This window comes from Rhinolophus ferrumequinum, chromosome 17, assembly GCF_004115265.2.
Source record: "Rhinolophus ferrumequinum isolate MPI-CBG mRhiFer1 chromosome 17, mRhiFer1_v1.p, whole genome shotgun sequence".
Taxonomy (NCBI): domain Eukaryota; kingdom Metazoa; phylum Chordata; class Mammalia; order Chiroptera; family Rhinolophidae; genus Rhinolophus; species Rhinolophus ferrumequinum.
Genome location: NC_046300.1, coordinates 14,853,624 through 14,997,466, shown reverse-complemented (window position 1 = coordinate 14,997,466; position 143,843 = coordinate 14,853,624). Strand labels below are relative to the sequence as shown.

The 143,843-nt window shown below is 38.5% G+C and overlaps 2 protein-coding genes across 9 annotated transcripts; both read left to right on the top strand.

The window, feature by feature from the left end:
* The first annotated feature begins 24,800 nt into the window (after window positions 1-24,800).
* Window positions 24,801-123,698, top strand: GOLGA4 (golgin A4). Of its 8 annotated transcripts, none has more exons than XM_033133213.1 (26): window positions 24,828-25,153; window positions 33,122-33,213; window positions 42,495-42,593; window positions 46,458-46,523; window positions 53,540-53,854; window positions 56,408-56,455; window positions 58,865-58,921; window positions 64,735-64,833; window positions 65,186-65,315; window positions 66,286-66,473; window positions 66,742-66,825; window positions 69,038-69,185; window positions 79,864-80,042; window positions 82,047-82,175; window positions 84,587-84,742; window positions 86,126-90,363; window positions 90,928-91,049; window positions 91,445-91,575; window positions 97,466-97,573; window positions 99,386-99,406; window positions 99,589-99,657; window positions 102,227-102,302; window positions 109,496-109,599; window positions 114,505-114,591; window positions 120,272-120,334; window positions 122,991-123,698. In XM_033133213.1, exons 1-25 carry the CDS (start codon window positions 25,084-25,086, stop codon window positions 120,299-120,301), a joined length of 6,846 nt encoding a protein of 2,281 aa, XP_032989104.1. In that variant the 5' UTR covers window positions 24,828-25,083; the 3' UTR covers window positions 120,302-120,334; window positions 122,991-123,698. The 8 variants fall into 8 exon arrangements, with proteins under 8 accessions (XP_032989108.1, XP_032989111.1, XP_032989104.1 ...); XM_033133212.1 differs by having other exon boundaries at window positions 24,828-25,158; window positions 33,124-33,213; XM_033133217.1 differs by lacking the exon at window positions 42,495-42,593 and having other exon boundaries at window positions 24,801-25,158; window positions 33,124-33,213.
* Window positions 123,699-141,733: 18,035 nt separating this feature from the next.
* Window positions 141,734-142,034, top strand: APRG1 (APRG1 tumor suppressor candidate). The gene is given in 2 exon segments (XM_033132864.1): window positions 141,734-141,931; window positions 141,933-142,034. Coding segments are annotated over 2 exon segments (300 nt in total).
* Window positions 142,035-143,843: the final 1,809 nt, after the last annotated feature.

The following is a 143,843-nucleotide window of genomic DNA, read 5'->3' as shown; positions in this document are numbered from 1 at the left end:
AAACTCTTGTGGAGCTTGTATTATGCAGAGTTTCTCTCCACCCCCCCCCCCCACTCTCTCTCTTTCTCTCTCTCTCTCCAGCCCATCATCCAGATTCTGATGTTTCCCAACACCACCACTATGCTTTATCTCTTAAGGCACATGATACCCCTTTGCCATGAATAAGAATATAGACAATGATTTCCTTATTGTCTCTTTGTATATTCTTCTAGAATGTAAGCTCTGAAAAAGCCATGAGAGCTGATGAAGGCTTCCTACCTTCAAGAAAGAGCCTGGAAACAGAAACCCGGAAGGGTGGGTAATCTACTCCCTGCCTCATAACCTGCTCACTCTCTGATTCCCCACTAGAATACATGCTCCAGCAAGGCAGGAACTTAATTTCTTCCATCACTGCTGTATCCCAAGGAGTGCCTGGCACATAGTAAGTTCTCAATACCTGTTTGTTGAATGAATGCATGAATGAATGAATGAATGAATGCCCAACCAAGTAGTTAGGGCCAGAGTTGGCCTCAGATGCCACATGGCCTATACTCCTCCCCAGGATCTTTCCCAAAGTGTAGGTCAACAGAGGGAGAGTCAGTATTTTTCATAAGGGCTTTAAACAAAAAACTAAGAGGGAAAGAAAGTGTAACAGGAGATTCAATGACAGGGACAGTTTTTAGAAGCACATATGACGATGGCGGCAGTCTAGAGGAGCCTGACCTAGGTGAGGCAGCCTTGAGCTATGTGCAATTCATTTCATCAGATTCTCCCAGAGCCTCTTGAGCTAGTTGCTGTCACCTAAGAGTAGGCATATTCTAGGAGTAAATGGCTTCCCAGGGCGAGTGTCCCACTTTCCTAGAGCTTCTTGCCCCCTTGGTGTCCTCTTCCTCCATCCAACATGGAGCCGGTCATTCTGCTGTGACCTGGCCCATGGTGGGGCGCTGAGCAAACCTACAGAATTAGGTAGGAGCCTCAGCAATTGGCTTCAAGGAGTCTACAGACACTGGGGAAAGGTGACGTATATACTTCTGAGGGAAGAACAATGATGCCCATGACAGTGACTTTGCCGCACACAATTTAAATAACCTTAGGCAAGACAGGTGGGCGAGAGGCCCCGTGAGGTAAGAGGGCAACGGGGCCCAAGGCTTGAGAGAAGGGAGGGGAGGCTTCTGCTCAACATCCCTTCCCCCTTCTGATCGCAGCACCTTGATTATCCCTTGAGAAACTGCCCCCACCCCATTGCATACAGTCTTGGAGGGACTGTCAATTAAAGTGCTGTTGCCAAGGAGCCTGTGTGTGACTAGTAACCCAAACCAGGCCATTCACGCTCTGTCTTCCAGGAATTTGAACCTTGAGCACAGGAACTTGAGGGTAGAAAATCTGTCTTGATGGAGGCTCTTTGGAAGGACTGCCCATTCATTCTTGCTACCTGAGGTATCAAGAATACCTCCTCAGGTATCCTCATTCCTCTTCTTCCTGGGCCTGCCCAGTCAAATTCTGTGAATTCTGTGAGCTTTCCCATATCATTCCGATGAAGTCTTTTAAAGGTCAGCTTCTGTTGCTGGCAACCTGAGAACCCCTCCTTGTACAAAAAAATGTTCCTGGAAAATGTGGGATATGAATGTTACATGAATAGCTGGGGAGGGTAAGTAGCTCATTCCACGTGAGAAGGACATCATCAGCAACGCCTCTCAAGAACTCTGCTTAGCGTGGCTCAAGGGGAGACTTCAAGGAAGTGTGGAAAACCAGGTGGAAGCTGTGCGGTGGGTCTCGAGTGTTAAGGTCCTTTCCTGCGTGTCTAGAGCTTGTAGGGCCTTCCTCCTACAGCAGAGCTTTCTGCAGTTGATGTTGTTGGACACACGTCTGGGCCATCATCTCTGAGAGCTGCAGATGGAGTTAAAGCCAGCCAACAGAGAAGTGAGCAGAACACGTGAGAAACGGTATGGGCCAAGGAAGTGAGTTGTGCTAGGAAGTATCACCCACCTGGTGAGTTGAGGCAGGAAAGAGCTGGGAGCCATTACTGAAGAGAAACAAGAGCTATGGAAGTGGAGAGCTATGAGGATGCAGTGATGGTTTGTAAAGACTAGGATGGACTCGAGTCGGTCTGCCTGGATTTGATTCCCGGCTCCATCACTGACTGTGTGTGATTCATTTCCTTACCCTTCAATGCTCCCCACCTCATCTTAATTTAGTGGCTTACAAAACACAAGCCCTCAACAAATGATGGCTAGTGTTATTTTTGTCAATAAAATTTGATTAGACTAATCCTAGTTGTTAATCAACCATTATTATTATTACTTGTTAAACTTCAGATTCAAAGGCACAGACCATTCCTGCATCCACACCTATCCATACGCTAAAGACACAATTATACTTCAGAAATACCCCTCGGTCTAGCCGGAAATTACAGACTAATACATCTGAGAGAAAGCCAATAAGATGTCATTAAAGGAAAGATTCAACAGGCGTAAACTTCTACCAGTATTTTAAAAGGGAAGTGGTGGTCTGAGATGCCGAGCTGTAGAATGGACAAGGCCCCAGGTGACTGGCAGAGTTGGGACAATAACCTGGGATACTTCCTGTTTTGATAGGATTCTTGGAAACTAGATACAGATAGAGCCCATGCTGCTTGCACACGAGTGTAGTGGTCCATGAAGTACCCAGTGAGCCCCAGGAATTGGACCTGAAAATGTAACAGTATTATTAACATAATTTCATTTATCGTTCTTCAAGAAGATGAAGTGATGGAGAAAATGCTGGCCTGGGAGTTAGAAATCCTGGAGTCCACAGAGGGTGTGGGAAGTGGTTCATTCTCCCAAAGGCTGGCGTTCCCTTATTAGCAGCCTCTGACCGTAGCATGCATGTCCCTTCTCCACCTTTGTGAACATGGCCCACTCTGTCTGGATCACCCTAATCTCACTCCTTCCCCACCTCATCCAGATGCTCTCAGGATATCTGAGTTTTAAACACAATGTGTCCTCCCCCAGAACTGACATTTTATCCCAAAGGACAGTTGGCAAACATGCACATAGCCCTTGGATGATCAAGCCCTTGGAAATGGCAAGTGGGCCATTTCCCTGGGTCATAAGGCATAAGGATTTAAGCTATAAGGCCATACTTCCCACCACATCCTGCAAAACAGGAGGAACAAATACTATTAAACGCATTTTACAAAGAAACAGAATCTTAGTGAGGTGGAGTGACTTGTCGAAGACCCCAGAGCTGGGAAGTCAGCCCCACATCTATCTTGTCTGCTTCTAATCCAAGCAGCTCTCCTTCATATTCAGTTATATCCTATGGTCTTATTGTCTCCAGGGTCTCAGACCTTCTGCACTCAGGGTCTGGGAACATTCCCCTTCAGGTAAAGGGGAGCCCTCGGGATGTGTTCCTCAGGATGTGTTCAGAATCATCCTAAGAGGTATTTGGATTATATCCATGAATAAGGCACAAAGTTCCCCATCTCAGTGGAATTTACATTAGAGTGGGAAGTAGGTATCAGAAGTTTCAGGAAGGGAGGAAGTGTTGCAATTGTAAATGGAGTGTTTAGGGAAGGTCTCACTGAAAAGGTGACATTAGAGCAAAGACTTGAACCATGGGACATCTGGGCAAAGAGGATTCTGGGCAGACAAAGGAGCCTGTGCAAAGGCCCTGAGACAGAGGCATTCCTGATGAATACAAGGAACAGCAAGGAGGACAGTGTGGCTGCAGCACAGAAGGCAGAGCATCTGGGTGAACAATGATGTACTGATAAAAGTTTATCAACTGGCTCTTGACAAAGCCCTGATTGGTAGCATTGGTTGAATGCCTTGGTGTAAATACTCCCACAGTGGCCGATTTCAAGCAGCCAATGTGTCGTTGCTGAATACAGAGTTGGGAAGAGGTGTGTACAATTGGCTCTTGCGAGTCGCTGTGGTGGATGTGAGGGTATTAAGCTCCCAGCGGGATGTGGGCTGGAGAGATGGATTTGGTGGCCACCTGCAGAACGATGGTCATTAGAGCCACGGGAGCAGCAAGATGACCCACAGAGTTGGTTCAGGGTCAAAGGAAGGGAACAAGGACAGATTCTGATGCAACACCAACATTTACATGGCATGTGAAAAAGAAGCCTCTTTGGAGGCAAAAGAGGCAGGAGACCTGAAAGAGAAAAGCAGTAGAACCAAGTCGGTATAGTGTCGTGGAAGCCGCAGAGTAGGAATTCTCAAGAAGATCCCCACTGTCAATTAAAGCAGAGAGATTCAGTAATGTAAGGCTTGGGAAATGTCTGTTGCATTTCAAAGTTTGCAGGTTATTGTTCACTTAACTGGAGTGGTGAGGACAGCAGCCAGAGCGTAAAGAGGAAAATATTTGAAAAGAGAGTGTGTGTGGGAAAGTAGACTAGGGGTTAAAATAGCCTTTTGTTATCTACATAACAAATTACTTCAAAACTTAGTAGCATGAAACAACAATAAATATTAATTTTTTAAAAAATAAAACTTTATCTGATAGTTTCTGTTGGTCAGGAATTCAGGAGCAGCAGAGCTGGGTAGTTCAGACCTGGAGTCTCTCATGAGGTTGCAGTGAAAGTATTGGCCAGGGCTGAGGTCATCTGAAGGACTGATTAGGGCCAGAGGACCCGTTTCCAAGACGGTTCCCTCATGTGGATGGCAAGTCAGTGCTGCCTGTTAGCAGGAGGCCTCGGTCCTTCCCACGAGGAAATCTCTGTAGGGCTGCTTGAATGTCCTAACAATATGGCTTCCAATTTCTTCTAGAGTGGGATCCAAGAAGAGTATCACAGAACATGCAATGTCTTTTATGACCTAGCCTCAGAAGACTATATATACCATCCCTTCTACAGTATCCTATTGGTCACACAGACCAGCCATGATTCAATGTGGATGGGGACAACACAAGGGCCTAGACACCAGGAGGAACGGATCAGCAGGCGGCCATCTTGGAGGCTGGCTACCACAGATGGGACCAGGCTTTGGCAGGGTTCTGTGGCCTGGTGGGATTAATTGGCCTCAGGGTTGCAAACGGAACTCTTCATGGAATCACAGGTATATTTGGATTCCCCACAGAGTTGTTAGTCAGCCCTCAGTGCCAGTACATCTTCCTGTAGACTTTGAGGTTCGTGTAAGAAGAAACCTATCAATGTGGAGAATTTTTTCTATGAGGACCACAGGCCAGCACAATCCTAACATGGAGCCCCATTGTTGAGCCTACTTTCAACACAGGCCCCTTGGAAGGTACACAGGGCTGGACCTAGACACCTGTGTAACCAGATGGAAGTAGCATAACTATCAGAATACAAGAAGTGGATTTACCCTGATTCAGCGTAACCTTAATGATCAGGGTTTACCTCTTGATCATTAGGATTCTATTTTTAGATGCTATTTTTTCCAATAGTAAAATATATGATATGGGGAATATATTATTACTTTGCAAGTTTATGTGTCATAACTATGTCAGGGTTTATAATGGTATACACAACGTCTCCTATAATGTCTGAAGATGGGAGTCAAATCTGTGTAAACAACTAGAATCTTCTTTGAATCACCTTTCAGTGGCCTCTCTGCTGCTGCTATCTTGTGGCCACTCAGAGTAATAACAACTAGAGTGTTGCCTTTTTATCCAGGGAATCACCCACCTGACAGCGCCCAGAGTTCCTCCTCCTACATCCCATCCAATGGTTGTCTGGACTCTGGGTGACCACTTCCCATGCAAGTCACCAATTTGCAAGGTAATCTATACCTACGTTGTAAAGCTTTGGTTATTAGAAAGTTATTTGTGATACTGAGCCAAATTCTGCCTTGGTTTAATTTGTAGCCAACCTGTCCTTTTTCTGCTATTTTTTTTTTATATATTTGAAGGTAGCTGCTTATTATATTTCCACACAATTTTTGTTTCCTAGACTAAATATTTCCGCTCTTTCATTTCTCCCTAGGTGTGATATGATTTCCAGAGCCTTCATCATCCTGTGTTTTTCTCTCTCAGAATCTGAGATGGGGATTCTAGTGCACGTGATTTCCAGGCCTCGGTCTGATCCCCATGGCAGCTCTGCACCAGGAATGGCACCACAGAGTTATCACACCTTTAGACGTGCAGTTCAGCCTTTTGTACTCAATGTCACTCTGTCATTGACTGCAGGTCTGGGGACTTAGGAGTAACCTTCCTCAGTGAAGTGCTTCCCATTTGGACAAGGGACTTCTTAGGAGTGGGATACAGCCGTGAGCTGTTAGCAGTCAGTAGTCACAGCGTGTGGCGAATAGGTGCCCAGGAAAGGGAATCTGTATACCTTCTGCTAAGATCGCATCTCAGTCATTATACCCAGTCCAGGACCCTCATATCTGAGATGTAGTCTGATATGTAGAATTCAAGGGGACCACCAAATCCTGTTCTCCTTAGCCAGGCATCAAAGTCTAGGCTCACATTAGCTGTGCTGAGCTAAACCCCAAGATGTTTTTCTCATAAAATTGTTCCCAAGCCAAGTGTCTACCATCAGGGCTATGGCATGATGATACCAAAAGCCAAAGTATTTCTATTAAACGCTTTAAAATGTCATGTTGCTGTTTTGAGCTCACATTCTATCCAACTGAGTTCTCTTTGAATCTAGAGTTTGTTTTCTAACCCAGCACTCTTTGCTGTTACCTGCAGACTTGATAAGTATGTGTCTCTTCAGTGACTTTCAATTTTTTTATCTGTTCTTGACATCTAATGGCTGGTCATCTCTTAATTTCTAGCTCTTCTGAGGTCTGGTTCATGGCCTCTGCCAGATGGTTTTTCAGTTGCTACCACCCATTCAGCATCCCCTTTTTAATTTGGTTAGAAATGGCTAGGAGCAGGTCTGAGGCCAGGGCTCAAGAGAGTCAGCCAAGGTCTAACAGAAACCTGAGTCTGACATAAGCAGACAGCCTGGGACCCAGGTAGTCAAGGAGGAAATACTGGGTGACCAATACTGAAAACTCGAGCATACCAGCATGGAAGTCCTGGCCTTCTGGTAGCTTGACAGGAGGTGGGGAGGTGTCTGAGAATAATTTAGGGAATGTAGTCAGTTAAGATCCAACTTATTTAAATGCATTGCAGAGTGTGGGGTATGATGGCCTTGAATTTTATAATTTGTAGAGACTTATCCCTGATACTTGTCTTCATCCATCCTCTAGGATAATGTTTTCTATGCATTCAATTGCAGTATCACTTTCAGTATCAGACCCAAAGAAGGTAGGCAGCACGATGCTCTCTCCCTGCCTCCATCCATCAGCTGGGATTGGGGAGGTCACCTCTCATCTCTGACCCTGACTGAGGTAACAGGCACAGCCTTCTGTCCCCAGGCCTCCATCAGCAGGAGGAGCCATCACTGTCAGCAGTCCTGCAACCACATTTCTCTCTGCTGTCTTGTCTAGAACTGGCAAGCCCTTTCCCCCGTAGGGCATGAGTGAAAAGCATCACCATGAAAGGCCAGGGACCACCTAAAATCACCTCCTGTACCCCAGAGATATGTGTGTCCCACCTACCCTTTGGGAAACGCTGACTAGCAACATATATTCTGAAGTGGAGAATCACCTAATTATTCCATGGTAGTTCCTTCCTCCCACTCTCAGTCACCTCCAGACCAAAGGCCTAAAAACCTTGAGGATAATGAGACTGCATAGAGGACACCACAGTAAAAATCATTGCATTAACTACCTATGGACTGTGAAATACACTTTTTTTTTTCCTCATTGGAGCCATCAAACTTTACATATGATAAATCCTCGCTTACTTGTTACCCTGTCCACCAAGTTCAATAGGTCTTTACACATTTGGGCTCTCTTTACAAAGCAACTTAAGCAAATTATTGTTATGACATCAAGCAGAGATTCCAGGATTGAGGAATGCACACCCTCAAATGTAGGCACAAGGCAAATTCTCATATACTGGGATGGCTTAACCCGTGTACTGGATTTCAGAGTCACCATGTATGTCTACCTTTAAAATAGGTGATTATTTTTAACTAGGCAAAATCATTCAAGTTAGAAAAGGTCACAATGGAGAGTAAGTTCCCTTCTCATCCCTTCCTGTGGTTCCCGTTCCTTTCCCCATCGGTAAGTATTGTTTCCAGTTTCTTGCGCGTCTTTCATCATGGCTATCCTTCCAAGGATATATCCGTTGTGCTGTATGCATACAATATTCATAATTTCTTTGAAATAGTGTTCTAGAAATATTTTAAGAAATCCTTGCTCGTTCCTATCACCTTAGTTTGGGTTTCCTCAAAAGCAGAGACTGAAGCAAGGACTTAGCAGCAAGCAGGTTATTAGAGAGCAGTTTATTATTGATCCGGGAGCAGAAGTGAAGGAGTAGAGACAGTGAGGCAAAGAAGGGAGAAAAGCTAAGACACGAACATCAGCAGTAAAGGTATAATCCAGAATTTTATTTTGGATATATTAAATTTGAAATGATTCTTTGATATCCAACGAATAAGTTAAGCAGGCAGTTGGCAAAAAGAGTCAAATTATCCACAATTCGAAATGGAGAAGATTACTATTCAGTTACTCCACCAAGTCCTCCCCGCTCCACAACATAATGTCTGTCACTGCCCAGGCTTTCCTTTCCCTGGTAAATGGATGTTATTTAACTGGAGACTGGGCTTTATATCAGACTCCATTTAGAGTATTCAGAAGATAAACAGCTAGCCTTTACTGTTGGGGCTGCTGCTTTCCAGATGCCAAAAATCGCCCCTGAGATCTTTTATTGCATTAAAGAATGGTCCCAGATGCTGCTTTCCACAAACATCGTACTTACGCCTCCTTAGATGTTTTTCAATATATTAATCCACAAAGTGGAAGCCATTATCACACTCATTAATTTTTCATGAAGCGTTGTAACAGGAATCATGGATTCAGGGAGTGAAGCTGAAAGCCGTATTAATAATATATGTTAAGGCCAACTGATAGGCGCTCTTGTCAGCTTAACATCACCGAGCGTGTTAGAGCAAAGAGGCGCACACGTGGCAACATGGTCACACACTGCCTCCCTTCTGCCAGGAGATTGGTAATGAAGACACAGACTAGAGGTAAATCTTTAGCTTTCAGCTTAAGTTAGTGGTTCTCCAGCATTAGTGAGCAGAAACACCATCTGCGGGATGTGCTAACTCGATAGGTCTCTGTCTCTCTCTCTCTCCCTATCTTCCTTCCAACAAATGTTTCTTAAGCTCCTGCTATATATTAGACAATGCTGTAGGCCTAGGAATTTGCACATTAACAAGCCCTCTAAGTGATTTTCATGCAGCTGGTTCACAGAACACATTATAGGAGAAGTTGGCCTAAAGAAACCTGGAGTTGACACTATGGTTGTCTCTGTAACGTCCATTTTATCCAGTTCCCTCCCCGCACACACAGGAGCTATATTGTACTTAGGTGTCTATCCTTCTCTGCTCAGCCATGTGCTTCAGGAGAGACTGGACACAGACACACAGCTCCTGATTATTCTATGGCAATTATGGGTTTCCCATTCCCCTTTTGCAGGGATTGGCTTAGACATGGCCATGTGATGCAGTTCTGACCAATGAAACTGCGGGAAAGTCTGCAGGAGGCTTTTGGGAAAGACTTTCTTGCTCCTAATAAAAGATGCATTGGAAAAGAAGGTCATTTTTTTCTGGACTTGGCTGTATCTAGATGTGAAGGCTGGCACTGCAGCAGCCACCTGTGACAATGAAGGCGGGGGAGGGGGATGAGTCCAAAAATGAAGACTGAGCAGCAAGCTGGAACAACTTGGTCCTTGAGTATGTCATTGAGCCACTGAATTATTCGACCCCGGAGCTGTCCTATCCTTGGATTTTCAGGAACAGGATAATCCATTTCCTTGTTTAGCCAAATGAGTTTGAGATTCTTTTATACTTTCTGCTAAAAATACTCTGGCTGGTACTGAATTTTTACATGCATTTTTGATTCAGGGATTAAGCTTTTTGTAATTTACTATTAAATAATTATAACATAATATGTCAGGGGGATTCCCTAGAAGCAGATCCTGAGATAGGGGTTCAAGTGAATGTGATTTATTGAGGTTATGCTCTCAAAAGAAGCCAGTAAAGCAGGGAGTGAAATAGGATAGGAAAAGGGGAAGAGATGAGTAAGGATGTGGTCTCAGGCAAAGTCTGTCCTTGGCTTGATCCATGGGAGGTTCTGGATCTGTTATCAAACATGGTAGCCACTAATCATATGTAACTAAATTTAAATGAAATGAAAAGGAATTAAAAATTGTGATGAAAGTTCTTTCGTCTCATGTCAAGTACTTGGTAGCCACATGTAGCTAATGGCTACTATATTGAACAGAGCAAACATAAGCATTTCCATCACCACAGAAAATTATACTGGACAGCACTACAAAGTGTAAATTATAACAGAGTTGCCCTATGCTGAGGCTTTGCATTCCTGTGATGGTCAGCCATTGGCGGCCCCTGTGGGGAGTGGTGGTAGCATCTCCCAGGGAGGTCCAGGGAGGTAGCTCCTGAGAGGTGACTCCTATCAACCAACAGCAATTCCCCAGGGCAAAACACAGAAGGAGGTCACAGTACCCACAACAGCAGCTCCAAATTCACCATTAGGTAGAAAGATCTGGGTGCAGTACCAATAGTGACTGCTATCACAGTGCCAAGCGGGCATGAGCCAGGATGCGATGCTTTTGGCAGAGTGATCAGGCAACACCCCTTCCCCACTGATCCACATTGGAAATTCAGAACCTCCTGGGATTGCTCGTCCCTATCCATCCCAATGGTTTAGACACATACCAACTGTATAAACGTATCTGACGGACGGGTCACTCCAAAGATGCTCAGATTTTGAGGGGGACAGTGGAGGCTCAGAGCACCAACTCTAAGGGAGGAAGGGAAATAGCCCACTGAGTAAGACCTAGATAAAGTGCCTGAATGCCAAAGAGCGGCGGTGGCTCTGGACAGAACGAGGAGCTGCGGCCAGGACTGTCTCAGCCAGTCTCTGCATCCTACTAGGCAGAAGACGAGGATATAAATTATTATTAAGTGCTCATTATGCCTCTACTGTACACTTTCCTATGTTTTATGACTGTCTACTGCTTCATATGACACCAATTTTGTAATGTTGTCTCCTATAAAGAGAATAGAAGATAATTTCTGTCTTTCCTCCTGTATGGTTGATCAAAATTAGTTTTTTTATTATTGCTACTTTAGAAATATTTCTCTTTGCCCCATAGCTTGTTGTGGGCAATGACACACCTCTACCTTCCTCCTCAGTTTCTTGATCAGGAGTTATGTCTTGTCTAGGGGAAAGTCCTCAGATAACAGTCATGTGATCTCACTTTTCTTGGCCTCCTGATAGCTGCTGCCAAAGTGGCTGGTCCAGCTCAGGTCAGGTGCTCACTGCCCTGGGGTGGTGGTGCAGGGTGGTGCAGGAGGCGGTGGTGGGAGCCTGAGTCATAGTCATGCCTGAGCAGGAAGCAGAGGAACTTCTTATTCAGATTCTTCTCCTTGGGGTCAAAGATTGAAGCAGAGGCTAAATGACTCTGGCGGTATTCTATTCATATCCCCACAGTGCACACCCACCCAACTTCCAACTGCTGGCACCTGCAATTCTGTCTGAGGGCTGTTCTCTGGCCACTGAAGCCCACTTTGCTCACCAGTGTGGCAGGCTGCAGGTGTCCAGGAATTACAGTCCCTCCCCTTACTTCACCCTGACTCCCTCCTAGCCTTCAACCAATGATGAATGGAAGTTAGTATAAATACCAAAGCTCCTCATCCCTTGAGTGGGATGTCTGACTATGGGTCTACACTGGCTCCCAGAATCATGACTGAGCTCCAGTTGTCCTCATGGCAATTGGCTAGACAATGTCCACGTCCCCTTTTTTCGGTCTGCCTTTCCTATCCTGCCTCACTTCCCCTCCTACTGGTATTTCTTCAGCTCCCAAATGAACTACCTACATTTGATCATGGTCTCAGCATCTGCTTCTGGGGGGATTCAAAGAAGATGCTAGGTGAAGTCCATGAGGGCAGTTGTCACCGGGGACTGGGTGACGTGGACACAGTGCTGGCAGTCTGCTGCCCAGCCTGAGCTCTACACCGTCATCAGGGTACAGAGGCTAGCGTGGCATGCCATGCCTCCACCTCTGCTGATTAGTTAAATTCTGGAGCGAAGATTATTAACAAGTGTATGAGGCATACAACATGCCACTTACTCCTTATCACTCTTATCAGTGATAAAGCTGATACTTTGTTCTCCAGCTGTCTGGCTCCTGTGTTTATCTCTCAGTTGGCTCAGAACTTGAAAGGAGAGTAGCAGGTTATTAATTGAGCCTCCTGAGACTGTTACAATAATCATGGTAGAAAGGTAGAAACTCAGAATGAACAAAATCCAGGGAGATGGGGCAGTGGGTGGCTCCTGCTGGCCAGTGGTCTGAAGGAAGGTGCAAACCTATAGTTCATAAAGGAGGCAGAATGAGCTACTAGGTGGAACACCAGAATAAGAACTCAGAAACAGAGACAAGGCAAAAGCCAAATAAATAATCAGAACACTTGGGGATGCTGGGATGTGATCCTGTTGATGAGACCAGAGCTCAATTATCAGAACTGGGTCACTGCAACCAGAATGGACTAACATCATCCATGCTGATGCATGACTTTTGGGGTAGGAGCTAGTCAAATGCCTCCTTTATCAGGCTATGATTCGGCCCGGGGGCAGGAGGCTGGGCTGCAGCTATGGACAGAAGGGAAACTACTAAGGAAATAGGCTGGTACTGATCAATTCAGCAACCAAATATTTCAAAGACTAGCTCAATTCTATCCTTCTTGTTTGTAAAGTGGCAACACTAGGCTTTGTTAAGCCACAGAGAGGAAAATGCCACTTTTTAGTCTCTTTTCTCAGATTTTGCAGATGTTAGCCTTAAAAGCCCTCCTGCCTAGCTTGGATCTTCCATCTTCCCTGTCAGGTTCATGAATCATGAGGGAACACCAGCTGCTCTAAATGACTTAAATTTAGTCTGATCCTGACAAGTTACATACTAGGTACAAAGGTTAGGACTCTATCAGTTACAAAGGGACCTAAGACCAGCTGTAATGCAGGGACTCAGCTCCCACTCCCCGCACAAGAACGCAGGATACGGTGAGGCCAAAAAGGAACAACAACAGAGCCATAGATAGGGGAGTCATACCACTATATTCTGGATGGCGGCTGGTTGAGACACAAAAGCAAACATCCGCCAGTACCCCAACAGGGGGTCTTCCTGCACCCCAGTCTCACTGGCTGCGGGGCGAGACGTAGGAAGTAGGATCCACATGATCCGCAATCCACCATCCACACTTGCTAACTGCACTTGCTAGCCGCAATCCCCTCTTGCTAGCGTAGCCATGGCAGTTATGTACAAAACAATAGTGGCTAATGGCCAACCGGTAACAGCTGATGGCCACCCAGCCACAGCAGATTACAGCTAATGGCCATCTAATTACCGAGGCAGCACCTTTCCACGTGAGACCAAGAGCCTGGGGACTCTGTCCCCACACCAGCTTACGCAGAAAGAGAATTTATCAGTTCAGATAACTGGGAAGGATTGCAGGCTAACTTAGATGGTGGGAAGAAGAGCCGAAGAATCTAGGGTGTCAGGGACTGGAACCACGGACCCACTGTCAATAGGACTCTCTCTCCATCCAGTTGTCAACATCGTTTTGTCCCCACTTTTCATCTTACTCTGTCTGCAGGCAGACCTTTAGTCCTCTAGTAGCCCGAGAGTCACATCCTCTCAAGCTTAACAATGTCAACAGAGAAGAGATCTGTGTATCACTTCCAGGAATGACACTGCTTTGTGCTGCCTAGATCTTATGCCCATTTCATAGCCCAGCATATAATAGGCAATTAATAAATATTCATGGATGAGTGACTAAGGTTATCATGGCCCCTGTGACAGATAGAGGCCTCAGTGTTGTAAATTAATACATTTTAATCTATGTCTCTGTCTTGAGATACTGGTTGACGTGCATCAGCTTCTGAGAGAGGTCTGCTCTCAGTGTGCTGAGGAAACAGTCTCTGAGCCTGCAAGATGGAGAGCGTTGGTAAATTCAGCAAGGTAATTAAATGCCACCCTCGGAACTCTCCCGGACAACAGCCAGCTCTACTTCCTCAGATGATCACCTGGACTATACTATTGATGTACTGTGGGGACAGAGTCCCAGAGAGCAGTTTCCAGGCTCTCGGGCCTCATGTGGAGGGGTGCTGGCTCCGGCAGTAGACTGTAGTAGGCCGTCAGCTGTGGCTAGTTGGCCGTCAGCTGTTACCAGTTAGCCAATTAGTCACTGATATAACTGCTGTGGCTGCGTTGATTGGTCAGTTGGTTGGTGGTAGGCAGAGAAGTGGACAGCAGGTTGCAGGTCATATGGATCCAGCCTCCAGTGAGACTAAAGTGCCTCCAGTGAGACTACAGTGCCGCCAGTGAGACGATAGTGGTACATCTCCCCTATCTATGGCTCCGTGGGTGTTCCTTTTTGGCCTAGCCATATCCTGCATTCTTATGTGGGGAGCGGGAGCTGAGACCCCACAGGCTGCCTCACATGACAAATGGCACAGCAAGGAGGGTCCCCCACATGACAAATGGCGCAGTGAGCAGCGTCTCCCGCACGACATGGACTATATGCCTTTCCCTACTTGAATCTCTACATTGAACTTTTAACTATGAAATGTATATATTTTTCAAACTTATCTTCACAATCATTATGAAATAATTGTCAGAGAAGATCTTATTGTCTCCATTTAATAGCTAGGAAAGTCCAGGAATATGTTAGGTAGGTCAGTGTTTTCCAGAACACAAGCCCCCTAGGAAATCCATGGAAAGGGCTCTGTAGTCAACTATGATTAGGAAACGTCTAATTGAGTCATAAGACAGTTTAGTATATTAAAGTTTCTAAAAGAAACCTCAGTTAGGAAACCTATATGACCTGAAACCTGTTTAATGTTAATCAAAAGGCTTTTGCAAGATTATTGGACGCTAACCCTCCTGCTTCTGCATACATCCTCTCTTGTTCCCTCCTGTTTTCATATGGGATCTGTCTCTTTCCACCTGAGGCCAGTCCCTTCATCTAGCCCAGCAGCCTATCCCCTCCCTCATTCTCAGGAATCTTTTATCTTTATCTCTTTCTGGATCAATACCTTCTTCCTCCTGGATCTTTCTAATCAGCATTTACACAAACTCAAGAGTCTCCCTAAATCTTTACTTTTAATGTGGTTGGTCAATCAACCACCAGCATCGAGGTGGCCTAAGAGCCTGCTAGAAATGCAGACTCTCAACCCCAGCCTTTTAAATTATCTGCAGTTAGCGAGATCCCCAGGTGATATATATGCTCATTAAAGGTTTAGAAGCCCTGCTCTAAACCACAACCAAGTTTCTCTGGTGAAAAAGCAAATCAGATCTTATCTAATCTCCTCTACAAACTCCCATTTTTTTTTGCAGATTCTTTCCCAACCCTCCTTCTCTCCCTCCCTTTCCCAAATGCTATTTCCCCAAACTAGTTTTCCAAAGACCCTCTTTGGTAAACACTTTTAAAAAGAATCAGGCTTGACTTTTCAACCCAGGGCCAAACGGACAATTGTTTCATGTTTGTGAGGGTCTGGGATGCTCGTGGCTGCACCCTTTAGACTCTCAGAAGAGAATAAGCATCTGTGCCCACCTTCCACCAGGAGTAAGTACCCACCAGCCACCTTCCATGGTTGGTCCTACCTTGGCGACAGGGCCTAACTCCCTTGCTCTGTGAATTTTGCACCACGTGAGGTAGTCTGATCAGAATGCAGAGGATTTCGATCTCTAATTTGTTACAGAAATGACATTTTCAGAGAGTGCCAGTCATTTTGTCGTATGTTCTAGTCTCCACTCTCCACTCCTGGTATTGCAAGGGACTGACCCTATAACTACATTTCCCAGGCTCCCTTGCCAACTGGCTGCTGCCACTGGGAACCACCAGGTTAAGACTGAGGGTGGGAGGAGGGGGAGTATCTCCATTGAGGTGGCTCCACCTTTGTGCTTCTGGTCGACTCTAGGATTCTGTTAACAGGCCTCGGGCCCTTGTGCCTCCAGCCCTAGAGACTGTAGCTGCTCCCTGGTCTTACCGGTACTAATCTCCAGGTTGCCTCACTGTCCCTTGTTTGACCTCTTGATTTTCCAATACCTATATAACTAGTTCCCCATTCCTGGTATGGGTTATGCTTTCCTGAGTGGACCCTGACTTATACATGAAGGTATCAGAAAATGGGGGTAGCGTGAGGAAAGGGGGACATTTGAGAAATAGAATAGTTCTGCTTGACTTGGTAGACTACTTTGAAGTCCAGGCACATCAGGGAAAGTAACAGAGATGGGAGGCGATGGCAGCACAGGGTGTCAATGTGCTGCCATCACTCTAACAGCATTTTCCTTTGAAAGCCATTGTCCTCCATCCCTGGGAGTGTGGAAAAGTTTTATGAATCGAGAAAGGGCAGGTTAGAGAGAGAAATCCAGCTCCCCGCACAGGAGCCATTCTCTCTGGTTGTCGTAAGTCACTAATACATCAGTGTGGTTGTGCAGTTGCCTGGGGTGGGGGGAAGAGAAGTTGTCCCACAACAAAGCCTCTTCGTCTAGGAACAGGTTGGGGACAACTTCTTTTGGCTGCATCCATAACCTGTCTGGGTTGGGGCAGCTGCTGAGTTGTCACAGTTGGTGGTTTGGGCCTGTTGCCTAATGTCAATGTTTTCACAGTCATCCCACACTGCTGAGTGACAGCTCACCCTGGCTTCTGTCCCTTGGCCCTGGGAGGACAACAATTCTCTCATACATAATGGGAGAAGATACAGGAGAGACTATCATTTTTCTCTCAAAGACTGTTCAAGTAGCAGGTCAGTGTGCTCTGAATGATGCCCTTTCAAATGAAGAAGGAACAGAATTCGAGAACCACACACTTCTGGCAGTTAGAGATGGCAGTTTACTGAGTATGATTTTTGCAGGATGATTCTGTCATGAAACCAAAGCCTCAAAGTCTGAAGTAACCAAAATGTATTTATTTGGAGTATCACATGGATGTTTGTAGTATGTATGTTAGTTAGTATGTATGTATGTAGTATGTACGTATGTTAGAATCCATCACCCTTCAACTGTCTCATGATCAAGGCAGGAGATGAGAAATATACTATGCTTGGAAGCATAGGCTGGGAGTATAGGGAGTACGTGTGAATGTCCTTTCACACATAAGGATGTCCATCAGCCAAGGTGTCCCTCTGGGTTCTCTGGAGGTTGAATGTGGAACTGCCAGTCCTGGGTGTGCCCCTCAAGGAGCTGCTGAACTGGTGTGCAGGGAGTGGTCTGAAGTGAGAGCACTTTCTGGAAAGGAATGCCTCTCCGCCTTTCATAAGCTGAACAAGGAGCTTGACTTGGAGGTGGGGTGGGTAGAATTTTGGCTGAGACTAGAGGCCCCCAGTGTTTGTCCAGTGTGAGGAGAGGGTCTCTCAACACTGTCTTGGTTGCCATGGGAACCATGGAGGGCAGCTGGTGGGTACTTACTCCTGGTAGACGGTGGGCACACATGCTTATTCTCTTCTGAGGGTCTCAAAGGTGCAGCCACGAGCATCCCAGACCCTCATGAATATGGAACACTTGTCCTTTTGGCCCTGGGTTGAAAACTCAAGCCTGATTTTTTAAATAATGACCCCTTGACTTTAATTTTCATTGTCTATTCCTATAGGAACCTAATGCCCAGAAACCTTTGTTCAGATAAAGATCCTTAGCTTATGTGTTGAAAACAAATTTCCATCGTTAGGAAAATATCAGTAAAAAGCTTTTATTTTTTAGCTCGAATTTTCTTAAGTTGCAAGTGTGATCCTTTAAATAATTATTGACGACAGGAAATGACTTATTGTTTACATTCCTTCCCTTCCTCCTACGAAGGCAGTGCCTAGTAACCAGAGGAGTTTTGGTTTACTGAGTGCAAAATCAACAGCTCTGTAACAATTGCCTGTCCTGCCCACGAGCACAGAATTAAGAGATGGATGTGGGAATGCAAGATTGGAGAGGTGGGGCAGTGGAGGCTGTGTTGCAGGAAAGGAGAGACAGAGACACCCCAGGCCCTGGACCCGGTGGAGGAGACTGAGCCTCGCAAGGCTGATGTCTGCATGGGGATATTATGACAGTGACATGACCGAGAGGTCAGTGAGGCGGGGGCTTTGGAGGGAAAGGATATGTTTAAGAAGATAATTTGGAGTCAAGTACTGTGCACTAGACAATGTAAATCATGACCTTTGTTCTCCCTAAAAAAATCGAGACTCTAGAAATTCTAGACTGTGGAGTATGAGATCCATGTTTCACTATTGCATATGGGAGTCTGTTTTCCTTTGGAGTCAGTCAGGGTAGTATCCTGTTCCAAGATGGAGGCAGGAAGGGGCAAAGCTTTCCTCTGAGGCTCAGCCACATCTTAGTTCGATAAGTGTGTTACATACACATTTTAAAACATACAGAAACATACAAAGTGAAGAGTGAAAATTGCACTCCCCTTGTTTTGATTAATTATGCTGTTTAGGGTCAGTCAATTCACAACTAATAGTTTGGTGCATCTCTTTCAATATTTTCCTAAGCATTTACAGACACGTGTAAGATTGATTATTTGGCTCAAAAAGAATTCAAGGTGAGAAACAATTTTCCTTAAACATTTTGAAGGTAATGCTCCATTGCCCACTTCTTTAACATGTTAAAAAATTTTGAATAGTTAATACATGCTTGGGGTATGAATTTATTGGGGCCCAAGACAAGCCACCCCAAGATATCCCCCAGTGACATATTGATTACTTTGAATTAAAGTTAAACTTGACAAGCAGCCAGTCCCAGAGGGCTTCTTGACACTCCTTTCTCTCCTTGAATGCAGGAAATAAATCTCCCGCAAATCTCCCGTGACAGGTGTCCTCCCTGAACCTGGACAACTTACCCCTTATCACTGGAGTTAAACAACTTACAGCTGAACAGTCTGTAGAAACAACCTTTGTTGCATCTTTTCTAATTTACTACTTTGTTTAAATTCCTCATTAATGAGCACCCAAACCTTGCTTATATGCCTTTTTAACGAGTACAAACTTTTTTATCCCCTTTGTCCTGAAAATTCTTCACAAATTTATTTTGTCTTAAAAGTGTAAAAAGGTGCCCAGTTCAATAATTTCTTTGAGCCTCATTTTATAACGAGAGCATCATATTGTGATTCTCCCATGCACACGTATTAAATTGTTTTTTCTCCTATTAATCTAGTCTTGTGTCAATTTTGTTATTTTATTATTAGTCCAGCCAGAAGAATGAAACATGGTGGAGAGGGGGGAATTCTCCTCCTCCCTGACAAATTCAAAAGATTAAAAAAATGGTATAAAAGTAAATCTCCCCCCACTGATATTTCCAGCTGCCTAGTTTCTTTCACTGGTAGCAACCACTGTCACTGGTTTCTTACGTGTCTTTCCAGATATATTCTGTAATAGTTGCCTGTTTACAAATATACATACATACATACTTTGAACCATGTGAAAGTCCCATTTTTGAAATTAAAACATCAGCATTATCATGAGATTCAACCTAACATATATGTATATATATGAATATACTTTTTAATCACCCTAAGGGTAGCACGTTATATACACTGTAGTGCACTTTGATTTCCCACTTAACAAAAAATCTTGAGATCTTCCCATATCCTTATGCATAGAGCTGCCTCATTCTTTTTCCTATTTTTGCACCTATTTGTTTTTATGGCGAACTATAATTTTAAAGTATACACATAGTAAAATTGAATTTTACTTCCGATGTACAGTTCTGTGAGTTTTAACACATGTGTAGATCTGTGTTCCCACCACCACAGTTAGGAGACAGATATATTTCCAAACATTTCTTTGCAATCACCACCAATGACAAAGACAGAATACTACCTACAGGTACTCCAGATCTTCCCTCGAACACCCCTCCCCATTGCTATGCCTTTCTACACCCCAAGACAATATTTTTCCTTGACTTCTAATGCCATAGATTAGTTTTGCCTACGTGAAATCATGTAGTATATATACATTCCTTAGTTTGCCTCTTTTGCTCAACATTATATAAGATTCACCCCTGTTGTCATTCCTGCAGAGCAATGAATTGCACAATATTTCATTATATTATAGCATATTTTGACGTGCAGAATTAAAAAAAGACATATAGATTAATAAATTCAACTATGTTTTTTGGAATGGTTTCTGGGTTTTGTGTTGTACTTAGAAAGGCTTTTAGCACTCTTAAGATTATAAAGTAAATCCTCTTATTTTTTTCCTAGTACTTTAATACTTTCATTTTGAGGCATGAGGGATGAATCCAATTTTTTTATTATGCCAACTTATTATCCAAATACTCATTTAATCCTCACAGGAAATTTATGATTGATATAATTACATGTCTTCATTTTTCAGATGAAGAAACTAGAACATACAGAAGTAATTTTCCCCCATCACAGAATTAATAAATGGCAAAGCTGGAATTTGAGCCCAGCCAGTTGAGCTTAATGTCTGTGTGCTTATTCATTATGATACCTAGTCTTTCCACACCACCCACACATCTTCAATATGAAGCAAGTGTCTTTTTTTTTTTTTTTAACCACAACACAAGCAGTATCCAAATGTTTGCAAGAGTGAATTTGTTGATTTAGGAGTCTGATTATCAAGTAGTTACTTAATAAGGAGGAAGGAATTTGACACCTCACCTCCATTTCATCAACTCTTCTTTGTTACCAAGAAGCCTCATTCTTGAAACAAATTGTTTTTTTCTCAGCCCAGTATTAAGTTTTTCCTTCAAATGATTCCTCTCATTAAATTGTTGAGTCATCATGTAAACATCCCTAGGACATGTCATGTAAACAATTATAAAACTGTTCAAAATTAAATTGAACTGCTTTTAAAAAAAAATTGAGCAGGGTGTGTTTCAGAGGAGAGCCAGAACTGTTGAACATATTACAGTTGGAGACCAGGATAAAGGGCAAGAAGGCCTGAGGTCAGTTTCCAATTCTGTAACTGAGATCATATGACTCTGGGATAGTCATTTTTTTTGCTCTTCTTTGTGACTATTTATCAAACAAGCAAAAGCAATAATAATGAAACCTCTCACTTTTCCATAGTTTACTTACTTTCTGCCTACAATGGGAATTAAAAACAAAGATACAAAAAAAAAAAAAAATTCCTTAAAGCAAAGACTCCAGGATGAAAAAGTAGGCTAAATTCCTGGGGGAGTCATAGTCTAAGTTTAGACATTGTGTAGACCTTTCTTTCACGAGAGGTTTTTCCAACGTTTTCCAACTTTATATAGCCATACTGTTTTTTTGCAAAAGTGATGGTTTAGTAGTGGATGATTTCAGTTTGGGACATGTTGTATTTGAAGTGCCTCTGGGTCATTAAGTTGTCTAGTAGGCAGTTGGATGTATTAAGACTAAGTAATTCTGCAGAAATTTAGTGGCTGGCTCTGTACTGGGCACTGGCTAAATTGCATGAGAGTCATGGTTCTCGTCTCCCCAAACGTGAGAGCTTAATGGAGATGCTGTAATCTGGAGCTCAGGGGAGAGATCTAGGCTGGAGCTGTCAACATATAGAGGGAAAGTGTTACAAGTAAGAAGAGAAGGAAACTCTGATAATTTGTAAGTGTCATTTATGAGCTATACTCTATGCATATCATCTCATTTCAGCTTCACAACATTCCTGTGAATAGTATTACAATGTTACAGATGAGGAAAACGAAGTACAGAGTTGAGACTCAGAGATCACAATCTGGCTTTTGGGCTAAATTTTATTTGAAGTACTGTTTTGCTTCAATGACTTAAAATTCCTGGAGATGTGTTTGTACTAGATGTGTTTGTATCTAGTTTATTACTTTCCCTCACCCTCCACTGTCTTATACCATATGTGCTAACTCATAACCTTTCTGCTTCCTTCAGGTATTTGACTTTGTACTATGTGGTTTATCTAAGTGCCAAAGATGACAGGGCTAGAAAATATCTGACTCGTATTTGAACCCTAATCTGGGTGACATCAAAGTCCATGCTCTTTACTGCTGTGCTATACTTCTGTGGATGGCAGGGATCGGGATTCTTGATGAGGGCAAAGAAAGTGTGTTGTGTGGTGATGCAAAAGGGCCAATCACCAGAAAAGAAGGAAATCAGCATTCAAGATTTCAGCTACAATTGGTTCTTTGGCTAGAAGCCTTTCCTGACATACTATTTTCTTATGTAAGGCTTGGAAAGGAACTTCATACTACTATGTAATGCTGTTTTCTGAGGCGTAGTCCCTAGTGATCATGTTATTCTGAACATTTTCTGAAATATAGACGTAGAATGGCATCTGCCATTGGAAGGGGTGAAAGAATGATAATCAGTTTTGGTCTATAATTATGAATATTGCTTCTTTGTGTTTAATAGGAACACATGAGTTCCTCTGGGGAACTAAATTCATGAGGCCTCTGGTCATGAGGATTGGGTGCAAGCCCATTTCAAACGTCCTTCCATTCTGCAGTGAGGTGTGCCAGTCTGTGAGCAGCTGGTAGAAGATGAGTTCAAAATAGTAACATGGAATATTGGGGCAAGCAGAGTGCTCTGGCTGGGTTAATGCAGGACTCTGAGAAGTGCACCAAGGCAAGAGCCTTTAGCAGGTGGTGATTTGTATTCAGGAGTGGCTGAAGAATTAGAGTAAGGACAGGTTTAATTAAGAACAGACAATGAATGTTAATTTGCAGAGGCCTGAAGCTGAATGACGGTAACTGTGAGGAGGCTAGCTGTGTCAACAAAATTGTGGTTAAATGTGATGATTTCAACCCTGTCCCCCTGTCCTCTCTTTTTTTGTGTCCTAGCAAGGCTTTTTTTCACATAATTAGTCCTTTTCTGGCCTTTTTCTTTCTCTAAGAGATGCCTCAAATTTCTTCTTATTTATTTGTTTATTTTTTATTATGGACTGCTTTGATAGGGCCCATATGTATGTATACACATACACATAAATACATACCTACATACATACATACACACGAAGGTCTGACAATTAAGTTCGCGGACTTGTTTCAACGATGTTGCTAATCTTTTTTGATATCAGAGGGATTATTCATTATGAATTTGTACCAACTGGACAAACAGTTAACCAAGTTTACTATTTGGAAGTGCTGAAAAGGCTGTGTGAAAAAGTTAAATGACCTGAACTTTTCACAAAAAATTGATGGTTTTTGCATCACGACAATGCACCAGCTCACATGGCACTGTCTGTGTGGGAGTTTTCAGCTAGTAAACAAACAACTATAGAACACCCTCCTTACTCCCAATGACTTCTCTTTTTACCAGAAGATGAAATATGGAAGATATTTTGATGACATTCAGGACATCAAAGGTAATACGATGACAGCTCTGCTGGCCATTCCAGAAAGAGTTCCAAAATTGCTTTGAAGGGTGGGCTAGGTGCTGACATTGGTGCATAGCTTCCCAAGGGGAGTACTTCAAAGGTGACCATAGTGATATTCAGCAATGAGATATATAGCACTTTTTCTAGGATGAGTTCGTGAACTTACTTGTCCGACCTTGTAAGCATAAATATAATATTGGCAACCTTTGATTTATAATGTGAATGTAGGGGTGACAATGCATATCAGGCATCTGGAGTCTGGGAGCAGCTGAAAGCTTACTGACGTTTATAGTCTTGAGAGAGAAAGACTCCTAAGAAGAAAGGAAAGGAAAGAGAAAGAGAAAAAGAAAGAGAAAGAGAAAGGAAGGAAGGAAGGAAGGAAGGCAAGAAGGAAAGAAGGAAAGAAAGAAAAGAAAAAAAGAAACTAGGTGTTCACTATGAGGTAAGGGGACTTATCCCAGTTGTCAATTCAGGGTTCAGAGCAGGCCCTGCTCGGGCTCTAATACATTTAGGGATCAGGCTATGGAATCTTAGAGAGCAACTTGCTCCTATAATTGCTAGTAAATACAATTTGTTAAAATGTGGAGATGAGTATACATACTGTCAGATTCTGATACCTGAGGCCATGTGAAGCCATTTGGTATAGACGTAGGTTGATGACATAGATTTGAGGGGTCGCAGATGACCAAAGTGCAGGGTGTTGAATGAATCAGGCACTTAAACATTAAACTCTCTGAGGATGATTGCAGGTACTAGGGATAAATGTGGACTCTTTAGGAATCTGTGTCTCCCCCCCCCCCCCCCGCCCCCTCCGCGGGCCCTGAATTCTTTTAACATCACCAAGGAACTGGACTTAGCGTGATAAAGATTGTTGAATGAATAAAGTATGTGATAATATATGATTTCAATGAAATTAAAAAACAAAGGCAGATGTCCAAATAATTGAGGTCTTTACGATATCGGCCTGTAACACCGGAGCCCGGGAGCCTCCTGTCAAGGAAGCGGGGAGGGTCTCTCTGGGGAGCAGCAGGAGTACTACGTCGGTACTGGAGACACAAAATCCTCACCACGGACCCCGAATAAAAGTACACTATCCTTCAGAGCCCACGGCAGGTTCCCTGACGGCTCCTTCTTCCATGCCCGACGCTCACACTTCGCGGTGGGCCTGCCAGCCGAGCCACAGGAGAGCACCGTCCCCGTGTGACTTCGCAGAGCCGACGCCCAGGTGTCCGTCCGTGGAGAGCTCGCAGCAGCGCGGGCGCCCGGCTCTGAGTCCAGCCCTGCGCGCAATGGGTTTGGGCCCCGCAGATCCCTGCGCCGCCCTCCGCGCTCCGGCGTTCGGGAGCGACGGCCCGAGCGCGCATGTGCCGGCCAGACGGGGCGCTTGTCCCCTCCCGCGCCCCGTAGCGCTCCGCCGGCGAGCTCCACGTAGGCCGCGCAGGCGCCCTTGGCACACGGCTCACCTGCTGCCGTTGTCGCCGCCGCCGCCGCCGCCGCCGCCGCCGCCGCTGCCCGGGCTGGATGGGGGGCCGCCAACCAGTGCCACCCAGAAGGAAGAGACGCGGCGGCGGCGACGCCGACACCTGCAAGACGAGAGTCCCGATCTGCCCGCGAGCCCCAGGAGCAGGCGGCGAGGCCCGGCCCCCGCGGTCCCTGCTGTAGAGAAGCTGCGGTCGCTGCCGCGGCCGGGTCTGCCTGGGCACTCCCCCCTCAGGTCTCATTCACACTCAGGACCCCGCGCTGCGCCATGTTCAAGAAACTGAAGCAGAAGATCAGCGAGGAGCAGCAGCAGCAGCTCCAGCAGGCGCTGGCCTCTCCTCAGGTACTATGGCTGCCTCTTCCCTACTTCCCAACACCCCTGGACCCTGGCTCCGGGGCAGAAAGGAGGGGTGGTTCTTCGTGATCCTTGAGCTCTAACCTGAGGATTCCCGCGTACCCCGCGCTGGGGACGACCTCAGGTTGGCTCCTGACCCGGGTCCCCATCCCAAAAGTCCGTTCTGGAAAATGGCTGGGGGTGGCTGGCTCCTTCGTGATGGCTGACCTCTGTGACAGTTTTCCCCTCTGCCGGCCTGACCCCGGCCTGAGAATAAGTGGGAGGGGCTCCGATGTTGCACGATTTTTGACCCATATCGAAGGTTTCCCCACCCAGCCGAGACCCCAACTCAGGAGTGAGGGCAGGATGGGGAAACCTGGGTCCCTTGTAGTGTCTGACCTCTTGACTAAAGCCCCGTCTCCCATCCCGGATCCGAGACTGAGTACCGAGGGGTCGGTCAGGATCCCGCAGGACCTCCGACGCGTGACTGAAGTCTAATTCCACACCCTGGTTCAGGGGTGAGGGCCATGGGTCGAGCCATTTCAGGCGAGGCTGCTTGCAAGAGCGTGGGGACCTGAAAGCGGTGGCAGCGTGGCCGGCGTCCAGCCCTGGAGGCTGTCACGAGTTAGGCACTTAGCATAACTTGTTTGATCCCGGGCTGGCACCGGGGCTGACACTCTGAGGCCGGGCTGGGGTTGTGCCTGTCTCCAACCCGGCGTGTGCTTTTTCAGGACTCTTGTTACGTGGTTTTTCACCAATGCTGTTGCTTCAGGAAATGACAGTTTCCAGGAAAAAGGGGGCGTGTTAGTGTTAATTTAAAGAAAACAGTAGCTTAAGCACCAATGGATGTGTGTTTTGGTGCTGGTGGCACGTGGTGTCTTCAGGGAAGATGAGGGCTTCTGCGAAATTTCTTCCCGAGCTTTCTGAATCTCAACACATTGAGCAAATCTCTCTCTCAATTTTAGTTTCCACAAGGAAATCTGAATTTTGACTAAGTTGGAGGCAGCTCTAATACATTTTTTAACATAACATCTTATATAACTTTTAAACAACGAGACGTCTAACGAACAACTATTAAACAGCTATTGCACTGAGTTTGTTCTGAACTATAAATTGAAGTTATTCTCTTAAAATTTAAAGCTCGAGTAGAGTAAAACAGTGCTTGAAATATATTGGAACATGACAGTGAAGGCTTGTTTATTCTCCCAAGTGAAATGTAAATAGTGGCTAAAATTTAAATAGTAAATGTTTTACTCTTTGCACCATTTACTGCAGGCTTTTCTGACTTTACAAAACAGTTATTTAAGAAACAAAAAACTTAAAAGTGAGGTAGAGATGAGGAATGTGGGGACCCGGGCATGTTAGTGAATGTAAGGCACTTACATTTAGGAACGTATAAAACATCATTGATCCAGTCTTCTACCTCTAGAAATTTATTCTAAGAACATTTAGGATGTATTCAAAGATTTAGCCACATGGATTTTCATTTCATGTTGTTTTAATGGGTAAAAGTAGGCTAAAAAATGTTTAACAATAGAAATAGAAAGTTGTATCCGGTAGTCAAAATGCCATCATTTATTGGGTTCTTACTATGTGCCAGGCATTTTGCTTAGTATTTTTACATGGATTATTTTATTTAATTGTCACATAAACCTACGAGGTAGATAATCTTTTATAGATGAAGGAGTGTGAGGTTCAAAGAAGTTCAGTTGCCGAATATCACACTGCTAGTGTTAGAGCCTACAGAAAAGTATTATTAATATGCTAATATTAATGTTAAGAAAAATTAAAAAGCATGTAATCTCAGTTTTGTGGAAACAATATGTATATAAATACTTATATACAGACATAGTAAAAGTATTTTAAGAAGATTATGCTTGAAGGTGCTGGTGAGATATTATGAGTATTCTTTTTCTTATTTGTAATGTTTAGTTTTTCTTCATGAAAATTAATTGCTTTTATATACGTTAACAAAAAGACGGTCTTTAGAACAATGATAAAAAAGCTAGTTACAAACTAACACATTAGAGCTCCCAGGTTTGATATGTTGATGCCTCTGGTGAGACTATGTCTAGATCAAATAAAATCACTTTGTGTACAAAAGAATTAAAACATTTCTCTTTGATATTATGTTATACTCGTATTTATCCAGAATGCAAAAGGAAATTGTTAGCGATCAACAACTGATAGAAACTTGATTCTCTTCTGGTCTCAGACTCTCAGCTATTCCGAACACTGAACATTGCAGATGAGTAGTTCTGGATCATTGTTCTCAGTTAAGGATTTCTTTCATGCATGAATTAGAAAAAAAACACAAAAACACCTTTTTTGATGATAATCCTTTTTGCAACAGATTACGCAAATGCTTGTTTTCTTAAGCAAAGGATTTTGAGTTTGTATATTATCATTTCTTCACTTTGAGTATAAATTGTTTTGTGTTGAAGGTACCATGCCCTCAAGAATTTAATGGGGTGTGAAAGGCAGTTTCCTTTTACCCACTCAAGAGGATTTATTTGTTTGTTCTTGGTCTAGGTTGGAAATTTCCCTTCAGACCTTTGAATGTATTTCTTCTCTATCTCTGTGGCAGATGAGAAGTCTAATTCCAAACCTTTTCTTTCTTCATTGGTAGTTAACCTCTTTGAATCATCTCTTTTCTGCCTTGATGTTAGAAAATTTCTAGTTTTTTTCCCTCCCTTTTTTAGCCTTTAAAAAAAAATCTTATTAAAGTTTCTAGATAGATCTTTTGTATATTCTAACTTTCTTTTTTTATGCTGAAAGCAGTTCAAGTAGGTTGAGATCAGCTTTTTTTTTTTTAAATGGAGGAATAAAATAAGCCAGATAATAATATGGTATTTTATGTCATAAAGGTTAAGGTTCTATAAAACTTTTGTTCTAGAAGTGTCTGTATGAATTTTTTTCTTTTTTTTTTTTTTACTTTTTTTCAGTCTAGGTTCCAGTGGAAAACAAATTGAGAAACAGTGATCTAAATAATACTGGGGAAATGGATGAGGGAATCAGAAGACGTGTGCGCTAACCCAGATCTTGCAGTATGCAACCTAGGCAAGCCACATTAGCATTCTGAGCTTCTTATTTTCTCATCAGGAAATTAGGGATGATGCTATCTGTCCTGCTTACCTTTCAGGTTGGTTGTGAAGAGCAGCAGAGGTAAAGTTTTTGAAAGCATTTGTAATTACAGAACACTTACTTATTTAACAGAGCCTGTGAAGGTGCTAAGCAGGGTGTTGCATTTGCCTTGAAAGGTAGGCGTCCGAGTAGTCTCTGCAGCAGAGGTTGAGAGACAAGAACTCCTAGAAAGGTGGTAGTGTGCATGGGTCATGGTGGCTGCACACAGGAAGGAATTTCTGGAGAGGGTCAGGGTGAGTCTTGATGGATAATGAAAAGTCATTATATGTAGGGATAAGGCATTCAGCCTTATTATTCCTAAAGGTGACTATTGGTTTTCTAATGTTGCATAACAAACAGGCACAACCTTAGTGCCTAATAACCAGTTATTATTTCACAGTCTGTATGTCAGAAGTCTGCTTCCTACAGGACAGCTGGAGGGCATCTCTCTGCTTTGTGCCTCTGCACTCTAACTCTTATTTGAAGGGCTTGTGTGATTAGGATGGACCCATCCAGATAATCTCCTTTTGATTAATTCAAAGTCAACTCATTGTAACTTTAATTATACCTGCAAAATCCCTTTTGCTATGTAAGGTCAGATAATCAGGGGAGTGATATCATAGTAACAAAGCAAAAGTCATTCGGGGTCATCTTAGAGTTCTGCATACTGCAGTGACTAAAATGGTTGTTCTTACACTGAAGTGGAGGCCTGTAGTCTCATAATAATCAGTCAGTTGGCAATAAAAATATTAATTGTGAGCCTGGATATAACCATTAGGTTTCTTGACAAATAGCTTAGAAATATGTCTTCAGATTTCTCATGGCTATCAGAATTAATTAGACCAAGTTTAGTTTGAAGGAACCGTAAATCCTTTTATATTTTGAAGAGAGGATAGCCCATTAAAGATCCAGGACCTTGGGATAAATGCTCAAGTACAGTTAGTTTTTTATGCATGTTTTATACTTTGCAGTCACATCCATTCCCTCATGTGATTCTTACTCTTGCAACTCCAGAGGAAGACCTACAAGTCATCAGGCCAAGCCTTGCCATGTGGTACTACTTTTCTGGGGACAGTATGTTTTAGAACCTATTCTTCCAATTTGTAAACCCCGGGCCGGCCTGGTGGCTCAGGCGGTTAGAGCTCTGTGCTCCTAACTCCGAAGGCTGCCAGTTCGATTCCTACATGGGCCAGTGGGCTCTCAACCACAAGGTTGCCAGTTCAATTCCTCGAGTCCCGCAAGGGATGGTGGGCTCTGCCCCCTGCAAGTAAGATTGAACATGGCACCTTGAGCTGAGCTGCCGCTGAGCTGCCGCTGAGCTGCCGCTGAGCTGCCGCTGAGCTGCCGCTGAGCTGCCGCTGAGCTGCCGCTGAGCTGCCGCTGAGCTGCCGCTGAGCTGCCGCTGAGCTGCCGCTGAGCTGCTGGATGGCTCAGTTGGTTGGAGCGCTGGCTCTCAACCACAAGGTTGCCGGTTTTGTCTCCCGCAAGGGATGGTGGGCTGCGCCCCCTGCACCTAACAACAGCAACGGGAGCTGAGCTGCGCCCTCCACAACTAAGATTGAAAGGACAACAACTTGACTTGGAAAAAAGTCCTGGAAGGGCACACTGTTCCCAATAAAGTCCTGTTCCCCTTCCCCAATAAAAATCTTTAAAAAAAAAAAATTTGTAAACCCCAACATTTGATTTTGCCAGTTTATCCAGAGCTGATGAGGCTCTCGGTTACTGATGAGGACAAGGTAAAAAGACATAGTGCCAATTTTTAAAATTCACAGTGAGGGTCCACTTTTCAAGTGATTGGAAGGTCACTGTCTAGAGAAATGTTTTCCTGGTGTCTGGGCATTTGGAAAGCAGAATTATTAACCCAAAGATTGTTTGACGATGATGGAATCACAGCAGAGAGGGTTGGTCAAGAGCTATTTCCTCTAGCCTAGTGCTACTTTTCTAATTACTTTCCTCTTTGCTCCCTCAGGAGGTATTACTTGTAACCATTTAAAAGTACCATATTTTGCCGTGTATAATGTGGTCCTGTGTATAATGTGCGCCTATGTTTTTGGCCCAAACTTTCAGGGAAAAAAGTCTTTTGTTTTAATTTTTTAATTCAAATTTTAATTTGTTTACATTTGGGTACGTGTTTTTTGTATTATAAAGGAATTTTAGCATTTATTTTTTTAACATATTGTGGTACAAGAAATTTTATATAACAAATAATTACAGAACACAAGAACAGATAGAAGGTACAAGAAATTTTATGTATTGGTACCTAATTTACCATATTTACGCATCATAAAAGGCCAAGAACTCTTCATTGTTGCAAGTTAGTCATAAGTTCAACAAAACCGATTATTGTTTTCCAAGGTATTATTTTGCATATGGATGTTGTTATTGATTTCTAGAGTTATACTTTTAACTCATAAGCATAAATAAAAGAATTAAAAACAGTTACGGAATTAATACTACCCATATATAATGCGCATCCTTATTTTTCCCTCACAAATTTGGGCAAAAAAGTGTACATTATACATGGCAAAATTCGGTAGATAGAAATGGAGCTTCTCCCTCTGATAGTGGTAGCCTACAGCCTTTGAAGCTGGCATGGTTTGAAATTTATGCCCCTGTGTATGGGAAGGGTTTATTGAATTTCTCTCAACTTCAGTAAAAACTGTTTCTGAAGTGCTCTGAACATTTGCAGTTTATTCTCAGTTCTGGATAGGCACTGTCCAGTGGCCGCTTTCCCATTTTCTAAGCGCAATATTGATGTCGAGTTATACATTTTCTAGACATTAAGACATTGATAAGGCTTCAGCTTTCTTTGATGTTTAACCATTTTCTTGTTTAAGATTTTAAGACCTTACTGTTCCTGTTTTTATCCTGGGAAAGGATATCTTATTCCTTAAGCTAACTTCTGCATATAGCTCATTTCATCTATCACATCTTTTAGGAGATACGTGTGTGCTGAAATTGTAAGCAACAGAACTCAGTCTAGCCAGTTAAGCAGAAAAGAAATTTACTAAAGAGTATTTATTTGGTAGCTTACAGAATTTCTAGTGGGGCCAGAAAGTCTCGGCTGATTCTTTGCTCAGCCGCACTGGGCCGGGGGAGAAGTGGGGGGTTCTTGCACTAATAAGAATATTGCAGCTCCCTCAGCTTGGCACCAACATTGCATCTTCCACTGCACAGCGCTTGTGCACGACTCCATAAAGCTCTGTCTCTATGATTGTCACCTGATAAACTTTAATTTTGCATGTTTATTTTCTCACGTCACTCACTTATGACTCAGAGTCTAACATGGGTGTGTGTTCATGGGGAGCTCAGTTCAGCCGCCCTAGATGCAAAGAAGACTGGGTTAGTGAGTTTTCTGAGTTCTAACTTTGGATTTATAAGAGCTGTTTGGAAAAAAAATGGATATTAAACTTTTGTTATATTTTGTTGATGTTTTCCCCCTCCTTGCAATTAAACAGTTCCTTTTGATTGCTGCTTTTGGCATGAAAATCCCTGTCCTACTCAGAGATTATGGAAATAGTCTCATATTTTCTTTTACATTTCAATTATTTTGTTTTATTTTTATTTTTAAATTATTTTTTATTTTTTAAAGTTTATTGGGGTGACAATTGTTAGCAAAGTTACATAGATTTAAGGTGTACAATTCTGTAATACATCACCTATATGTCACATTGTGTGTTCACCACCCAGAGTCAGTTTTCTTTCCATCACCATATATTTGATCGTATATTTCAGTTTTTTAAGATCATTTAAATCTTTAATATAGCTTAAGTATGAAATGAGGATCTGATTGGTTTCCCTCCCCCATATGCATGGCCATTTGTCCCAACACTTTTATTGGACATGTGTCTTGATTAGAAATGTTACGCCTGTTGTAACCTAAACCTGTATATGTGTGCATGTGTTTCTGTGTTGTGCATAGCATGTTTGTATGTGTGTACACTATTCCTCATGACCTCTCTCTGTTCCAGCCTAGCCATAGCAGTATGGGCTGACTTGACAGATTACAGTTCCATTTGTTCATTCATTCACTCCTTTATTTAACAAATATTTATTAAATGTCTTTTATTTATGTAGAGCTCTGCAGACTACAAAAGGGTAAGGCATCAAGACTTATTTCTTTGTGTAGATGTGTTCAGACCTATTTTGTTATGGGTGAGGGAGGATCTTGAAGTTTTGGCTTTGTACTTTTAGGACTGTTTTTAGTTCACCTTAAGTAGACCTCAAATTCCTAGTTTAAATTTTGGGCCCTTTCTCCTGAGGGTTTTTGTACTGAGGATTTTAGGAGTCAGGCTGTCCTTTATAGAACTAAATGGACTGGCATCTTAGTATCTAGTTGTGACGTGTGTAAGTCAGGCTCAAAGCAAGGCCCTTGAATAGAGAGATGTTTACTAGAAAGATGTGCATTTCATGATATTTAGTATGAGAGCTGGCAGGTACTTTAAAGATTGAATTAACAACCTTATTTTTTTAAACGAACTTTCTATTTTGGAATACTTTGATTTACAGGAAAGTTACAAAGGTAGTACAGAGTTTTCATATACTCCTTATTTGGTTTCAGTTTCTCCTTTTATCCTATTTTATCATCACAATCTTATAGATGAGGACACATAGCCCTCAAAAAGTTAATTTAATTAAGATCATAGTTTTAGATAGTGGCCAAGGACCCAGTAAGTAGCCTGGGTCTGCTAGTTGATTATGTTTTAATTATCCTTTTCTGTTTTTCATGTATTTGCTCTTTTCTTTTCTTTCCCTGGGTTCTTTGGTTATGGACTGACAGAGGGACTACCCAGCACGTAGTGCACTAGTCAGTATAGACTTTACAATTTGTTCAATAATTTTTTAATCTAGGCTTCCTCCAACTGTTCAACGCCAACAAGCGCCAGGAGCAGGACGTCTTCATTTACAGAGCAACTTGATGAAAGTACACCCAATAGAGAGGTAAGTTTGGAATTTCTCCTTTAGTAAACCTCTCACAAGAAGCTTATTAATCTAAAATGTAATGCCACTGTTGATAACAAAATGGGAAATTATTTTGACAGGTCAGATATTTAATTCTCATATACTATTTTATTAGTAACATAATTATTCTTTTTTTGGCAAATAGTAGTTATGCTTTTATAAAGGGTGTTTTCCTTGAGAATCTTAATTTGAGATGATAATATACTCTGCCTTTAATATTTGAATTTTTCAGAATAATTTGATAGCAGTTTGTTCAATGTAGCATCATATGGGGAAAAGCATCATACAGATTCAAGCTAGGGATTGGAAAACTCTGCAGTAACTTTACTGATTCCATGGGACTTGCAGCTGGCACCATAGCTCAGATTAGAATTTTTCCAACTTTTTTTTTTTAATCTGTCTGTGAAGTTTGACACAGACACAGAAAAGAAGGTAAAACATAAATGCACAAATCAGTGAATTATTACAAAGTGAATCCCCATGTAAGCACCATCCAGATTCAGAAAAGGAACACTGTCAGTACTATAGAGCTGCCTCCCCCTGCACCCCAAAAAGATTACCATCATCCTGACTTATTGGTGTTTGCCTCCTTCCTTTTGTTTATAGTAATAGTACGACTTATTTATGCTTTCTATTGTAAATTGTATAGTTAAACCAGTTATCTCCAGTGTTGGCCATTGTAAATTATACTGCTGTTAACATTATTATACATTTCTTTTAGGACACATGTACCTGCATTTCTTTTGCTATGTGCTTAAGAGTAGAATCACTGGGTCAAAGGGTATACATAATTTTAATACTTAAGATGATAATGCCTATTGTTTTTCCGAATAGTTGTAAAACTTAATCTTCCTACCAGTTATCAGAGTTGCTGTTGTTCTACATCCTTGCTAGTCTTTTTAATTTCAGCCATTCTGGTGGGTATGTAGTGTTTTTTTTCGTTGTTGTTGTAGTTTTAATTTTCATTTCTCTGCTGAGTAATAAGATGGAGCATTTTTCATCTGTGTATTGGCCATTTGACATCTTCTGTTGTGAAGTGCTTGTTTAAGTCTCTTGCTCATTTTTCTATTGGTTTGTCATTTATTGATTTGTGGGAGTCCTTTTTTATATAGTGTGGATAGGAGTTTTTATTGGATATATGCCCCTCAGGTATCTTCATCCATTCTGTGGCTTGTCTTCTACTCTCTTATTGGTGTCCTTTGATGAACAGAAGTTTTTAGTTTTCATGTACTCCAGCTTATTAATATTTTGTGGCTAGTAGTTTTTGTTTCTTATTAAAGAATTTTTTGTTCTGACCCTGAGAGTATTTTCTTGTATTATCCTGTTTTGCTCCTCAAATTTAGATCTATACTCCATTTGGAAATGATGTTTTTCAATATGATGTGAGGTAGGGATCAAATTTCACCCCACCCCCTTATGGTTTTCCAGTTTGCCCATTCTTCCCGCTCTGCTTACTGTGCTACCATATTTCAGAAATTAAGTGTCTATATTTGAGTTGGATTTGTTTCTGGGCTGTGTATTCTGTTCTGTTGTTTACTTTGTTTTTGATCTGATACCACACTGTCTTAATAACTATAGTTTTATATTACATTCTGCGCTTAGTAGAACAGGTCTTCCCTGTCGTAGTCAGCTTGTGCTACTACATACAACAAAATCCCATGGACTGAAACAACAAACGTTTAATTCTGGAGGCTGGGTCATCCAAGATCAAGGTGCCAGCATATCTGGTGTCTGTTGAGGGTCCTCTTCCTGGCTTGCAGACAGCTATCTTCTCATTATATCCTAGCATGGCCTTTCCCTGGTGCATACACACGTAGGAAAGAGGTGGAGGAGGCGGAGGAATTGGGTGGGGCAGCTCTCATGTCTCTTTTGTTTTTTTTTGTAAAGGGCACAAATTCCATCATAAGGACCCCATCCCCATGACCCCATCTGACTGTGCATCCCAAAAGCTCTGCCTCCTTGTACCGTCACATTGAGGGTTACGGCTTCAACACATCAATTTTGGGGGACACAAACATTCAGGCCAAAAGCTACTACCTTTTTCCTCTTGAATGTTTTGGTTGTTCTTATACCTTTCCATAGCAATTCCATGTAAACTTTAGAATCAGATTTTTAAGTCTCACAATAAGAAACCTGAAACAAAACGCAAATGATGACAAAACAAACTTACAGAGATTTTGATTGGGATTACATTGACTCTATAGATTAGTTTGGAGAAAGTCGCAATGTTATACATTGTACACTAACATTTATAATGCTGTTATTCTGTACGATAGATTTCTAGGAATGGGGTTGCTGGGTCACAGGGTATATGCAAATTTAAAAATTTGAAAGATATTTCCAAATTGTCTTGATGAAGATTACAACAAAAACATTTTAGAGCTTTATTTAATACATGTGGATAGCAAAATAACCTTAAATACTTCATAGTATAGTTTTTGCACTCAAAATTAATGGCTTACGTATACATACTGTGTCCTTGGTGCATGTATTTAAATGATCTGACAGTTGTATGAAAGTATTCATTCTTTCTTTGATAGTTGCATTCTTTCTTTGAGATCTCATTTTTTGTGCATTATTTGCAATATTGCACTTCTTTAACTTTATGATTTCAAGTTTAATGTTACTGAAATTAGTTTATATATGTAACCAATTTGAATGAAAGCTGCAATACTGAGTAATACTGTTTTTGCATTCGGTGTTAATGGTGTCATTCCTCTACTCAGTATATTGATTAATATTATAGTGGTATATTGGTTTACATACAATTGAAACCCTGAAAATAACTTAATTACTACTATTGCTTTTTAAAAAAGATTTATCTAGGATGCTTTAAAACATTTTTTTTTAAATTAAAGTTTATTGGGGTGACAATGGTTAGTAAAGTTACATAGATTTCAGGTGTACAATTCTATAATACATCATCTATATATCACATTGTGTGCTCACCACCCAGAGTCAGTTCTCCTTCCATCACCATATATTTGATCCCCTTTTTTAAAACATTTTAATTGAATATATCTTTACAAAATAATCCTTTCTGAAAGGGATGGTTGGAACATTCTTTATAATAGGCTAACTAAGCTAAAGGTTATTTTTAAATTTCTTCCCAAATTTCCAAATTTCAGTACTAAAGATTCTGTGCTTATGAGTCTAGCTTAAGAAATGGTGTCTGAATGAAAGACAAAGTAGTATCATCACTATATCTTTTCACTTTTTAAGCATTTTCTAACAACTCTAAAAGGTATTTTTGACCACAAAGTGCAATGTAAACCTGCAATGTAAACCTTAGTTCAGCTTATTTTGCAGTAAATAAAGGACTTTCTAATTTCATAATTAAGTTATTGATTAAAGGGACATTACATAAGAATTATCTTTTTAGTCATCCTGAGTTTTTCGTTGTGTTAAACCTATTAGATGGGAGATAATCTGGCAGGGATGAGATCCTGACTTTTTATTTTAAGTGTTAAAATGTTTCTTTTTAGCAAAATATGACAGTTTAACTCAATATAAATATTTGTCCATCTCTCTCGTAGATACAGTAAAGTCTGTTATCTAGAATATGTTTATTTTCTGGTGTTAGTAAATATTATATGTAAATCTAAATAAGTCTGTCTTGGTTGTGGTGCCTTGGACTTCCGAATAGGGATATAAAAAGTCCTCTGTGTGATTGTAGACATCGAAGGCAGAGGAGAGTAGACTGAATTGGCGCTGACCCTGAGGTCTACGGATCTCTGGCACTCGGGCACTCTCTCATCCCACAAATGGCAGATCTGTCCAGTTGCCCACAGTACTCTTTCCTGGTGACCCTAGCATAGCCTCAGTAAAGATCAACGTGCCACTCCAATTCTGAGACTGCTCAGCACACTCAACAAAAGAGGTGAAACCAAAAGTTGGTGTCTCAAAAAGATCAACAAACCTTTAGCTTGACTGACAGAGAAAAAGTTAAAAGAGAGGAGACTCTGTTACTAGTATCAGAAATGAAAGAGGAGAAATTACTATTATATTTACAGAAATAAAAAAATTGAAAGGCCATACTATGAACAAATGTATACCAACAAATTGTATAACTTGAATGACATAGAAAAACTCCTAGAAGAAACAAAACTAAATTTCTAACATGTGCTTAAGAATTATCAAAAGCTGAGCGTCAAGGATCCTGGTAGGAGGTAATCTCATGGAACAGTGCAACTGACTTGGAAATACAAAGACAACTACCAAGATAATAGACAGCATTTTGTTTCTGGAAGGTATCGCAGATCAAGAATAATAAGAAAGAAAAAGTGACATCTTTCTTGAAGTTTAAGAAATCATTCCAGGGGCCGGCCTGGTGGCTCAGGCGGTTGGAGCTCCGTGCTCCTAACCTCGAAGGCTGCTAGTTCGATTCCCACATGGGCCAGTGGGTTCTCAACTACAAGTTTGCCAGTTCAACTCCTCGAGTCCCCTAAGGGATGGTGGGCTCCGCCCCTGCAACTGAGATTGAACACGGCACCTTGAGCTGAGCTGCCTCCCGTATGGCTCAGTTGGTTGGAGCGTGTCCTCTCAACCACAAGGTTGCCGGTTCGACTCCCACCAAGGGATGGTTGGCTGCACCCCCTGCAACTAGCAACGGCAACCTGACCTGGAGCTGAGCTGCGCCCTCCACCACTAAGACCGAAAGGACAACAACTTGAAGCTGAATGGCACCCTCCACAACTAAGATTGAAAGGACAGCAATTTGACTTGGGAAAAAGTCCTGGAAGTACACACTGTTCCCCAATAAAGTCCTGTTCCCCTTCCCCAATAAAATCTTAAAAAAAAAAAAAAAAGGAAAGGAAGCATTCCACTCTAAAGCAATCGATGCTTTCATTCTTTCTTTCCCTGTAATGTCACTCGTAATACAGAATTTAGTGTCCATGTCCTTCAAGACCTGATCTTTGTATGTGATTCACAAATTACGAACATTTTCATACTTTTGAATTCACTTGCTCCTCACAAGAACACTGTGAAAGTAAGTGTTCATTTCACCAGTTTTAAAGATGAGAAACCTCTGAGAAGTTATTAAAGGAAGCTGTTCATGGTGTATATTCTTATACCGTGTTTCCCCGAAAAATAAGACCTAGCCGGACCATCAGCTCTAATGCGTCTTTTGGAGCAAAAATTAATATAAGACCTGGTCTTATTTTAATATAATGTAAGAGCAGGTATAATATAATACATATAATATAATATCCACTCTTATTTTAATGTAACATAAGTCTGGGTCTTATATAATATAATAGACCCATTGGAGCTGATGGTCTGGCTAGGTCTTATTTTCAGGGAAACACGGTATTACTGGATTTAATTTGCTAGTGTTTTTTTGAGGATTTTTTTGTGTCTATATTCATAAGAGATGTCTTCAGTTCTCTTTTTTTGTGATATCTGGTTTTGTATCAGGAAATATTGGTCTCATAGATGAGTTGGGAAGTATCTTCTCTTATATTTTTGGGGAAGAGTTTGTGAAGATTAGTATTAATCTTTAAATGTCTGATATAACTTCCCAATGAAGCCATCTGATCCTGGGCTTTTCCTCGTGTGGAGTGTTTTGATTCCTAATTCAGTCTCTATTTTTTGTAGCTCTGTTGAGATTTTCTATTTCTTCTGAGTCAGTTTTGGTAACTTGTTTCTCTGATGACTTATTTTTCTCAAGTCTCAGGTCTTCGCAAAATTCCTTGTGTCTGTATTGCTACTTTCCTGATTTTCTTATCTGGCATATGTTTTTTTCCCATCTTTATATACCCTTGGTCTTTTTCAGTGGTAATTAACTAGAGAAAGTTAGATACCTTCACCTTTTTTGCTGTCTTTTTGTTTGTTTGTTTAAAGACTTTCTATGTAGTAGAAATATCCATATAGACAAAATAGGGCCTTAAGTTGTAGTCTTGAGTTGAATTTGATCAGAATGGTTTACCCACAGTCTGTATTGTGCCTTTTTTTACCTGCACTGCTGTATGCAACTTTATTCCGTTGTCTTCTGCAGGGTATATTATCACTAGTACTTCTTAAAGTATACTTTGTTGCAAATAAAAATGGAATGAGTTTAATTGACTCAAAATAGTAAGTGTTGCCTCTAACAGCTAGCTACATATGATATTGCCTGGGAAGATAGAAAGAGGACATCCTCTTTTCAAGGTAGAGAGACTTTTATACACTTCCTAAGGTACTGAATTTTTTAGAGTCCCTTCCCTAATAGGAGATACATTAATTCATAGGAGACACATTAATTCATTACATACAGTGGATGCCTTAGGGCAGGCATTAGGACTTAATTTTCTCTTGGAACTCTGGTTACGAAGGTCTGGGTGAGTCCTATGCTGCCAGAGGTAGATTTAGTGCTACAAGCTAGGGGCTAGAGTGGGGTTCCTTGCACTGGTGAAAGGAGGCTGAAAAAACCTTTTGCTAATTGCTGCCTCAGCTCTCTATGGCCCATTATGAGCAGCTTCTGTCCCTAGGGAGGCCTCATGATCCAGACCTGAACCAAACCTCACATTGGCTTAATGATTGAGTCTCTGATAACCCCTGGACTGCCATAGGGCAGGAAACCCAAACTGGGGCCCAGGGAATTAGATTGACTGGATAAGGGGGGGATGAGCACAGAGGGAAGGAGAAAGAAAATACCTTTTCAAAATGAACCTATAAATGGACATTCTAGAACAAACGCTAAGAAGGCAGGCAATAAAAACAGGAATTGGGATATAAATGTACTGCAGGTGAAATTAAAATAATAGAGCAGTCTGGAAATGACTTTAAAACAAGTATCTTTTAGTAAGAGAAATAAAGTAATAATTTTCTTAAGAAGAACAGAAAATTATGGGGGAAACACAGACCAAAACAAAACTAGACTAGGTAGATGTTGAAAAGAACCAAATAGAAATGATAGAAATGAAGAAAAATTATACAAAAATGTAAATCAAAATAAAACTCAGACTGGTCCCAGTTTAAGGGAAAATTAGGGAATTCGAAAAGAATACTGAGTAATCCCCACTCAAAACACAGAACAATAGAGGTTAAGAAAAAAATACATAGTTTTTCTAAGAGTAAGAGACATGGAGGATAGATCGAAAGCTTTCAACACCCATCTGATAGGAGTTTTTAGGTAGCTTCATGAATGTTTAGACATACACAGTTTCAATCAGCATTAGTTCAACACAGAAGAGGTGAATTGAATTGTTAGCAGATTGGATTAGAATTTGAACAGTTTGAGTTGAGGCAGAATGTTACTGAGAATAGTTGAGAATTGATGTTGGTGAGATTTTCACAGACATAAGAAGCAATTGACAAGGACAGTGGTGAGAAAACGCAGGCTTTGAGGTAGTTGTCAGTGGAAACTAATTTTGATGTACTTTGCTTTTTCATGGACTGGGGGCGGGAGTGTAAATTGTTGTTTGGCAGCATCTTCTTTTGAAATGTTTGATCAACATGTTTTTCTGTAATGGATACTAGCTTTTGTGTTTTTTTCTTAAAATGTCAAATATACTCTTAATTAAATGTGCAATTTTAAATTGTTTGCTTATGTGAGCAAGATTGACTTCATTTCAAAACTTAACTTTGGAAGCCTAAGAAGAGTGAATTTGTATAGCCTTTACCTTAAAATAACATTCATTCAAAGCATGATTTGAGTTCCCAGGAGAGTAGATTTTCAGCAAGAGTAGAAAGTGGGATAGGATGACTCCTTAGAGCCAAATAGGTATCTAGCACATTTTAATATACTACTAATATCACATTTTAGAATTTAGCATAAAGTCAATTCTTGAAGCCTATTCAAGGAGTACCAGTCATTATCATAGCAAAAAGACTTAAAAAAATGTTTGTCCTATCTATAAGATGGTCTCTAACGTAGGACCAGATGAAGAGTTAGTTAAGTATCCATAGCTCTATATACAGTGTTTCCCCGAAAATAAGACCTAGCTGGACAATCAGCTCTAATGTGTCTTTTGGAGCAAAAATTAATATTAGACCCGGTATTATGTTATACCCGGTCTTATAGTAAAATAACACCTGGTCTTATGTAAGACCAGGTATTATAGTAAAATAAGACTGGATTTTATATTAATTTTTGCTCCAAAAGGTGCGTTAGAACTGATTATCTGGCTAGCTCTTATTTTCAGGGAAACATGGTAGTACGGAGATAAAAAGTGTAAGTTCTTAAGCTTTTGCAGGTATTTATTTTTTGATATGAGTTCTTTACTATATGTCATGTAATGTAATAACATACACTGCTAAGTTAATGTTTCAAAAGATTTGTTTTTTAAGTTTTTATTTTGATATAATCATAGATTAACAGGAAGTTGCAAAAGTTTTTTTTTAGGGAGGCCCAATGTACCCTTTACCCAATTTCTCCCAAAGGTAACATCTTATAAAAATATAGTGCACTATCAAAACAAGGAAATGGATATTAGTGAACTGTGTGACATTCATAGAGATTATTTAGGTTTCACCAATTTTACATGTACTCATCCTGTGTGTGTGTGTGTGTGTGTGTGTGTGTGTGTGTATGTTTGTGTGTGTAGATCTGTGAAGTTTATCAAGTGTATATTTGTATAACCTCCACCATCAAAAAAAGTTCATTTTAATTATAGTCTCTTATACAGCTAATTCATGATTGTTAGTATTTTGGTATGTAGTGTACAGTTTCTGAAAGAAAACTGAAGCACAGAAGAGAATCAAAAGAACTAATTTAATGGAATTTATCCTTAAAACTTATTATAAACTTCAGTTTCAAAAGTTTCTTCTGTACATATTAGAGAAAATGATTTTTATATATAAGTACAAATAAATGATTATTTAACGTTTTATGTGTTTTATCCTCCCATAAATTTCCATAGTATCTTTTTTGGATGCACAAAAATGAAAGACTCAGTATTTATGTTATATTAAGGCCTTGTGTTCTTTACGATGTATTGTTCTTATTGATATAGACTCTTATACCAAATTGCCAGGGTGTGTGCTGTGGTGCCTTGTTGCATATATTATTTATATGCTAATAATCAAGTTGTTTAAAGTTGGGCCTTGAGATCCTAAACAGCTCAACTCATCTCCACTCATGAGCTTTCCCAGTAACTTATTATTTTGGGGGTGGAATGATGGTGGTAGTGGTGGTGGTGGTGGTGATGGTGGTGGTCCAAAGCCATTATATATTGTGCATGCTGTGTGGTGAGTACACTTTGCAACATGCCCTTATGATTTGTTTTTCATCATTTGTTTTATTTTTATACCTCTGCTTATTACACTGAATGAGACAGCTACTAGCCGGGATGATAGCAGAGCCTGCTTTTCTCTCTGAGTATACTATCTTTGCTTTGGATTCCTCCAAACAGCCTAAAACACAGACTGATAGTGTGGTGAGTCCTTCCACCGCTTTCTGCATTCCCTTTGTGGGGAAGCAAGTAATTTGGTAATCCTAGAAGCAAATCTCATGTTGCTTGTCACTTACCATCTCTCAAAGTATCTTCAGTGCCCTGTTGCTAACCCTGCTCTAAAAAATCAGAGAGTAAATTGCTAAATTCTGATGGCTGGTGTGTTTTCTGGTAGCTTTTTAACAGCAATAAAATAACACTGTTTTCATTAATGTAATGAAGACTACCTTCGCTTGGTCTAAACTCTTAAGTTTTCTCCCTAGGGATGTTTGCGTATTGACTGAAAAAAAGTATGCATTGCTAGAAATCTCTGTTCTATTGTATATTGGTAGGAGGCCAAGAATATTTGGAGATGTGACTCACATTATTGGGAAAAAGATGCATTGTATGTAAATCCATAATTGAATAACATTGAGCAGGTAGATTGACTCTACTGTAACAAATAATTGCATTTTATTTGGGAGAGTACCAGTTTTCTATGTATTTAACATCAGAAAGGAAGTAATCAACTCATTATTTTTCAGCTAACTTGAATTCATATAATTTTGAATCTTGTACTCATATATAATTTTACTTTGGGAAATTGGACTTTTTTCTTAAAGTATCTAAGGATTTAATTTAGCAAATTAAAACTTAGAGATGTTTGCCTGGTAAGGATAACTTTTGGTGTTAGATTGGACACTGAATTGGAATTGAGATATTTTTAAACAATGAGAATTGATTTAACTTACTAAGTAGCTGGTGATGAAATTAGAACATTTGTGGACTTAATCCATGCAGCCAGTAAAACTTGGCCTGTTATATGGCCAGTAGCAATCCTAAATTACATTCTAAACTTGGCGTTAGAAAACAAAGCAGCCCAGAGTTCTAGTGATGTCTTGGCTTGGATCTCGGGGAAAGCGGTCTCTCCTTGGCTCTGGCTACAAGTAATACCTCACTATTTTCAAAACTGGTTTGAGAGGGAGACAGGAATCCCAGTTAAAGACAACTTACAAACTTAATAAAAAACATAAACGATATTGCTTTACACTTCATGTAGTAGTAATAGAGGCTTAAAAAAAAGAGCTTCTCCTAGGCCTGTAAGTACATAAAAGTAATTTATATCAAGTCCTATCCTATTGTGAAAAATGATAATAATTTTAGAATCAGAAGTTTCTGAGCTATTTAAAAGTAATTTAAGTAGACTAAAAGTCTTTATTATAATATTTAAATTTAGTTTTGTTCACATAAAAACATGTTTTCCCTGTGTAACAAAGGGAAGCCATGGTATAACCTATAGTAGAATAAAAATTTAGTATGGGCCTAAATCATTACATTAGGAGTTCACCAACTACGACTTTTTCTTAATTCAGTTCTTTTGAAAAATGCATCTCTTTACCCCAAATTCTAAAAATTGCTGTAGTCTCAGTGCTCAGCAATCAATAAATAGTTATTAAAAGACTGAGCAAAACATAACTGAAGACAAATCTGGCAGGGAACCTGTGCGTGCTTTTAAATTAAATGCACTTTAGAAGAGTTTTCCTGTTATCTAAGAATTGCCACCACGAGAGTATTGGTGACTGTTGAGTTTTGATATGTATTGAGCTTGTTCCTTAGGCTTCTGTCTGGGAGAAGGTCTTCAGAAGTCTCCTTACATTGAAGGAAGTAACTGCGTAAGAAGTTAGCAAGCATTTACTGAGTCTTTACTACCAGTCATCAGAATGTTAGGTTCTGGGGACCAAGATGAAAATGCAAGGTTTCTGTTCTCTGGGAGTTTATAAGTTAATATAGAGACAAAGATTATCAACATGCACTTACAATATAAAGGAATTAAAAGTTTCACAGAAGAAAACACAGGCATAGGGAATGTGTTAGCCCTTTAGGCAAGTCATATGAAGCTTCACAAAAGAAGGGGCATTTGAAAGTTGAAGGATGAGCAGGAGTGCTGGACAGAAACGGAGCAGGCATTACAGGTAGTGACAGAAATCTCTGATTTTGCTTCTGGAGATTCCTGATTTAAATTTACAGTGTAACACAGACCAATACTTCCCTTAACTGTCCTGCATTTATTTAGATATATGGTGTAATATATAAGTTGAAACATACATGCAAGGAGGGAGAGTTTTTAAATGTTATGCTGTATTTGATAGGGTGATATTTCAAACAATTGTAGAATAGTCTACAATCATGTGTCAAGTAATTACTTAAAATAGAATAGAGTCTCTTGCCATTCTTCCTCCGAAGCTAAACATTTTATGGAGCCCATTCATTTCCTTTCTCCATCATTTAACCATTAGTTTTCAGTATGCTGACTAGCTGAGAGACATTGATCTCTATAAAGTATGTTTTTTTATTTTATAGTGTGCAGTATATTTTTAGGGCTGGAAAGCATTACTTATTGTGTTACACAAATATATAGCATGTATACAACTTCTAATTCTTTGAAAAGGCAGAGAATAGAAAGATAAAAGTTAATTCTTATATTTCCCCAACCTTCCTCCCCTATGTAATTTTAAGGAAATGTCTTGGACTGATAAAATTTGATAATTTTTATATTAGAAGAAGGTATTTAAATGTTTATTAGGAAAAAATTCAAACACATTGCGGAAGTGGAAATAGTAGTAATGGTGGTATAAGAATTCTTTCCCCTCCTCCAGTATCCATTACTGAGCAACAACAATTAATACCTAATGGCCATCTTATTACCATCCTTCCACACTTCTCTAGCCATACATACCGTACCACTAGCCCCCGCCCCATACATGCACCTACGCCCCCATCCCAATTCCCGTTGGATTATTTGAAGCAAATTTCAGAAATTCTATTTCATCTAAATATTTTGGTATATATTTCTAAAAGATAAAGACTAAAAATATGTAACTACAATATATGTACCATACCTAAAATTTAATAATTTCTTAGTATCCAACACCTAATGAGAGTTGAAGAATTTGAGAATACTTTTGCAAAGCTGAGTGCCTTTTCCACTTATATTTTAGACTAAGTAAGGTCAGATATTTGACTTTTTCTTGGTCAGCTATAGAGTTGTAGGGGAAATGTACTATTTAAAGACCAAGTTACTGAAACATAGTGGCTAGTATTTGGTCAAATGCTTTTATTTAAAATATGGAAGTTATTTTATCATGAGCTATTTCTATAGCCCTAATTTTAGACACTTAGTGTATTATGAATGCATTGTAGAATTTTGAATTTCAAATGATCTCATCCATTATCACAGAATCTATGCCAGTATGATGCAATCAGTAGAATGTTGCTTAACATGGAGTATTTGTCATACCAACAGAACAAAACAAAAAACTTTCACATGTGGAAGAAGGTATTTTCAATTATAAGTTTTTCTGAAAGTTGTCATAACAATGTCATTTATACTGTTGGCTTCAAGTAAATGAAGCATTTCTATTTCTTGTTACCAAGATATTTTTCAGAGCTTAGCCCAAATAGCTTTAATTTGAATATTTTATTATAGGGAACAGTTGACACTCCTTTTTTTTCTGGCTAGTTTTCTATTTGAATGCTAATTGAATTCCTGATGTTAATTTTTGTCATGGGGGAAGACTGGGGACATTACAACTGGGAGAGGTATGGGATTAGCTTGAAATAAGTTTTGCTACATACTAATCTTTGCTATTTAGTTACATATATTACAGCAAAATGAATTTTCTAAAATTACTTACCATACTAGTTTCGCCTTGCATGAAAACATCCTAATAAATGAACAATTACTAATTTTGTATAACAGATAAATGTATCTAATAGGTCTTGGTACTTGGCCTTTGTTCGTAACAGTTTTAAAACTTTAGTTGTTTTTTTTTTTCCTTTTCTTCACAAATGTTTCTTTCTCTTTCTTAGAATGCATCTGTCCAAGCCACGAAATCCGCCGACAGTGTTAATGGAAGTGAACCAACAACTCCTCAGGTCTGTTATTAATTTTATTTTAAAAAAAGAGCAAGTCATTTCAGAGTGTTGGTCAGTCTATACTAGTAGCATTTGACTTTACATTGAAACAGTGATGTCCAAACATTTGATACAGTATATATGGTACATCCAGGTTTGTTGATGGTTTCTTGGAAAAACTTTTAAATGAGAAGTAGTTTTTGTATATATACCAGTAAAATAAGATTCCATTATTACTCATTTAAAAAGTTAACGGCAGTGAAGGGAAAACTTTTTGAAAACGAGGAATCTGACTTTATAATTGTAAAAGAAAATAGAGGAAGTCATAATGAAAGACATATTGAGTTACATAATCTGGAAGGGGGTTATGAAGGAAGTGGGATTTCTTTTAAAGTTTGCTCTTTAATGCACTAATGCAGAGTATTTTACTGCTAGAGAATTTAGGTTATCTTTGATTTTAAAAGGTATTTGGAGATCGGGGTAAGTGACATTCTTTTGACTTCTTCCAAAAAAGAAAGAAAAAAATTCCTTAAAAATACCATAATGATAGCAGTGTCTGAAATGAACCTTTGTTTCCTTTGGCTGTACTGATGATTATCGTCCTTAACCTGGCTGTTCTCAGTGGTCTCTAACGTGGGGCAATAACATTTCTAGTTCTGTGAACCTGGAGCATGAATGTAGACAATTTATGAGCTAAGTGATTTATGAACTAAATTATGTAGACTAAACATTCTAAAGCATTGTCTAGCAAGTATATAAGTTACAGCTTCCCAAACTCCATGAAAAGGTGACCTATGGGCTGAGGTCCTCATTTCTTTCCGGGAGGCCCGTCAGGCTCTGGCCACAGGCCACGTCCCTGGGCCTGTTGACTCTGGCCTTGAGTAGCATCCCCAATTAATCCCAAGTCTTCTGCAAATGCATCATTTCTGTCCATGCCATGAGATAAGGATAAAATACTGAGAAGTACAGATCTAAATGGTACTGGACAGATCCAGTGACCTTTAAGGAATATTATTAAAGAATGTTATTTAGAATGCTTATCTTCTTCTCTTACAGAATAGTTCAAAAAGACTAAATACAGTTTTGAATGCAAAAACTAGAATGAATGATAACCATCTTTATAAGAACTTTGGGAGAGATTTAAGGTTTAATTAAGGTGAATAATGAACATGGGTGATATTCAGGAAGTAAGCTCACTAAAGGCGTTGAACTTTTTTTTTTTTTAAAAAAAGAAAGCAACAAATATTTTACTAAAAGATAATAAGATAGTGTTTACTGAATGTTTACTCTGTCAGGTATTGTTAAGCATTATATATATGATCTCATTTAATTCTCAGGACAAGGAAATGCCTTCGCTTAGAGTCTGTTTTTAAACAGATTTCTGAGAAGTTGGTTGTTAGCAAGTGAGGGACAAAGTATATCCATGAAGGGGCTAGCTTACTTACTATGGTTGAGTGTCGTGACAGCAGCAGGAAATCAGAGTTGACACTAAGGTAGAAGAGATGGTAAAAAGCAAGCCTAGGAGTTCATAAAGCATAGCTGCCTGTGACCCCCTTACTACTGGACGGCACATCCTGTGTAAATCAGTAGTTTTGGCACACCGTATAATGACTGTGACAGGGACGTCGTTAAAAAGGATTAGTCATTATCTTTAAGAAGGCAGAAAAGTGTCTGTTTCAGAAAAATTTCTGTTAAATACAGTTAATTTTTAAATTGCTTAATGCAGTTCATAATATTCAGCCAATCAAAGTGACTCATTCATCTCCAAAAGAATGTACAGAATTGACCTTTTACTTCAAACAGACTAATACAACTCAGATATTTGAAAATAATTAGTATATGCCACCACATGATAGAGAAAAATACATTTTTCAAAACAGGTAATATTTGAGCATTTGTCTTTATCTGAGAAGCGGTAAAATAGTTTTACTGAATCATAGTGTTAGTATTGTATCAGTTTAGGAGGAATCTAGGATCTAGTATTACTCTCTTATTGTTCAGATGACATATCAGGCATGAAGTCTTAAATTATTTGCCCAAGGACCAGTGAATGGCTAGTTACTGATAGTATTGTGGGATTATTATAGATAGACACAAAACGTCACTCTACCCAGCTGTAATTTTTTGCTATGTATTACCTCATTTTAATATATATGCTATTAAAATGAAATGAGAACTGAATTTATTAAATTAGTAGAGCAAAACACAGGGATTTAAATGGCTGTCTCATATGGCATTATTGTTTTAATTATGGGGAATATTCTTGTTTTGAAAAAACATGATTTTTTTTAATATAAAACAAATTATAGTATTAAAGTTGAATTTTGAATTTTTTGTTGCTTTTTTTGAATACTGCATTTTTATTTTCCAGTTTATTATGGAAATTTTCAAACATATAGAAAAGTTGGAAGAACTTTAAAGTGAACAGCTGGATGCTCACACCTAGATTCTATCATTGATACCTCACTATATTTGCTTTATCACAAATCTGTCCATCTATACATTCCTCTATCCATCCCTCAATCCTTACCTTTTTTTTCTTTTTTAAAAGGTGGAATAGTATTTATTTATTTATTTAATTAAATTTAAGTATAGTTGCCACATTATATTAGTTTCAGGTGTACAATATAGTGATTAAACATTATACACCTTACAATGTGATCACCACACTAAGTCTAGTAATTATATGTCCATGCAAACGTATCACAATATTATTTTTTTTAAGCAAGAGAAAACCAAATTTAATATATACATATGTATGGGAGCCCCACATGCATGAGAGAGTCAGAGACCCCACATGCCAGAGAGGAGCAGGGATGGAAAGGGAACAGGGGTATGTAAGACGTGCAGAGCTAGGGATGAGGTCAGGAGCCTTGGGGGCTTCAGAGGGTCCTGGCAGGATGATAAGGAGAGCAGATGCTCCGTAAATAGAAGTTTGTCCTGCCCTATGGACAGGTCAAAAGAGGTTATCTCTGATGATCGCTTATTATGGGCAAGGCCCCTAATTCTAATTCTTTTAGGTAGTTAAGGGAAAGGCAGAAGTTTATCTTGAGCCGGAGGCTAAAGTTGCTATAGCTCAAAACGGTCTGCGTACCACAGAGGCACATTTGGGGTGACTCGTTCTGAACCCCCACAGTTCCCTCCTCTGAAACCCCCCGGGAAGGTGCACGTTCCAGAGGTTGGGTTGGTACATTGTTCTATGTCTCATTAAACCGGTCTCAGACTTGAGAAAAGTTCAGTTCAGTTCAACAGTTTCATACATATTGTTGACTATATTCCCCTTCCCTTGTTTTTACTACTCTCCCCACCCTCCTTCCTTCTGGCAACCTGATGGTGTGACAGGAGCAGATGTGTAGGTAAGAGATTTGAGGCAAGAGAACAGAAGGCTGCTGCACATGTCCAACTGTGAGAGGGTAAAGGTCTGCATTAGAACAGTGTCTGGGAAATAAAAAGGAGGGATTTAAACCAAGGTAAATGGGGGCAACACGAGTTAAAAGTATCTGTTATGTGCCCATTTATTTTTATGTATACATTTCTCCTCTCTAACCCTCATGAGTTTTTTTTAAAAAAATAAATTATAAATCTGTGAACTTTTTTGGTACTAAGAACCTGACAATAATTAGTGCCCATGGGAGTTTAATTTTTCACATGACGCTGGGTTTGGAGATAAACAGATAAAGTCATATAAAGTCATTAAGGATCCTTCTGTCTTTAGCTTCTTGTCCCATCACTCCCCGTACCTTTCCCATCCTTACCAACCATTCTAGACCGGAGGAAAAACTGGAGGCAAGGATAAAAGGCATATTCCTTTTTACCAGGAAAATAATCTCTCTCCTAGAAGGCTCCATCCTGTAGGCTTCGTCACCTGGCCCATGCCTAGCTGAAACAGAGTCTGAGAAGAGCTAATTAAAAAACGATAACAAAGAAACCCTTTAATTGAAATATAATATATCGCAATATAGTACATATATTCAGAAAAGTATGACATATTCATTATATAGTTTCTGAGTTTTCACAAACCAAATACACTTTTGCAACCAGCACCCAAAGACAAGAAACAAATTACCAATACCCTTCTCTTACCCCCAAGGGTAACTGCTGTCCTGACTTCTAACACTAAAGGTTAATTTTGCCTCTTTTTGAAATTTATATAAATGGAATCAAAGTGGGTTTGAAATTTATGTAAATGGAATCAAAGTGGGTACTCTTTTGTGTCTGCCCTCTTTTGCTCAATACTCTGTAAACAAATTTATATTTTTGCATGTGGTTGTAAATCATTCATTTTCATTGCTGTCTAGTATTCCATTGGTGAACAGACTACAGTTTATCCATTCTGTTATTGTTAGGCATCAACAATAGTTTCAAGTTTGGGACTATTTTGAATACTGCAACAAACTTTCTAGTTTATATCTTTTGTTGAACATATTTACACATTTGTATTGGGTATTAGTAGTGAAATTGCTAGTTCAGAGAGTGTTGGTGTGTTTAGTTTTAGTAAATACTAACGAATAGTTTTCCAGAGTGGATTGTTTCACATCCTCACAAATACTCAGTATTTTCCAGTTTAAATTTTAACCATTCTGGTGGATGTGCGGTGGTATCTCATTATGGTTTTAGTTTGTATTTTGGGGGGGTAAATGTTACCCTGAACAAAACAGACCTGGTGGAAAGGAAGACGGGAAGATTGGATATCGGATGATAGCCAGTATTTATTGTTTACCTTGAGCCAGCTGTGGTTCTAAGTAGTTCACATGTATTAATTTATTATTCCTCACAACCACCCTGAGTTGAGTCCTATTGTTATCTCTGTTTTAAATATGAAGAAACAGATGCTAAGTAACTTGCCCCAAGGTCATTGCCAGTAAATGGTAGAACTGAGACTTGAGTCCAAAAAGTCTGGCTTCATAACTTGTGCTCTTAGCTACTGCATCATATAATCAGGAGAGTCTGCCAGATAAGCTTGTGTATGACATTCTTCTGGTAAGTTTGTCTTTTGTTTTAACTCCTTTCTCTAATAAGGATAATTATTAACATTTATTATTTGCTACATTGTAAGCACTTTGCATATATGAGTATTAAACTCATTCAGTCCATGTGACACCCATATGAAATGTGTGGTATTATCATTTTTTTTATCATTCCCATTTTACAGAAGGGGAAATCAGTCTAGTAAGGTTAAGTAACTTGGTCAAGGTCATGTAGAATATAGTAGTGGAGCCAGGATTTGAACTTAGGCAACCTTATACTCGACAGCCTGCAGGCTGAATCACTACACTCACACATGGTACTCCCAAACATAGATGTGGCAGTTGTTAAGTTTGTCAGCTTCTGCAAATACATGTCTTTGATATTGTTCATTAGCTTCTGACTGACCCTTTAATAACAACATTTCTAGTGTTATTCATACTTGCTTCAGTTGTTTGTTCTAGAGTAATTTACAAGATTATACCAGTTGAAAAGCACTTTTTGCATGGGTCAGAAGGAGCTGGTAATGTAGCTGGTTCTTAAAGTTTTTGAGCATTTGGTACCCTCCTTTCCCTTAATATCTTCTCCATCTCCCCAAATAAAGGTAAAACTTGCACATTGTGGAAAATAAAACTAGAAAGTACAGGAAAATATAAAAATAATAATCACCTAACATCTTACCTTTCAGAACCATTCACTGCTAACTGTTGGTGTTTGTCCTTAATGACCTGGTTCTAAGGGTATTTGTGTAAACATACATATAAATTAAAAAGTGTCTGTAATTACTTTAAATCAAAATGAGTTCACAATGTACATACATACTGTTTTCTAACCTAATTTTTCTCCATTTCATAGTATATCTTGAACCTCCTTCCGCGTATTGTAATTTATATAATGTATCCTCCCTCCAGTGTCGAACCTTTGGGTTGTTTCCAGTTTCTACTGTTATAAACAACCTGTGATAAGTCTCTGCCTATGAAGGGGTGGGGCATGTTATCCCCTCTTACTTACTCCCACCTTGCCCAATACTATTATTAATCTCTCAAATCCAGGACTAAAGTATTCCTGGTTTAATTTTCAAACTGTATACTAGAGAAATCTTTTTGTTTCCCTGTAATCTTTGCCCACATGTAGCCTCAGTCTCCCTTGAGCGTTTCAGTCCTGGCGTCATTAGGACTCGTAGGTCGCCTTGCTGCACTACTGAGAATGATTTTCTAGGCAACACCTGTTAAATACTGACTGCTGTCACCTGAACAAAAGAATGCCACTCAGAACAGTGTGTTAAATTATGTTATATTGCTTTTCATTGTTTTTATTCAAATTGATACGTTATTATTCAAATTAATGAAGAGAATAGCTCTTGCTTATCACTATTTCTACCATCAGACCTACTGATCTGCGCAGAGGGACTCTAGCTCAGACTTTTCAACTGTCCTTCATGATTTTTTAATGCTTATTTCTATTCCCAGTGGACAGAATGGTAAGTAGAGCAGAGTTGGATGTCACTAGTTACTTCTGCCTGGCCTTCTCTTGTTGAACAAAATGGGCTCGCTACTCATTACTGTCCCCCTATCCCCATTCTCTTTTGTTGAGAAAAGTGATCAGGAGTCAGCGCCTCCAGATGAGGTCTACTAGATTTTAGCCACAACTGCACACATCACAGTATTACCCCCATTTTAGACACTGGGTAGTACTGGTGACACAGGCGGTCCCTGCCTCCAAGGATCTTGCCGCCAAGGACGAATCCTCACAGCATACCTGTGAAGGCAGCTGGGAAAGTACGGCTTCCTTCTTTTTTACAGATGTGCAAACTGAAAGGAGGTGACTTAGTGAAGGTCATGCCTCTCTGCTCGGTGACAGACCTGGGACCTACACCCCAGTCCTCTGACTACAGGTCCAGCACTTTTTCAGAAATAACCAAGTGTCTTTTGTTTTTCAGGAAACTTATGTTGAATGTCAGGAATATTAATTGAATTTGCTAGAGCTTTTAATAGATTACTGCTGGTGATGGGGAATAACAGAAGTCTAACAGTGTATTTGAACTCACACATTCTGTTGGGTTTTGCTTTCAGTCTGGTGACACGCAGTCTTTTGCACAAAAGCTCCAGCTCCGGGTGCCTTCCATGGAGTCTTTGTTTCGAAGTCCAATAAAGGAATCTCTGTTCCGATCTTCTTCTAAAGAGTCTTTGGTCCGAACGTCTTCCCGAGAGTCCCTGAATCGACTGGACCTGGACTTTTCTGCTGCCACCTCTGATCCACCCTCTGATATGGAGAGCGAGGCCGAAGACTCACTAGGGAATTTAGACAGCCTCAACAAAGAACAGTTGATTCAGTGGCTGCGGAGGATGGAACGAAGGTTGAATAGCTACAAAGGAAAATGTTCTGAGGTAGGAGCAGGACTTTTCGGCCAGAGGGAAAATTTCTTCCCCGTGTTCTCGAATTCAGATTACTGTGTGGTTTTCACTCCTGTGGGTGGCTACACTGTCGATTCCCTAGATACGCTGGTTACTAATGGTGGGTAGTCTGTGGCGATAGCCCGTTAAAGATGTTCAGTCATACAGAAGCCCTTTGGCAAGATTAGAGTACAATGTAGAAGGTTGTTGAGTGTAACCTTCTGGTTCTCACAGTCTGCGCCCCTCTGCTTGGACACCCCTGCAGAGCTCACCATCTTTCCTTCTCACATGTCCGCCCTGTCATATTTGAAGGGCTGCGGCTCCCACATGACCTCTTCTGCCCACCAGATCCCCATTATTACTGACCCCAACGTTTGAAGTATGATTTTCTGCCACGTTTCGGTCACTCTCATTGTACCTACATTTCAACTTGGCCTCAAATGAATCCTGCCTTGAGGATTATACTCTCTGTTTGGTCTAAGAGAGGAAGGAAGTGTAGTGCTACCTCCTGTCTCTTTTCGGTCCTTCAGGAACACAGCTCCTACCCTTCATGCTGGATTATACTCATTGCCCTCCCCGTCCTGTGTAGTTAATACAGTTCTGCCTAAGGAAAACCTTTTTGGAACAAGTTGTCCATGGTTTTTGGTTGTTGTTTTCTTTTAACAATGCCTAATGTTTTATTGTCATAAGAGTTTGTAAATCAGCATTGTAATTAATTTTAATTAATGAATAATGAAGTTCAAGATTAGCATGCAAAGTTAGCCATGTCTTCTATTTCCACTTATAGCTACAATATAAGTAGTTTTACCGTGCAGCCAAAAAACACAAAAAAGTCCTAGATGAAATATATAAAATATATTGTTAAAACTATAAAGTACTGACATAATAAGAAGGAATTATTAGGCTAAAATCTGTTGCCTGGCTGGAACCCAGAGATGTAAACAGGGCCATATATCTCATGAGGCACTTGTGGAATCAGGCCACTTTTTTCTTTAAAACTTTTTTATTTTTTATTTCTATCAAAGTTAATAATGGTCTTGATTTTTGCTTGTTTGTGTTACAAACTCATAAGAGTTTGTAAATCAGCATTGTAATTAATTTTAATTAATGAATAATGAAGTTCAAGATTAGCATGCACAGTTAGCCATGTCTTCTACTTCCACTTATAGCTACAATAAGTAGTTTTACCGTGCAGCCAAAAAACACAAAAAAAGTCCTAGATGAAATATATAAAATATATTGTAATTATTTATGTTATTTTCTCTAACTTACCCGTGGCTTTTAAGCTTGAAATTGGAGCAACAGTATAATTAGTATTTAAGGTACAAGACACTGTGCATTTTATACTCGTAGTGCCATTTTATTTTGCGTCATCTCACTGTGAAGTAGACACTCATTAGCTCTATTTTGTAGAATAGGGATTAGAGACTCAGAGAGACTTAATCACAGAGACTAAGTAACTTGCTTAAGGTCCCATAGGTAGCAATTGACAGAGCCTGGATTTGATTCTAGGTCTTCTTGGTTGTTTCTGTTATTCTGTTGTACCCCAGGTAGAGTTATGCAGCTCATTACAGTAGGGATGGAAAGAGCCCACGGTCTTTGTCTTCACCTTCCTTCGCCTGTCTGGTCTTAAGGTAGTAGGAAGGGGTCTCAGGCAGAATTTTGTTTTTTGTGTTCTTAGCCTCTGCTGCCAACTCACCTTCCATTGCTGCCTGCCTCTTCTCTCAAGACATCAGTAGAGGCATTTAGGGGCACGCCACAGCCTTCCAAGGAAAATGGCAAGGCTCAGAATGGAGGAGTGCTTCCTCCTAATCCTGCAGTTTGTCTCTGCAGAGAACCACTAGCACTTCTAAAGTAGGGTCCAAGTAATTCACTGGAGCTGTGCGCTTCACCTTCAGATGAGTAATGCTATGTCATTTACAGATTTTAAAAGATTTGTTGATTCGTAATTTCAAGTTGTGCGAGAATGTTTCAATATCCTCTTTAGGTTAAGTGGTTAAACATTTTTTTACCCTGAATTACCAATTTTCATTTGTTGGTTATGGGTTCTTTTCCTCAGATTTTTACACAGCCGTAGTCACAGATCCTATAATCTGAAGGAACTTTTGGAGATCAATTACATGGTCTCTTATACCTCAAGCAAAACGATCACCTGGAGAGCTTGTTAAGCTCCCAGGCGGTGACGCTGCTGAGGGTCCTGGTCTGTGACTACAGTTGGACTAGCATCCTGCTTTGGCAAGTGAGCTCTAATCCCCACCTATGAATTACGTACTGAAATTTAAAGAGGCATGTGCCTGCGGTAAAGTCGGATAGAGATTTACTATCTTTATTTATAGCATCAAGTTCTCCTTTTATTTTTTAGAAATATATTTCCTATGTTATTCATTTTGACTGTATATGCACCTAATTAGATTGAATTGTCTATAAAAGGATTCTGCTGATTTATTTTTTTACTTTCATAACAAAATGTTTTAATGGAGTTTAGAATAATTAATTGCATTTATTTAGGGGTGACTAATGTTATTGGTGACTTTTTCTTCGTTTTAGCTTGTTACAGCTTATCAGATACTTCAGAGAGAAAAGAAAAAGCTCCAAGTAAGTGATTTGTTCGCTGTGATATTGATTCATATATAATTTTAAAATTAGAAAGGACCTTATAGTAAGAAAGTTCTAATCCTCACTTGTAATAATTCTCCATGTAATCATAGTGTTAAACTACTTTACCATTATTGGGGATTTGACAAAGGGAGTGAATGAGAGATCCCAGAGACTTTACCTCTGGTAGGGATGGGCTGCCTTGAGTTTTGGATCCCTGCAGTGTTCAAAAGGCCTGGATTTAAGGCATGTTTGCCTCTTTCAAGCATGTTTCCTAGTGTTTCAGTCTGCAGGTTGCATCTTTGTTTTGGGTAAAGAGACATAAAACCTTCAAAGCTTTCCCTTCTATTTTTTAAAAACCTGCAGATGTCTCTGTTTCGTATCAGGATCCCAACCCAAGCATCCTCTCTTCTATTTCCTGAGGCTGCTGCTTAGAAAGCTCTTCTGGGTGACCCACCCCTGCCCTGTGGTGTTATCTGTTCATGGTCAGAAAATATCCACAGGTATCACACTTCAGAGCTAAGGGAAACTATCCAGTCCAGTTCAAATAGTGCTCTCATTTTGCTGTGTTATTTATAAAATATAGTCTTATTTTTTACAGTAGTCTTATTTTTCATAATATAGTCTTATTTTTTTACAGTAGTCTTATTTAAAACAATTTAGCATTTTGTGCCATTTAAAACACTAACTAAAAGTTATTTGTAAAATGAGTTTTGGTAAAATTAATTTCCCCATGTACATTTAAAAATATTTCATCTCATAAACGTTAATCTCCATTAAGTGCAACATTAAATTTTCTGGCTTTGGTATGGAATATAATCAACTCAGAATGGTAATACCAGTTATTTATTGCTGATTCAGTGTTCTAATTGTCTGTAACAAATATGAAAGTTAGATTATTACAAATAGAGTTTTTAGGGTTTTTAAAAAGTATTTTCTTAAACATGAGTTCTAATGAAGTGGGGGTTCTGATTTAATCCATTGTATTATTAAGATTCCATAAATTCATTCTCAAAGGTCATCTTATTCCTACATTCTGTGGGTACCTTGCTTGTGTTTCTATGAATTGTCTATGGATTTTTATTTCTGGGTGTGCGTATTTCTACCACTAAGTGGCAACAGAGAATTATGATTGCATAGTCCCAAATATAAAAGGTGTTGGAGATAAAATTCAATGATTTATGCTCTTTTTCTACATATGTATACATGCCTATGTTTTCATGCCTAGAAACCTCTTTATTAAACAAACATCCTTTCAATAGATCCAATGAAATTAAAATTGTAAGTACTGCCAACACAATTACCAGTGCTGTTCATACCACCTAACATTTATTCAGCTCCTACTGTGTGCGAGGCATTTTTGTGTATTTAGTCTCTACACCTCTCCTGTGAGGAAACACGAGGAGTGACTTGTTCTTTGTGGCACAGCTTCTAAGAGGTACGAAGGCGAGCCAGGTTCCACTTCTTGGCAGTTAGACTGCAGTGTGCGTGCTTGTAAAGAATGCACTGCAAGTTTTCATCGTTCTCGGCATTACATCCTTCTGCATTTAAACATTTATATATGATACAAAATAAAATCTGTGTTCATAGCTTTGGGGGGAAAACAAGCCTTTGGTTTTTGTTTTAGTCACTTGCAAAGCCCCACAAATACAGCCAAGTCACGCTCCCCTGGGTCATAAGTATAATATTTGCTTACCTGTATCTCTGGTTTTTTTTGTTGTTAGTCCACACAGACCAATGAAGTTCCAGATTACCCCATTCTTTGCCTATCTGTATTTATATTGTATAAGAATATACAGTTACTTTGTTTCCATAGACTAACTTTTCTGGTTTCATTTCCTCACTAGTGAAAAGTACTATCACTGCCGCTCCCCAGGAAAGGATGAATCATCTTTCAATATTACTCTTTTAGCTTCTTGATTTTTATATATGACTACTAACTTAGTAACCTGTAGTTCTCTGTGCAGTTTTCTCCTGGACATTTTTTTTTTAAATAGAAAAAGACTTTTGTTTTTAAGTCACAAAAACTTTTTGAACAGCCTGGTAATTGACTTGTTCCACACATAGTAGACTACAATGAAATAAATTGCATTTGGAGTTTGAGTTAACTTTCAAAAAATTTTATTTTTAAAACTAACATATAGTAGAATTGATTTTTGTTTGGTTCAACATGTGATTTGTATAACCACTACCATAGCCAGGGTGCAGAACAGGTCTGTAACATCATGATTTAACTGTTAACAAATTTTAAACATGGTCACGTTTAACATTTTCAGTCCTGTTCTCTTTCCTCAGGTTATTTTTGGATAAACAGTTGTAATGTTGTAAAAATAATTATTTTTGACTTGCTCTGTATTACTATGTCATGCAATTGTTTAAACCAGCTTTTTTTTTTCTTTTGAATTAAAGGGTATATTAAGTCAGAGTCAGGATAAAGCACTTCGGAGAATTGCAGAGTTAAGAGAGGTAAGTTGTAGTGATTAGTACTTTGAGAAGAGTCATTACATTTCTCATATTTGTCAGAACTGTTGTACGTACTGGGGTAGTTTCATATGCACTTCATTAGTTATAGTAATAGCTAACCAGCCCAGCCCACAAGACCAGGGGTCAATTCTTAACAGTTTTCATTTACGTGGTTTTCCTAAGACATATGTTGGTGGAATTAATGAAATGAGAATGTCTTACTTAGCAATAGAATGTCCTTTGCCTGCGTGAACAGTCAGTAGCAACTTCCAAGGCTAAACTGTCCTTTCTATTAGGTATTTCAGGCTTCTTTTTGTTTTTCCTTACCAACACTCTTTCTGGTAAAATAAAATAAAAATTTTGTTCATTGTAATTTTGGGGTAATTTTTACAGTGAAGTATTAGAATTCAGGCAAATATTTATCATTTGTAATCATGCTTTAATAATTTGTTTCTGTCCCACCTTGAGAAGGATAGAGATTATTAGTTTATGTTGGTTGGATGATAGCATTCTGTATCTCTGTTATATTACTCATCATAAACATTTTAAAATCTTTTAATTGTTAAATAAAACTGGTACAGAAAATCATGCACAAAAAATATATAGCTTACATCATGTATATCATGGACACTATTGCAACCATCACCAAGGTCAAGAAATAGAATGTTGACAGCCACCCAAAGCCCCCCCCCCGTATTTCCCCACCCAATCATAGCTCCCCCTTCTTTAAAAGTAATATCTTGACTTTTATTGTACTTCCCTGTGTCTCTTTAAGATTTTTATCATCTAAGTGTGCCCCCCAGACACTATAGTCTGGTTTATGTAAAAATAGTTTTGATATATCTTTTAAGTCTCTTCAAGTCTACACATTCCTGCATCCCTTTCTTTTCCTTAGTGTTCATATGTTGAAGAATCTGATGATGAATCAGAAGATTAAAAATTACTCGTTTGCCTTATCTTAACATTATAAGCCAACAGTCTTGGAATAACAATACTAATACTACCACCATCAGTTATGATTACTGAAATTACTTCAGTAAATTTTTATATGCTATTCCCATTCTTCCATCATTGAAAAAAGCTTTTTTCATATCTATACCGTTAGATTATAACCATTACATGTACATTCTTTCCCTGTTAACCCTTGTAAATTTAATATTCACCAAAACAAGAGGATGCGCTATGTTACCCTCTCACTTCCCCCAACATCTCTACTGCACACCTCCTAACCTCCATGCATGCTTTTCTGAGTACTAGCACTGCTGTAATGCTATCCTCCAAGTCAAACTGGGAATGTGGAGTTTGGGCAGAATAGGAGTTCAAGTCCAAGTTTTGTTCCTTTTCAATCACTTTATGTTACTAGAAAGAAGGTGCTTTTAAAATTTTGCTAGAGGGAACTAATAACATGGCACTTTTACCCAAAAGATTTTTCTATTAAGTTAATCTCTTTCACTTCATGTTATTTTTGCTTGTTTTCTTATATTTTGGGAATAGATGAGTGTATTAATTAGTGCGTAGGTATATTCTGTTTCTGTAAGAAATTCAATGCCTAGGTTATATACAGTTAAATGGTTAGTTATATGTGTAGTAATGGAGAAGCAGGCATATTGAAATTCATAGTGTGTACATTAGATGTTGGCCATCAGGTTTTGAGGGTGTTTATAATTGTAGTATAGCTGGAGACATAGGAAAACCTATTTTTTTTTCTCCTGCTAATGCTTAGTCTTTCTCCACTAGCGGTCCCTTAGCTACACTCAAGAAAATACAGCTAAACGCGCCACAAACTTCTATTTTATTAATAGATAGATAAATACCAATGTGATATTCCCCATTGCTGCCTCTTAGTAAATAGGGGCCTCCTAGCTATCCTTTCTCTAAGTTAAATTACAGAACCAGCATTCTTAGGCATAAGTGGGGAAGGAGAAAAGGCTTGCTTTGCTAGCAGCCTCTAGCCAAGCTCACCTACTGTGTTGCAGGCAATGAAGGACTTAGAACACTAGGAGCCAGACTTGGCTAAAAGGCATGCCCGGCCAAGACCCGTGGTAAGAAGTAGATGCGCTTACCCTGCAAAGAAGGTAGGGCTCTTACAATAATCTGGATGCTGCCAATCAGATTTGCAACTCTACCTCCCCTTTCTGGGAGCTGGCGAGGGGCTGAAGGGACAGGTAATGTAGAACTAAAGGATATAATATAGTATAAATCCATAACTTTATTCAGTAACTTTATCTTTTTAGGAAATACTTATCAGAGCTACAGATTGACGGATTTTAGTACTTTTTTAAAAAAATTATTAGTTTTCTGTTGCTGCTGCAACAAAGCACCACAATTTAATGGCTTAAAACAACACAAATGTATTACATCAGAAGTTTGATTGGGCTCACCCAAATAATTCAGAAGAATCCCCCATCTCAAGATCTTTAATTTAATCATATCCACAAATTCTTATATTCTAGTTTCGGGGGGTTAGGATGTGGAATCTTTGTGGGCCATTTTTCTGCCTATCACACTGCCTCTAGTGAAGGTACTTAGTGAAATGGCCAGAAAACAACGAATAAGATAAAGGAGGAGTAGCAAGTTGTCTAGAGCCCATATGGTAAATTCCTCCTTGGTACATATCTAAACTATTTTTGTAGTAACTAAGATATATTTCTGAACCATAACCCTGGTTCCAGATACATAAAAAGGATTTATCCAGTAATTTATATGTAAATACTAAGTAGGTAAGTGAGAGTTTTGGATACTTTTAATTTTGTTCATGAAGAGAAGAATTTCCTTCAACTAAATAATATAACCCATAAAATCATGATTACCACTTATTTAAACATTTAAAGTGATGTAAGTCGTAAAATATTTCTTTGGGATTAAAGTCTGAATAGAAGCTTTAGAAAGTTTAATTACTACTTTCTTGATTTAGACAGGCCAAAATTGAGTATATCTTTATTTTGCTGTATTAAGATATTCAGAAAGTATTTTTTTAGTATTTTATTTCTTCCTCTTGTGGTTATGAGTATATGCATGAATAGAATCCATGAACATCTCTCTTAGTATTTTCTGGAGGACAAACAAAACTTCTATGTAGGCAAATATTGTGTCTTTTGTCAATGTTTAGCGTATCATTTTTTAATGAACCAGATAAAGAAGCAAAAAGTTATGTAAAATATTTCCAACAGATACCCTGTAAAGTTTTTTGCCTGATCTTGAATCTTGTAACATGAGCAGATGTTAAACAGGGAGAAAGTGTTACCAGGAAGTAGGAACTATGCTAGGCAAATTATGAGCTCGTCTAAGTAGACAGCGTTCTCTGATTCCCTTTTCAGGCCAGTTAAATGGAGAATAAATGAAGACGTTGTCTTAGATGTTTCTTCCTTTCTCTGCCCTTCTGTCTGTGTATAGCATGTACTTTTTTCAGGCTCATCCAGATGCAATTTTTAGAAGCAATTGCTGTTCTCAAAACTGACCTTAGGGAGGAAGGGTTCATTTTTGCAGCTTGAAATCACCTCTGAACATAATGGGCAACATAGGGCCTGAGATAAAGAACAGTGAAACAGTTAAAGGTATTTGACATGTTCTACTCATCAGAATTTCTCTCTAAGGAATTAATCAGAACCTTGCAAAATTTATGCATAAAAATATGAATCCCAGGGTTTGCCAAAATTTGGAAACCATCTAAATGGTCAACAATAGGAGAATTATTGAATCAGTTATCATATTTAATAATATTATAAAGCCATTTGTCATTTTGCTTAGAAGTGCAATTATATTACACTTTAGTATCTTATTCTTGTGATTTGAACCAGGGATTAGTTTAAGCAGTTAACTGAAGGGAGCGTTACTGACGACTGTATTCAATGCCAGATAAGCTAAGTTGAAAATATTTTTTAAATTATTACTGATTTAAACCTGAACTAGAAATATAGTTTATTTAGATTTCTGGAAGAATTACTTTTCTCCCATTGGCTTATGTTTTAACAAAATAGTTTGGGTGATTGAGGTTGATATAGAAACTGTCACATGATAGTAAATCTTGAACATCTTTTTTTATCTCTAAGTGTCCAACATGCAGATTTTTTCCCCCTAGTAAGATACTGAATTTTAAAATTGGACTTTAGAATCAATACTTGGAATCACATTTTTTTTGGAAAGGATTGGTCAAGTTGTTAGAATGTTTAAGAAAAACATTAAAAACCTGAAAACCACAATATAAATTGAGGCATTTTTGTGGGCTGTTGGGGATGCCATGTAACAGCTTCTAGTGTGGTAAGATACAGAAAATTATTTAGATCAATTTCAAAGAAAGTAAAGGACTGCATTGCTATTAAGATTTATAGAGGTTCCAGACTAAAGAATTGGCCTTTGCAAAGTCTTAGAGGCCAGTGCTTTCCAGACTTTTGGATTTCGTAGACTGAAAAATTAACTCCAGAAAAGTTCCCTCCAGAAATGGAGGAAAGGAGAATTGTCATAGGGCTGCTTTTATTTTTTCAAGTATGAACATAAGAATAAGGAACCAGATTTTTCTATTGTTATTTCATGAAAGAAAGATGGTTTTTTTTAAATAACAAAAAATTAGGAAGGACATATTTTCAGAATAAAGTACAGCTGTTTAAATGAAAGATATAGTTCTAAGAAAAACTCTCTACATTTACCTCTGCTTCTTATTTCACCATGGATCGGTGAAAACTTCATTCTGGACATGTTCTGATCCGAAGACCAGCCTTTGGAGATTACTGCTGTGGCGGGGGAAGTCAAGCCAGGAGTCTTTAGTGAGAGCCACAGTAAATAGTGTGCTTAGAGATCGAGAGCAGTGTGTATGGTGGAGAAGAGAGGACAGTTAGTGCTAGACAGTTAGTGCCTCCGTGTTTTGAGAATTCATAAATTTGAAACAATGTAAGAAGAGGGCATTGCTTATAAGTCCTTGAAAGTACTGTTTGAAGAACATTCTCTAATAAATGTGTGCGGGATGGATCAAGTTAGAGGAAGACTTGAGGTAAGAAAAGGAGGAATCCCAGAAAAACAGAGGTTTTGATGGGACATCTAAAATGTTCTAGAAGTTAATCTATATAGCATTCCAGTGGCATAAGTGTAAGGGAGAAGCACTGAGGCCACAGAACTGAACCCAGCGTATATGCCAATAGAGTTAATGAAGAAGGACAGAGAGCGGAACCTGTGAGAGAGGAATAGAGAGAGGAGCCCTGAAGCCATGGAAGGCAGGTACTTTGAGGAAGTGATTACAGCAGAGAGGTAAAGATCACTGGATTTAGTTAGGAAGGCTCAGAAATGACCTAAAGAAAGCAACATTTTAAGTCATTTCAGGAACTTGAAATTTTACCTTTTGGTGATCAACTAGTTAAACCTTTTCATTTTACAGATGAGGAAGCATCCGACTTTGGCTTTTGAACACTTTCATGTATTCGGAGGAGGGAGGCTCTATGGCTATCTTTTTGGTACATAATAATTTAATTTTAGATCAGTGAATGTAAGAGCACAAGTAGTAAGATGTCTTCAAGTAGGATAAAGTTTTACTTTTACCCTAAGAAATTAAGTTTTTATTCGCTCTACATTATTATCTGAAATTCAGCCATCATTACAGCTACAAAAATATACTTTTCTTGGATCTTCATATTCTTTAAAGAACAAAATTATTTGCTGGTGTAAATACTTATGTTTTAAATGCTGATTATTCTCTAATTATTTTGCTGATAACCTTATCTGAAGGGAAATGTAAATCTGGATTGATCATATTTTTGAACTTTGAAAACTTCAAGTTTGTGTTTTTTGTTTTGTGCTGAAAACTCCCTATAAAATCCTTTATGTTTTAGGAGCTCCAAATGGACCAGCAAGCAAAGAAACATCTCCAAGAGGAGTTTGATGCATCTTTAGAGGAAAAAGATCAGTATATCAGTGTTCTCCAGACTCAGGTAAAAGATTGAAAGTGTGGAATTTTTGCATAAAGAAAAACAGGGGTTTTGATGGGATATGTAATAGGTTCCAGATGTTTAAAAAATGGCCTATTTTTAAAAATTCTGCTTTTCCTCAATTAATTTTAAGGACAATTGTTAACTTATTGTAGCTCTTGGCTAACTATGATTTTCAAAATAGCAAATATAAACATTGACTGCATTGGGAGTAAACGTAATTTTAATTTTTCCCCTAAATGATATCTAAGCAAAAAAAGATCATTTATGCTATCCTCTCTGATTTTAAAAAAAGTCCTACTGCCATAGTTTCTTTTGAATAATTTTTTCCTAATGACACACATTTTTTTTTTAGGTTTCTTTGCTGAAACAACGGTTACTAAATGGCCCGATGAGTCTTGATTTACCAAAACCACCCCCTCCGGCAGAACCACAGGATGACGGTGTCACTAAAGAGAATACAGAGAGTGCTGCAGAGCCAGTTGGTAAGCTTCATCTTGTCAGATGAAGGACCCAGCTCGTTTAAAAGCTCAAAGAGGAGGTCAAGTGATTCCAGGAGATGAGTTAATAGATGTTGGCTGAGATAGAAGTGTCCTAGATCTAACATTTCCAGAGAGATGCAAGAGTTTTTGTTGTTTTTGGGTTCTTTATTGTTGTTGTTATTTAGGAGAAAATAACTAAGTAATTGTTTTAAGATGTGAAACTCTATAAGGAGCAGCACCACCTTTTCGTTGTAATCGAAATCAATTTATTACGTTATATTGTTTTACTGATAGCAATAGCTAAATTTCCTATAAACAGGTCAGTTCTACTCAAGATTAATGAATATGCTATTTGTAATTGTTTGTTTATAGGTTTTTAAATGATACTGCTTACATATTTCTACATTCAAAGATGCCTGTATTTGCCTATTTGTTTTCTAACTGGAAAAGAAAAACATAATTAAATCTTTTCTTAAAATCCACTTACAGCCCTTTCTATTCTTTGAGGCTTTGAGGTATATATTTAATGAAATTTCCACTTTTTATTTACCAGCTCTTTCTCTCAAAGAGTTGTATGATAAACTTTTGGTCCATCCAGAGCCAGAGTAAGGTGCTGCTGAGCAGGTGTGTCTATCTGAGCAACCAACCTGTAAGGGGCCCTGACCTTCCCCTGGGGTGTGAAAACTTCACTCATAAAGGAGATGTAAGGAGATGGAGAAAGCTGTACTTATCAGAACTCCTCTCAGGAAGAGATTAGAGTGCATTGGAAAGAATACTTATTAATCCTTTTGGGATGGGAGCTAAGACACCGGGAGCCCTGGAAGGGCGCCCACTCTTGTTGATCTGGCTCGGGTTATAGCAGAGTGTTGGAATAAGAATATAGTCCTGCGTACTGGAACAGGCTTCACTGTTCCTAGGGAGCCCTTCTATTCCTTACTGATTGCCACTGCTTGTGCTGCTTTATTGTTAATAGTGGGAGATGGAGCTTCTGCTGAAACACTGGAAATACTTCAGCAAAGAGTTAAGCGTCAAGAGAACCTACTGCAGCGTTGTAAGAAAACAATTCAGTCACATAAGGAGCAATGTACACTGTTAACCAGTGAAAAAGAAGCACTGCAAGAACAACTAGATGAAAGGCTTCAAGAACTAGAAAAGATGAAGGTAAAAGAGTAAATGAGTTTTGTTTAAGGTAGCCCCATAAAGCTAGGCCTAACCTTCTCTGGAAAGCCTTCTCCCTTCCTCCATAGATAGCACAGAGGGGGCAACCAAGTGCCCTGGGCTTCATGGCATTTTCTGCACTTCTGAGATGTCCTGTGTACTTTTCTCCTACTAGATCACGAGAAGTATCCAAATTAGATAAAATGTTTAGAGTTCTCATATAAGGAGAAGCTTTATTAGAGATGGAAATGAATTTTTAAAATTTTTTTAGGAGCTTCATATGGCTGAGAAGACTAAACTTATCACTCAGTTACGTGATGCAAAGAACTTAATTGAACAGCTTGAACAAGATAAGGTAAAACAATACTTATGATATTAAAATTTGCCAGGGGGCCCCAGAATTCACTTTTGGAAGCAGTTGGTAGCATTCAGACTTCTGCTTTCCAAAATTATTGCAGCTGCTTCCATGAAAAATCTTTTTGTTTTAATTTCTAGATCTATATAACTATTAGCATTAGTTTTGTATCATGTGAAGCGGATTCTCTGTGATTTCTTGATCCCTGTCAATATTTTGATTTGTAGATTAGAATAACTTACAAAAGAAATCTGTTTATAGTGCATAACTATTTTGTAGAGAAAAGTTATTTTCGTTAAGGTGTTGCTAAATCTGAATAAGTATTGTCTTTCAAATATAATGGAAACAGAATAATCTTTCAGATAATTGCCTAAAAAGTAAAGAAGTGGTAATGCATGTATTAGCATACCCAGAAAATTCTGTGAATGAATTTTAGAATGTGTAGGTGAGATTGGTAGTTTAGAGTTGGAGCAGAAGCTGTAGCCCTGGCAGCAGAGACAACTGAAAAATTCATGGGCAAACAGTTATGACCTAACTCTTTCAGCTCCAAGTTCTTGGGTCCTTTTTAAAAAGCAGCTCCCAGTCAGTTACATACCATCCTCCATTTTCTTTAATATGCTGCTTTATAGCCACAGTATTTTAAGAGACCATGTAATTAAGAACATGTAAATACTGTTCTGCTCTTGAAATGCATCATTGGCAATCATTCTATAATATCATTTTGCTAGATTCTAGTCCTTAAACTGCATGGACTTTTTTCAAGGCCCACTTGAAAAAAAAAAACACAACACAAAACCTTTCCATTATGAAAAACTGAAAACAAAAAAGTAGAAAGATTATGAATTCCTATGAACTCATCATCCAGCTTCAACAGTTAACATTTCATAATTAACATCTCATGGCTAATCTTGTTTCATCTGTACATTCCCAACCCCCGTTATCCTCAACTAGGATTGTTTTGGAACAGATCCAAGAAATCTTATCATTTCTTCCATAAGTATTTTAATGTGTCTTTAAAAGACTCTATTTTTATAAAAATATAACCATGCAATCATGATCACATCTAAAAATTTAACAATAATTTCTTAATATGATGAACTGTCTAGTCAGTTTCAGATTTTCCCTTTGGTCTCATACATTTTTTTCCCCATTTTTATGAATCAGGATTCAGATAAGTTTCTTTCATTGCAAGTGGTTGCTATGACTCTCTTATTCTGTAAGTTTCACTGCCCTCTTTCTCTCTCTCCCTCTTTTTTCTGTTGTGATTTGGTCTTTGAAGAAACTGAAGACACACGATTTTGTTTTGAAATTTCATATAATAATGCCCCGCTTACCTGGTTTTTATTTGTCCATTAATATTAGTCCATCTATTTATTTGTCCATCTGGAAGAGTCATACCCTAAAATGGGGGTTGACTATCCCCGGAAATAAGGTAATAATCTTCTTAAGACAATAAAACAGCTGTCAGAAAATCTTATTTTTCAAGGACAAGTTGAACCACCCCATTTTTTGTTAGTCACAAATGACCAATTTAATACATATTTGATAATCTTTTTCCCTTAGAGACCTTCATTTCTTGTGTAGGTGATCCAGAGAGTGGGAAGACAGTAGGAATTAGGAAATTGGAGGCATAGGGGTGCGTCACAGACACACTGAGGGACGGTGGTGGGACTATAGACCGTCACAAGAGGAAAAAGAAACATCAGGTGGATCTGTGCCACAGCCTTGGTCCATCCAGTGTGGGCAGCAGTAACCTGTACTCTCAGCAGCCTTTGAGGCGCTGTCTGTTTACAGCACAGATTGATAATTATAGTTTATGAGGGCTCTGAGCCAAGGACAGAAGGCTGTGTTTTGTTAATTATAAACTGTTTACTAAGGCCGGGAAAATGATAGCAAACATTTATAGAAAGATTATAAAATACGTTTTTAAACTAAAATGTGTTTTTAATACATAAAAGATTAAACTTACTATTAATATAATTTTTTTGTATCAAAAATACCCTGATTGCATGCCAGGTAATCAAGGTTATTGTATATAGTATAGTATATAGTAAAGAACACAGACTTCAGGTTGTGAAATAATGAAATAATTCTTATGCTATACTTAGCAAGAGATGTTCTATGTTTTCTGCCTTTTGAAGTAAGTTTGATACGTGCTATCGATGATGCAGTTTTGTTATGCAAATAGTTTAGAGTCTGCACTTCTGTTTAGGGAATGGTAATAGCAGAGACAAAACGGCAGATGCATGAAACCCTGGAAATGAAAGAAGAAGAAATTGCTCAACTTCGTAGTCGCATCAAACAGATGACTACCCAGGGAGAGGAATTACGGGAACAGAAAGAAAAGTCTGAAAGAGCTGGTAAGTACTCAGGGGTTATTTGTTTTATGTTAGAGCTCAAAAGTCAGTGTAAAGTGGTTGACCAATCAACATTTAGAAAAATTAGTTAAATATTGATTAAAATGCTTAACTGTAAGGACTCTGTAAGATACTGAACTATTCCGTAGAGGAGGTAGGGGTTGGTAAATCCAGGCCACGCATGACCTGCTTATTTATGTAGGGTTCTCAAGCTAAGAACGATTTTTACATTTTTAAGTAGTTGGGAAAAAAAAAAGAATATGTGACAGAGGCTATATGTGGCCTGCAAAGCCTAAAATTTTACTATCTGGCCCTTTATAGAAAACGTTTGCTCACCACTGTCTTAGGGCATCAAAATTCAGGTTAACAATTTTGGAACTCCCCAAGTAGGCACAGCATGATACATATTAAATACCCTGCTACCTTATGGCTGCTGTAGGGTAAACAAAAAGTATAACACATAATCTACTTTTTAAGGAAATAATGCATAATTCAGTATTACACATAATTGTATTATGTTTTGATACAATAAATGCTACGCTGTAAAATACAGGGACCAGCATAGCATTCAACAAGGTACAATACTGAGTAATACTAGGAAAGAAAGGAAAGCTATTAGAAAGTGTAGACAGCAGAATGAACCGGTGTCTTCAGGTTAGTGAGGATGTCAGATAATGAATAGAATGGGCCTAAACAGAGAGCAAGGGGCAGCACCCACTTCAGATACTACAAGACCCTAAACAAGCACCGTGACCATAGTGGGTGTGCAAGTCAACTGAAAAGCATTCTTGCTGAAATGGGAAATGAAGTTGGATTGTGAAGGAGCTAACTATTAAAATCTTAAAAGGTGAATGAGTAGCTGAGTTTAGGTTTTGGTGCATAAGGCAAAAGGAAACCAGTAATAGGAAGCATAATGTGATGGAAACTAGTGTGTTGTGGAGGAAAGAAAGAAGTGGGAAGTAAAACTTAGACTCGAAGGTAGAAATACAGGTTGGAGGGACGGAGAGTTTTGGCCACCCTGACTAGGGTTGTGGATCCCGGAAGGAGAAGAGGAGTACACTGCAGAATTTGGTATCCACCCAACTTGGAGGGAAATGAGCAAAGGAGGAATCTAAGATGATTCCAAGGCTGTCAGCTTAGGAGACTGAATGAATGAATGAAGGAAGGAAATCTAAATGGGGAACTTGAGGAATGGAGTGAAATGATGAGTTTGCTTAGATACTTTGAAATTGAGCCAACCATGAGCTTTCCAAATGGAAGTGACTTGTAGGAATTTTGAAATAAGAAAATGAAGCGTTTCAGGAGTCATCAGCCTAAGGCGGAAGCCTATGGTTAAATTGATAGGAGAGGCTGATTTCTCTAAAAGACTGTTTTACAGTAGTAGTGACAGCAGTGGCCGCAGTTACAGCTGCTACCGATAGCCAATACTCAGTTTAGGCAAGGCTCTAGCATAAATGCTTCCCTTGTATTTACTGGTATTTTATCCTCATGATTTCTGTGAAGTAGGCACTGTTCTTCTCATTTTACAAACAAGAAAACCTGAGAACATAGAAGTTCAGTAACTTGCCTCTACTCACACTTGAGGAAGGATTCGAATCCAGGCGTTTCGAGTCCAGAGTCTGTGCTCTTACCATAGAGATCTTGAGTTTGGGAGAGAGTAAGAAATAAAGAAAGTTTACCCAAGAAGTCATAGGAATCGTGGATAGTTATACTTTTGGGGGGAATAGCAGCGGTGTTTCCCGAAGTGGAGGAGGTAGGATGAAGACTTTCAAGAAGGCCTTTGAATTTGGTTCCCAGGATGTAGTTTCAGAAATGTAGAAACCAGACTGTAAAGTTTAAGGAAGGGAATGGGTCAGGAGGTAGTTGGTTGGTACCAAATGTGTACATAAATATCTCCCCATCTCCTTAAATTTTATTGATAAGTAGCAGGGGAATTTAGTTAATGATTTTGTTCCCAGTAAACCTCAAAAATTACCCTGCAGAGAATAATAGACAACATCTCTCAGAATGTGCTCTTTGGAGACTCACTTAACGCCGTTTGAGAGTTGGGAGGTGTTGTTTTCCAGATTGGCTTCCAGTGAACAGAAAACCTAACGCAGAGCCTCAACTTCTCATATCAAGCCTTTCTACTTTTAGGACTTCTTTTGTTGACTAATGTAGTTAGTCAAGAGAAAATAATGCTAGGTAAGGAATTAAATTTCCTTTAAAATTGGGGTGTATCTTGTCAGGAGCTAGAAACTCATGAATAAGTATCAAGTTGAAAGAGCTAAGTGATGAAAAGGTAGACAAAATATAGTTAATTCACATGTAGGATAAAATTTCCCCAGACAACTGTTCCAGTTAACTCTTTAATAATACAGCCTTCCTTCTCGTGCTTCTCCAAAGTACAGATATATTTTTCCTTTAAATGTGATTTTCATGAAACTGTATTATTGTAAATAATCGATAGCCTGTCAGTTGAGAAACATTTCTGTAAATGGTACTGTAAAAATATGAAAAACTAAGTAATAAATTCTTAAAGAGAGAAATAAGATGTAAAGTTATTTAATATGCATTCACTTTGGAAAGTCTTTGGATCACATAGTTATGAGTGCTTCTGAAGGTATTTTAAAATTATATTTGTAGTCATATTTATTGAGGGCTATGATACAGAGTTGTAACAGACTGATTTCACATTGAACATATTGCCCTTTAAATCTATAATGAAAGCTAGTTTTGCACACTAACTGCAGTTCACCTAATGGTCTTAGCTGAGTCTGTACTGAACTGTGCAAATATAAAATGGTTCTTACACAGTTCAATTGTACAATGCATATGGCAATTGACAGAAAAATTCCAAGTTAGTACTAAAAGTAAGAAAAGGTCTTTAAAAGGAAATAGAGTTTCCATAAATCGTTTGTGAACATCATCTGGTTCCTGGAGAATTCAATTGCTCTGTTAACATTTGTCTTTCTCTTAGAGTTAAAATTCAAAGGCTAAATACTTACGAGCTGGCCATGTGAAGTAAACATTAAAATCATTAAAGCTTACAGTTGTTAAGATTTTTAGAAGTAAATATGTCTACATAAAATAATTACCAAAGAATATGAACTCTCCTAATGCATTTTTAACTGTAAAAAATTTAACTGATATATTTAGTAATTTTTGACACGTAGATGTTAGTAGACAAGTAACTAATTTCTTTGACGTGCTTATTCTGGAGTTCAAAATTGGCTCAACTACATTCTTCACTACTTTTCTTGGAAAACAACCTATTGCACTGCTGTTCATAGATGAACTGTGATGCCTCCCATATGCTGGGAGACAAAGGAATTTTGAATGTCTATTATTCTTAAAAGAACTATTCCATCGTAAAATACTGTGACTCTGTGACTACGGTGACATGCATACTTTAGGATGCTATATCAACCTGTAGTACTTATTCTACTCTCTAGTGGAATTGTTAGGAATGTTTTTTGAAATCTACTATAGGGCTCTTGTTTTGTTAAAATTATTTATTTTAGTGGATAAAAAAGGAAAAATAAATGTGTTTGTTATAAGCATTTTACTACAAATATTGATAGTATTCCTTTCTAGGTGTTACTTACAAACAGATAGTCATATCTTCAACTAACCAGATTTTAAGCTTGGAGAAGCCTGGTGGTTCAGCTTAAGTGCATAATGCTATATTTGATAGGCGCAAGATATTATTACTAATTGTCTAGAATATTATCTCTTCGATGCAGCATCAATGCAGAACGTTAATGCTACTAATGTTCACACTAGGTCTTGGCTATTGTGTGTGTGTGTGTGTGTGTGTGTGTGTGTGTGTGTGTGTGTGTGTGTCCGGGAGGGAGAGGGGGTGTTTTAACCAGGGTATGAGGTAGGGGTAGCTGGCTAATTATTAATGCAATATAGTACAACGACAACAAAAAAGGAAAATAGAGAAAATGGAAGCACATCACTGTTTCAGTACACTTTTATTTAGTCTTTTTCCTAATCCTTAGTTTTATATTATTGTATATAATATTTTATCATAGTGTATGTACAATTTTGTATGCTCCCTTTTTCTCCATTTAGCATTATATTAGAAGTAATTTTACATGTTGCTAAAGTACTAACATTCTAATGGCTGTGTCAGAATGCATGCAGCTTATTTACATCATTTACTTAACCATTAAACTATTGATCAACATCTAGATTATATTTCCCCTGTGACGAATAATACTGTAACAACTTTTTGCTACAGCTTATTCCACATTTGAATTTTTTTCTCAGGATAAATTCTTACCCATAGACTTTTTTTTTTTTTTTTTTTTTGGTTAGCTACCTTTAAGTGATTTAAATATAGCCAATACAAAAAGAGGACTCAGTGTTAATCCTCACCTCTCCTTTAAAATGTTTTTGCCTACAATTATGTAGGATGAATACAATATTCTGCTTGGATTAGGAAAGTTTCCAGAGTCCACTGTTCTTTTTAAGCCCTGTTTCCCTTTCATGTACCTTGTCTTTGCTGAAGTTATGTGTTTTATATGATTGGCTGCATTTAAAAACTTAGATTAAGTCATAACATTCCTTGCTTTTTTATTGCCATGTTGTGTTTGTGCAGGAAATGAGTTTTTTTATTCATTTGTATAGTATAAGCCTTACATACCAAAGAAACTCAGTGGAATGTATTTATTTGATGTTTGAAGGACCCTTTAAAATAGAATTTATGTATTTAAATAATGTGTAAGATTCATGCATATTTCTATAACAAACAAAAATCACATGTGTACTTAAGTGCCTTGTTGTCGATAATTTATGTAACAAAGTTTTCTTGGAGTCTGAAGTCTCACAAAACATCTTATTTTTGTGCATCCACACATGCCAATAAGTGAATCACGGTGCCTTTCCCAAGCCTTGTATGAACAGGACTGGGGTAAGGGCTATTCATTTTCTTATCATGGATACTTAAGATAAGCTTTACAAAGACAATTCTATGTTTCTCAGGCAAAAAAAAGCATGAATCAAAGTGGAATTTAAGTCTGCCATGTTAGATAAGTAATATGTGCATATTTTCTCACTAAATGAATACCTGATGGAAAAATTTATTATTTTAAATGGAGTTAGATTTTAGGTTGTTTATGTATTAGTCATGTATTTATAGGTGCTTGATACATTTCTGCAGTAATAGCTGTGCATCCATATTCTTAGAGAGTCATTGTCACCCTGCACTTATGTCTCTGGCACTGTCACTGTTACTGGAAAGCGTTAGCAACTGGAATAACACACTTTATTTACTACAGAATCATTTTTTCAATTTAATTAAGTTTACTTAGCTTTAGCTTGATATTTTTCAAGATCTGCCTGATGTTTTTAAAGTATTTAATAGATACATTTGTATGGTTAATGTAGGGCGTGCACGAAATTTGGATAGAGCTGTACAATTTTTAAAAGTCAAAGCATAGTCAGTCTATATAGAATGAATTTTGTGTATTTTGGAAAGTGGCTTAAAAAGTAGATTTCCATTGTAAATGTGGTATTTATTAAATTTCTGAAGGCCCCAATTCAGATATAAATATTGCATTATCTGATTTGTGCCACTGGGTGGTAGTATGCTTTTATTTTCATTTATACTCTGGACGAGCGGTTTTCAAACTTTTTGAGCTCAGGGACTGTTTACACTCTTGAAATTTACTGAGGATTCCGAAGAGCTTCTGTTTATATGGGTTATGTGTAGTGATACTTATTGTATTAGAAATTAAAATTAAGAAATTAAAAAAATATTTGTTTTGTTCATTTTAAAATAACCATTAATAAACCTATTACATATTGGTATAAATACTTTTATGAAAATTACCTATATTTTCCATAACAAGATTTAGTGGGAAGAGTGGCCTTGTTTTACATTTCTGCTTATCTCATTGTTTGGCTTAATGGAAGATAGCTGGATTTTACTGTTGTTATTTTGGTTGAAATATATGAAGAAAATCTGCCCTCATGCAGATAAGTATTTGGAAAACGGAGGACCTTATAGGCTCTCTGAAAGGGTGTCAGGACCCTAGGATCTGTGGACCACACTTTGAAAACTGCTGCACTAGACTGTGGCTTTTATTCAAAAACGAGGCTTGGTGATTGGCTAGGAATTCTGATAAAATTCTTTTTGTTGCTTTTCTGTTAATTTGCATTTTATTCCTTTTTTTGGTATTACCTGTATTTTTTTTGTGTAACACCACATGCATTTTAGCAGCTTTTTTGCTGGGATTAAAACATAGGCACGGGCTTACATATTCATTCTTGAAGGTATTAAACAGCTTCTTAGGACCAACAGTTCATCGAGAGGTTGGCAGCCTTTCCGCACTTGCACATATTTGTTTTTTCCCTGTAGTGGGAGTAGAAGTGGGTCTTTTTATCCTTACGGTAAAGTGTCCCCTGGGACAGTGCAACAAAATAGTAATACTCCCTGGAATCTCCCAATTCTGGCATTTATTGTACAGTTGCTAAGGACGTTGGGAATGAGGCGAGGAAAAGATAAAAGCAAATGCCACGTTTTTCCTACCTTTACCTAAGGATTAGTTCTTTTATTTCTCTCTCCCTCTTACTGCTACAACTGTTTTTGGTGAAAATTTTTCTTTATGTCACCCGGTGCATAGCTTATGTTAGGCAAATGGCAAACATCCAATAAATACGTATATGATGAATGAATGGTTGGATTATTGAACCTTTCTCACTGAACTCTTACAGTGAGCATTGTCCATTTTTATAATTCCCTTGGATGTAAGTGAACCTCGTCTGAAGTGGAAAGTGAGGAGCTAGCAATAAAAGGCCTTCCCCTGCATTTTACTTTTGGCAGAGGACCATTCTTAATAACGTTCATTAAATTTTCACCTACAAACATTTTCAGAGTATTTTTATTTGTTATTAAAAATTGCCTGAGATACATTGAATTTTGCTTTGGAAGAACACAGTGTGTTCTTGCAACATTTTGGCGGCCGTTCGTGCTTCGCCTTCCCCTTGACGTGTGCTGTGACTGTGGTTTTCCTGCGCACTCTTGCATGTTGGCAGAAGACTTGTCAGCTGTAGCTGATGCATGCTTTCGTTCTCCCCACTCACTTGTCCTTTGTTGATAATTGGAAGATACATTATGTAGATATTCAGAACATGCTTCTTTGTTACTCACATTAAAATCCTAGCATAGTTTCATTTTGGAAAGAGTGGGGGATTGACTTTTAGGCTATTACAGGCAATGGACACCATTTTACTGTATCTGGTGGTTGCTACATCAGAAAGTGAGACGTTTCTGGTTAGTAAGCAAGCTCTCAGTGTATCCTCCTTCAACATTGAAATGGGACTCATTACTGGAGACAGACTTCCTGTAAGAAAGTGGTTCCATTTGTGGTATAGTGTAGAATCCAGAATGGGTTTGAAATATGTTTTCTGTATGTGGATCTGTATTATGTATTTTAATACTTTTTAGTTTTTATTTTTTGGTACTTGGCGTTTTTGTAAAGCAGGATGGAGATGGAAAGCAGTTGAGTTTTTGTGTGTCTGTCAGAGGTATAACATGTTACATTTTGTTGAGAGTTAGAAGCCATCAATGAGTGAATGGTTCAGAAATTCTGGTTTAGTAATATATATTATTGCTCAACTGAGCTTGATCAATGTCAGCATTCTTAGTTTTTCAAAAATAATGCAAGGTAAGGATCATTCCTTAGATATAGTTTTAAAGTTTTTCTATCAAGCCTATACTCAAGTTGATTTATCATCTGAGGGAGAAATTGGATGGCTCAGTTCTTGCATTTGAATGAGGATATTGAATTAAAAGATCTCAAAGATTTCTTTCTAGGTATAAAATCATATGGTTCTCTGACATGGTAGCAGAAGGTGGGAGAGAGGATTAAATTTAGATGAACTCTCGAACCAGATCTGTCCATCCTATTTTACTATTATTTTTTTCCCCTCCGGTTCAAGCTGTTGTTTCTCAGTCTAGTTGTGTAGGACACAGCTCCCTGGCCCATGCTGGTATTATGAGTCTTGTGCTCCCCCTCGGCTGAGGCAGTTGGTTGCCAGTCAGCTGCTTACAGCAACTCGTGGCATCTCTCGCCGGCTGCCGGCCACTCACTCTGGCCACCAGCCGCTCATGGCAGCACACGGTAGCCCACGGCAGCACAGCAGCCTGCGGCAGCTCACGCCAACCTCCTGCTGCTCATGGCAGCCCAGTTCCAGGGAGAGCTGTTGTTCACAATCTTAGCTGTAGAGGGCGCAGCTCACTGGCCCATGTGGGAATTGAACTGGCGACCTCGGCATTAGTAGCACGGAACTCCAACCACCTGAGCCACCAGGCCAGCCCCTCCATCCTACTTTAATCATTATATGATGGATAATTAAATGACTTCAGAAAACTATATCAGTGGATTAAACACTAAAATTAGAATATAATGTAGAAGAATATTCTAAAATTTACCGAGTGCAGTAAGAAAACTTAATTACTGGAAAATTACATCTAAATAGGAACTTTGTGGCAAGGATTTTTTTGTTGTTTGAAAAGTGAGAGCACGACATCTATTTTTATACTGTACTAAATTCTGGAATTTTAAAAATGAAAACAAGGAAAATTGGTGTTGACTATATACAGTTTTGTTTTATTTTGCTTAATTGACAAAAGTTTCCCATTTAAAACTCTATTTTGTCAGAAGAATATCAAAACTGTCTTTGGGTTCTCTAGAGCCTGATTCAAGATATTTCTGTGATGTGCTTAGAAGTGCTGAAATTTTACATGCTGAATAATAACAGTAATGAAAAGATGTTGATGACATCCAAGCATTAAAAAATATTGCCATTCCTTTTTCCATTTTTTCCTTTCCCATGTTTAAACCTTCAGTAAGCACTCTGTTACAGAATCTCTTTCCCATAATTGATCACTTTACTTGATTTTTAAGAAATTAGGAAACTAATTTCTTGTTAGGTATAAGGGATATTTATTAGTGTTTGACACTAAAATTTGTAGTAAAAGAATATCTCTATAAAATAAAGACAGGATTTTTCTTTAACTATTTTATTTTCCAACATGTTTGTATCTAAGAATTATTATCATAGTGTTTGCAGGCAAATACCAGTAAAAAGCTAAAGTAGGAATCTTGCAAAATAATTTTAGCTAGTTAATATTCCTTTGAAATTTAGACCTTGAGCATCAGTTTTATGCTTTGGGCATATAAAGTGAATAAATCAGATAGATTTCTTTTTATATCAAAGATATATGGTTGCCAGAGAAGTTTTTGTTTAAATGTTGAGCAAAGTAAGTTGTGTTTCCTAGTTGTTACCTGAATTCAGCCTTTCTCTTGCCCTTTTCTGTACTAATGCAATTTTCCATTAAGAAAAAACTTTAAGAACAGTTTTTGTCTTTGGGTATGAAATTCCTATGTTCAAATCACTGTCTATTAAGCCAGCATGTGGTTAATAAAGGACTTTTTTTCTGAGATGCCATAGGTTGAAGTTCCACATTTCTTGCACCACTGGGAGTGAAAATACTATATATGTCAGTGAACTATCTCCTCTAACATAAGTTTCTTGATAGGATTGAAAACCCATCTTGAATATTGATGTTTTATTTATAGTCCATCTCTATGGTAAAGGGAAGTCTGATGTCTTCTGTTCTGTGAGGACTAAAGGAAATAATCTAGGACGATAATAGCAGTAGATTTTTCACAGGGTATCATTATGCCAGTAGAAAGAGTACACGCACATAATACACACACACACACACACACACACGTATATGTATATATATATATACATATATATACACACACATACATATATATAACACACACATACATGCACACCCACAGATACACATATACACATATATACAATATACGTAAACTCACACACTACAGATTTTTGGTGCCAAGTTACCCAACTGTTGCACCATCCTATCTGGTTTTGTTTGATTCTGGATGAGCTTTTTGGCCTCCTTAAAGATCATACTACTCTAGCCTACATGGTTGTTTTTGCAGGCCCTGAATTCTTATCTCTCCCAAGAATTCCCTGCTGGTAGTACCTTTCTCTACACTGTTGAATCAGGTAGAGATTTCTTTCTAGTTAAAGGCCCTAGTTCGAAACTTATACAAGTAGGAGGTTTCATTTCAAACTACATTGCTTCATTAATGGGATTCAGCCAGTAAAAGTTATAAAACAAAACAACACTCTGTTCTTTTATTATATGGTTACAAGATTTTTTAAAATAAGGTTAGTCAAAGAATTTTTCCATTGTTAAAAATGTCCTAGTAAATACATAATAATACTACCTAATTGTCGATGATAGACAAGAACTGCATCTCAACGAAAAAAAGCAATTAAAATCATACAGTGCAGAAATAGGTACAAGTCTTTATTTCTTTGAATTTGCTATCTATAAGGACACTTGTGGATAGAGTGGGGAACCATTAGTAACTTAGTATTTTTTTTTCAAACTTCTGAGCTTAAGTTCATATAAGCAGTCCTAAGATCTGAATCTAGAACTCTGACAAATTGGTGTCAGTGACTGAACGGTTCTTGTGGCTTTGTTGAAATACTCAAATATTTCTTGGTTTCAAACAATGATGAGTTTTTTAACCTGTCCTGCTACTGCTGCTCTTAGTTCGCATAAGTTGAATATAAAACATTTTAGCTCAATGATAGTATTTCTTGAGATACTTGTTTTCTGCTGTTTTCATTAAAGCTTTTGAGGAACTTGAAAAAGCCTTGAGTACAGCCCAAAAGACAGAAGAAGCACGGAGAAAAATGAAGGCAGAAATGGATGAACAAATAAAAGCTATTGAAAAAACAAGTGAGGAGGAACGCATCAGTCTTCAACAGGAATTAAGTCGGGTGAAACAGGAGGTCGTCGATGTAATGAAAGTAAGAATAATTCTAGATTGAAATGGGCTACAGTATTAAAAACTTAAGGTCTTGTATTTTTCCTATAATCTTTGAGTGTAAAGAAGAGTTATTTTGTATTCTAGACATTGACCATTTCATGATGTTCAGGGTATAAGATAAAAGCACTTTGATAGAGAAATGAACTTCCATCGTTTTGGAAATACGTCCCAGAGAGTGTCTGCATATAATTTCTCTTTTATGTTTTATAATCCTCTCTTTCATTTTTTTTAGTACAAAATATAGCATGTTATATGTACTGTTCTATATTTTGCTTTTCCATTTAATAATCTGTCATGAAGATTGTTCCTTATTATTGATAATTGATAATCATGCCCCATTTGTTAAAGACTGCTCAGGATTTCATTGTGTGAATGTCTCATAATTTAATCAGTCTTCTATCAATGGTTATTTAGGTTTCCACTTTTTTGCTATTGCAAATAGTGGGTATCCTTATCATATTTGCTTATGTATATTTCTTCAGGAATGATTCCTAAAAGTGGAATATTACTTAGGCAAAGGTTTATGTGTATTTGTAATTATTGTGTAATTGCTACAAGCTCTATGGAGGACAGTTTATATTCTCACGAGCAATGTATTAGAATATGTTCACTCCTCACAAAGATATTGTTACCTTTTTTTTCCCAAGCTCATCAGTTAAAAAACGATACCATTTTACTTTAATGTGCATATCTTACCAGTATGATAAATATATTTTTATATGTTTAAAAGGACTTTGTAGTTTTTCTCTTTGAGTTGCCTGGTCAAATCCTTGACTCATTTTCCTATTGGGCTCTTGGTCTTTTTCTTACTGATTGGTAGGAATCTTTACTTCTAGTAGCAATTATCTATTCAGTGATAAGGTGCTTTTATCGAAATATTTTCCTCAGGTTGTCATTTGTTCACTTTGTTTATGGTTTTTTGTTTGTTTGTTTTTTGGCCTTGCAGAAGTTTTTCTTTTCCTTAAATGCTGTCAGGATTTTTGTTCTGCTTTAAAAATACGTTCTCACTTGAGATCACTTTTAAAGGTTCAATGTTTTCTTCTGGCACCTGTATGATTTTATTTTTTTTGGTTAAATCTTTGATCCAATTGGAATTTATTGGTGTAAAGAGTGAGGTAGAATCCAACTTTAATTTCTTCTAGATGACTACCAGGTAGTCTCCAAATAATTTGTTTAATAATCCATATTTTCCTATCTGACATAATATACTATTATTATTACATACTAAATTATTATAGTGTTACATATGGGTTTTTTTCCTGAATTTCTGCACTATTCCATTGCTTTTTCTGACCATGCTGGTATTATACTGTTATAATTATTCTAGTTTTATATGTTCTATTTGATAAGCTCCCCTTATTACTCTTATTTTTCAAAAGAGTATTGGCCATTCTTGCATGTTTATTTTGTCTGGTGGATACTCCCCCCAATTCTGTTGGTAGTTTTATTTGATTATATTACATTTTTAGATTTATTTAGGGAGGTTTGACATTTTTACAAGATTAAGTCTTCCTAGCCGAGAAAGAACAAGGTCAGTACTTTTTAATAGATGAAATCAACAGTACTTATTCTGTTTCATGCCCGGAAAGCTAGGCATGATTAAATTAGTGCAGCTGGGGGTGAGGGGTGGGGGAGCAGTTTGACCACAGTGGAGTGCCCTCTCTGAGACCATCCCTGTTTCCCCTACTGCACATCCCCATCCTGGTTGGTGAGGGACAGCCCTGCAAGATGTGGAAATGGAGCTTCACCCCCATGGGACTGACGACTGCAGCAGCAGCTCTCCTTGTCTTAAATGAGGAGGAACGCTGGTTTTTCTTTTAACTGTCAAGACTGGTGACTTTTGATTTATGTGGGAAATATGTTCTGGTTTTTCCTCTTACAAAGCTATTGGCTTGGTGATTAAACTGTAATAAAGGCTTATTTAGTTGGGGAGTAATGTATTTTATTTTAAGTGTTTCACTTTAACTATTTGGCTGATTTTCAGAAATCCTCAGATCAAATCGCTAAATTAAAGAAACTTCATGAAGAGGAGCTGGCCAGCAAAGATCGGGAGCTGACCAAGAAGTTTCAAACCCAAGAAAGGGAATTTCAGGAGCAAATGAAAGTTGCTCTTGTAAGTACTTATTCTGTTTTTGCTATGGGTAAACTTCGCAGCATTTTATAATGTCATCCCCTGGCCCCTGACTCTGAGGTTGAGGTCAGACTACCAGCAGTCTTGACTTTTGAGTCAAGAGAGGAGATAGGATATAGGCGGGAAAGAGGTGGTCAGAGCTTGTTAGCATTGTGTGAAAATTAAATTTGCTAATCTACCAAGCTTTCATTAATGGTTTGTTCATCATCCTTCTCACCCTGGAGGTAGGCTATGATTAGGGAGAAGTGAAGGAGAAGATAGGTTAATTGAAGCTGTGAACCATGACTGCATTACTCAGAAAGAATGTCTAAAAAACTCACTAGACTGAATGTAGCAGAGCTCAAGACTCGGAAAGTTTTGCCTGAAATACATTTTAAAGAACGATTGAAAATGACCAAGTAGTTTTCATTTGTAGTAGAGTAATTTCAGTAGTAATTTTCAATCCATATGATGTTTAAAAAAATACAGAAAAAAAAAAAATCTGACTGAACTAATCAAATCAACCAGAAAAGCACAATAAGATTTTTTGGAATAGTATAATTTGAAAGTTTAAAACAAAAATCTTTTTTTTCTCAAACTGTGAAAAGCTTTTTATATAAGTTATCATAAAAAGTGTTAAAGCCAAAAAAAAAAAAAAGTGTTAAAGCCAAAAACTTTGTATATGAAGTTATTATCCATAAGATAATATGTATAGTTTAAAAATGCTTTCAGTATAAAAGAATAAGAAACAGTATTTATAATTTATTCTCCTTTCTCTTACACACACATATATAATATATATTTTTCACTCTTAGTGGGATCTGGGGCTCTGAGAATTTCCAGCAGCAGTGGTTCTTGGATTGAGTCAGGGAGTTCTCTAATCTCTGTGGGTCAAACAGGCACATGGATTTACGGTGCTTTTGGCTGAGGTTAGGGGTTTCGTCTGTAGTCCTGAAATGTACATGTTTATGGGCACATATTTATATTCTTTGTTGGTCCGGAAAGGATCTAAAGTAATTTATAAGAATACTGACACTATAACAGGACAGAATAAATTTAAAATAGTGGCATGGAAATGAAGCAACAAAGCAGGACATAAATGAAGCTGGAAATGGCGCTGAAAATTCTTGTCACAAAGACCAACAATTATGGGTTTTCATGCTGGAGTCATTGGCCTTTGGGGGCCCAGAGCCTAGAACATTGGCTGTGTTAAAATTGTCCTAGGAATTGATATGTTCAGATACATTCTGAGTCGAGAGAGAAGGGCACAGACACACATAAAAAGCACACATATGCGCACATGCGCTTGGCCTCCTCCACTCCCCATTTTACCTAGTTTCTTAAAGAAGTTAGCTTTGACTTAAGAGTCAAAATTCTACAGACTATTAAAATTTCCTATTTTATTTTTATAGGCACATAGAGATGCATTTAGAATATTGTTTACATTAAACAATATATACGCTTAAAATGGTGTTTTAAAATTGATTTAGAAACTACTATTTTCTTCTCAACCTCCTTATAATATGGTAAAGCAAGTGCTTCATCAGAGTGTGGTGAATTGGAAATACTGCTGCTGGCACAGGAACCTCAAGCACTGGGTGTGGATGAGTATACTTAAATTGGAGTTCAAAGCCACTACATGTTAAAAGTGCTTCTCTCTAGAGAAAGTGCTTCTCTCTAGAGAAAGTGCTTCTCTCTAGAGAAAGTGCTTCTCTCTAGAGAAAGTGCTTCTCTCTAGAGAAAGTGCTTCTCTCTAGAGAAAGTGCTTCTCTCTAGAGAAAAAGAGCTTCTCTTTTCAAACAATAAACACTTTTAATAAGAAAGTTGATTTGTAATAAGGACAATCAAAGAAGCAGCTTTTCAGGATTGATGGGATGGTAGAAGAGCCCAGATCATCTGAAAAGAGTTATGTAGGCTTTTATAGACATTTCCTTCATCTAATCTATATTGTCACATGTAATCCTCTGATTTTCATTGGTTTCCCATGTGGTGCTCCCTATCCTAATGAGGTATTCCTCACAAATTACATAAACTTAAAATCTAGTTTCTCAGCGTAGAGTTGAAAAAGCAAACTTTGAAGGGCAGAGGACAGGTAGCCGCAATTGTGAGACCTTTACATTCAGCATTGTTTTGCAAAACATTTTAAGTAGTGGGAAAATAGCAGATGCACTGGGGTTACTGGAACAAAGTTTTTCATATCAAGAGTAATTGTGGCAAACATTGGCCAGAGCTCTCTGTAAAAGCCCCAGTACCTTGCTTCTGCAGACTAGAGCCTGGGAAGAGAGAGGTGATGATACTGCCTACCTCACAGGGCTGGTGTGCAGACCGAATGAAATGAATGATTCCTACGGAAGTGCTTTGGGAATGCTGAAGATTTATATGGGTCTAAGGTAGTAGTATTGTTTTTGGCACAGGAAAAATGTCAATCAGAACATTTGAAGATCACTCAAGAAAAAGAACAGCAAGAATCTTTGGCCCTGGAAGAGTTAGAGTTGCAGAAGAAAGCAATCCTCGCAGAGAGTGAAAATAAACTTCGGGACGTTCAGCAAGAAGCAGAGACTTACAGAACTGTAAGTTTAAATAATATTCAGGTTCCAGAGCTGTGAATTTACTTGAATATGAAAACTGCGTTATCTCTCCAGTCAGTATAAAGTTGTAGAGAAGCTTTTGTTTTACTGGGTTAGACTTAACATATACATGCACTTCCTTTTTAGGTAGTAGGAGCTATTCATGGGAGTGGCTTGCTGTTTGCTACGTGATGCTCCTGACTCTGCCTGTAGCTGGCTGTACCATCAGCCACTCACTCTGATTCTTTGCACTCACATGCAGCATCTCCACTCCATTGCCTCCTCACCCTGATCTTTAGGAAGTGGCTTCACTTTGTGGGCAGCCCTTGCCCTGCTACCTTCCTGACTATCAAGCTTCATCTTATGTCATGTCCTGGACATAATTCATACTCTGTTTGTATCACAGTTTTATTACCCCAATGCCCTGCTTTTACATCGAAGTTTTTCCCCATTTCCCCATATTAAACATAATGAATATATTTGTATATGTATTTGTGTATGTCTCAGTGTGCACATTATTAAGGCCCTCTGGCCCTTCCCTCAGGCGTATATGAAATGTATGGACTGTTTTGAATAAATTAACTGATGTTATTTATTTGGCCTTTTGGCTCTGATTTAGATAGTGAAACAGTCACAACAATTACCCATAGTTCTAAACTATGTTTTATTTTCCCATTTCTAATATTTATATAAGGTGGCGTAGTGGAGGGGAATGGGTACTCAGTCCTAGATCTTTTACTTGCTACTTTTGTAAATTAATTATACCTTAATATTTTCACCTGTTACATGAAGAGATTGGATTTGGTAATTCCTTAAAACCTGCTCTGACATTCTGTTGCTCTGCCTCACTTCGCCTCTTTTCCTTTAGAGTAAGGACTGATATTTGCATAAGATAATAGTAATCTTTGTAAAATTTGTTTAAGTTCCTTCTTTTTGCAAAACATTCTAAATACTAATTTTTGGGGTAGAAAACTCAGATACATTATTTATCTTCCAAAATTCAATTATAAAAGTAATAGAAGAATATTACAGGCCTTAAAAACAGAAAAAAAAAAACCTATCTTTCTCTCAATAGTTATTATTATCTGCTTTATGATTTATTTCTTTTTGACTATCCATTCAAAATATCCTTGAAATATATATTGTTGAAGTAGTTACCCAAATAGGTAGAAAGAATCTGGAATTATGAGTTGTGTTAAAAATAGAATCTTTTCTTTGTTATATAATTCTTTTAGGAATTGAGCAGAGATTCTTTGTCCTTTCTAGTGTTTGGTTAAATCTTTGAAATTTAGATAAATAACTATTAGGTGTAGATATCATGTTGTGTGTATCATTACTAATAAACAGGTCTATACTTAATAAAAATACATCTGTTTTTATTAACAGAGAATTCTGGAATTAGAAAGTTCTTTGGAAAAAAGCTTACAAGAAAGCAAAATGCAATCAGAAGATTTAGCTATAAATTTGGAAGCTGAAAAAAATAAGCACAATAAGGAAATTACAATCATGGTTGAGAAACACAGGACAGAATTGGAAAGCCTGCAGCATCAGCAGGATAACCTTTGGACTGAAAAACTCCAAGTCTTAAAGCAACAGCATCAGACTGAAATGGAAAAGCTTAGAGAAAAGTATGAACAAGAAAAAGAAACATTGTTGAAAGACAAAGAGAGTCTCTTCCAGGCTCACATAGAAGAGATGAATGAAAAGACTGTGGAAAAGCTTGATGTGAAGCAAACAGAGCTGGAATCATTGTCTTCTGAACTGTCGGAAGTATTAAAAGCCCGTGACAAGCTAGAAGAGGAACTTTCTGTACTAAAGGATCAAGCAGATAAAGTGAAGCGGGAGTTAGAGGCCAAGCTGGATGAACAGAAAAATCATCACCAGCAACAAGTTGACAATATTATTAAAGAACAAGAGATATCTATCCAGAGAACCGAGAAGGCATTGAAAGATGAAATTAATCAGCTTGGGCTTCTTCTGAAGGAAAAGGATAAGCATTTGAAAGAGCATCAGGCTCGTGTGGCAGATTTAGAGGCAAATAGGAAAAGATCTGAAGGAGAACGCCAGCAGGCATGTGCTGAGCTGGAGCTTTGTCATTCCCACCAGAAGACCACACACGAGCAGGCGACAGCCTATGGGGAGCAGCTGGCCCAGCTTCAGGAGAAGCTGTTGGAGTTAGAAGCAGAAAGAATTCTTCTTACAAAACAGATCGCCGAAGTTGAAACACAAAAGAAGGATGTTTGTACTGAGTTAGACACTCACAAAATCCAGGTGCAGGACTTGATGCAGCAACTTGAAAAACAGAATAGTGAAATGGAAGAAAAAGTAAAATCTTTAACCCAACTCTATGAGTCCCAACTTAAAGATAATAACATAGAGCAGGGACAGACCAAGCAAATCCTGATGGAAAAGGAAAATGTAATTTTACAAATGAGAGAGGGACAGAGCAAAGAAATTGAAACACTCAAACAGGAATTATCAGCCAAGGAGGACAGTATTAGCAGTTTGCATGAAGAATATGAAGCCAAATTTAAAAATCAAGAAAAAAAAATAGAAAAAATTAAGCAGAAATCAAAGGAGATGCAAGAAACATTAAAGAAGAAATTGTTGGATCAGGAAGCCAAACTTAAAAAAGAGCTTGAAAATACTGTCCTAGAGCTTAGTCAGAAAGAAAAACAGTTCAATGCCAAAATTTTGGAAATGGCACAGGCTAACTCAGCTGGAATCAATGATGCAGTATCAAGACTGGAAACAAACCAAAAGGAGCAAATAGAAAGTCTTACGGAAGTGCATAGGCGAGAACTCAGTGATGTCATATCAGTCTGGGAAAAGAAACTTAATCAGCAAGCTGAAGAACTTCAGGAAAAACACGCAATCCAATTACAGGAAAAAGAACAAGAGGTAGCAGAACTGAAGCAAAAGATCCTCATATTTGAGTGTGAAAAAGAAGAGGTGAACAAGGAAATAACACGGCTGAAGGAAGAAGGTACTAAGCAGGATACATTATTAAAGGAGTTAAAGGAACAGTTAAACCAGAAGTCTGCTCATACGAATTCTCTCTCACAAAATGAAACTGAATTGAAAGTACAACTTGAAAAGCTGGAAGTTGACTTGAAGCATTCTCTGAAGGAAAATACTTTTCTTCAAGAGCATGTAGTTGAACTGAAGACACTGGCAGAAAGAGATAAGCTTAAGGTTTTTGAGTTGACCGACAAGTTGAAAACCACAGATGAAGAATTCCAGAGTTTGAAATCTTCACATGAAAGAAGTCAGAAAAACCTAGAAGACAAAAACTTGGAAATCAAGAAACTGTCTGAGGAACTAGCAGTTCAGTTGGATATTTACTCTAAGAAAACTGAAGCCTTAGTACAAGCTAAAACAAATGAACTAATCAGCATTAGTAATAGTAAAATTAATGCTATTCTCTCTAGAATTTCCCATTGTCAGCACCACACAACTAAAGTGAAGGAGGCACTACAAATTAAAACTTGCAAAGTTTCTGAATTAGAAGCACAACTTAGACAGCTAACAGAAGAGCAAAATAAACTAAATAGTTCTCTTCAGCAGGCTACCCATCAGTTAGAAGAAAAGGAAAATCAAATTAAGAGCATGAAGGCTGATATTGAAGGTCTTGTAACAGAAAAAGAAGTCTTACAGAAGGAGGGAGGTAATCAGCAACAGGCTGCCTCCGAAAAGGAGTCTTGTATCACACAGTTGAAGAAAGAATTATCGGAAAACATCAATGCTGTCACACTGATGAAAGAAGAGCTTCAAGAGAAAAAAGCTGAGATCAGCAGTCTTAGTAAACAACTAACTGAGCTGAATACTCAACTTCAGAATAGTATCAGCCCAACTGAAAAAGAAGCGGCTATTTCATCATTAAGTAAGCGATATGATGAAGAACAACGTGAATTGCGGGATCAGGTGCAAGATTTGACTTTGAAAGTTGAAACGCTGAGTAAAGAGAAAATTTCTGCTCTTGAACAAGTAGATCACTCATCTAACAAATTCTCAGAATGGAAGAAGAAAGCACAGTCAAAATTTACACAATATCAAAATACTATTAACGAACTGCAGATGCAGCTTGAGTTGAAAACGAAGGAAGCCAGTGAAAAGGATGAGCAGATAGCTTTATTGAAGGAAGACCTTGATCAGCAAAATAAAAGATGGGAATGTTTAAAGGATGAAATGGAAGATAAGAAGAGCAAGATGGAGGAAAAGGAGTGTAGTTTAGAGACTGAGTTAAAAACTCAGACAGCAAGAATTATGGAATTAGAGGAGCATGTTACTCAGAAAACAATTGAAATTGAGTCCTTAAATGAAATTCTTGAAAATTATAATCAGCAAAAGAATATTGAACAGAATGAAATGGTTCAGAAACTGCAGCATGTTCAAGAGTTAGGGGAAGAAAAGGACAATAAAGTGAAAGAGGCTGAAGAAAAAGTCTTAAGACTTGAAAAGCAAGTGACTTCCATGAAATCTGAACTTGAAACTCAGAAGGAAGAATTGGAACACATGAATTCAAGCGTGAAAAGCAAAGAAGAGGCGTTAAAGGCATTGGAAGATAGACTTGAATTAGAGGGTGCTGCAAAATTAGCAGAACTGAAGAAAAAGGCTGAACAAAAAATCGCAGCCATCAAGAAGCAGTTGTTATCTCAAATGGAAGAGAAAGAACAGCAGTATAAAAAAGATACAGAAAGCCTTCTGAGTGAACTAAATACAAAATTGCAGGAAAGAGAGAGAGAAATTCACATCTTGGAAGAAAAACTTAGGTCAGTGGAAAGTTCACAGTCAGAAACATCAGTTGTACCCACATCAGCAAAAAATTTGGCAGCACGTACTGAGCAAGAAGCAGCAGATTCCCAAGGCTGTGTGCAGAAAGCATGTGAGGAGAAAATCACTGTTTTACAGAGAAATTTAATTGAACAAGAAAAGCTACTGCAGAGGCTAGAGCAGGAAAAAGAAGAGGCAGTTTCTTCTCATTCTGAAATGCAGTACAAATACCAGGAGCTCTTAAGAAAGCTAGAACATGCCGAAGCAAAGCAACACGAGGATCAAGGTGTGATAAATCATCTTCAAGAGGAGCTTGAGGCAAACAACAAGAAGTATTCCTTGATAGTGCCCCAGCACATGGAAGAAGAGGGAGGTGAAAATAACATAGGGGCAAAGCAAAACTTGGAAAATGCACTTGAGGATTTGCAGAAAACCCTCCAGGAGAAGGAACTAACCTGTCAGATTTTGGCGCAAAAGCTAAAAGAGTCCTCTTGCTTAGTAAGAGAGAAGGAAAGACACAGAGTTGAAATGGAAGAGCTGACCTCCAAATATGAAAAATCACTGGCTTCACAACAGCAGATGGGTGGAAAAAGTAAATCCACAGAAATTTTGGGAGAAAGTGCTGAAGGAAAGTCCAAGTCACATGCGGTGCAACCCCAGTTGCTTAGTAACAGGGAGGCTGAGCACAGTGACCTGGAGTTTAGATTAGCATCAGCAGAGCAGGAGAAGCAGAAGCTGAGCAAGGAGATTGTGAAACTGCAGAAAGATATTCGAATGTTGCGGAAGGAACATCAGCAAGAATTGGCTATAACAAAGAAAGAATATGAACAAGAAATGGAAGAGAAAATCAAGTAAGTGCGTTTTCAGCATGACTATTTCTAAGGCGGTCCTCCTTACTTAAGTCCCTTTTTTGTGCCTAATACGGTTAAGTTTCACCTACCTGAAGTATTAAACATAAATCTAGTAAGTTAAATACTGAGGAGAAATAGAAACAATTTAAGGCAAGACACAGTGTTATTCCATGTACATTTAGGGGGGTAAATCCTTTTCTTACATATAAGATCATGGTTTTTAGGTTCATAGCCAAGGAATTATTTTCATTTTGTGTTAATTTAGGATTAGCATTGGATTATATGATGTAGATGTGTATGGTGAAATATTTTCAGTGAAAAGAAAAATTTTCAAATCCCCTAGAGGTAATCTTCCAGAAGTAGTTTACTGTGCCTAGTCTCTCTGTCTCTGTCTCTGTCTCTGTCTCTCTCTCACACACACACACACTGACACACTCCTGTGTGCCCTTAGAAAGTGTTTTTATACCACTGAGATCATACTGTGCGCACTGTTGTGAAGACCAGGTAACTCTTTGCAGCTTGTTTTTTTGTATGACAACTGTTAACTGTATTTTTGTTACTCAGGCAGGAGCAGGAAGATCTTGAGTTGAAGCACAATTCTACATTAAAACAGCTGATGAGGGAGTTTCATACACAGCTGGCACAGAAGGAACAGGAGCTGGAAACAACCGTAAAAGAAACCATAGGTAAAGAAAAATTTTAATTCAATAAAGAACAAATCGGAATCAGCAGAGACTATTTATAATTTAGGCCTAGTCTTTTCACACTGTGCTAAGTGCTTTAAAGTAATTTAACTGGAGAAAAAAGGATTTTTGCCCAAGAACATTCTCTCATGGGAACCTGGCACTACTTGCATGGGCATGGCTTGCCTTACTGAGAAGAGGAGCAGGTGAAAGAACCTGAAAGCATTAGGTAATTAATTTACTGTATAAAGACACGTCTGCTGTCTGAGAAGAGTACATCTGGTCAGTTGATTTTTATCAAATTTGATTTGGAGCATGGGTTCTTACTGAAATTGGGATATAGATATTAATTCTTACCTAATGTGTTTTCTTGTGTGTGTCCATTTTTCATTTATTAGATAAAGCCCAGGAAGTGGAAGCTGAACTTTTGGAAAGCCATCAAGAAGAGACAAATCAGTTATATAAAAAAATCGTAGAGAAAGAAGATGATCTCAAAAGAACAGCCAAAAGATACGAAGAAATCCTTGATGTACCTTACTTTCTCTATTTTGAAATTTAGCTGTAATAGATTCATGGTAGTGCTAAAGAAAATCGGATTATCAGATTTCCTGTTTTTCATAATGTAGAGGGTTTTTTTTCTTTTTTGGCTCAATATTGTCTACGTTAGTATTTCTACACTGTATGCAGATTTATAAGGAGTCTAATTGATTTTCACCAAGATTTTAGTTTCCTGATCAGATTCTGCTAACTAGGCAGTAAAGTCCAGTTGACAGGTATTGAAGCGACAATGAATTACTAAGGGGAAGAATGTATTCTCTTCTCTGTCTTCTTCTCAAAGTCAGGCTAAATTGTGAGAGAACCAGACTAAGAAGTGAGATTTTGTGCTTAGGTAAAGTCTAAATAATCTGAGAGTTAGTGTGTGTTTTGGAGTGGCTACTTAGCTTAACTGGTGTCTTTCCAGGATGGCCAGTTAACTTTATTCCATCCCTACCCAATTTGCACGTCCTCAAAGGACAAAAAGTATGGGAAAAAATGGAATGCATCAGCCAAATCTTTTATATTTAGTGGGAGGATATTTCAATGTGCTTATTCTACTAATGGTGGATTATCAGTCATTTTTGTTTGTGAATATAAGCCATGAATGCTAGTGAGTATTTCGGACTATAGAACATTTTCATGTGTAAAACAATGTAAATTATTCTTCATTGCAGATTCTTTAGTTACTCCAAGCCTTATTTCACCATGTACTGAGAACCACTTGATGACTAAGAATGCGTAAATCAGAGAATCATGCTTCACCTGACTAGGGCAGCAGTAGAAGTTTGAGCCAGGAATAGATTCTAATAATAATTTTAAATATAATTGAAAAGGGTGAAATTCCAAGATATGACACATACGTATAAATGCCACCATTTTATCCTTTTTGAGTTTTAGTTCCATTATGAAAAGAAGGTTTGAATAATTTCACTCTTTTTTTTTTAAAGAGCAAATCATTCATTTATTGTTTAAAGATCACAAGACAACATCTGGATTTCTGGAGCACAATTTAAATAGTTTACTTTTTTGATAAAGCAGAGTATAATAGAAAAAAACAGTTAGTTTCCAGTAATAGCTATCGCTCTATTCAAAATTAAGACTTCTACAGACATGTTACCTGGAAACAAAAGCCTGGTACAGTAAGCAATGCTTTATCCAGAGCGGCCACTTTTTGTGTCAGGAAAAAAGTTCATTCCTATAGGAGGAATGATGTGCTATGTACAATGGCTGTAAGGTCACAAGCTTGAGGGCCCTGGAAGTATATTCTCCTATGCCACATTCAGTAGTTTGGTGAGTTTCAAACATCAGTTTACCTGCAACCTTTAACTGATATTTCAGTCAGGTAAGAAAATAAATTAATGTTTATTTAATTTATGTTTTTTTTATTTACATCGTTAAAAGAGACACAGTTCATTAACATGTAATTCTGAATAAGAATTACATTTGAGACTCCTTGTTCAGATTTTGGTTAGTAGTAAGAACCTTTCAGAAATTCCAGTTCTTATTAATAATTTGTTAGCTAGGATACATTCAGGCATCAGCCACAACTATGGAATAGGCCCTGGTGAAATAGGTCAAAACTGGGCCAAAAAACATATTATTATTATCAACGATAGTATCATAGCTATGCCTTTCGTAATTAATAACATTTCTAAGAATTTTCATTTGGCACCAGATGCTGTGTTTTAGAGAAACACTCTGGGATGTTTTGAATCAGACTTGGTTTTGTTAGCTGAGTTATGGGAGATAATTTCACATTTTCTTATACTTCCATAGAGTGTATATGTGTGAAGTTTTAAAAAATACAGTTGTTTCTTGAATCCTTATAAATTTTGGAATTGGAATATACTTTAAAGCAAGTTTAGTTTTATCGTTTGTTTTTCTTTTTCCCAGAAGGAAAAGCAAGTGTAGCATAGTATTTTGTAAAGACTTTTCCCTGAAAAAGGACCTTGGGGAAGGCGACGGTTGTTTATCATGGATCAAATTAAGTCAGGGAGCTTCACTGCAGGGATAAACTGCCACAGCTATAGAGTTCCCTTTTGTGAACTGCTTCTTTTTCTCTCTATGGGTGGGATAGAGATGGTAGATTTTCCTCGGTTGTGACAAACGTTCGTAGCTAGAGGGGTGAGGGTGCAGGGAGAGAGGTTAGCTGCTGGTATGGCTCATCCTTGAAAAAATCTGCTGTTTACTCGGGGAAATGAAGGGAATGGACCTTTAAGCTTTAAGCTTAGGGGAGCCGAACAAGTGGGCAGGAAGTGGAGGGGGGGCAGAGGAGCTGGGTAGGCACTCCCCCAAGCTCTTTCCTGTGTCTTAGACCAGCACTGTCCGTTAGAAATACAATACAAGCCACAAATATGAGCCACCCATGGCATTTCAAGCTTTTAGTAGCCCCATTAAAAAAATAAACAGGTGAACTTAATTTTAATAGTATGTTAACTGACCCATTATATCAAAAATAGTATTTCAATATGTAGTCAATGTAAAAATTATATATGTATTAATTCTTTGAGATTAGCATATTTTCACGTTTACAACCTGCCTCAGTTTGGACTAGCCACACTTCAAGTGCTCATGGCCACAGTTCTAGGATGGCTGGTGGCTACTGGATTGGACGTTGTGGCCCTAGACTTTCAACTGCCAGGTCTAGGGCTGACTTTGTGATTCAACAAGTCCTCATCGAAACACACCAATTACATACTCTGTCTTGAAGAATTTCTTTTTAAAAATGTAAATATTACTAAAAGGGGATATTAACAGTTCTCAGCAAACATCATATGAGTTTGATTCTGAGACATATTCTCACCATTTTCCCACTCAAAAATTTTTGGAATTGGACTTTTTCTGGAATTTGTATATATTATGTAGTGATATCCACCCTTCCCCCCCAAAAGCTGTTATCAAACAAAGGAATTCTTGTCTGCTTTAGTAAATCATCTGTTTCTCTGTGTGTATCTCCAGCACAATATCCAACATATAGTGGGCTCTTAGGATGTCATTTTTCATTGTGTCGCATTGTACGTTCCTTCCCTCTCAACTCCACTGCTGCCACAGTCTGGGCTGCCATCTTTCACCTGGTCTGGTCTGTTGTATTAATTTCCCACCTGACCTCCTTGCTGCTAATCTTTTTTTCTAAGGTATTCATCTCTTCCTATCAGAGTTATTTTCTACCTTGAAACGCAGGTGTGATCATATCACTTCTCCTCCTTGATACTTTCAATGGCTTGCCATTGTCCCAGTGATACCTCCCCCAATTCAGTCAGTTTCAGCCAAACTCAACTTGAGCTTGTTCTTCCCCGTGTTTTACCTTTGCTTATGCTTTTCTGTGTGCCTAAAGATCACATTTTCAAGTTTCATGAATTCATACAGTTGTTACCATCTCTTTTTTGGCTTTTTAAGTTTAAAATTGAAGTTTAATTTAGAAAAAAAATTGTTTGAATCAAATGTATTCACATGGTTTAAAGACCATAATATAAAAAAGTATAGTTGGAGAATGGTCTTTAATGAAAATGGCACATATTTTTATTCTCTGTTTTATACAGTCCTGTCTCCCTTCTCCCTCCATGAGTTTCTTATGTAATGTTCCAGTATTTCCTTACGCAAACTGAAACAAAAATGAAACATTCTTTTTCCCTTTTCTACCCAAAGTTAGATTTTCTAAATATACTCTTCTGCATTATATTGGTTTTTTTTTGAAACCCCTGAACTGGAATTAATTGTATCTGTGTTCTTTTGGTACTCATCTATATTTATTGCTTCACTTATAACATGTCACTTTTGTCACACATACATGTATAGAGATATGTTAATTATCTGTCCTCTCCCTTAGACTGGAAGCATTTTGTTGGCAGGGATTTTGAGGTTCTAGACATGTATCTCTAGACTTGAGAACCTAGCCTAATGCTTGCTTCATACTAGACAGGTGGTAAATTTGAGGGAGGTGACACATGGTAGGACAGAGAAGAATTCCTTTGTGAAGAGGGGTGGTGAATCTCAAAGGAGGTATGGGATACACACAAGTAAGGGAGTTTACCTAATCGCCTTAGTCTGGAACTCAGAGCACTTTCACTGGCAGGAAGTAGCTCCTAAAGCCACATTGGATTCAAATCTGGTTTCTTTTTGACATTGATTGTATTTTAGCGATTTGGCTTTGGCATAATAATTAATCTTTAAAACATAATTACTACATATGTGCATATTCAATTTAACTAGATTTGCTTATTGTTTTTACGTCAGAGCAAGCAGTACTGTTTTTTCTTCCCCTCCAAGATGAGAAAGCTTTTGCAAAGGAAATTACAGAACCATTTCTTAAATTAGAAATAACATCAAGGATTCTTTTTTAATTCTTAGAGGACTCACTTTAGGTTGGTATCTCACAACTGTCAAAGGAAATGTCAGAGACACAGCTAATTGTCATATTAAAATCTGGGCCTAACTGAATAAATAATTAACAGGTGATCCTTACAAACAGGGCTAAGCCACACTGACACAGACATCACACAGGATATGCAATAGTAGAATAAAAACGGTAAACCAAGACTGTAGGTGTAACGTATTGTATTGTATTTACAGCAGGTTCTGGTCAGGGGTGGTGTAAGGGTGGTGGCCAGATTAAAGTGGGTCCCAGTGGGGAGATGTCGAAGGAGATCCCTGTTCTGCTTACGTTGAGAGTAGGGGTTCGTTCTTTTCCAGGTGTTCTAAGTTCATGACAGGTAGTATTTAAAATTAGATTTTCCGTGTCCCCTGGTTCATTATCTTATTTTGTGCCATGTGGCCGATTTGTTTTAGTTTTTGAGACTTATTTTTTCTTGATTCTGGCAAGTCAGCATCTGTTAAATCAAATACCTGTTTATGGTTGTTTTTCCTGTTTAGACTCTTACTCAGCAAACACTTGTCCTGCCTTCATTACTTAAATCTGATCAATATTCCAATTCCAAGTGTTCTTTTTGCACAAAGGTTATTGCAAGATTTGTAAGAGCAAGGAGAGTTCTGGACCGCTTTGTACAGTAAATCATGGCAATTATCAAGACAAATAAAGAAATGGAAGGATGGGCAACAGCCTTTACGCAGGGTAATCAACAAAAGAGAATGATTTGTACACCAAATTTTATAAGTAGGATTTTTTTGACCAATAAGTTATATACTATTTTTACAGCCTTGTCTGTTTTTTTGCAAAGTCCAAGGCAAGTAGAGACATTAAATTGGTTACCAATACATTAGACAGTAACTATTTTTTTTTTCAAAAATAGATTTTAGTTGAACATCTACCTCAAAATATCACTGGTGTGGTTTGGGGGCAGATGTGTAGGAGGTGTGCAGGTTTGCTGAACTAGGACAAAAAAACCCATCTCTTGAATTGTACAGCCCATCCAAAGGGGCTGGGAAAAAACCATCACAACTTTTTATCAGTAAAGTTGCCAGCTGGCTGAGCAATGCTGTGCATAAAAGTATCTACCAGTTTAAATTAATGGTTATTTTATGGAAATCAAATCCTAATATAGAAAAGACCAAAGTCTTATAACACAGGCTGTATATTATAGTTCTGTCACAACACTGCTACACACCTAATTGTTGCTTAAACGTGGGAACCCTAGTTTAAGGGAGAAGAAATACCTTGGTGAGCTTTATCGGGTGGGGACAGAGGGAGTGAAGGTGGGAAAAAAAGATATCCTAGGAATAGTGAGCTGCATTAAAAAGGGCTTAGAGTTAAAAGTGGGGTATGATAGAAAGTGTTTAGAGCTCTAACCACAGTAATAAATTACAGTAATAACAGTGGTTTGTGACTCATAAATGTTTTGGTATTTGTTTTTCCTACAGAGAGAGTTTTCTCTATACCCGCTGTTGCTGCTCTACTAGGTTCTTTAACACCTGTTTTTATTCTAAAGGCTCGTGAAGAAGAAATGACTGCAAAAGTAATGGACCTGCAGACTCAACTTGAGGAGCTACAAAAGAAGTATCAGCAAAAGCAGGAAGAAAACCCAGGCAATGATAAAGTGAGAGGAACTGGACTTTGTGTCACATTTCTTGAAAGCATTGTCATTTCCATTGTTTATAGACAATTTCCATTTCACTGTTTATAGACAGTGAAACTAAGTTTCAGTTAGGTTAAATAAAATATTGAAGCTCACACAGCTAATGTTGTATTGGGAATTTAAACCCAATCTGCCAGACTTCAGAGCCTAGACATTTCTGTTATCCTAGGGCTTCTCAGTCTTTCTTGTGGAAAGAGCAGCAAAGGAAAGTGAACCTCAGAGCCCTGAGACATAGCCAAAAGTGGTCCATAGGAAGTACGATAGTTTTAGATTTTTATATTTTGTGCTAAAAATTCATGTAAATGTTATATTCTACTCTATAAGATATCCTTATTTGCAGTCACATTGAAATGTTTTTAGTTATATACCATTATGAAAAACAATTCCTATTTTTGTCCTTGGTTAATGGGACAGATACAAATACTACAATGGGATTATTTTGGAAAATTGGACTGAATTCAAAGACATCTGGCAGTGCATATCTAGGCATTTTAATAATCTCAGTCTATAGGTAAAATTGATGCTATGAAAGATTGGCCATGTTTATTCTGTGGTTTCCTGTCCCACTGTGCAGCCCAACAGGGCATGTGGGCCCAAGTCTGAGAAGCCAGATAGTGTACCGTTCTACTTCCTAAAATGTTCTCGCTCGTCCAGTGTGGTCTTTATATAACACTGTCATGAGGGCCTTGGGAAAGTTTGATGTTCATGTCTTCATCCTTGGGAGTTATAGAGGATTCATTACAGAATGTCAGTTACCAGATAGCAATTTTCCAGACAACCAAATTACATGGACCATTTTTCCAAAATGGAGGGAAGAGATCTTTATAAAAGGGCTTTGCTATGCCGTGCCTCGTGGTACCTTACCTTAGTTATTAACACTTAGCAAGCTGAGTGGACTGTTTCTCTATTTCTTTAAGAGCTACTAGTTCTACTGTTTTAGTTTGTTTTTTAAATTTTTTGCCATTTAGTCATGATAGGAATATACTAGGTATTATGAAGTATTACTTCCTATGAGACAAATACATGTACTTGAGTAACATGTTCTTTTCCTTAATATCAAAATAAGTATAAATGTTGTATATAGTGACATTTTGACCCATGCTGGGCTGCCATAGAATATTGACAGATTATGAAGTTAATATTTCGAAGGTCTTCTGAGTCATTCACCTTGTGTCATAAAAGAGAGAAAACATCCTTCATTTTTATTCCTACTCTAAAAAACATCTTATTTTATTCTTCATGAATTTTTATCCTTCTTGAGCATCTTTTGTTGTTTCTGGGATGTTTTGAATTGCATATCAGTGTTGATTTCAGTGAAGTCATTTGTGATTAAAGCTCTGAGTGGATTCCCAGAAATAGTGCTTTACAAGTTTCCCGAAAGGGTCCATGTGCTTTAAATGGATGTTAATAAGTTTAATTTTTAAAATTTATACACACAATACATGAATATCTTCATGTTGTAAATGAGTCAGGTAATACAGAAGTATAGAATAAACCCTTCCTGGTGGGCGTGTCCTGTCATTGTTAGGAGTTTGCTGAGTGGCCTTCCAGTCCTTTTCCTTGTGTTTACTTACGTTTGTATATATTTACACTGGTTTGCATAGCAAAATAGACCAGGTTTACAGCCAAATATTTAAAATCTTATTTCAAACCTGACCACTCTGTTAAGACTATAACTTAAGAATTCTTATTTCCTTGTCATTTTGTATTATTCACTTTTACTGTTTCTTATAGATTTTATTGTATACACTCATTTTTTTCCTCCATTTTCAGGTAACAATTATGGAGCTACAGGTAAGACTAAATCTTCCTTGAATTTGACTGAAGGTAGTGCATTTTCAGGAGAATTCTGTGTTTTAAGTTAAAACATGAAGAGACTGTTCTAATAAGAAAAAAATTTCCCAAGCTATACAGAAATGTGTCCAGGCAGTAATTAAACCCATATACATTTCAGATCTGACTTTTTGTTCTTTCAGACACAACTAGCACAGAAGACTACTCTGATCAGTGATTCAAAGTTGAAAGAGCAAGAGTTCAGAGAACAGGTAACAGATCTAATTGCTGCCTTTATTTTGAACTAACTTCCTTAATTTATGTTAGTATGTACTTGGGTTTCATTTAATTAAAAAAAAAGAACTGATCTAATAGTTAACTTTACAGTTTTTGTCTTACATTTGTAGAGGATATCTCCATAAATTCGTCATTACCTGTATTTAAACAAGAACATTTGCATCCTGTTATTTCTAGTGCTTCGCATTTTGGATAACAATTTATGTTTGTTTAATTTGTAATAACTTAAGTTCTAAAAGTTAATTTTTGGTTTTATCAGAGGGAAAATACATTGATATCAATCTTTACTACTTTTTCCTAGTGGTTAAATTGTCTTAACTTAATATAGTTTGTCCACATATTGTCCAGTAATCTAATTTAAATAGGACCATGTGTGTATGCGTAGAAGGATGTACACACATGCAAACACCAGTATACGTGTATCTGTGGTGCATGATCTTTAGTTGACTTTTTCCAAACTGGAGGAATAGTGCCTCAGGTCTGCAAGCTAAGTTTGAAGGCTAAATCTTCAGGGATATTCCAGTTTTCTTAAAATTAATACAAATAAAATCTTGGTAATTGTTGAAACTAGGTGATGGATATATGGACATTAATTGAACTATACTTTCTGTATTGAGTATGTTTGAAGTTTTTCATAATTTTTTTTAAAAATTCATAAAATTCTCATTTAACATTTTCGATAGTTTCTTAAAAACTGCAACTTTAAGCAAAATGACGTATAATGAAACCAATTTTACCATAGGCTAATTGATGGAAACAAGAGTTAAGTTCCTGTTGCATATTGCTGATCATAAAAACATCACCAAACTTCTAAATAAAGACCTAAAACAGTTCTAATAGTAAACATTGAAACAAATGTGAGTTATATATGCATTTAGGAAAGATTAATACAAACAAGTAAGATAATTATTTTCCAACCCACTTATTTTAGTTTAGGGTCATGGGTGGCTGGAGCCTCTCAGGGCACAAGGCAGGAACCCACCCTGGACAGGATGCCCTTCCATCGCAGGGCCACTCACACACCCCACACTCGCTCAGATGGGGACAATTTAGACTCGCCAGTTCACCTAAAGTGCACATCTTTGGGATGTGGGAGGAAACTGGAGTACCCAGAGAAAACCCATGCACGTGTGGGGCAAACGAGCAAACTCCACACAGACAGTGGCCCCGGGTGGTAACTGATTTTTTTTTCATCAGTTTTATAACAGAATGAAGTTGAAAGAACATTATTCAAGGACCTGCTATACTAAGTCCCAATGTTACTTTATTTTTTTCTATTTCTCAGTGGTTAACTTTTCTCATCTATTCTCAAGGTTACTAGTACTTTAAAATTCTCTTCTCTCATCCTCAAATCTTCAAACTGTTCTAACGTAACAATTTTTGTGTTAGTTATTTTTTTATAGTGGTAAAATACATATAACCAAATCGACCGTTTTAAAACACATGATTCATTGACATTTAGTTCATTTATAATGTTGTGAACCCATCAGCATTATGTAGTTCCAAAACATTTCATCACCCCAAAAGGAAACCACATATCCACTGAGCAGTCATTCCTCTTTACTTCCGCCCCAGCTGCTGGTAACCACTAGTCTGCTTTCTATGTCACTGGATTTGCCTGTTCTGAGTATTTAATATAAATAGAATCATATAATACATGGCCTTTTTTTATCTGGCTTCTTTCACTTAGCAAGATGTTTTTATGGTTCATCCATATTGTAGCATGTATCCATACTGCATTCGTTATGACTGAATAATATTCCATTATATGGATAGAACACATTTTCTTTATCCATTCATCAGTTGATGGATGTTTGGGTTGTTTCTACATTGTGAATAATGCTACTAGGAACATTGTGTACAATTTATGTTTGAACTCCTGTTTCCAATTATTTGGGATATATACCCAGGATTTGAATTGCTAGATCATATGGTAATTAAGTTTTAACTTTTTGAGGAACCACCTAACTGTTTTACATAGTGGCACCATTTTATATTCTCACCAACAAAGTATAAAGATTCTAATTTTTCCACATTCTCGCCAACAACTTTTTTGATTATAGCCATGCTAGTTGGTATGAAGTGGTATTTCATTATGGTTTTAATTTGCATTTTCCTAATGACTAATGATGTTGAGCATCTTACCATCTGCTTGTTGGCCATTTGTATATCTTTGGAGCAATATCCATTCAAGTGCTTTGCTCATTTTTCAGTTGTGTTATGTGGTTTTTTGTTGTTGAGTTTTAAATAATCTTTATATGTTCTGGGTACAAGTCCTATATTAGTTGTATGACTTGCAAATATTTTCTCCCATTCTGTAGATTGTCTTTTCACTTTATATAGGAACAAAAGTTTTACTTTTGTTAAAGTTCTATTTACATATTTTTTCTTTTATTCTCTGTGCTTTTGTTATGTAAGAAACCATTTGTATTAATTTGATTTGCCTATATGTTGTCTTCAGCATTAAAAAATCTAGTGGCTACAGCAGTCCTTTTACATATGATTTCCGTATGAATTTTATATGATTTAAATATTTATTTTTAGATTCACAATTTAGAAGACCGATTAAAGAAATACGAAAAGAATGTATATGCAACAACTGTGGGGACACCTTACAAAGGTAAGAATTATCTTTCATATATTATGCATGGTTCTCTCTTATTGGTAGATTTATAGATGATTTTTATTTTTGTCTTTGCTAATCTAATTCTTTACAATGAATATATTTTACTTTTGTAATTCACCAATAACTATTTTAAAGAAAGAATGGTAGTAATCTAAAACAAAATCAATGCATATTTATTGTTTAAAAATTCAAATAATGCTACATTGTGTAAGTGAAACTGCAAGTTCCCACTTTATTCTCCACTGTCCAAATGGACCTAGTTGACAATTTATGTATATTCCAGACTCTTCTGTATGTATGCAAACATTTATGTAATCCGCTACATGCACTCATGCTTTTGTTTTTTACTGTTACAGTAATGCTATATTTACTAATTTTACACGAGGATTTAAGGAGGAAATAATTAATGAGCATTTTTATATTCAAGGTGGGGAAGGATGATTTGGAAATACTATTTTCAATATAAATAATGTATGCTACTTACAAAGGATTTTAAAGATGAGCTTGAGTCTTTGTGTAGTTGTTCCCTTGAGATGATCATGATCTTTGAATAATCTCATAACAGTTTTCCATTCTGTTTTACTGCCTCACTGCATTAAGAGTAGTTTTATTTTGCTAAATGTTTTGTAAACCATTCTGCTTTTTCATGGGAGGCATTAGAGTATGAATCTAAACCATTTCGCATTCTTTTGTATGTTTGAAAGCTCTTATTGCTAAGAAATAATATATTATACAATTTTTAATTAAATTAATTAAGGACTTGCTTTGGATTCTTTCCAAAATGCTCTTCAAAAAGAAGAGAAAAACCAATGGGGGAGTTTCCTGTGGCTCATTGCAGAGAAGACTCCTGCTACAAAGATTGTTTGCTGTAGCTACGCCAACATATGTGACTCTCAGCGTAGAACTGCTGCTCAGTGTTCAGCAGTGTATAGAGAATAGTATTGATTCTGTTTGTTAGTTTCAGCTTAAGAATTTCATACATAATTTTCTTTTGTTCTCAGTTTTAAAGTATAAAATGCACATATGTACAGTTTATTTAATAATGAACATATATATAATAATACTAAGTGCCAAGCACTGTTATAAAACACATTTTGCATATCAGCTCATTTAGTCCTCTCAACAGCCCAGGTTATCTGGTATGCACATTAATCTCTGCACCGTGCTGCCTCTTTACAGAGTAAGAGTAAAATGAGCACCCACCATGCAGGAAAAAGTAGTAATTGCTTCTCCAGGAAAATAGCTATAAATAAGTTATCTACATGTTTAAAATAATAAAGTCAATTAGTTTTTGAAAAGTGAGAAACTTTGTAAACGTTTGCATTTTGCATCAATGTAGAGGAGTGAAACACTTAAGTATGATATAGTGATAGATATATTTTGAGGAGGAAATAGCGTGTTATCATTATTTAGTTCTTGGTGCTGTATATTTGCAAAGTGTGGTTTGAGTGAATTGGGTCTTCTAAAAGTATGTACTTTTAAAAAATGAAATATTCCAAACATACAAATGCATGCAGTGTAAATATAAAGTACAGAGACTATTTAACACTTATGAATCTGCCATCTAGAATGTTTCCAGTACCTTTGAGGCTCCTTATGCTCCTCTTTAATCTTATATCTCTCTGTTCTTTCCCAAGAGCAACCACTGTTATCATAATACAACATAAGTAGAGTTCCCTAAAAAAATCTATTTTAATGTTTTGTATATTTGGGGCTGTATAGAAATGGTATCATATTGTTTGTATTCTACATATTCTTACCTTTTTTTCACCCAGCATGATTTTGAGATTCATTGTAATGTGTGAAACTATAGTTTAATCATTTTCAATGCTAAGTTTAATAAAAATATGTCTTTATACCACGCTTTATTTAATTCATTCTCCTGTTGGTGGACATTTGAATTGTCTCAGTTTTGCTTTTATAAACAGTTTAACTGTGAACATTGACTCCTGGCGTACATGTGAAGTGTTTCTCTAGGAGGTATTGGTAGGAGTTGGGTTTCTGTGTCATAGAATATGCTTGTCTCCTGCTTTATGACGTTTTGCAAAGTAATGCCAAGTTGTTTTCTGTAGTGGTCATATCATCTTACGCTCCTGCAAGCAGTGCACAGCTTTTCCATTGGCCACATACTCACCAGTGCTTAGTATTATCTGACTTGGAGGATTCTGCCAATCTCATGTGTAAATAATACCTCATGAGGTTTCATTTGTTTGTTTTTGCTGAACAAATGGTGATTTAAATTCTAAACCAAAAGAAATGTACAGTTACAATAAAAGTCACTTTCAACTTTGGCATTTAGAGTCTCACTTATTGTTCATAACTCTTATAATGGAAGCCTTATTGTATTATTCTGCTGCACAGTGTGGTTTCCTGTTATTTATTCAGTTTTTTTTTTTAAAAATTCAGGGTTATTGAGGTATAATTTACACATAGTAATAGTCACTTTTTTTTTAGGTGTACAGTTAAGAGATTTGACAATTGTATGCAATAATGTAACCACCAACAAAATAAAAGCAGAGAATATTTCCATTACCCCAGTAAGTTATTTGGTACCCTGTTATGGTCATATTTTACCACTAATCCCTGGCAATCACTAATCTGATTTTCCACCCTTGTAGTTTTGTCTTTTCTAGAATCTTACTTAATGGAATTTAGTCTTTTGTATCTGTAGGTTTTGTATCCTCTCACTTAACTTTTAAGACACATCTGTGTTGTTGCATGTTTTGTAGTTCATTCCTCTTTATTGTTGCATAGTATTTCATTTGTATGGATAAACCACCAATTTCTTATCCTATCACAGGAAATGGACATTTAGTTTTCATTTCTCTTGTGTAAATTTCTAGGAGTGAAATTGCTGGGTTGTGTGATAAATGTTTGTTAGCAGAGTGAGTGAGCAGACATCTAAAAATATTTTTTTAATATTAATGTAGAATTTTATCATAAAGAAAATCCTTTGTGGTTACTGTTTTTGTGTCTTAAGTGAGTCTCCCCTACTCTAGGGTCATAAAGCTATCCTATATTCTGTTCTCGAAGTTCCAAGTTTTGCTCATCACATTTAAGTCTTTAATCCACTTGGAATTGATTTTTTTGGGGGTGTATCTCCTGTGGGAATCTCATTTGAGATTATTCCAACATGGCCACAAATGGAAGTCTCTTATTCTTGAAAGTTAATTTTCTTGGGTACAGAATTCTAGATTGAGAGTGATTTTTTTTTTTTTTTTTTGTAGCATTTGGAAGTTAATACTCCATTGTCTTTTAAGTTTTGTTGTTGTTGATACATTTGTTAGGCATCTTTCTAATGATCTTTCCCCAGTTAGTAATATGTATTTCTCTCTGGTTGTTTTTGTTTTTAAGATATTTTCTTCATTGGTGTTCTGTAATTTCACCATGGTATATCTAGGCTTAGATTTCTTTTTATTTATTCTACTGCCTTATAATCTTCGATTAGTTCTATAAAATTTTTAGTGAGTATCTCTTCAAATATTACCTTTATTCTATTTTCTAGTTTTCATACTATTAGAGCTTCTTATTTTATACTCTGTCTCTTACCTTTTTTAAATATTTCATCTCAGTTTTCCCTCAGGGCTGAATTCTGAAAATTTAATCTAGTTCCTCTTCTAGTTTCTAATTTTCTTGTACAGTTCTACCTAATTTGCTATTTAGCCCTCTTGTTAAGTTTTTTTTAACCCTCTAATTAAAATTTTTATTTCTAGAAGGACTTTTTCTTCTCTTTTTCAGATCTCTCAGATCATTTTTATAGTCCCCTAAATGTTGCTTATTTTTTCTAGTACTATAATTTAAAACAACAACAACAGCTTTATTGATATATAATTCACATACCATGCAATTCACCCATTTAAAATGCACAATGTAATGGTTTTTAGTACATTTTTAAAAATTGTATAACCATAAGCATAGTCAATTTTAGAACTTCTCCATTTCCCCAACAGGATACCTCACAACCTTTAACAGTTGTGCCCCATTTTCTACATTCCGTCCAACCCTCGGCAATCACTGATCTACTTTCTGTCTCTGTAGATTTTACCTATTCTGGACATTTCATATGAATGAAATCATGCAATACGTGACCATTTATGACTAGCTTCTTTCACTTAGCATGTTTTCAAGGTTCATCTGTTTTGTAGTGTTAATCAGTATGTTTTTCCTTTGTTGCCAAATAATAAATATTCTGTTATATGGATACCACATTTTATTTACCCATTCATCAGTTAATGGACATTTTGATTGTTTACACTTTTTGACTATTATGAATAATACTGCTTCGAACATTTGTGTGCAAGTTTTTATGTGAACATATATTTTTATTTCTCTTGGATATCTACCTAGAATGGGATTGCTGGGTCATATGGTAACTCTATGTTTACCTGTATAAGGTAAACGGGAAGTGTGTTTCCAAATACTTCCAGTTTGGAAGTATTTCCAAACTGATTTCCAAAGTGACTGTACCATTTTACATACAGTGTATGAAGGTTCCAATTTTTCCACATCCTTGCCAACACTTGTTATTGTATTCTTCCCATCCTGATGTAAAGTGGCATCTCATCATGGTTTTGATTTATATTTCCCTGATAGCTAATGATACTGAGCATGTTTTTGTGTGCTTACTAGCCATTTGTATATCTCTTTAAGAAAAATGTCTATACAGATCTTTTGCCCATTTTGTAAATGGGTTGTTTTTGTATTATCAAGTTGTGAGAGTTATTTATATAGTCTAGATACAAGTTCTTTATCAGATATATGATTGCAAATATTTTCTCTTATTCTGTGGGCTTTCTTTTCACTTTTTTGATGGTTTTCCTTGAAGCACAAAAGTTTTAATTTTTATGAAGTCCAATTTAACTTTTTTGTTGTTGTTGCTTGTGCTTTCGGTGTCATATCTAAAAAACCACTGCCTAGTTTATGGTTATGAAGATTTACTCCTTTATTTTCTTCAAAGAATTTTATAGTTTTAGTTCTTCCATTTATTCTTTGATCTATTTTGAGTTAATGTTTACATATGGTGTGAGATGGGAGTCTAACTTTCTTCTTCTGAATGTAGATATCCAGTGTCCTAATACAATTTATTGAAAACCCTGTTCTTTCCCCTATTGTATTCTTGGTATCCTTGTTAAAAATTTTGTTTACTTCAGGATTCTCAATTCTTTTCCATTGATCTTTATGCCAACGTGACACTGTCTTGATTACTGAAGCTTTGTATTAAGTTCTGAAATTGACGCATGTGAGTCCTCTCGTTTTGTTCTCTTTTTTTCAAGATTGTTTTGGCTATTCTGGATTTCCATTTAAATTTCCATATAAATTTTAGGATCAGCTTGTCAGTTTCTGCAAAGAAGCTAGGTAGGATTTTGATAAGAATTGTGCTGAATCAGTAGATCAATTTAGGGAGTATTCTCATCTTAACAATAGTAAGTGTTCCAATCCATGAATATGTGATCTCTTTCCATTTATTTGGATTTTTTATAGTTTCTTTTAACAATGTTTTGTAGTTTTCAGAGTATAAGTTTTGCACTTCTTTTGTTAAGTTTATTACTAATATTTTTCTTTTTGAAGCTGTTGTTCTTGGACTGGTGTTTGTTTTCAGATTGTACCTTGCAAATGTATAGAAATGAAAGTGAATTTTGTATGTTGATCTTGTATCTTACAATATTGTTAGAGCTTGCTCATTATTTAATAGTTTTTTTAGTGGATTCCTTAGAATTTTCTATATATAAGACTATGTCATCTGCAAATATAGTTTTACTTCTTTTCCAGTACTTTTATCCTATAAACGTTTCAAACATAGTTAATTTATATTTTACATGTGATAACTTCAGTGTCAGCATCTTTTAGAGGTATAAATTTGTTTATTGTTTTTGTTGACTCTTCCTCATGGGGCTTGTCTCATGTGATGTCTTGATTTTTTTTTAAATTATGAGTTCGTTTGACTGAATATAACCTGTGATAGGTAATCTGGAGGGTCCTATACTAAGGATTTTGTCAGAGAGGATTTATGTTTATTTCTGTTAGGTTCCAAGGGTATAGCAAGCCTTCAACAAGTTTTAGAATTCTTTGCCTGAATTGTAACTTTGTACCCTGGACTCTATGAGTAGGTACATGGTCACACATTCTAAGGGGAGCCTTTCTTTTTTTTTTTGTCTCTTGGAGCAGAGCCAGAAAAGTGTTTCCTAATAAGTTCCATTGTAGGTAGGCAGTACCCCTGTTTTATGTCAGATCTGCATTCAGCTCTCTCATTTTATGGGGGCCCAAAGCCTAGTCTCTGGTTTCATGACAAAAACTCTCAATATGGGCTTTTACCTACTAGGCATTACTGGATTCCCATTTGCTCTCCCATTAATTCTGTGGTTTCCTTTTCCTCTGTTTCTCTATCCCTCTAAGGATGTCCTATGATTGTAGAATGTTTTTATGCTGCATTTAGAGGTTTCTTGGTAGAAGAGGGCTTGTCAGATTACCTAGTGTGTCATTCTACTAGAAGTGGATGCAAGTATAGACTTTACCTGATGAATAATCACGAATTTATTCAGATTAAAGTGTGTCATAGTGGGACTTCATGTATGTGAACTGTATTCTTTAATTTTAGATTGAAATGGAGCTTGATTAACAAATACACTGTAACTTTTTATGGCAGTCTTTTTAAAATGTTGAATCAAAATATTTGAAAACCACTGTAATGGCATTAATAACGCATGCATTTTCAGGTTATTTATTCTGTGTTTCAAAATGTTTTGAAAACTTGATTTAAACTCAGTGCTTTTAGGTTTGGAATATTAGAAAAACTAGAATATTATTCTAAGTTGCTAAACTCTTAATAAAATGAAAATAATTGTTAATTTTAGTCATTGTGGAATATCTGAAGCTAACTACATAATATTTAAGAAGGAAATACCAATTTTAAGGAATCTTTGTATTCCCTAAGTATAGTCTTTTAAAATTGTCATGCCAGAAGGAGGAGAAAGAGGAGGAGGAGGAGAAGGAAAGATGTGAGAAATAAAATTGTTATAATAATTCTTGTTTTCTCTTTGAAGGGAAAAATATCAGTTGGAATGCTTAGTGTATATCCAATACAATACCATGCAATACAATATAATTAATATAAAAATGATGTGTCTCTTAGTAGTTTATCTGGTCTTATCTTTACAATTTGATCTGTTTTTTTTTTTTTTATTTGACAGGTGGCAATTTGTACCGTACTGATGTCTCACTCTTTGGAGAACCTACCGAGTTTGAATATTTGCGAAAAGTGCTTTTTGAGTATATGATGGGTCGTGAGACTAAGGTATAAATCATGTCTGGTGATTTGGCATACGGCTTAATTTAAAAGGAAATATGTCCCATTTTTAATATACATATTGATTCCATGTGTTCACTGTTAGCAGACCATACATGCTAATAGCAGATGATAGGTACTTGTATCATTGTTCTTAATTGCAAAAGTTAATTGGCAGATTTTGATTATATTTCTTACATTAATAAAATATTAATTTAAAAAATACTGTTAGATGGTGCTAAATACTGAAAATATAAAATTTCATAACTTCATACTTTGGGAAGCATTTGGCTATTTTTATTTTTGATTTCAGATCTTAAAGTTAGGAGAACAGGTTTCACTTTCATTAAGACTCAAGGACAGTGTAGAAGTATTGGAAATGGTCATAATTAAGAATGACTACTTACAGATATTTAGAAATATTTCACTTTAGTCACTGTAAGAAAATCATTCCTTCACATATGGAGTATTGATCATTTAAAAATTGCCACATCATATGAGTAACAATACTTGGCTAATTTGTTTTCTACAAGTTGAATTTATTGTAAGGTCCTTGAGTGTAGAGTCTTGTCTTATTCTTATTTATATCCCCTGCAGTGTTTTTAAAAGAGCCTTATATTGGACTTTTGGTAAACATATCTTGAATTGAATGCATTTATGGAAATTCATGAGCCTTCCTTAAACAAAATTTGTCACTTAAAGCAACTTCTGTTTCTGACGTTTCAATTTTTTACCAACGTGAACTTTTACATTATCTGTATACTCTGGCTGCGAATGGGATAATGAGTTTTCTGTTCTTAGAAGCAATCAATGTTTCAACTTACAAGTCTGTGGGGGTTGCTGAGTCTTAGGATGCTAAGCCAGTTCAGAGATTGATTTGGAATATATTTAAAACCTGAAAAGTAAGGGCATAAGAAAACCTCTTAAAAGAATATTATGAATTTATGGATTGTAGTGTCAATGAAACACTAGGACTTACAGGGCTGGAAGTCATTTGAGTCCTTGATCAAATGAAATCTCATTTCATTGTATCAAATATTTTGTATCAATTACTTGTATCAAATTACTTGTATCAAATACATTGTATCAATTACTCTCAAATTAAAGTAATAACTGGTGTGATCCTGAATATGCATCACAGGAAAGATACATTAGTTTACAGTGATTCAGTGTATCTGTTTCTTAAGGACTTTTTTCTATTCAAAGAATAGCCAAAACTGATTTTCTCCTTACCTTTTTAAAACAAAGCTAATGAAATATAACTTCCTCTTAACTCTGTCTTTATTGTACAGCAGCCTGTATTTGAGGTGAGGTAGATAGTTTAATGGTTACCTTGCTATTGCAGGGAAGGGGGGAATGGCATATCTTTTAAACAAAATAGCCTCTCTTAACTTTAGCTACTTTGGTTCATTTGTGAATCTGAAACTATGATCCTAGTGTTTGTGCTAAATAAATTTTTTAACCTTTTCTTGGTCTGCAAAATGAAGAGACTGACTGCCTCAATTTGTTTCTTCTGGAGGTTGCAAACGTATCTACAGAGTTTATAAGTCCTGAAGAAAGACCTAGCACAAGCATAAGATATCCTGGGGCAGTGCCAGTTCAGCCAGGTCTAAGCTTGTGTTTTCTGGGCTTTGCAGTTACTTTTAGGGTATGATGGGATGTTCTCGAGGCACAGGCAGCCCCATTTAACACCTGGCTGGGAATCCATGTTGAGGGGTGCTCTCTCGCTGGTCTTCATCTTCAGCATTCAGTGTATTTTTCTGGTTACTAAAAATGATGAGTAGTCTATCATTCTGCCATCACCATGTATAAGTAAATATTGAAAATGGGTAGCAGATTTTCAGTTTAATTTACTGCATATTTATTGAGCACTTACTACATGTGGACCTTTGTTTATCACCATGATGGATAGGGAGGCGAAATTTGATACCATGCTTAACTTTAAAGGAGTTTGCCATGTACAGAGACCCCCTCAACTTACAGTGGGGTTACTTCCCAATAAACCCATCATTAAGTTGAAAACATCGTAAATCAAAAATGCATTTAATACATTTCACTTACTGAACATCATAGCTTAGCCTACCTACCTTAAACATGCTTAGATCACTTAAATTAGCCTATAGTCAGGCAAATCATGTAATACAAAGCCCATTTTATGTAAATAAAGTGTTGACTTTCTCATGTAATTTATTATGTGTATCGCTTTCACATCATCTTAAAGTTAAAAAAATCATCAAGTCTAACCATCTGTAGTAGGAAGAGGGAGCTGTTCTTAGTTGAGCATAATGTGATGCTATTAAGAGAGGTGGAGTCCTCATATTTACTTGTGGGAATGTCAAGGAAGACATCATGGAGACGCATGTGTATCTACTGGCCTTTCTTTATAGAGGTGCTTAGATTTTGATAGACGGGCTCAGATAGGAGGGAAAGCCTGGACAGAAGGTCCAAAGCAGGAAACTGAGTGTGGGTTTAGGAATGACACATAGTCTGATCCAACTAAAACACTGAATCTGAGGTGGGAGTCACTGCTTAGGGCTGCACAGAGTGTGGAGGAGGGTCTGGAATGTTCTCAGAGTTTACCTGTAGATCTTGGGGCGGGGCGGGGGGAGGGGTAGCCCTGGAAAATTTTGAGCAGGGATTGACAAGATCAAAGCTTTTTTGACATGATCTTTTGCTGACTTGCCCAGTTTCTACACATTAATAAAGAATTTGAAATAGAGACCAGGTTGTGGTTTTAGAATGAAGCAGAGTGTGTTACGGCCTTTGTGATTTGATGCTTATCTACAGCTGTTTCTTGTCTAACAGGCTCTGCATGTCACCCCACCTGTGTTTCTTCATCTGCTTCTGCACACTGTGCTCCTTATTTTGTGAGGCAGATGAGTGTTTTAAGACCACGTGTAGGACACACATTCGTATAGTGTGAAGTTAAGTAAGCCCCTCTTTTTCTTCTGTCCTTGTACTTCCTTTTTCTTGGCTTTTGATCCTCCGTGCTGTTATTGATACTAAAACCCAGCCTGTTCAGTTCTTCAGTAGAAAGTTTTTCATCCGAACTTTTACTGAAGCCTCTCCCTAAAGAAAACCTGTCTGGAGAGGCCACTTCTAAACCAGGTGGCTCATTTGAACTTCCCCTTACTTCCCAGGGCCTGGGGATAGTGTATGTAGCATAGAAAGTCTGATTTTTTTTTTCCCTGAGGAATGGCAAAGAGCTTGGGCTTCTCCATTAAAGGGTTTTCTGGCAAGCCAAGGAAGAGCTTTAAGTCTTTGCCGAGTAATCAGCTGCAAATTCCGGATCTCTGATGAATTTACAGGTGGGTTTCCCATTTAACACTTTCTAGAAATGTGAAGAGAAAACTAGCCACAATTTTTTTTTTGACAGACATTGTTGTGTGAATATAAATGGAGTTTTGATTACTTTGAACTTTATAAGCTGTTGAAATTAAAGAAATGTTTCCTGTAATTGTGAATCCCTGAATTTTAGAGTTTTCTTGTTTCCTTAAAACAGGCTTCATAGTAGTATACCAGAAAGCATTTAATAGTGCTTCGGAGTGTAATAAAAAGAATACTGAAATAGTTACTACTGTGTATTTCTCTTGCCATTTCATGCCACGCATGTGCTTGGTTTCTAGACTTTAGCACCAAAGATTCTGTTCTATCTATGCAATACAAAGTAAAGGGTGAGGGTTTTTGTAAAATGCCTTTGGAATTCTCCAAGAACTACGTTGTTTGAAATGGTAGAGGCAGAAGCAAAGATGAAAGGAAGGAAGGGGGCTGAAACTAAAATCCTATTGTGTTGGGGTTTGTGGTATCAGTTGATCTGTTAGTTGGAAGTTACTAGGAATACGTGAAGTGCCTTGCTTAGGCCTAGCACATAATTCGAAAAACAACATTAGTTTCTTTCCTGCCTGGAAATAATTATACTGTTTTCCCCCAATGATGTGAGTTTCCAGAATTCTTGGGTAACTATTATGTCATCTTTTCCTCACTGAGTTTCTCTAGTCCGTCCTCTCCCCTCCCCCCAACACCACACACACAATCAGTAACTGTGAACAAAGACTGTTAGCGGCAGTTCTCTGGGGATCCTCCCATCCTCTGTAGGAGCCCGCAGGGGAACACTAACACCTGAATGTGTATGTAAGCTCTAAACTTGTTCTACTTATTTCATAAGTGGTATCTTCTTTCCTCTCTGTCTCCCTCACAACATCTCATCTTGATACAAAATAGGGAATTTCAACCTTTGAGGAGAATTTTCCACCATCTTATGGGTGACAGTCTGACTCACGGTATATTTATTTAGATCCTGCACAATTTATGATCTTGTTTTGCAAGCCACCATGTGTAATGTTTGATTCATCATGTTTTCTACCAAACAAAACATCTTGTGTTTATTTAAAACGTAATTTGTATTTCTATTAGGTTGATGTGCTGCATGTCTTAAAAAATACCTACTAAGCATGTTCATGTCCATGCAGTAGCCCGTGTTTATGAGATATATGATGTGATTTAGTTAAAGCTGAACTGGGGAGTATCTCGTTCTGATTATCGACAGCATATGTTTTGGCAATACGTCACATATTAGGTAGATTTCTACAAATAAAAAGCCTTCTAAAATGAATGAATAATAAAGTTTCATCTTCCTAAGACAAAGGGCCAAGAACATTAGAACTTTATGCAGCTTCATGCTATTGTAAATGCATCTTCTTCAAATACTATCTACAAGACATTGTGAGGGGTCCTCTTAAATTGGAATTCTAGTGTTGGCTGTTATTTCCTTGACGAAAACCTTCACATCATACTTCTTTGGTCGTGGCTTCCATTTGAGATCACTAAAGAATCTCACCAGCAGAACATGTCACAAGGGGTCAGGACTTTCTTTGCCCTGATGCCTACTAGTGGTTGTCTCTTGTTTTCTTACAGACCATGGCAAAAGTTATAACCACTGTACTGAAGTTCCCTGATGATCAGACTCAGAAAATTCTGGAAAGAGAAGATGCTCGGCTAATGGTAAGCTTTAAAAGTAGGTTATAGACAGAAGATAACTTTATCTTATCTGTTTACATTCCGTCTCATTTACAAAGACTTTGAGTTGGTAAAAGAAATTTAAAAATTTTAATTTTTGTTACACTATAGCCTAAAAATGAGAGTGAATCTACATTAAGAAAGTTTAACTTAGGGCAAATATGAATGGGTGCCTTCAAGGAAAGGAAAGTCTTATTTAATAGCATCTATGAGGTTGGCACCCATATGCTATATGGGATTTCCAGAACCTAGGCTATTTGTGGAAAGGACGGAAAGGTATTTGTTCTGGTATATCCAGTAATACTTTTTTAAATCCAAATTATATCAGGATGTTTTATAGGTTACAGTTCTTCATTCAACTTCAATTGATTCTCAGATACAACAATTATGAGTGAACTAATTCAAGCATTTTTGGACTTTTGACATAACCCTACAAGGGAAATATAGATACCTGAATTATTAGAAACCGTTGTGTGAAGTCAGCTGTGATTGAAGTGAAACAAACACACACTTCATAAATTATGCAGAATTCCCTGTGCCTAACTCTTTTTGCCCTGGACCAGTAATTCAGTTAGAAGATCCATTCTAAGCAGAGTGTGAAACTTGTGAGGATTCGTGTCTTGCCCCTGGCTTTCTCTTTCTGCTTCCTTTTTTTCCTTGCTCATAGCCTGCAATACACTCCATATTCTGCCCCCAATTCCTTCACCTATTTCATGATCCCAGTACCGCTGTTTTCTCTCCGCACTGAAGCAAGCCAAGGTCTTCTCCTTAGTGATGGGTTAGCCTGTTCGGAGTATCTCCAGTGAGGACTGAGTCAATAAGTAATTACCTCCAAAGCATCCCACCTTACCTGGACAGACTGTGTATTTCTTAGAAAACTTCTTGCTTATATGGAGCCCAAATCTCCCTTCTGTAGTAGTGATCAGTGTGTTCCAGTTCTGACTGCACGGGACTCCACCAAACTCTGGAGCTGGCCGAGGTGGAGGGCTTTCCCTTCCCAGCTGCGTACCCCCAGCACTTAGCTGCCATTTATGAAGTTCCTTTTCTCTGACCCATTGCACAGGGTCGGTCCTGAAGGCATCCCAGTGCCTCAGACACATTCTGACCTCTGCTTCCTGGCTTCCTCTGAGGTCATCCAGCATCCCTGACCGGTGTCCCCATACTCCACTGTCTACTGCATTATGTACCTATTGTGTCGTTTCTGGGACAGTTGCAGTTGTTTTGGTTAGTGTTTGTTTTTTGAAAGGCATTCTTCCTCAGTATCTGGTGGCCTAAAAAGCATTGCTAGATCTCTGTAGTCATTTCTGGTTATAAATATTTTTGATGAAGCATGTCACCGTAATGTATGTCCTTAATGAACAGAGCAAATGCTGCTGTAAATTTTAGTGAACATCTAATTCTATAACCATGGACTCAGAGAAGAAGTTTTCCTCTTCACTGAGTAAAACCACTGTGTCTTTGTGAAAATCAAGCTCTTCCAGTGCAGTTTGAGCCTCTTGACATGATTCTGTCATCATGGCCCAGTTGAAGAAAATATTTTTAAATGATATAAATAAGCTTTTATTATCTTGGTTCATTCTTCCCTGGACTCTCTATTATCTTAATGTTGGAGTATGGCAAACTCTCCTCTTACTGTTGGGCAGTATGTGATCAGGATTTGCTCTACGATATGGACTCATCCTAAATCGCCGCTTTACAAATGTGTTAGGAAACTTCCCCTCGCCCCATACACACATGCAGTCTTAGAATAGTTTGCCTTGAGGGGAACTAATGAATTGGTATGTGTAAATAGTGAACCAAGTTAAAACCTTTTAAGGCAGACAGAAAAATTTGTTTCTAAGTTTAACTGAAAAGAAATTTTTGGAAAACATTACACTCTTTATTCCTGAATAAAGTAGAATTCAGTTGAGATAGGGATGAAATGGAAGGATCCTTCCTGAAGAAATCCTTTCTTATCTCAGAGGGAAAGTCCCATTCCACTGCTGCTTTAAGCAGAGTCTCATCCATCATTATCTTTTTCTTTTTTTAAAAAAAAGATTTTATGGGGAAGGGCAACAGGACTTTATTGGGGAACAGTGTGTACTTCCAGGACTTTTTTCCAAGTCAAGTTGTTGTCCTTTCAATCTTAGTTGTGGAGGGTGCTGTTCAGCTTCAAGTTGTTGTCCTTTCAGTCTTAGTTGTGGAGGGCGCAGCTCAGCTCCAGGTGCAGTTGCCGTTGCTAGTTGCAGGGGGCACAGCCACCATCCCTTGGGGGAGTCGAACCGGCAACCTTGTGGTTGAGAGCCCACTGGCCCATGTGGGAATCAAACTGGCAGCCGTCGGCGTTAGGAGCAACGGAGCTCCAACCGCCTGAGCCACCGGGCCGGCCCATCTTTTTCTTAATGAGTGGGTTCAGTCAATAATCACCTACTCTTCTGTTTGTTACGGTGAATACGGAAAAATTGAAGACATGGAAGATATGACTGACTTTGTGTAACCTTTAATTTTCGGGGAAAGAGGTACCATCCATTCATTCATATATGAATAAAAGATATACCTAAGTAATATAATTCAAATAATGAAAGTAACTGCTTAGGAAATATGCACGAACTTATAATGAACGCAAAGTGGGGAAGATCCCCAAGGTGACTTACAAATCAACTTGAGTCACCTTTCGTCAGTGTAAGGAGATTCCTGGATACAGTGGCTCATGATTGTTTCTGTATTTCATGGAAAATGAATCATTGGTGATTGAGAAAGTTGAAGCAAGGGTCTCACTTGCCTTAAGATTGCTCTCATTCATGAAATGAGCAATAAAAATTACTCTTTGAACAAACCTCTTGAAGAAATTTCAGCTGATTTTATACCCCTATCCAGTGAACCGTAGCTGGTTAGAACACAATATTGCAAAGAACTGTGACTTCTTTTTTCCAATAGAAAGATACATAAGATATCCAATAGAAGCACATAAATAGCTTTTCAATATCATTATATAAAATACCTTTGTAATAGCAGGATGTATAAAAGTATAGAAAACAAAGCTTTTTAGGAGTTTATTAAATACTCATTGAAAAGCTATTTAGTCACATTAGCTTTAAATGTATGTTCCAAATGGATCTTTCCTGTAATTTGTTGTAGATGTGTAGCTACAGTTTCCCTTCTGTTAAAATTAGCAATCTTGAGTGTTTTGTTATTTTTAGCTTTGGGAGCTGAAAAGCTGATATAAGTAAACCAAAGCAAACCCCAAGCACCTTGCGGAGCTTCCCTGTCCATAAATACTGGGGATGCTTGCGAGAGAGTGCGGCTGCTGTCTGTGCTGATGTCTGCAGCCCGTGTCAGTGTTTGCGTTGTTTGGCAAGTATTCTAGGAGGAATACCTTCTGAACACTTTGCTTTGTGGCATGAATCCAAAGCTTTCTATGACTGCTGGTAAGGTATTTTTCAATATATCCGCTCTTTACCATCTCTCCCCTCCCCAGTGAGTTTTACACGTATCTTTGTTTCCCTAAAGCAGCTGTTTTCGTCCTCTCAGTTTTTAGCTTATTGTGCCTGATACTTCATTTGGTGATGGTGTGAGTAGTTCAGGTGACGAGAGTAGACAGGATATTTCAGAAGCAAGATAGAAGCAAGAGTGAATACAAGCATCTTTGGCTTGTCTAATTGTTTTTTGCTGAATAAAACTACTTAGAGGTATACCGTCAGATATTTTTTAAAAAGAGAGTGCTATTTGTTATTTAGGATAATTTCATTAAGAAAGTTAAGGTATATTGACATACAATATTATAGAAAGTTTATTTTAAGCAGGTGCTAAACATCTCTTGGAATTGAGAAGCTCTTTTGTTATATAGAAATCTCTTTTAAAAAGTGTTCCTAGAAATGCATGTTTATCTCTAGAGTGCCAGCAAACCTAATGACATGTTTAACATAGATGGCTATTTCCTTGATAACTGCATTAAAAGAAAACTTTCCTTTTTGATGAAAAAGGTTTGGCTTATTTTCTTTCCCCATCCACTCCAGTCATTTTTAAAAACTTGATCTTCTATTGACTGTCGTTGCTTTGCTTTCACACTGATCCTTCATGTTGTGTCAAGTTCTTGATTAATTCTTGCGCTAGACCAACCAGACTTGTACTTCTCTCCCTTTGGTTATAATTTTTAAAAGTCTCCTCTGAATTAATAAAATCATCAGAACTTTTCAGCATTGTTAGATGCAAGCGTTTTCCATTCCAGCGGAGGTTTATCTTTCCTTTTGTATGGGCTCAGTAGATGGATGCAAGGTGGATTCAGGACACAAATGCTAATAAAACTGATACATAGTAAAGAATACTGCACGTGTAAAATACTATTTGTTATCTCAAAAGTGGTGTTGACTCTTGGTCTTGTTAGAATTACATACTGACCATTGCCAAAAACACATAGCAAACAGTTCAGAAACATGTCACATAGAAAGGGGGGCCTTTTGTGATCTTCAGTCTCCCAGCTGTTTCCACCATGCCAGGTCATCTTTGTTAATATGGTGGTGAATATTTACCCCCCAAGTTTTCTAATCTTTATTCATATATATTTATTGTTATTCCTTTATCACTTAATTATTTTATTTTTGTAAAAAATGAGAGTATGTCACAGCTTGCTTTATTCACTTAATATATTTTTATATTATGCCACCTCATTACAAATTGATCTACCTCATTCTTTGTAATGGCTAATTGTATGATTATATGGATGTCCTACAATTTTAGTTCACCATTTTCTCATTCTTGGACACTTAGGTGGTTTCCAGTTTTTCAAGCATAGACATAGACACAGGGAACATCCGTATATACATATATTTTGAAAGTTTTCCAATAGGATATTAACCTTATTGTGTTGTGTGTGTTGCAAATTTTGTTTTCTAGTTTGTCTTTTGATTTTGCTGCTTTTTACTAACTTCACGTTAAATGTAAAAAATAAATAAGATGATGTTTCTGAGGTTGGTCACATTATCCAAGAATAGAATCACGTTTTATAAACAACCCTGTTTTTAAGTAAACCGGGAAGATAATTAATAATTTTGGATTATTGACAATCTTAAAACAGGACGTAAAGTTTATTTAAGAAGGTTGCTACAGTAAAAACTGTGTTTGAAATTGAAGCCCTTGGAATGGAAATTTCAGTGTGGGTCCTCATTCCTGACACCATTCCTAAGGTACTATTGGATTACAAGAGAGTTATTCCGTGATAAAATTGACATATTTTAGGAATGACGATCCGACATGTAGGTATACTGTAGTCAGAATCATCAGCATTTCCCCAAAAGCTTTTGATGGTAAATTGAGATTATGCAAATCAAATTTGAATGTGGATTTTAATGGAATTATAAAAGAAATCCTTTTATAAAGCCAATAATCACACCCTAATTAATCTATCATATGCATATGCACTTAAAGTGTGAAGTACATCTTTAATTATGTTTAAATGTTTTCAAGTTAAAGTTGCAAGTAAAATCTCAACTATGAAGTGTTTACTTAGGATGGGAGGGAGGTGTTACAGTCCTTGTACATTGCCTACACTTCCTTGATTTTAGGAGATTTGAGAAAAATTGAAGTATAACATGTTTAATCCTTTGAAGTTCATATACACATATAATCTATGTGTTATATTCCGTCTTAAAACTAACCCAATAAGCTTTTTTTTTTCCTGGCTTTGTAGTACACTTCACCTCGCAGTGGTATCTTCTGAGTAAACCATCAGTCTGTGCTTAGTTAGCATGTGGTGAGTGAAGAATAACGTCTTGTGTCTTTTGTGTAGAAATCAAATGTATTGCATGATACTAACCATTTTGCTGGAATTCTTTTGCTTTTTTTGCTTAATAAATATATGATTTTGCTCTGGGCTATTATAGGTATTTTCTGTTAATTCTGTTTTATAGATTAATAATCACCACTACCAGTAAGAGTTGTACAATTTTAGGAAATTTTAGTTCTTTAAATAGTACTTGAAAATTTCAAAATTGCTCTTTGAAATTTTGCTAAAGAATCCAAAAGAGTTTTTATGTATTAGATATTCCTTCTAGTTTTTTTATTTCCCAACAATGGTCTTTGAAGTCAATAAAGATGGTGAGAGAGAAATGAAAACTCATTTTCTAGGTAAAAGTAAAATGATATATTTCATGGATTCAGATATTTCACCAATCCAAAATTGAAAATATTGTAAAGCCTATTTAGAGTCAAGACTAGTCAAAAATAAGGAAAATTGTTATAGTAAAGTTGCTTTAAAAATCAGCGCAGTTTTATTATTTCCTGGGATCATGCAGTTTTACAAAATAATACATTTGTCCTGAGGAGCCCCTAAGCAGCCTGCTTTAATTGAATGGAGCTGATTTCTAATTAAATATTACTGTAGCAAAGTGCAGGCATCTAAAATGTTTCAACATAGTTAACTGTCTTGACTATTTAAACACTCCTATTACCTCCACATATTAGTTATGCTATTAGCTGGATTTAGCACCCCCTTGAAAATTTAGGGTACATTTTTGCTAGAATTTTCACAAATCACAGATAAGCTGAATCACAATTAATAGAGTTTAATTATAATTAGGATTCTCTGTGATTGTTAATTCAGCTAGCAGTATCACGGTTTAAAATGCCAACATACAGCATTTTCAAAAATGTTTTAACTAAAAATCCTTTATGCCTTGCCTACAGTTGAGTCTCATTTTGATTGTAATATATATCAATTAACTTGCCTTACTGATTACCTAGAATTATCTTTAGTTATGTAAAGGCCATGTCAAACCCAGTAAATCTTAAATTTTCCTTTTTTAATAATAATATAAATTCTACATCATGCTTGTGGTTACATTATTGCATTTAAATGCCGTCATTAATCACTGGAAATGTATACTGTGTAGCATTTCTGTTGATTAATTGATTGACTGTCTCCTTAACTTTTAGTTTGAAAAATTTCAAACATAAGATTTACAAAAATGCTACAATAGTCCCTCTTATTTATACCCCTTACCTATATTCACCAATTATTAACATTTTGCCAAATTTTTTAACTTTCTCTCACTCATGCTCTTTCTCTTCATATATATTTTCCCCTCTCTAACATTTGACAATTACTTGCAAACATAAACTAAATATTTTGGCAAATATCTTTAAGAACAAGTACATTTTCCCACATACTCATAATGCAATTATCAATCCTAGGAAATTTAATATTAACATAATACTGTTATCTAGTTTATAGTAAATATTCACATTTTTCCAGTTTTCCAAATAATGTCTTCTATAATTTTTTAAGTTCTGGGAGCCATTCAAAGATTGCACATTGCATTTTGTTGTGAGGTTTTTCTTCTCTCTTTTAAACTAGAAAAGTTCTCCCAGCTTCTTTGTCTTTCATGACATTGACATTGTATAGCATTACTGAATGCATGAATTTCTTCCCACAACACAAGCTTCAAAATTATAACTGACAAGGGAATTTAAATTTAACAGAAGTTCTTTCTTGTCTAGATTTCTAGGACCAACATGATTGTTGAGTTATTTTTATAAATAATATACTATTGGAAGTGCATCATGAGTAGTGAATTATATTGTTCATTTACAAATTAAGAAGACTATAAAAATTTCCCTTTCATATATATATATATGTATATATATGTAGATATATATGATAGGTAAAAGTACCTATCTATTTATCTATCTAGCTATCATATATATATATAAAGTTTGTCTGTTACTTAATCTTATTTGGTAATTTATTTTTATGGCGTTTTTTTTTTTTTTTTTTTTTTTAAAACCTCATACTTGACCTGACTACGGGCATTTAGCATTTTAGTTAGAGAAACTTTATTAGGAAGGAAAGTTTAGCATAATTTCTCATAACATTTGAAGTTTTTTTAAAATTAAGTTTATTGCAGATGAGGCATAGCTTTTTACACCAAAATTCTGCTTGTTTTCTGCTGCTATGCATATCATTCTGGAGAATTTTAATAAGTAGAAAAATCAACACATTAGAGAAAGGGAAACATACTTTCTCCGATTTAAAGCCAGACTGAAAAGACTGCATCCTGGAGAAATTCTGCCACGAGAGCATGTTCGCTCCGGGCTTTCTCTAATTATGATCTGGTAGCTTTCAGTCCAGACTTAAAGAGGCAGTGCCAATACGTGTTGAAGGATGCAGTTCCAGTGTCACTTAAAAATACTGCTTTCCAGAGTGGCTGGCTCTAGGTCAGCTCATTCCAAGGACATTGATGTTTTAAAGATTCCTTTAGGATTTAATACTTAAAATATTTCTACTTCAATTCCCCAGGCCATAGATTATAATTTTATTTTAACTTGAAATAACACATCCTTTAAAATGTTGGCTTCAAATGTTGTTGTTTTTTTTTCCTCTTTATCTTCTTTTCCCTTTTCTTTTCCAGTCATGGCTCCGATCTTCATCTTGAAGAAATGAGAGTAATTTAATGTTGGGCAAGCTTGGAAAACTGCACATTTGCTGTTCTTTGAGAAAGAAGCTGTTATTCAGGGCCCCTCATGTAGCCAAAAGACCAAGAAAAACCTGACATGGGCCCACAGATATACTGCAGACTGCCTTTAACATAGGTTGTATCAGTGGAGAAACGGTGATAGTTTTTCCTTTTTTCTTCTCCTTTTTTTTCTTTTTTTCTTTTTTTTGGTTGGAAAGAGTTTTATGTTGTTTAAAATTTTTTGAATAACTTAATCTGATTTATGGGCTCACTTAATATTTCTTCCATTCTTTTTGTTCCTCTTTTTAAAGAACTGCTTGCCTTTTCTATTTATTTTTAGAGTGATTTAAAAAAAAAAAGACTTGTGCAATACATTTTGAGGTGAAACTTAGTGGATTTTTTCTGATAAATTAGATCACTTAATTCACTCTTTTATCCAGATTGATTTGTTGAATATTTACTAAAGACTAGTTCTTTAAGCTATGACATATGATAAATCCAAACAGCAGTACCTCATTGTTTACTTAGCTTTTGTACTTATATTTTTCAGAGGAAAAAATACTACTGTAAATTGTAAATAGTCAATACATAACTATTGTATGCAAATCCGTGACTGTCGGCAATGTCATCTTGGAAAAACAGATAAATAAAGTTTATTTACTGTATAAAATATGCTTATTGTGCTTTTTTTCTATGTTGAAATCTATTTCAAAATAGTTAATTTATTTCTGTCTGGGCAAATACAATGCACTATTTGTTAAGATGAACATTTGGAAAGATTTTTTTTATGTTAAAAATTAGCATGACCAAGTTAGAAGAAGTATGGAAACAAGAAGTACTTCATGGTGTGTGTTTCAGGATTCTGCCAACGTAGGGATGCCTTCTCTCTCTAGAGTAAACCGTACTTTGGTTCTTTAGTGAGAATCCGTACTTTCTCTCTTAGTGAGAGAGAAATTTCTGGACACCTAGAGATGGGAACTGTACAGAGGGTTTCACACACACTATATATTCTAGCAAATACAATATTCAGTATCTGGTTATTATCTAACATCTGCCTCAAGGTGGAATCTCAGTCATCCAGACAGTCTGGACCTAGTGTTGCTGGTGTATCCATCGTATTGTGCTAAAGAGTGGGGAGCTCTAGGCTGTGGAGGACCACAGCGTCTCCCTGTAACCCACAGCTGACTCCTTTGAGGACTATTATTCCAGCAAGGGAAGAATGTCTTTTTACCGTTATTTTTCTTGAAGGTTACTTAAGTAGCAAAATTTGGTCCCACTGAAGGATTTCTGACAATAGACATGACTTCCTACCCTTTTTATATCTTTTCCTAGGGGAGATGGTGACCTCTTAGTGAAATCATATATAACCTTCAACAATTTCTCCATAACCCGTTTCTGGAGATAAGCATATTAAAAAGAGTGCAGATCAGCAAACTTTCTCTAAAGGTCCAGATAGTAAATATTTTTTGCTTTTTAGGCTATACAGTCTCTGTCACAACCACTCACATTTGTCTCTGTAGTGCAAAAACAATCATAGATAATATATAAATGAGCATAGTCATGTTCCAATAAAACTTTATTTATAAAAGTAGGTGGCAAGCTGGATTTAGCTCATAGGCTGTGGTTTGCCAACCGTTGAGAAAACACACAGGCTGGATTTTAAACATGGAGTCGGGGGAGGAGTGACCATCAGTTGATTTACGAGAGTTGTTCATTTTTCCTCAGTGCAGGCATGCAGCCCTTCTTTCAGAAGAAGGTGCAGCCAGTTCAGTTCACTTTGATTAAGAATAGTGGTGACATTTCTCTCATTGTTAACTTGTTCTAGCGAGAATGACAAAGCCTTACATTGTGGTCAGTATCAGGGCCTCCGGCCTACCTGGGACATTTCTTGAAGATTCCCTGTAACTGTCCCCCAGTTGATGCCTGGGAAAGGAGAGCTTTCCCAACAATACTTGCAGGACACGTTTGCATCGTAGATTACAGTCTGCTGAATTTACCTTCCACTCTGATTGTGACTTGCAGACCAACCGTTTGTGATGGCCGAGAGTCGGCCCAAGACCACAGAGAGAAAGCTGCCAGATCTCAAGGCTCTCTCCAAGACCTCGTGATGGCAGCACATAAAACGGTGATGCTGTATATTTATTGCCAAGAAACAAACCATTCATTTAAAGATGTTACTTTAGCAAGTGTTAGGCAAAAATTTCATTTGAGCCACCAGAATTAACTTTATAGTCACTTTGTTCAGGTCAGATGCGTGTGAATTTGGGTAGAGAACTACCTTGTTGACTTGTGGCTTAGTTCATTTGGGCTGCTGTAACAAAAATAGCATAAACGGGTGGCTTGTAAACAATGAACATTGACTTCTCCCAGTTTGGGGGCTGAGAAGGTCCAAGAGCTCGGTGCTGGCAGATAGCGGAGGGCCTGCTTCCTGGTTCGTAGACAGCTGTCTTTTCGCTGTTACCTCACATGGCGGAAGAGGGAAAGGAGTTTTCTTGGGCCTCTTTCATGAGGGCACTTATGCCCCTCACGAGGGCTCTACTTGCAGGACCTCATCGCCTCCCAATACTATCACCTTGGGGGTTCAGTGTTAACATAAGTTTCAGAGGGATGCAAACATTCGAGCTATGACAGCTTGAATATTGTTGAATTAGGTATTTCTAAATTGAAAGACTGGAACATCACTTTTTTTTTTTTTTTTAATTGGGGAAGGGGAACAGGACTTTATTGGGGAACAGTGTGTACTTCCAGGACTTTTTTCCAAGTCAAGTCGTTGTTCTTTCAATCTTAGTTCAGCTTTAAGTTGTTCTTTCAGTCTTAGTTGTGGAGGGCACAGCTCAGCTCCAGGTCCAGTTGCCGTTGCTAGTTGCAGGGGGCACAGCCCACCATCCCTTGTGGGAGTCGAACCGGCAACCTTGTGGTTGAGAGGACGCGCTCCAACCAACTGAGCCATCCGGGAGCTCAGCGGCAGCTCAGCTCAAGGTGCCGTGTTCAATCTTAGTTGCAGGGGACGGAGCCCACCAATCCCTTGCGGGACTCGAGGAATTGAACTGGCAACCTTGTGGTTGAGAGCCCACTGGCCCATGTGAGAATCGAACCGGCAGCCTTCGGAGTTAGGAGCACAGAGCTCTAACCACCTGAGCCACCGGGCCGGCCCTGGAACATCACTTCTGATTTGCTCATGTATAAACGTTTGCTTTTCTTTCAGAAATGTGTCGGCCACAAAAGCGCCTGCCGGTAGAGTAAGTGACACGCAGAGGCTATTGGGTGCTCATGCCTTTTCTCGCAGCAGGGCCCAGAAGGTGGGGGTGGCTCAGTGGTACTGCTTACCCCCCACAGCAAACGGAAGCCGGAAGGCTGTAGGGTAAAGGGCTGTGTGCTGACTGGCGCCTTTCTAGACCTCTGAAAAATCAAGCAAGCAGAAAAGACCTTTTGTTTTTGTTTTCTTTCTGATTCTGAAAGAAATGTCGGCTCCTTGTAGATGATTTGGAGGATATGTTTTTTTGAAACGAAAAATAATCCTCCAGAATTCCCAACCAAGAAATCACCACTGTTACTACTTTGGTACATTTAATCATGGGATCTTTTTCTAATATGTGAGTGGATATATGAAAGAAGTGTGTGTGTGTGTGTGTGTGTGTGTGTGTGTGTGTGTACATGCCTACACTTACGCGTCTGTATGGAGAGCCATTAAAATTTCTTTGACACTTTTTTATTGCTGCATGTTTTATCCTATGGCTGTGCCATCACATAACCCCTTTCTCTGCTGCTTAGGTTATGTGTAATTAGTCCCTTTCACTAGCACTCCTGATGATCTTATTGTCCGTGTAGTAAGTACTCTTGAAAAAGCAATCCAGGATCAACCTGTCTTTCTCTCAGTAGCCTTGATGCCAAACAAGTAGACACATTTCAGAGTACTGTGTGCTGGGTTTGTCTGGCACCATTTTCCTAACATTCCAAAGATGTGATGGATGAGTGAAAGTTCTGAGTCAGTACACTGTTAGAACACTACATTTAAAAACTGGGGTTTATCAAAAGTTGAAGTGTCACAGACACACTGAAACAGCCATATGTAAAGCATGCTTTCCATGGTGAGGGCAGGTGGGTGGCAGGTGAGGGTGCCAACCAGCCAGCAGCAGCAACCCTTCTGGTCCTTGAACCATTGGTTTCTATTGTAATAACAATTTCTTTATGCCTTAATCTGGGATCCTCTTTAGTTAGGTTTTGTTAATTTTGTTAAATTCTTTAGAAGTGTGCAAATACCAAATATGTAAATATCACCTCAACGATCATAAATAGTGCAGCCATTTAAAAATGACTCTATAAAGATTTTTCTCTGACTCAGGCTAACATGCAGCTATGGGTATGTCGGTTTGTTGCTTATGTTTTTCCAATTACTCATTCCCCTGATGCAAGAAGGCTTCTTCTTGCTTGCCCTGCCCCCAGATTTAGGCTGCCTTCCCCTTCTAAGTAGGGAGAGTTTTAGTATGTTTCCATTTGCCCCTCTTTCTCCTTCAGACCTATATGCTGGGAGTGGGTAGGACAGATAACTTGTCTTCTTAATTCACAGGTCTCTAAAGGAAGAAGAGTCAGGATCTGGTGTGGGTCATGACATCCTGGACGTAACGCCTGATGCAACAATTGGATGGGACTCCACAGAGAACAGCCGAAGCCAAAACAGATGCCTGAATTCTGCCCGGAAGTGGGCACAGGACGAGTCATACAATAGACAGAGTCTTCAGGCGAGGAGGGGCTTCACCAGTGGGGTGGCCTCAACCGTCCCTGCTCTGCTCCCCACATGCTGCCCTGCCGTGAGAGCAGACTTTTCTGTCCTTTTCCTCCGGCCCTCACAGACCCCGTCCCGGGTGGATAGGGTCATCCTGCAGCTTTCCTTGCGGGTCTTAGTCAGGCTGAGCTCTGGTGTTTGCAGGCCACAGCTAACAATTGCTTGGAGTCACCATGACTTCTCTGGGTGTGGCCTGCAGGGGAGATCAGGAGGGAGTCCCCCCTTTAACTTTGGCTCCACATCTGTTGGAGAAGACCCAGGATGTCTGGGCCTGACACCAGCATTACCACCAGGTGTTCTATTTGCCCTGGAAGTGACCACCTTCCTGCATTACTCTGGGACAGTCAGGGCCTGTACAGCTCTGCCCTAGGTCTTCAAGGTCACCAGCTGCCCAGGAATCCTGCCGCCAGGCTTCGCCTTGGTCCTGCCTGGGTCGACATGAACCAGATGTGCAGCCATAGCCTCTGGGTCTAACTTTCTTGGCCTTTCCTTTTCCCTCGGCTCCGCCTAGTCTCACACTGTCCTTCTGTCCTGTCCCCTGATGGTATCTCTCAGGGCTAACCCTAATTCTGGCCTCCAGGGCTTCTTGACTCTCTTGGGCCTGATCCTGGCTGTCCCAGGGGATCATCTGTGTGGCCAGAACCTGGCCTCTGGATGCTGCTCCGTCACAGGCCCACGAGGCTCCTGGGGAGGGAATGAACTGGTTCTGGGGGCCTGGCCTGTGTGCTTAAGTATAAAACGAACCTAAGTCCACATGGAACTGTGCAATCTGGTCATGGCTGAGGCTGTGAGCGGACACCTGTGAGGTGGGAAGTTAGACCTGCACCTTCTGCACTGACCCAGAAGCTACCGAACACTGGCCAGCCATGAAACCAGAAGTAGAAAAACTCTACTCTCTGGGAAGGCCTGGGAATGCAGAAACTGGGCTTGCCCAGGAGAGTGGTAGAAGAAGAGTTGCTTGTGAGAGATTCCCACCTCTTGAGTGGTGTGAGAACCCCAAGCAGGAAAAGGAACATCTGGCTCAGGAGTCCATGGAGCCCCGGTATTAGCAAAGGAGAAGCTGCCCCGTAGGGAGCCCGCTGGAGCTCCTATAGGAAATCAGCCCCTGATAAGAGTGAGCGGGAAGGATTCCAAGAGGAAACAAACCTCAGAGGGAGTGGCAGCAGACTCACAAATAGAACTGCAACCTTGAGAGTGAGAGCTGAGAAAACCATCTGGAAGAGACTAATCCAGGTGCTCAGAGGAAAGCACAGGTATTGGGGAGCAAGGAGGAGGTGCACCTGACAGCTTTGCGAGGGGGCCACCTGACCTGAGTCCTGAGTAGGAGGGAAGTCTGCCGGGGCGTCCAAGGCAGGACAGCAACGCTCAGAGGTAGGAAACCTCTTGTGTGGGAAACCACAGCGAGGGAGAGTTGCTGGCACAGGAGGCACGAGGCAGACGGGACCCGGTGATGAAGGCCACAGGTTCCTTGCTGATTTCTTAGACTTCATCCTAAGCAAGTAACGAGAGAGAACTTCAAGATAGCCTTGGATGTTTTTCAGTTCAAAGCCATTTATCTCCTCCTTGGAAAGTCCAGGGCCAGTTTTGCTGCGAGGAATCTTGTAACAGCAACGTTTGCCAGTGTGGACTCTGAAACATGAAATGCACATGGGGGTTCCGTTGCTCAAGCCAAATGTAATGCACAGAGTAATCGAGGCCTCTTGGGGGACAGGAGTTGGGGGGGTGGAGGAGGAGAGAAGGAGCTGTCTGAAGGCAGGTTTGTTTTTTAGAACTGTGTGCACCCTGTTGCTTGCTCTCTGGACCCAGGAGAAGGAGGCTACAGCCGGCTGGCCTTTGTCACCAAGGCCCACAGTCTAAACAGCTCCAAAAGCAAGGATATAGACCAGATCCCAGATGCCTTGGCCCACTGCTGAGATGGGAAGTCTGTTCCAGGTCCCGATGAAGGTGTGAATGACTGCAGCCAAGTCAACTGATGATTGGAGAATGATCCGAAGGGAAGGAAGGTGTTATCTGTGCCTTTCAAAAGCATGTCCCATTCCTCCCTTTCCCCACTTTGGATTGTGGAATGATAGCTGAGAGGCGGGTATCAAACCCAGCCTCATTTCCCCCCCTGGCTTCCCCAGCATCTCACAGGGGGTCCATGAGTGGACCCATCCTCAGACTCTGATGCTGGGAGGATGATCTGAGGTGAATCTTTGAAATGGACTTTTGCCTATGGCATGTAAGGTGTGGGACAGTGGTCCATTGATTCTCCTGGAATGCCAGAAGGGATGCAGCTGACCCCTTTTCTGTACCCCTGGCAGACATAACTATCAACGCTTGTTTCAGTTATCTGTTGCCACAATCATGCTGCCTAACAAACCCTCCAGAACCGAGTGGCTTCAAACAAGCATCTCTTTAGCTCAAGAGCATCTGCGGGTCAGTGATTCAGGCTGGACCATTCTGGTCTTGGCGAGGCTCTTTCACATGACGTGGGGGCTGGCAGTTCAGGGCTCAGCTGGGGAAACTTGGCTCTGCTGCCCATGTCTCCGTCATCCTTCCAGCAGGCTGGCCAGTCACGTTCTCATGATGAAGAACTGGCATTAATGGCAACCTGCAAGCACTTTTTGAAGCTTCTGCTTATGTCACAACTTGGATGAAACTCAGAATTCAAGGATGGAGAGATTCGTACCATGTCTTGATAGGAGGATTCAAAAAATCACATTTTAAGGGTGTGAATGCACTGAGAGAGTGAAGATTTGGGGCCCTTAATGCCAACAGTTTACTGAAACACTTCTCAGCTCATTGCTCCACCACCACTACCAGTCAGCTGAGTTCATACATGGCATCAAACCTGTTTGCCATCACAACTATAAACACACAGTCTTCAAACTAGGTGTTGTGGAGGCCTTTGGTTTCAATGTGGGTGATTCAGGGAACTCTGCAGGGGCAGGAGGTGGGGACTCTGCTCCCCCAGGGCTCCACACTGAGATCTCTCACCCTGTCGGGCACCCCTAAATTTAGGTGGGGAAACCAAAGCTCCCAGAGCTTAATTCAATCTTCAGGCTTGGCCAACAATTGTTTAGAAGGACATGATCATCCTCTAGGACAATTTTGAATTTAGAATCGAATATAAATGTTGAAGTGAAATAAATCCATGGTCCTAATCTTTTGGGGCTATTTGCATTTTAAAGATTATTTGGCATATTGAATTAGCTAATAAATTAGCCTTGGATTCATTTTAAAAGTTATGATTGAAGCATTTATTTAGATTTGTGATTTTAAACCAAACCTTCATTAAGTTTATAAACAATATTGGAATATTTAAGATACTATATGTGTCATTTAAAAATTGAATTGGTTAGATTTATCAATCTTGGGTAAATAAGGAATTACTAATACTTGGAAGTTTTTTGAGTCAGGTAAATATATGAAATACTTATCAAGGAAATCAAGTATGATAAATGTATTAATGCAGCAATTTCAAATATTAACGGGAATTTAATAAAGTTATAGATATCACCATAAAATAATTGCTTGAAATTGGGTACATTTATAATTAGAATTATGAGATTTATCAGCTGAACTTAAACTTAAAAATGGTTCTACAATTTGTGACGTTAATAAATTCAATATTAGTTTTTTAACTAAAGTAGTCTTCGAATGAAACTTTCCCTTAAATCTCTCTGAAGATATTAATTAGAATTTTCTTTAAATAATTTTTTTCTTCTTTATCCTACAGCTCTGTTTTCTCTGGAGGTAGTTGTTCTGTTAATTTTTTTCTTTATGTTGTTGGTGTTCCCCTGTATCTGGCAGGCGTTGCTTGACAAGGTAGGTTGCTGTCATGGCTGGAATGAATTTCCCTGTGTATTTGTCTGCATATGTTTGCCTGACAGGTCTGTCGCCAAGTGGAAGGGCCACCTCTGCATCTCATGTTAGGGCCTATTGACAGTTCAGTGTCTTTCCCTTGGATTCTCTCTCTCTCTCTCCCTCTCTCTCTCCTTCTCTTTCTGCCCTTACAAGACTATTTGCCATCTTTTTGACACGTACTAACAGTGTTAGATTAGCTTAAGGGCATCCACAGAGGGCACTATTCTCCTTTTAGAGGGAGGATGGAGGAGGAGGAGAAAAGGAACATTTGGCGCATCTTCTCCTTCCAGGCTCAATGTGAGGGACTCCTGACACACTGGCTCATTTAAGCCCTTATAGGGAGGTATGCATTGCTGTCCCCATTTTAATAATTAGGATTCCCCTTTGGCCATACATAACAGCTGTTTTAAAATTGATGCTGGGTTTTATCGAGCTGTCACAAGGATAGAAGCTTAAACAAGAAAATAATGGAATATGTTGGAATTGCTTAAACAGAGGTGGGGTGGGGAGAGGAGGAAAGGGGGAGTGGGAAGAGAGGGGACTGAGAGAGAGAGGGCAGTCAGGAGACAGACAGAGCTCGTGCTTTGAAAACAGCTGATAAGATGGTCATTGAAATGTGTTTGATCATCAGAAACTGTGGTTGAAACTTCAGGTGTCAGAAAAATAGAGTGGCACAGAATTTGGCCCTGTCTGACTGTCACTTTATGTCAGGTACTTCGCGTGCCTTATTTTCTCCAACTTTCAGAAGAGCCATAATAAGGAAACGTCACCGTGGAGGTCAAGAAGCATGCCAAATGCTGCACGGCCAATAACCAGAAGGCAGGATTTAAACTCTGGGCTTACTGACTTGCACTGGGCCCTCTCCGACTCACACTGACTCATTAGCAAAATTCCCCAAATCTCTCTCTGCTCTGAAGTTTTCTGTTGTTTTCTTGATTTAAGGAAAACCCTTATGGTCCTCTGGGGTCAAGCGTGGGTGTCTGAGGTGTGAGTTTTCCCGTGACCCTTGGGTCACTGGGCCTGAATGTGCCGTTAGTGTCTACCTTGTTCCTCGTTATATCTTCCAGACTGCTGCCCCTCCCCCTCCCTAACATCTTTGAGTTGTGCAGCTCTTGCCATCTGTACCCCTCCGTAATGTAATCTTCATGCCTCCCATTCACCAGCCAACTGCCTCCCTCTGTTGGCGCAACTGCAGAATTCTTCAAAAATAAAGACCCGACCTAAGATCCATCAAACCTACTACTATCCTTTCACCAACCTCATCGCTGTCATTTATTTCCTCACTCTTCTCCTTAGCCAGACTAGATTCCATGGCCCAGCATTACTGTCGTACATTGTCAACTCTGATGCCTGTCTCTCTTCATTAAACACGTCTGACAAAACCGCTGCCTCGGTCCCATCCAGTTTCCAACTCCTCCTGGTCTTCATCCTGGCAGCTGGAGGAGGCTAGAGAATCCTCTGGACCATCTTGCTGGCTCACTTGAGATTCATGACCACTAACTTCAAATGGGCCCTTTGTGCTGTCCCCAACCCTACCACATTCCTTTGTCCATCCACTCTCACAGCCCTGACGTGACATGTCTCTCTCCTCAGATCTCCAGCCTCTCAGCCCTCTCACTCCCTCCGCACTGCTGAGGTCTGTGCTTCCTACTTCACTGAGAAGATCGAAGCGATCAGAGAGCTGCCTCACTTCCCCCACCACTTCTACAAACTTCCTTTCATCTGTCCCGTCAACTCCGCCTTTGCTCCTTTTACTGTGGTTGAACCCCTTATCGAAAGCCAGTATCTCTACTTTTCCACAGAGTCCGTACCCTCTCTCCTATTCAGGGACAAAACTCCAGAAAGTGTCTTCTCTCCTACCTAAACAATTTGTGCCTCTCCACTGGTTTACTCCCGTCAGCCCACAAACGTGCTGTAATAGCGCCTATCTTAGAAAACAAACCAAAATGAACACCAACAAATTTCTGCTTTGTTCTCACATCCCTTTTCAACATCTGCTCCATTTACCTACTCCTTGTTATGCAAACCTCCTTGAAAGTTGCCTGTACTCACTGTCTCTAGACGTTTTTCAACTTCTTTCTTTTTGAACCGCTTACATCTGGGATTTGATTATACTAAGATGACTCTTTTCAAAGTCACTAGTGGCCTCCAAAGAGTCAAATCCAAGGGTTGATTCCCGGGGCTTCTCTTGCTCAAACTATCAACAGCATATGACCTAGTTGGCCATTTTCCTCTTGGCTTCTGAGACATCCCTCTTGTTTCTTACCTCACCCCATTGGCCACTCCTTTGTCTGTCTCCTTCACTGGTAACTTTAAAGTACCCCAAGGATCATTCCTGAAACCTCTGTTCTTCTCTATCCATACTCATTCCCTAGATGAACTACTTTGGTCTCATGGCTTCAAATATCATTGAAATGCTTGACAACTTTCAAATATACATGTCCAGCCCAGACCTTTCCACTTGGATGGTGTCTTAGTCTTTACGGCCTGCCATCATAAAAGACCACAGACTGGGTGGCTCAAACAACAGAAATTTATTTTCTCATAGTTCTGGAGGCTGGCACTCCATTATCAAGGGATCGGCAGGGTTGGTTTCTCCTGAGGCCTCTGTCCTTGGCTTGCCGAGGGCTGCCTTCTCGCTATGTCTTCACAGGACCTTTTCTTTGTGTCCGTGTGGAGAGAGAGAGCTCTGGTCTCTCTTCCTCTTATAAGGACACCAATCCTATTGGATTAGGACCCCACCCTTATGACCTTCTTTAACCGTATTACCTCCTCACAGGCCCTATTTCCATATATAATCACATTGGGAGTTACGGCTTCAACACATGCATTTGGAGGGGACACAATTCAGGCCATAACAGATGTCTAGTGGGCATCTCAGACGTACCACATCTACCCCTAAGCTCTTCTCTCCAAATCCTGTTCCCTGTGGCAGTCTTTGCCTTTTTGGTGAATGAAAACTCCGTCCTTCTAATTGCTTAGACCAAAACCTTGCCATCACCTTTGAGACCCTCTTTCCCTCGTGCTACATTTCAGTCCATCGGCAAGTCCTGTTGTCTCTACTTTCAAAATGTGTCTGGGTTCTAACTCCTTTTTTTTTTTTTTTACCATTACTCTGCTCCAAGCCATCACCGTTTTTTAACTGAATTATGACAATGGCCTCCTACGTTGTTTCCTGTTTCTGTGTTTGGCCTTTAAAATCTTCTTTCAACATGGTGGCCAGAGTAATCCTTCTAAAATAGAAGTCAGACCATTTCACTCTCCACCTCCCCCCAATGGAATGAATCCATCCCACTCTAGGAGAAGAGTCCTTCCAGTGGCCAGCAAGGCCCTACATGATCACCACTGGGACCTGTTAGCGATCTGCTGCCTGCTCTCTCTGCCTCAGCTGCTCTGCCCTCCTCCTTCTCCCTTTAGGCATGTTCCCACCCCAGGGCCTTTGCATTTGCTGTTCCCTATAGCTGAAATACTCTTACACCGATATTAGACATTGTGTTTTCCCCATCTTTGTCTGGTCTGCTCCAACTTGACATTTTCAGAGAGACCTTTTTTGAGTACCTTACAAAAAAGAATATTCACGCTCCTGCGAGGCAAATTCTCCCTCCCTTACTCTGCTCTATGTACTTTCAAAGCAGTCGTTTCTTTATTGTCACCTCTCTTTGCCAGACTGTGGTTCTACGATGGCAGAAACTTTGTTTCATTGGGGTACCCCCCAGAACGCACATCTCGTCTGAAACTGAGTTTCCAAGACTTAGGTATTCAGTAAGTCCTGCAGGAATGAATGAATGACCATCCTTGCTGTAAGGGAGGTTGGGATATGCAGTCTTTCATCGGGGCACATTTCCACCTCAAATGTATGGCTGATGGATTAGTGGGGGAGAAGCAGAGAAAGATGTTGGATAAAGAACTCACTCAGCCTATTCCTCCACATGTAAGGGAGTTGTATTGAGTTCCGCACTCTCCTCTGTGGTCCACAGCCTTGGAATGCATTCTGTACAGAAGCAGGACCTGCTCATATTTGCTGTGTGTCTTTGTGGATGAAGGCAGGACCATACAGGCTGGGCCCTGGAGAATAGGGGGCCTGTGACTTCTTGAAGAGGGTAATCTGGGTTGCACTGGTTGTATGAGCTCCATGGAGGTCGGGTCTCGATGCCTGTGAGTTCTGGTTTATGTGTGCCAGGGCCGGTGGGCAGAAGCGTGGGGTTGCAGGCCTGGCTCTGGCTGCGGCATAGAGGGCTGCCTGAGCGTGCCATCCAGCATGTGCACCTCTGGGTACACCGCCACCTTTGCTGGTCCTTTCCTTGGGGCTTCGCCTTTCATTCCCGTGCCTGGCCTCAGCCCACATACTCTCTTGTGCCAAAAATTGATCTTTAAAGCCTTCCTGAATAATTTTTCACCAAAAATAGGTTATAAACAACAGTGACTGAATTCTACCTGGTCACCTGTGGACCGAGTTGGATGTATAAGTTAATGTTTGCTGCTTAAAATAGTCCCTAACTCTGTGGGTTGGCCATTTGGGCTGGGATCAGCCGTGTGGTTCTTCAGAACTCAGCTGGGCTCACTCGTACAACTGGAGTTAACTGCTGTGTCAGCTGAGATCATCTGATCCAGGGGCCAGGGGCCAGGATGACTGGTCTGCTCTGTGTGGTGCCCAAGGCCAGCAGACTAGCATGAACTGGTTTACACGGTGGCCCAGTGGGGAAAGGAAGAGCATGCATGGCTCCTGGAGACCTAGCCTCAGGTCCTACACTCCATTGCTTCAGCATTGTTTTGGTTGAAGCAAGTCACAAGTCCAGGCCAGATTCGAGCATTGGGAACACAGTCTCCACTTCTCAAAGGGAGGAGTTGCAAAGTCACATTGTGAAGGGGTGTGGGTATAGGCAGAGAAACTGGGCCATTTTCACAAATTCTGTACCACAGTGGGCCAATGGACACGTCCCATAGCTGTGAGCAAGACAGGGGAGACATGTTTCCTCAGCCACGGGCCAGCACACTCTCTGGTTTTTATAGCTCTAGTTTCTAGAAGTGCTGGGTCTGAGGGATCCTCTGTCCTCTGACCTTGAGCTTGACGTCTGCGCATGTGAGCTATGTGACCACCCTTTCAGATAGGCTTCGTGGAAGTTGTCAGAGGCATGTTTGTGCTTGAAAGTCTCCTGATTTTCCTGGTCAGCTGTCAGGCCTGAAGTTGTTGGCAAGGCTTCAGCCATTCATATCTAATTCTGTGCCTTGATTAATGGAGGCAGTTTTGCTTTTATTGTCCCTCGGAGGCAGAAGCCACTCACAGGTCTGTGGCCATTTATGGACAGAGCCAGCGCCCTGCTGTGCTCCCTACGGAACACAGTGGGGTTGGGAGGTATGGGTCACATCCTTCCCGGGGACCTTGCAAATCACTGTTCCGGTCCCCACTAACTGCCTCGCCAAGTGTCATTCCCTCATCTTATAAATTATATAATAATCCTCTCCCACCATCACCGGTTTTTCCCTCTCTTCTAGATCATGACCGTCAGCGTACAAACGCTGTATGGCTCCTACCTTAAAACACAATGTTCTCTGGCCTCCACATCCCCCTTCACCTGTTACTCCATTTCTCACCTCTTAGGAACTCCTTGAAAAGACATTACTATACTCACTATCCCCGGTATATTTGCTTCCATTCCCCCTTAAAATATCTCTGGCCAGCACCGTTCTCAACCCCTGCTCTCCCCAGGCCAGTGGTCACTCTATTTCTCTATCTGACTTGCACAGGGGTCCCTTCCTCCTCTGAGAAACCCTCCCTTCATTGGCTTCCAGGGCTCCTGGCTCCTGCCCCCTCCTCCTCCTGCCTCACTAGCTGCTGCATCTTCATTTTCCTGACCACTAAGGTGTAGGCTCCAAACCTTTCCTCTTTCTTTTCTACATCCCCTCGGTGATCTCATCCTGTCTCATGGCTTCAAACACCAGCGACATGACAATGACATTCCTGTTTCTGTTTGCAGCCAGACCTCTTCCCCGGCCCCCAGACTCACCCAACTGCTTGTTTAACTTCTTCACGTGGATGTCCAATTGGCATCTCGGACTTAGCGTGTCCAGGACTGAATCCTGGTCGTCCCCCCAAACCTTCCCCTCCCATTGTCACCCCCACGTCAGTGAAAGTCATGTCATCTCCCCAGTTTCTTGTCTGTGCCCCTCTCTTTCTTGCACACAGCATCTAATGGCCACTGAATCCTCAGAGCTCCACCTTCAGTTTTGGGGGTTGCATTGTTTTTCCTTATTGATTTAACTTTATTTTTGAGTATGCAAAGCATTTATGTACTTCAAAGTCAAAACGATGTTAAAAGGTATCCTGAGAGAAGTCCCACTCTGTCTCTCTAATCTCTATGCCATTTTTCAGTGTTTCTTTTGGCGAAAATAAGCAAATACATTTATTTTCCCCTTTTCTTATACAAAAGTTGGCATACTATAGTCATTGTTCTGTATCTCACTTAATGCAGTTCACAGAGAACTCCTATATTCATATTACAGCTGCATCAGAATTTCATTGTATGAATGTAATTTATGCAGCCAGACCTCTGCTGATGAACACGTGACTTGTTTGCAGTCTTTGGCTATTACAAACAAGGCTGCAATTAATGACCTCATGTATGTGTTGTTATGTGCTTTGGAAGGATACCTTGAGGGTAGATTCCTGGAACTCTGGTTGAAGGAGAGACTCTGAGAGTTACGTAGGGTTTGTGTCCCCATGCAGCCCCCAGGGAGGGCATATTTTCTAATACCTAATTTAGATCTCGCCAAGGAGGATAATGGAGGAAGAAGAATCTTCCAGGTCACAGGGCCAAGGGCCCAATAAACAATATTTGGGGAGCACCTCCCAGAGAGCAGACGTGGGCTTAGGCAGGGAACGTTCTGTTCTCCAGTGTGGGAGGCCCTTGCACTAACTGCTCAGGGTTTCAGAATCGCTACGGAGCAGTGCTTGTTCCATTTGTCCTACTGTGTCCTGTTGGCCGCGTGGTGCAAATCCACTGTGTCCTTACTGAGTTCCTGTCTGCTGGATCTGCCCATTTCTCATGGAGGTATGTTGAAGTCTCCAACTATGATAGTGGATTCATCTGTTTCTTTATCTTTGATTTTCTGCAATTTATGATATGACTAGCTGTAGGTTTTTGTTTGCTCGTTTTTGCATACATCCTGCTTAGTGATCTCTGAGCTTTAGTGTTTGACATTAATTTGGTAATTTGGGGGGAAATTCTCAGTCGTTATTGCTTTAAACATGTCTTCTCTCTCTTCTACTTCTGCTATTCCCATTATGTGTATCTTACACATTTTGTAGTTGTCCCACAGTTGCTTGGGAGGTATATAGGTTGTTCCTTTTCTTTTCTTTTTCCCTCAGTCTTTTTTCTCTTCGCCTTTTCAGTTTTGGAAGTTTCTATTGACATATCCTCAAGGTCGCAGTCTTTCTTCAGTTATGTCCAGTCTGCTAATGAGTCCATCAAAGGCATTCTTCATTTTTGTTACGATAGTTTTGATCTCTAGCATTTTTTCCGCAGAATTTCTATCTCTCTGCTTACATTACCCATCTGTAATTGTTGTCTACTTTTTTTATTAGAGTCCTTAGCATATTAATCATAGTTAATTTAAATTCTTGGTCTGATAATGCTAACATCCCTGCCATGTCTGAGTCTGGTTCTGATGCTTACTCATCTTCAAATGGTGTATTTTGCCTTTTAGTGTGCCTTGTAATTTTTATCAAAAGCTGTACATTATGTATTGCGTGGTGGGTTCAGACAACTTGTCTTTTTATTTCATAGGTCTCTTGATCAAGAGAAACCATAACAAATCTGATACAGAGATTTGTTTGATGCCATGATTGACTTTTTTTTCTTCTTGGGAGAAGGTGAGTCTATTTTTTCTGAATATTTGGTGATCAGAAAGAGGATTATGGTGTTATTAGGTCTGTTCCTAAACTATTTTCAGCTCTCTACCATCCAGACAGTTGGTAAATTGTACTTCCTTCATCTTCTGTGGTTGGTGGAGCCACATGACTAGTTTTGGACATGAGTTATGAGTAGAACTGAATAGCTTAGGGCTGACCTTTTACTTGATGGTGGGAGAACTTCAAGAATTCTTTTTCTGTCTTCCATGACAACCAGCAGAGTTTCCTCTGCTGACTACTAAACGAAGATGTGTGGAGCAAAGTACCCTGCTAACCTGTAAGGGACATATAGTTCCCGTGGGAAACGAGCCTCTAAGCCACCATGACCTGGGGGTTAGTTGTTAACTTAGCGTAGCACAGCTTGACCTGACTGATGTACCATCTTCAAGTCTTGACTCACATGTCCCCTTTTCCTCAGGCCTTCCTGGACCCCTGTATAAAACAGCAGCCCCGGACCCTCCCCGAAACTCTATCCTCTCTCCCACTTTCTATTTCTTCATCACGTCGATCTCCGTCTAACAGTGTCAGGTTTGCTCATTTATTTTATTTACTGTCTGCCCCCCTCTGCCATCAGAATGTAAGCCCGAGAAGTGGTCTGAGTTTGGGTTTCACTGAGAGCAGATCCTGGGAAAGAGGCTTTGGTGAGGCTTGTTCATTTGGGAGGTAATCCTGAGGAGTGCAAGAGAGGGAGTTGGGGAAGAGAGTGAAGGAAGGGAGTACAACTGATAAAGAATGCCTTAATCAGCTCATTTCTGCTGTGGGCTTCGCCCTGTGGAGACCTTTTGAGAAGCCCTGTCAAAGTAGTCTCAGAAATTTCCTACATAGAGATAGAGACGCTGGAGGGTTTGCTATTCACCCTGGCCCCTGTTGGCTGCAGGTTGCCCTGACGGCATTCAACCTCTGGCACATCCAGGCAGCCTTGGGCATTGGCTGAGCAAGCTTCCACAGTACCAGACAAAGTCTTTGGCTGGAGAAGCAGAGAGTGGCACAGGCCCCATGAATGGGAACTGTCTACCACAGCTGCAGGGGGGACAAGGGGCCACGTGGTGGAGACAATAACAGCAGCTGCCATAGGAATTTTTTGGTTTTTAATCCCTGACGTAGCACAAGCCCCTAAACTCCAATCGACAATTTTTTTTAATGAATACATGAATACTAGAATGGACATTTGCTGAGAGTGTCCCCAGCATTCATTTTTCCCTTTTCTGATCAACTTTATCCTTATTTTCCTTTGAGAAACTCCCTCTCCCAATTTCACAGCCTGGGGCTTTGGTGGGATTGGCCCCAGAACTTGTTCCTGGGTATGGGCCATTCCCCCACCCCAAAGATTTAATCAATCGACTTTTCTTACCTCCTCTTCTCCTCTACCCCACTGCAGTGACCTTTTCAGGGAGAGACACATGACTCACTTGGAACCAATGAGAGAGTGTGAATTCTGGGACTTGCTCTCTTTCTCTTGAGTGATATGGTATAAAGATGTGAGGTCTGGAACAGCTGCAGCCACTTACCACCATCGGAAAGCCTGGCAATTCTGGGCTGACTGCATGAAGCCCAGAGAGAAAGCCAGTAAGAAGGCAGAAAGGAGAAGGAGACGATCTCGGTCTTTGCAGACACCTTTTAGAGCTTCTGGATCAAGTCTCACTAAATCTGGATTATTATTGGACATACCCAATACAAATTCCTTTATATTATGAATCAGTTTCTGGTGACGTTTCTGTCACTTGTGACTGAAAGAATCCCCCCTGATTCTATACCTAGCTCACAGGCTTGTCGTGAGGTTTAAATAAAATAACGCTTAGCAAAGCTTGGCCCACAAATAATACTCAATGAACGGTAACCAATACTGTTACTAGAATACTTATTTTGACAGAGTGATGTGCGCTTTTTATTCTATACCCAAACATTGACATGTTTGTTTATTTTCTTGGTATTATTCAATTTCTACCCCCATAGGAGAGACAGAGGGAGGGGGCTGACCAGCCCAGGGTTCTGACCACTAGCTGCAGCCTTGGTGGATGACACAGAGCCCACACAGCATGGTTCTAATTCCTCTGTCATCTCATTTTCATTATTTGATGATATTTGTCTGCATCCAACTTACACGTACATGTTTTCAGTAAAGTGCGCCATATGCCTTTTTCAGAAATCCGAATCTACATGAAAACAATGGCAACAAGAAAAAGGTGTAAACTTCCCAGAACAGGCCAAGATTTTGAAAATGTGATAAAGAGTTTATTGTGTGTCCGAATTTTTCACACAAGAATTGGAGGAGATTTAACACCAGCAATAATAAACAGAGGAAGACCAGCTAATGCAGAGCAGATGGGCCTGTACGCTAGTGCAAAGCATGTCAACAGTGTTCCCCTTGGATCTATGGACTCAAGATGACTCAATGCTGGTTTCTTTAGTTAAAAATAAAGTTAATGCAGTGGGAGAAACCATAAATATGCCAGGTTAGAATTAAAACTAACGCAGTGGAAGAAACTGTAAATATGGCTGGTTTGATTTCTGGGGTGGTGAATAGACTAAAGATTTAAAGAACCAGGGCAGACAGGTGGCTCAGTTGGTTAGAACGTGAGCTCTGGGCAACAGGGCTGCCGGTTCGATTCCCACATGGGCCAGCGAGCTGCGCCCTCCGCAACTAGAATGAAGTCAATGAGCTGCCACTCAGCTCCCAGGTGGCCAGATGGCTCAGTTGGTTGGAGCGCGGGCTCTCAACCACAAGGTTGCCGGTTGGACTCCTTGACTCCAAGACTCCTGCAAGGGATGGTGGGCTGCGCCCCCTGCAACTAACAACAGCAACGGGAGCTGAGCTGTGCCCTCCACAACTAAGATTGAAAGGACAACAACTTGACTTGGAAAAAGTCCTGGAAGTACACACTGTTCCCCAATAAAGTCCTGTTCCCTTTCCCCAATAAAATCTTAAAAAAAAAAAAAAACAGATTTAAATAAACCTACTATGCGGCAGGCATTCTACCCCTGGAAATAAGACCTAGCCGGACAATCAGCTCTGATGCATCTTTTGGAGCAAAAATTAATATAAGACCCAGTATTATGTTATGTTATATTATATTATATTATATTATATACCCGGTCTTATATTATAGTAAATAAATACATATTAAATTATGTTATATACCCGTCTTATAGTAAAATAGTCTTATATTAATTTTTGCTCCAAAAGATGCATAGAGCTTATTGTCCGGCTAGGTCTTATTTTCGGTGAAGCACGATACATTCACTGCTTTAATCCTGACTACAGCTCCATTTTATAGATGAGAAAACTGAGGCTCTGAAAATGTAAATCATTTACTGAAGAGCACAGAACCAGTATGACAGCAGATGAGTCCTAGGTCTGTCTCATTGCATATGCCATGGTTCTGCAAACCAGGTAACAGGTGAGCAAAGAAAAAGGCTCGTGGTCAAATAAATTTTGAGAAACACTGATACATATGTATATCAGAGGTGAGAGAAAAGCGTACACATTTTAAGAGATGTTATCTATATTATTTTTCAAAGTTGAATTATGGGAGCAATGTGTAGTATGACGTTCACTCAAAAGATGGCGTTTTCAAATGAATGCTAGCGTCATCATTCATTGTATTACAATTGTAATATAGCTTTTTCCTTTCTTAAAATGTGTATACATTTTTTTGGCATCTTGTGTGTTTGTGTGTGTGTGTTTACATAGTAACATTATTGAGGTATCATTGATAGGCAATAAACTATATTTAAACCACGCAGCTTGATATGTTTTGACGTCTGTCTATACCCGTGAAACCATCACCACAATTAGAATAGTGAACATATCCATTACTCATGCCCCTTCGTATTCCTTCTTCTTGTCCCTCCCACCCTTGATCTCAGACAACCATTGACACTATGCTTGTCACTCTATAAATGAGACAAAATGTGTTTTTGAGCCATAATAATGTTGGAAAACTAGAAAGGGTTTCCTTATGAAAGGGGTTTCCTTATGCTTTCCATCACTACAGATTAGTCGTATTTTCCAGAGTTATGTATAAATGGAATCATACATTTGTACTCTTTTTTTTGCCTGTCTTCTTTCATTCAGCATAATAATTTTGAGATTCATTCATGTTGTTACATGTTTGTTCCTATATATATTACTGAGTAGTGTTTCCTTGTATGAATAGGCTACCATTTGTTGATCTATTCATCTATAGATGGACGTCTGGGTTGTTTCCAGTTTGAGGTAGGTACAAGTAAAGTTGCTATGAACATTCATGGTCAAGTTTTTGTATGA

Excerpts from the sequence above, each read along its gene's own strand:
- GOLGA4 (XM_033133212.1), top strand. The coding sequence starts at position 25,084 with ATGTTCAAGAAACTGAAGCAGAAGATCAGCGAGGAGCAGCAGCAGCAG. Across the intron at positions 97,574-99,385 it reads AAAACCCAGGCAATGATAAA|GTAACAATTATGGAGCTACA; the intron begins GTGAGAGGAACT and ends CTCCATTTTCAG. Across the intron at positions 109,600-114,504 it reads TGATGGGTCGTGAGACTAAG|ACCATGGCAAAAGTTATAAC; the intron begins GTATAAATCATG and ends GTTTTCTTACAG.